General features: G+C 44.1%; 4 protein-coding genes across 4 annotated transcripts; 2 read left to right on the top strand and 2 right to left on the bottom strand.

Annotated features, from left to right (window-relative positions):
- Positions 1–56,721: 56,721 nt before the first annotated feature.
- ccdc88ab (coiled-coil domain containing 88Ab) lies at positions 56,722–111,358 on the top strand (the record flags this gene model as incomplete). Its single annotated transcript, XM_083694734.1, has 35 exons — positions 56,722–56,780; positions 58,090–58,198; positions 73,752–73,821; positions 77,684–77,742; positions 79,431–79,514; positions 80,041–80,181; positions 81,731–81,900; positions 85,867–85,948; positions 87,449–87,607; positions 87,747–87,893; positions 87,993–88,137; positions 88,752–88,924; positions 90,232–90,369; positions 90,998–91,187; positions 91,470–91,594; positions 91,713–92,258; positions 92,465–92,674; positions 93,964–94,094; positions 94,309–94,447; positions 95,144–95,320; positions 95,487–95,648; positions 96,296–96,573; positions 96,679–96,822; positions 97,181–97,367; positions 97,804–97,949; positions 98,082–98,174; positions 98,591–98,793; positions 101,198–101,275; positions 102,825–103,040; positions 103,247–103,309; positions 104,961–105,050; positions 105,922–106,196; positions 106,572–107,043; positions 109,242–109,324; positions 110,013–111,358. 34 exons carry the CDS (start codon positions 56,722–56,724, stop codon positions 109,304–109,306), a joined length of 5,526 nt encoding a protein of 1,841 aa, XP_083550860.1. The 3' UTR covers positions 109,307–109,324; positions 110,013–111,358.
- A 14,689-nt stretch (positions 111,359–126,047) lies between these two features.
- prorsd1 (prolyl-tRNA synthetase domain containing 1) lies at positions 126,048–129,423 on the bottom strand. Its single transcript, XM_083695887.1, has 3 exons — positions 129,275–129,423; positions 127,275–128,712; positions 126,048–126,700 (listed from the first exon to the last, which is right to left on the bottom strand). The coding sequence occupies exons 1-2, from the start codon at positions 129,356–129,358 to the stop codon at positions 128,284–128,286; spliced, it is 513 nt and encodes a 170-aa protein (XP_083552013.1). The 5' UTR covers positions 129,359–129,423; the 3' UTR covers positions 126,048–126,700; positions 127,275–128,283.
- Positions 129,424–130,885: 1,462 nt separating this feature from the next.
- On the bottom strand, positions 130,886–133,467 carry LOC310823140 (ubiquitin-ribosomal protein eS31 fusion protein). Its single transcript, XM_083695888.1, has 6 exons — positions 133,414–133,467; positions 133,246–133,310; positions 132,752–132,806; positions 132,539–132,624; positions 131,727–131,858; positions 130,886–131,083 (listed from the first exon to the last, which is right to left on the bottom strand). Exons 2-6 carry the CDS (start codon positions 133,291–133,293, stop codon positions 130,934–130,936), a joined length of 471 nt encoding a protein of 156 aa, XP_083552014.1. The 5' UTR covers positions 133,294–133,310; positions 133,414–133,467; the 3' UTR covers positions 130,886–130,933.
- Positions 133,468–133,806: 339 nt separating this feature from the next.
- On the top strand, positions 133,807–141,659 carry LOC310822395 (clathrin heavy chain linker domain-containing protein 1-like; the record flags this gene model as incomplete). The annotated part of the gene is made up of 11 exons (XM_083694733.1): positions 133,807–134,007; positions 135,844–136,031; positions 136,500–136,639; positions 137,011–137,212; positions 137,484–137,599; positions 137,863–137,956; positions 138,250–138,356; positions 138,641–138,815; positions 140,530–140,732; positions 140,964–141,143; positions 141,484–141,659. The coding sequence occupies 11 exons, from the start codon at positions 133,807–133,809 to the stop codon at positions 141,657–141,659; spliced, it is 1,782 nt and encodes a 593-aa protein (XP_083550859.1).
- Positions 141,660–144,179: the final 2,520 nt, after the last annotated feature.

The following is a 144,179-nucleotide window of genomic DNA, read 5'->3' as shown; positions in this document are numbered from 1 at the left end:
GAAAGCATGGATCCATCTTGCCTTGTATTAATGGTTCAGGCTGTTGGTGGTGGTGTAATGGTGTGGGGGATATTTTCTTGGCACACTTTGGGCCCCTTAGTACCAATTGAGCATTGCTTAAACACCACAGCCTACCTGAGTATTGTTGCTGACTATGTCCAACCCTTTATGACCACAGTGTACCCATCTTCTGATGGCTACTTCCAGCAGGATAACACACCATGTCACAAAGCTCAAATAATCTCAAACTGGTTTCTTGAACATGACAATGAGTTCACTGTACTCCAATGGCCTCCATAGTCACCAGATCTCAATCCAATAGAGCACCTTTGGGATGTGGTGGAACGGGAGATTCGCATCATGGATGTGCAGCCGACAAATCTGCAGCAACTGCGTGATACTATCATGTCAATATGGACCAAAATCTCTGAGGAATGTTTCCAGCACCTTCTTGACAAAGAATTAAGGCAGTTCTGAAAGCAAAAGGGGGTCCAACCCGGTACTAGCAAGGTGTACCTAATATAGTGGCCGGTGAGGGTATAATTATATACTAATTCTGTGGTACTGCCAGTTTGTGCTGCTAGTCAGTGCTAGCTAATGCGATGACGCACAAAATAAACAAACGTCTTCGCAATTTAATCACTAATGTTAACGTTACTTTCTTTGATTACACAGACAGTAATAGTGATCGGTAAGTTAACATAACGCAAACTGGCAGTTAACTTGACTTGCCCTTACCTTACCATTTGTTAGCTAGTTTGCTAACGTTAGCATTAGCTAGCTCATTATCAACTTGATATGTACAGCTAAGTTAGCTAACGTTACCTAATGTTACTTGCCTTGCATATTATGGATGGATTTTAGCTAACTTTAGTTGCAAGATTATTCAACATTGCACTTAGTACGACCAACCATCAACAGGGCCAGTTACTAAATTGACTTTTGAAAACAGACCCAGACATCTCAGATCTGTTAATTGGTGACTTTGTTCTCGTGCACCAAATGCGGGGGGGGGGGCAATGAGAAACCCACTTTTGCATTCAAAATGATGTGCCATTTTCCTCACAAAGTAATGTGTAGATGAAGCTACCTCAACCTCAAAAGGCTGGGGGAACTGCAAGGAGGGAGCAACACTTTCCCTGCAACCTTGATGGGTGGAATGTTGGAGAGTCGTTGAAATGCCGAACAGATGTATGAAAATTGTTTCACCACTTAATTAATACTAAAATATTCTGAATAATAAACTTTGTTGGTTGGTTTTATATTGTAAAAAGGAAAATAAAAAAAGGTAAAAAATCTTTTTAAAATTATGCTCAGGTTTAAACTTGAGAAAGTCAATTGGTCAATTTATCCCCAAGATGGCTCAATTTACAATTTACCCGTTGACTCGGATCAACATATATATATAAAGTGGTCTTGTGGCTCAACTTGCCCCAGTTTAGGCCTATATGTTGATCCGAGCCAACGGGTAAATTGTAGTCATATTTTCACGGCCCTTTGTCATAGTTGCATTCTTATCATTTCGATTGACAGGAGACATCCTGAAATAAAGGTAGATGTTTTCGTTTTACTTCTGTCTCATTTTTCCTTGCCTAGGGGACAACATTTGTAAAAAGTGGCTCATCTTACCCAACTCTACCCTATTCTCTTTTATGTTATGCATTGAGTTCGCTAGCTAGCAAGCATCTACCATTGTCTGAAATCACGCCCTAATAAGATTACCCGTGCAAACGTTTGCGGGCAAGCAGTTACGTACCTGAACCTAGCTAGTACATCACAGGCATTGTCATTGTATGGGTTATTTACGTGATTGTCGCTGAGGAGCATCAAAGTTTTGACAGAACAGCGGTGAACCCGGCCACATAGCTAGCCATATTAAAACACCATACTTCCTGTTTGCTAGGCGGGAGGGCCTCTCCTCCAGTGGAGCCTGGGTACACACTACTGTACTGACATAAATGAACATTACAGCATACATCGTTATCCTAGCGAAGGCACCCGTTTCAGCAACGTCATTATTATCTGCCTAGCTTTTACATATCGTAACTAGCTACCTATACTCTAGCTAGACCTATCTGTGGGTAAAACGAAAATAGTTGTAATCACACCCAAACCACAGTGTTTACTAAACCTTTTAGGTTACTGATTAGATCTCAGCGAATATCGTGGCCAAGTTCTGATCCATCCATCCACTCACGCCTTGAAACTACTGCTACTAGTTGTGGCGGGGCAGCACATTCAATAGCTGTCAAAGCAGCAAGCACTACACAGCAGTGCTAGTGTTTTTTGTTGTTGCTGGATCTGCAGTTTAGAATGTTCACGTTAGACTAGCATTCGTCAAAACAGTTAGCATTTTTGGTCTTCACCATACATCGTCAATGGGCTCGTGAATGCAATATTTTATACATTTAATGTTAACTGTATTACCTATGGATTTACTTAGTGTAACTCTGAACTCGTCTGTCGATGCAATGCTCTGGGACATTATCTGATGCAAACCTGCAGTATGAGCAAAGTTCATCACAACAAGCAACATAAACAAACAACCCCATCAAACTTGTGCTGCATTATGGAAGCCCAAAAAGCCCATGTATTGTGTTTTACTCCGTTTTCCCGTGGTAACAACTACATTTTCAGTTTTCTCGTGATCTCTAGTTATTTATGTCATTATCTCGAGATAACAAATGTTGTTTTCTCGAGATAACGGGATAATTTTCTAGAGAAAATAAAGTAATGGGCACAACACATTAGCGTCATGACAACATTAGCAGGGATGACTTGGGTCTACCTTATGGCCTGCGTTGCTCTGCATTATGATACGTTGTTGATATTGTGCAATCATCTTTATATTACTGTCACGACTCTGCCTCCATGATCTCTGCCGGAGGTGACTAGCACACCTGTCAGCAATCTAGTCATCAACTCCCCACTACTTATACCCTGCACCTGCTGCTAGTCAATGCCGGATCATTTGCCATTCATGGTTTGTCCTTGTGCCACGCTTCCAGTTCAGGTACCCTGCCTGCCTGCCTGCCTGCCCGCCCGCCCGCCCGCCCGCCCGCCCGCCCACCCGCACAACGACTGCCTGTCTGACTACCTGCCTGCCCTGCCTGATCCTTTCTAGTATACCTGTCTTATTAAATCTAGTTGCTTTTCACTTACCTGCTTATCCCTAGACTGCATTTGGGTTCAGTCTCTGATTTGTGACAATTACAACGTGAAAGACAAGCAGCAGTGTATTTAACGGGTGTTTCATGAAACTAATATGCGTTTATATCTAGTTAGCTTTATATATTGTAAATATCTAGCTATCTTTATACCAAGTTAGCTTAACAGATGAGTAATTTTTTGCAATTTCTCAATTGTAAAGTTGGATAATTTATAGCTGCATATAGCGTACATCAAATCCAACCAGAACATGGTGTGGGTTACTGTTTTTTTTTTTTTTTAATTTATTATATATAGCTAGCTATTTCCCTTGCTATGTTTTGCAATCTGTCGTAATATTTGTCATTGATTGTGTGGTGTACTACTGTAGGTTGGCTCAATACATTAGAGGTTATTAAAACCAAATTAAATCAGATGCACACTTATTTATTTCAAGACCTGAGGAGACAACTTGCCATCACAAAAGATGTGCTGCACTGTAGATTACCACACCGTGACAGATCATCATATATACTTGTTGCCTCTGTTTCTCACATCATATGCATGATAGAGATGTCCTTGGTCTAGCACGCGAAAATTGCAGGGTTCAATTCCTGCCTGAAGGATGTCAGTTGGGGGGATATAAGTGATTCATTTTTAATGATCGAACTGAACTGATACTTATGGCTTGTCCCCAACTCTTAACTTGTGTGCCAATGCAATGCTCTGGAATATTACCTGATGGGGGCTCCTCTGTCAGTTTGTGAAAATGTGTTTGTTTATTTGAAGGAGAAGACAAACTACTTCTTACTTTTAGCTATTTATTTATGTCAGAATTCCAGGCTTGTACAAGGACCACTTTTGGCGAGGAAAATCACAGTCAGCAAGCTGTTAATCTGTAACCAACCCTCCAAAAATGGATGCATTCAAACAGTCAAACAAAGCATTTACAGTAAACAAAGTGATTGTGATTGGCTATTTGGTTGGGGAGGAGCCGTGGTTTAGACTTGGCTCTTCCCTTGTTGGTGTATGGGCTGGTCACACCCCCTTGACACACGATCCGTTCCAGGTGGAGATATCGCCGATCCGTTATCCATTATTGAGCATTATGATGAACTGTTTTCATAAAAATTATTTCTAACAAATCCCTCCTTTCACACCTTTTTGAACCAAAAATAAATGTTTTTTTATAATAAAAAAAAAAGATTCTTAACAAGTTACACTGGGATATTACCTGATGGGGGCTCCTGTCAGTTACACTGGGAATCATTGAACTGCCTCAGGGGTTGGCTAAAGACCCTAATGCCCTTGCCCAGCTCTCCATGGACATCTGGTTCATACAAGCTCACACATGGTGTTAAAAAAGACTCCTAGATGACATCCTAGAAGTGTAGATGTAGGAAGTAGTCCTGTTCTGTTTCTATATTTCTGTAAACAAATTATTTATGTTAAATGTCTTGCCATGGGGGGCACACTAATGCGCTTACCACATAATCGCAAGGTTACTGGTTCGATTCCGACCCCCGACATATATTGCATGTCATCCCTCCTCTCTCTCTCATCCTTCCTGTCAATCTCTACTGTCTCTATCCCAATAAAGCAGAAATGCCCTAAAAACATATTTAAAAAATATATATATATGTCTTGCCATGAATCATACTTCACAATTCATGATAACCGTTTTCTACAATCTAGCATGAACTGTCTCGAGCAAAAAGTGCTTCCAAGACCACCTCCACGCCTGTGTGGGGTCGAGGATGACTGGTCTAGCTTCCGGTCCACATCGCTCTGCATTATGACAAAAAAGTATATTGCTTCCCTCTGAACAAAAGTGAAAGTATCTCTTTCGATATGGCTAACTAGTAAGCAATTGGATGTATCAGTCTTGATCGCTTATCTCAAATCAACCCTCAAAGATTGAGAGCGATTTCTGACATTTATATACACAGTGAATTCTTGTGCAGCACAGCAACGGACTACTGCTTGGCCAATAATGACACCAGCACTTTTGATTGGCAGTCGATTTTAACTGACCCACGATTCATATTTCTATATTTTCGCGCTTCTTTGTCATTGTATTAAACAAAATGGAAGTGATGATAGTTGGCGATTCCTGGGTGCAACGGTATGTGGTGTTGGAGATGGAACTTTCTACATTTATAAATGACCAAAACAAACTTTTTTTTATATTACACTGCAAATACATTAATATAATGTATGTCCAACCATTAAGTATATGTAAATAACTCATTTTTGACAAAATGTGACATAGAACCTTATAATTCTAATGTCACGATGAGCCCTTTCAATTGCTTGCTTTTCAAGTGTATCAGTTAGGATTCTTGTCTTCACACGCTTTGTTTGTGCCCTGGGATGTGGACTTTTGGGTAAGGGTAGAATTTCATCAGCAGACACATGTGCAATGTGGCTGGAACGCAAATCTGTGTCACTTGGTGAAGCACATTCATGTGTGGGGCATGATCAAGGCAGCTCAGCAGTGATGGAGGTTGAAACAATAGGTGGATCATCTTCAGCGGCAGACTGTAGATCAGGGTTTTCGCCTGTCTGATGGCTCAAACTCCGCATCAGAGAAAATATCTCTGTTGTAAGGGGAAATCCCAGTGGACCTGAATCCAGAAGTGATATTCCGTGTTGTCATTGCTGACATGAAAGCCTCATTCACACATCCAGGGATCTGGTATATGTTGGCTGTTTTGCCTGGGTTAGATCTCATCCAACCATCAAGAGCTCTGTTGTAATGGGTCTTAAATGGACAATAAACGCTCTTGTCCAGAGGCTTTCCCTGTCCTTGATGTAGTGCCCCTTTGCTGTTCTGGGCAATTAATAGGGGTGGTTAACCTGAATTCTTTAAATACAATGTTATCTCTAACTATTATTGTATGCTTACTTTGTCTGTTCACTACAGATATCAGTAATAACTATTTTGCAATACTTTTATAAAGTACAGTCCCACCAATTCCATGTCTTTTGTAAATTTATTCAAATCAGTCTTCTTTCACTAATCTTCAATCCCCAAAATAGCTTGCATGAAATGAAAATACAATACCACTTAACGTGCACATTCAAATATCCAATTTAATTGGTAAACACTGTAAACCTCAATGAAATGAAATAAAACCTATTCTAAAGCCGGCAATGATAACTATGATAACTATACCAAAGTCCAGTGCGTTGCAGGCCTGGCGCGTGTAGCTTGCGCGTGTACCTCACCTAAAATGGCGACTCCTTCACTCTCACGAGCTAGACGACAAAAACTAAACTCCCAGTTCCTTGAGCAGGCAGCCGCGCAAAGCTCCTCTCTCGGCAACCGGTGCAGTTTTCTCGAACGGCAGGAATCTTTTGTGCTACTGTCTCTCCTGGTTGCTATAGACGTCTTGAACTCCCGTGTTGGTCGAACACACAGCCCATAAGCACTCCGAAGGAAGCTAGCTATCTCACTGTTGAGCTAGGCTAGGCTAAGTAAGGTGGTTGACCGTCTGAACGGTTACTCCTCTGCAGAGAAAGTGTTCCAAAACAGGTCATACGCCGAACGTAATAACTTATAGAGTTCACGGGTTGTGCACTCGCATTACCTTGTTCTAAACACAGAAATAAGTGGGCTACCTATTTTCACACTATTAAATTTCACTCGACAGCCAGCAGTACTTTCCATCCGTTCTCTTTCTTCGCCTTCTCCCGACTAACTTCTCCTCCACCTCACACCTGACCATCAACTACATTCTCATTGGCTCATGAAAATAAACAAAATGCACAAACTTTATATTTGAATCTTTTCTCACAGAAATCAAAAATAAATTCCTTTACAATATTGCCAGCATTGTGAACATAGTATTTCAGAAAACAAAATACATTTTACATCATGTAAATAATTCAATACATGAACTTAACCCATGAAACTCTATTTATACTATTTATTAATTAATGAACTTTTAATAGTTAGGCCTAATTTTCCATAGGGCTACATTGAGGAAGGCTGACGCCAAGATGTTTACTGAGCGCCTGGCCCTCTCGATTTGGAACATGGACATGCCCTGCTGGCGCAACCAGGTCCTCCGTTCTCCAATGTCGGACCAGATTATCAGATCCTGCTGAATCGACCACGCGAGCTCCATGCCCGCGAGGCTGCCCAGGTCTTTCCCTCGAGTTGGAGAAGCAGGACGTCTGGGCAGAGGCTCAGCCGAGTCCGCTGCTCCTCCAGCAACAGGAGGCATCACCCCACACCACCACATGCCTCTGTTACCCATCCTCTACACTATACACCCATCCCCAAGATTGGGCTGGCCAACCACCCTGGCGTATTGCTCCTGCCAGTGTATCCATGAATCTCTGACTACCCAAATGCACCTTTCTTCTTCCATTTTGTTGAATACAATGACAAAGGAGTGTGAAAATATAGAATATACTAAACCTTCCTGCTGCACAGGAAGTATTGTTGCCTTCTTAGTCTTAAGGCAACAACATCTAAGTTTAGCCCAGAAGGACAGCTTGGTTTTGTGGGCAGCATCTACTGACTCCACGACCACAGCAACTGTCACCTCGGGTACAGTCTTGGGCATTGTCTCAGGATACTCAGCTTCAGGCACCAGCAGAGGTTCATTATTGCACCTCGGAAATATAGGAAAAGGCTAGCTCTCGTCTACAATGTGACCCTCTGCAGGCACCCAAGCGGACTTGGGTGGAGGCGGGGTGATGATTCTTATGAGTCATGGGAGTCATTTCAGCAAATATGCTAGAAAGTAACTCGTGAGTAATAGTTGACAGGTAAATGTCAACAACGGGGGTGCATATCTGTTCATTTCAACCCTATTTATACTCTTAAATATCATGAATCATGACGGATTGTTTAACGAATGGGCGATTCTTCAACTACAGGCACTTTTGGCCTTGTGAACTTGATGGGGAAAAAAAGTGTTCAAATCAAAATTGTCACAGTCTAACAGGTTAATATAACTAGTCTAGTTTCATGACCCATAAGAGAACGCACGAACATTACAAGACAAATTGGTGTTTTTTTACATATTGTCCGACCCGCATTGAACAAATGTAATTTCCATCACATGTAAACATTTTATTATTATTTTAAAATAGTATGATATACATAATTTCTCAACAGTGTAAGACCACTTTCACACAGTTTTACCAGTTTATACCTATATTGCAATTACCATACATTTGTGGATTAGGTAAATTAATTGAGATGAGGACCAAACACAAAGCTTACATCAACCACAACCTGAAATATAATATTGGATTGGTTAGATACATTTCAGGAAATAACTACTTGTGTTATTACATTAAGTGGAACATTATCCCATAAACTATGCAGAAGTTTTTAATGAGTGATTAGAATTTTGTAACTATTTTTTTAAAAAGGTATGAGGTGGTGGAAATGACTGGGTGCTGTGGAAATGACAATGAATGGACGTCCTTGTAGAAAAACAGAAGACATTTATTTGAAAACCTTCTGAAGCACACAATTCCATGAAACAAATCCATTTAGTCTGTTTGGTCTCTTACCATAAACAGATGAACAGTCTTACTGTAAACAACTTTAACCAAAAGTAGTCACACGAAGTTGTGATTGTAAGATTATGAATTTCCGAATACTTAAAAAAAACACCTTAAACCTTTGTCATGTCAATGCATTGCAACATGAACTGTAAAGCATCTTGAGCGCCTGTAAAGCATCTTGAGCATGCACGCACGCGCGCGCGTGTGTGAGTTTGGTATTGTAAAATTCTAATCGGTCTCTTAGATGAACACTGTTCTGAAGAGAACTTTTAAAAGGCACCTTAAACTATATCATATAAATTATCATATAACATGAACTGTAAAGCATCCTGAACACAGGGTAGAGAGAGAGAGAGAGAGAGAGAGAGAGAAGTAAGCATGGAGGTTTGTCCAGAGGGCATTTAGGGTGACCAGACAGTATGTGTGTGAGAGATAATTTATGTGTGCATTAAAGTGAGGTTGTGTGTGTGAGAGAGAGACAGTTTTTGAGAGAGGGTGCGTGTGTGTGAGAGAGTGAGAGAGAGAGAGAGAAACAGTGACAATGTGATTCAAGGCCAAATCTTGCAGATTTCTTTCCACACTGCCGCCTTAATCTCCTTGTGGCGTTTTGTCACTGGTATGGGCTCAGGGATGAGGCCTATTATATCCATGGGTTGGTACCAGATTACATCATCTCTCGGTGGCCAATAAAAGCGATTATTCCCGATAGCAGTCATTGTTTTCACTTGAGCACCACTGTATAACTCAACATCCTGAATAATACCTGCGTACACATCTCCATCGTACACCACTGCACACCACTGACCGATAAGACCCTCATGTAAGTCTGAAATTGGTTGCAGACCTCCATCTTGGGATGTGATAGGAATTGTACTAGTTGAAGGGGTAGCTTCATCCCATGGTTGAAACCTGACCGTTTCTGGTGTGAAACAGTTGCAATCGTTGGGTGCAGAGCAAAAACAACTAAGAATCCTCCATGACATTTGGCTTGGAGAATGAGAGATAATCTGCAAGGAGATAAAAAACAGTCTGTCAGAGCATTCAATTAGTCATAACTTGTGTTAAGAAACAACAGCAAGACCATAAAATGTATAAAGAAACAACAGCGAAACCATACCTGATGAATTTTCATCGTGCCACGAATTGTCTGTAATTCCGATGGAACGTGAACATCCATTGCCTCAACGGCATCTGGCTCAATATAGAACAGCTCGGTGGCGGACTTTTGCTGCTTAAGCTCTTCAAACAGTACTCGTGCGTCTGGAATGTCCCTCCCTCTTGCAATAATATCATCCGCTCTTCTCTTCACCGACGCTCCAATCCCATCAGCTGGGCCTTTGCCGTGGCCAGCCTCTAAGAAATTCCACGTCACCCTTTTCCAACCCATTTGATAAGGAACATTGATGACTCAATACCGCTTTTTTGGAGCGGTATTGAGTCGTCGGTCCGTCGCTAACCACATGAAGTGTGGTGGCAGCGGGATGTTGCTCTCTCAAGTAAGTAAGCACTTGGGTTAGATGTGCCCATATCGCTGAGGGGTCGTGCCGAAAAGAAGGGCTGATTCGGCATAATGACTTTACATCCTTCCAGGTGTAGGCCACACCAGTATGGAGTGAGACCTGGTGATGCGAGTCTCCAAAATGTACCGCCTGGACTTCACTGTTGTACTTGCACTGGAAGTTCTCTGCAAAATCAATATGCAGAATGAGCTCGTCCTCTCTCAAGTTTTCCTTTAAGCCACGGAGAGCTGCATACTGATGCCTGATGTTATACACATGCTTTCCAAGTTTTTGTTTTACATCTGTTGAAAAGTCTTCAAGTAAAGTATGCAGTGTGCCCTCTACTTTCTCCTTAACAGTGAGATGAACTGTGAATTTCTCTTTAGTTCCATCTTTCTTTTTCTTCTCTCTCTCCTCAGCTTTTGCCTTCCATGCGTGCCAAAATGTCTGGGCCCCAGGGTCAAAGGCTGAGGTTAGCAATTCTTTGTCCACACAGTTGGGACATTCTCTGTACATACACTCCTTGGTGTAGGGTGAACAGCACAGAGAGACAACCAAATCTTCAATTTTACTGCTGTTGATCACTTTGTGCTGCAGCAGTTTGTCTGCCATTAACTGCAGATTGGCATGCGTCTTGCATAGGCATGTGTCTCTGTCCTTAACTGTGCTCATTTTCGGACTTCATCCACACACTGTAGGATTGAGCAGGGGATTGAGCCGGAACAGGCAGGGGCTCCTACTTTTACAGCCATCTACAGGAATTCTGCTGTACTGAAAGATGAAATTCAAAATTTCGCCTTTACAGCATGTGACCTCATAACTGACCTCACAACATATACAGTAGATATTTCCCAGAGAGGAATTGTCCAAATGTGCTCTTATACAGTGTTTGAATGTTATGGTATGTAGCCAGTCTAGGACTATGCCACAATAATAACTGCCACATTAGACTCAATCATGATGCAAAATATTTTTACTATTTTCTTTTGAATGCAATAATTTGAATTTTGAATACCAACATTGCTGTGTGGGTGGAGGGTGGAGTCTAGTCTGGGCTACACCAGTCAGAGGGTGTCTTCCTCTTGGACTTCCTGGTCCTCTTGCAGGGGGGTCCGTCTCTGTCCGCCTCTGCTTCTGTCTCCCTCATCACAGCTCCCCTCCAGCTCCTCTTCTGGGAGGGACCCTTCTGCTGCTGGCTCAGGTTGTGGCTGGAGGAGCTCAGCTTGGCCCCCTCAGCTCCAAGGCTCAGGCCCTGGCTCCACTCCCCCACTTCAATCAGATCGATGGCGTCCGAGTTGGTTGTGTTATTCAACCATTGAGCAAACAGCTTGGCTTGTTGCTGCGTCTGAGCCGCTGGACTGATCCAGTTGTTGCAGCTGGGCTCATTCTCCTCCTCCTGGTGCTGGAGAGAAGGCTCCGTCGCCATCTCAAAGACCTGCCTGAACATGGGTGTTTCCATCTCAGACCAGGGCTCTGGAACCTGCCTTGTTGTAGGCCTGCATTCTGCAAATGTACAAAACAGTGATGAATTGTGAGTAGAGTAGAGAAGAATTGTACTTTATTAATCCCAGAGGGGAAATTCACTTTCAAAATGTGTTTTCATAACATGTATTAGTGTGGGGGGACATGCAGCGTTCGGCCTGTAGAGGGAGCTACAGGACCGTGGCCGGGGTTGTGTCGGCGAGACTTTGTTGCACACCTGCTGCAAATGAAGTCTCGTCGGCGAATGTTTAAGATGTGTGCTTCTGCCATTTCAGTAGCTGAGCTGGAAACGGCGAGACAGGCGAGGAGAGCTGAGAGCGGAGTAGAGAGAAAGGGCGACTGGAAAGTCGCCGAGTGTGCTCAGAGACTGAAAAGTCGAACCACCGAACTTTATGAATAAACGGGAAAGTTGTTCCCTTAACCCAAACACTGCGTCTGCCTCTGTGTACAACGGACATTGCTACATTGGCGCCCAACGTGGGGCACAGAGTGAAGGCGGAAGATGGAGACGCTAGCAGCAGCGATATCGAGGATAGCCCTCGTCCTCGAGCAACAGACGGCCCTGCAGCAGACCCAGCAGGCGACGCTGGAAGAGCTGACGGCGGCGAGGACCGCGGACCGTGCCCTCCTCCAGGACCTCACCAGGGCCGGCGGGCCGGCGCCGGGGACCGGAGCGGCACTAGGTCCCCCCAAGGTCCAGCTACAGAAGATGGGGGACCTGGACGACCCAGAGGCGTTCCTCGCGGTGTTCGAGGGGACGGCAAGGATCTCGGGGTGGCCGGTCCGAGAGTGGGCCTACCATCTGCTGCCCCTCCTGTCAGGGGAGGCGCAGCTCGCAGCCCACAGTTTGCCGGCGGCCGCCCAACGGGATTACACGTCCCTGGCCCGGGCGATTCGGGACCGCCTGGGCCTGACACCGGAGGAACACCGGCGCCGGTTTCGGGCCCTGGCAATGGAGGAGGGGTGCCGGCCCTTCGCCTACGCCCAGCGGCTGGGGGACAGCGCATGGCGGTGGCTGGACCCCGAGAACAACTCGGCGGTGGAGGTCGGGTACCGGGTAGTAATGGAGCAGTTCCTCGCGGGGCTCCCGGCCTGTACCGCCGCCTGGGTCCAGTACCACCGCCCCCAGGACCTCAAGACCGCCGTGGGGCTGGCGGAGGACCATCTCTCCCTCCCACCGCGGGGGCCACAACGACCAACCCCGGCCCCGCGGCAGGGGGGGGGGGGCGACGCCCAGGAGGAGCCGAGGGAGCAGAAGGAGAGAGGCCGGCGCCCGCCCCAAGGTCGAGATGGCAGGGGCGCACCCATCCAGAGCCGACCCCGGCCCCACAGGTAGCACCTCGAGCGACAGGGGGGGTGTGTTGGCGGTGCGGACGGCCGGGCCACGTGCAGGCTGAGTGTCAGGCGATGTACGTGGGACAGGTCGTCCGCATCGGCGACATACCGGGCCCTCCCCCCGGACCAGGAGCGGCGTATCGTGTTCCGGTAAGGATACAACATGATACGCACCAGGCATTCTTGGATTCGGGCTGCATGCAGTCCATGATCCAGGAGCGCCTGGTTCGGCCGGGGGCGTTGTTGAAGGCATCGAGGGTGCGGGTGAGGTGTGTGCATGGGGACATTCACGAATATCCGGTGGTCGCTATCGAAATTCATTTTGAGGGGAAAAAACATAGTGTACAGGCGGCGGTTAGCCCACGCCTCACGCATCCCCTGATTCTAGGTGTGGATTGGGAGGGGTTTCCTCAAGCGGTAAAGAGGGCTACCGGGATGCGTGCACGACAGCTAGGGAGGTGTGAGGCGTGTAATGTGCTCTGTGCCGAGGCGGCGCCTCGCGGCACTGCCGGGGAGCCGGAGCCGGCGGGGGCGCCTCACCCCGAGACTTCCCCGCCGAACTATCCGCTGCTAGGCGACTTCCCCCTCGAGCAGTCTCGTGACGAGACCCTAAGATCAGCCTTTGACCAAGTGATAGCAATTGATGGTACTTTGATACGGCCAGACACAGTGCGCGCCAACCCCTATTTCGCGATTATCAGCGACAGGTTATATAGAGTAAGTCGTGACTCACATAGTCAGGAGGAAGTAACCCAGTTGTTGGTTCCCCGCAGCCGCCGCGAAATGGTCTTCCAGGCGGCTCATTTCAACCCCATGGCGGGCCATTTAGGGTATGACAAAACACTGAACCGTATAATGGCTCGATTTTATTGGCCGGGGATTCGGGCAGAGGTGCGTAGGTGGTGCGCTTCCTGTCAGGAATGTCAGTTGGTAAATTCCCCGGCCATTCCACGGGCCCCCTTGCGGCCCTTACCATTGGTCGAGAACCCGTTCGACCGCATTGCGATGGATATTATCGGGCCATTTGACCGGAGTACACAGGGTTATCGATTTGTGTTGGTCTTGATAGATTACGCCACCCGATACCCCGAGGCAATACCACTGCGCAATATCTCTGCCAGGAGTGTAGCGCAAGCATTGTTTCAAGTCATCTCCCGCGTGGGAATCCCGAAAGAGATTCTCACCGATCAGGGCACTAATTTTATGTCACGCACCCTCAAGGAACTGTATGGCTTGTTGAACATCAAGGCGATTCGAACCAGTGTTTACCACCCGGCCACTGACGGCCTTTGTGAGCGGTTCAATCGGACCTTGAAGTCAATGATCCGGAAGTTTGTCCACGAGGATAGTCGGAATTGGCATAAATGGCTAGATCCCCTGTTGTTTGCGGTGCGGGAAGTTCCCCAAGCTTCCACCGGGTTTTCCCCGTTTGAATTACTCTACGGGCGTAAGCCCCGGGGTGTCCTAGACCTGCTTAAAGAAAATTGGGAGGAAGGGTGTGAGAAAAGTGAAAAGTGAGATCCAGTACGTCCTCGACTTGCGCACAAAGCTCCACGCCCTAGGGGCTATCTCACGTGAGCATTTGCTGCAAGCCCAGGAGCGTCAGAAACGCCTGTATGACAGGGGGACTACCCTACGAGAGTTTACACCGGGAGACAAGGTGCTCGTACTGTTACCCACCTCCAGCACGAAATTACTCGCGAAGTGGCAAGGGCCGTTTGTGGTCACACGTCGCATGGGGGACGTGGATTATGAGGTTGTACGCTCGGACCGGGGGGATAGCTTGCAGGTGTATCACGTCAATCTCCTAAAAAAATGGAACGACGTGGTCACTGTTGCTCTGGCTACGGTAATTCCAGAGAGAGAGGAGTTCGGTCCGGAAGTCCCAAAATCGAAAGTTAGCACTCCGGTCGATATTGATAATCATCTCTCTGCTAGCCAGGCCGCGGACGTTGCAGATTTGCAGGTTAAGTTCGCCGACGTGTTCTCTCCCCTGCCCGGTCGGACTACGCTCATCGACCACCATATAGAAACGCAGCCGGGTTTAACGGTGCGCACGCGTCCCTATAGGTTGCCGGTGCACAAACGAGACGTTGTGTGCAGGGAGTTGGAAGCCATGCTGGAGCTGGGTGTGGTCGAGGAGTCCCGCAGTGATTGGTGTAGCCCCATCGTGCTTGTCAACAAGCCAGATGGGGCTATACGGTTCTGTGTGGATTATAGACGGGTTAATGCGGTCTCCAAGTTCGATGCATATCCGATGCCCCGGGTTGACGAGCTCTTGGACCGGCTTGGTACGGCCAGGTACTTCACGACATTGGATTGCACGAAGGGATAATGGCAGATTCCACTCTCGCCGGTGTCCCGGGAGAAAACGGCATTCTCCACTCCGCTCGGGTTATTCCAGTCCAGTTGTTCGGAGCCCCAGCCACTTTTCAGCGCCTCATGGACCGTATTCTGCGGCCGCACGCTGCCTATGCTGCGGCCTACCTAGATGACATTGTCATTCACAGTGACACCTGGCCGCAGCATGTGCGGAGTGTGGCTGCTGTTCTGCGGTCCCTGAGGCAGGCGGGGCTGACGGCCAACCCGAAAAAGTGCGTGATCGGGCGGAGGGAGATCCGGTGTCTGGGGTACCACTTGGGACAGGGGGAGGTGCGACCGCAGATTGAAAAGACTGCGGCCATCGCCGCCTCTCCCCGGCCCAAGACAAAGAAGGAGGTGAGGGCCTTCCTGGGGCTGGCGGGATATTACCGGCAGTTCGTACCAGGGTTTTCAGAGCTGGCCAGTCCCTTGACGGACCTCACCCGGAAGGGTGCCCCGGATCCGGTCCAATGGTCGGGCCAGTGCCAGGGGTCGTTCGAGGCGCTTAAGGGGGCTCTTTGTGGAGAAACGGTCCTGTATGCGCCTGATTTTAACCTCCCTTTCTCCCTACAGACGGACGCGTCGGATAGGGGGCTGGGAGCAGTGCTGACCCAGCGCGTTGAGGGGGCCGACCGACCGGTGCTGTACCTGAGCCGCAAGCTGTCGGAGAGGGAGGGCCGGTACAGCACCGTGGAGAAGGAGTGCCTGGCCATCAAGTGGGCGGTCGGCACCCTCCGCTACTACCTGCTGGGTCGCGCCTTCACCCTCTACTCCGACCATGCCCCCCTCCAGTGGCTCCACCGCATGAAGGATGTAAACGCGAGGATCACCCGGTGGTACCTCGCGTTGCAGCCCTTCAACTTTTCCGTCGTGCACAGACCGGGGGCGCAGATGGTCGTGGCAGACTTCCTCTCCCGTGCAGGGGGGGGGGAGTAGGTCGTCGGCCGTCGGGTCCCCCGGCCTGTGTCGGGCGGTGGGGGTATGTGGGGGGACATGCAGCGTTCGGCCTGTAGAGGGAGCTACAGGACCGTGGCCGGGGTTGTGTCGGTGAGACTTTGTTGCACACCTGCTGCAAATGAAGTCTCGTCGGCGAATGTTTAAGATGTGTGCTTCTGCCATTTCAGTAGCTGAGCTGGAAACGGCGAGACAGGCGAGGAGAGCTGAGAGCGGAGTACAGAGAAAGGGCGACTGGAAAGTCGCCGAGTGTGCTCAGAGACTGAAAAGTCGAACCACCGAACTTTATGAATAAACGGGAAAGTTGTTCCCTTAACCCAAACGCTGCGTCTGCCTCTGTGTACAACGGACATTGCTACAATTAGATTCATAATAGCAAGGCAAAACAGCTTTAGTATTCAGCAATAATAGGCATTCCAAAGTGAAAATATTCTGTGACTGTACTCACTTGGGCAAGCCACCCGGTGAAGCCGAATGACGGGAATCATTCTTGAACAGTTGGGTCCTTCCATCTTTAGACTTTTTACTTTTAGTTTAAACATCTAAAAGCATGACAGTCTTGTAAATAGCCAAAAAGTGTTTAATGTTGTTTAATGTTGAATATTCACTTTTGTTCATTTTTTATACCATTTCACATGTACTAAAACGCTTAAAAACGCTTCTTACATCGTGCAACTTTTATCATGAGCATTAAATATACAAAACAACATTTTTTGACATATAAGCATATTAATTTAAAACAAAAGAAAGCTTCATCTGACGGTGGTGACACAGATCTGACGGTGGTGGCAGTCGCCTAATTATAACAAACAATTCCAACAAATAACAATTTGTCATGTACATTTTATCCTCCTAAATGTAATGTAAATATTAACAATGGTGAACAGCAAAATAAAAACTAAATACAACTGCAATGTTTAAGCAAAAAAAAGAAATCAGAAAACACACCAGGAACAAACCAAAAAATCCTGGGCTTGAAAATTTTCTAAAGTGTTCAATTAGCTTTATCAGGAAGTAGACGATTAATATGGTCCTTCTCTATGAAGTCCATGACATCAGCAGACAGGTGGTAGATCTCCCTCGTCCTGCTTGCACGACCTGGTGATGATGGCTCCATCAGTTTGACCAGAATATCTTCAATTGGTACGAAGCACATATCCTTTCCACCTGGTTTTGGATGGAAGCACATGTTGGGCCCATGAGGGTGGAAAAACTCCACTTGAACATCTTGATGATGAACATCCACAGTGGCAGCCTTTGCTAACCACCAATTTTGGTCATAAATGACTGCAAGCCAATCTCCACAATTAATGACACCAGCAGATATATCTGTCATAGTCCCGTCAGGACCAGTCTGGGTTTCCTGCTCCATTTCCTCCATCAACATAGCCAATGGCCCTCTGTTCTTTCCCATTGTGTTAGGACCATCATTCTCCTCAGCCTGTACCCTGGCATGTGTGTTTTCAGTTAACTGAAATGTTGTTGGGCTAAAACACTGGCACATCTGTGGCTCACTGCAGAAACATGACAATGATCTGCAAAGGATGCTGTTTCCGTAAGGTGTGACCTGATGGATTTTCCTCGTTGCTGGTATAGGTTTTAGTGGTTGAGAAAGGAGGGCATCATATGTCTGCATGTCACCTTCAGCAATATGATAGAGCTTAGTACTGCAAAGGCTTCTCCCAACCATCTCATGGAAGACTTTGCCATCCACAATGTCATTCCCCCGTAGTACAAGGCTGTCTGCAGTCCTTTTCACAGTTCCCCCAATGTCATCTGGAGCTCCCTTCCCATGTGAAGTGGCGAAGAAGTTCCAGGTTGTTCTCTGGAAACATTGGACATTGGACATTTTTGGACATTGCAGAGGAGGGAGAAGTTATACTTGTTTTTGTAGTTTGCTGGGGCCATCTGTCCAGAAGTGAATAGTATCAACTTTTGGAAATTTTAAATAAATATCTCTGAGGACTGGTTCCATGTGAATCCAAATGGCAGAAACATCCTGTCGCTTGGATTCTGATATTGTACAAAATCCTGCTTTCTCTTCTTTTGTGTAGTACATGCCAGTGCAGATTGAGCTGTGGGAGGTTCTGACCAAAATGACATGACTGTTCCTCAGAATTATATTTGCATTTCTGGTTCTGAGCCAAGCGCACGTGTTGTTTCACTCTTTATTTTGTCTTCATACAGTTTGATGAGCTCTGCCAGTGTGCCATTGTGCTTCACAAGTCTTGTATTGTAGTGAATTCCATCTGCTCTTCGGTCCTGATCTCGTTCCCATTGCTGCCACTCAACATCTGTCAACTCTTGCTGTGGGGTGGGAAGTGTGTGCTTGTGGAGACACCGGGTGCAGGACCGCAGAAGACATGCCTCGTTTGTCTGAGAACAACACACAAGTTGAAAACTATCCTCCAATTTGCTAGACTTGACAATACCATATGCTCTTAAGACCTCGAACATCAGCTTTGCATTTTCATGGTATTGGCATTGGCATGTCTTTCGATCTGATGGTTTTGGTGCTGTGACATAGAATGGACGTAAAGCACAGAAGGATGAATAACTGAGTTTCACAGTTGGTTCCTTTTTGATGGACTCCCTGTGGAGGTTGGATATTGTGTCAGTCAAAATCATTCTCTGATGCTTTATTTTCTTCCGTGTTATCATGTCCTGTTTGTCAGTCGTCATTCGTGCAGCATTATGGTAGAAATCCAAAAATGTTTGTCGGTAGTCCTTCTCTTTCGCAGTGTGTTGTATGTCAGCCCGAACTGCTTTGTGAGGTGTATTAGGCTATATTTCTTTAGAACCATGCCTGACAGAGTCAAGTTCTTTGATATTTGAGCAGACTTCTTTGGCCGACTGTCAATTATTTTTGTTTGGATTAAATTCTTGAATGAGAGAGTTGTGGAAGAGCAGGGTTTAAACCTCTGTTGCTAGCTGCCTCTGGCCTCTACTTAAAATGCATTCATTTATGTCATAATTTAAAATAATTATTTCTATACAAAATTGACCGTGTTGATAGTAATGATAATCTCTTGATAATCTCTTGTCTGAGCACAACTGGTTTTGTGGGTACTGGGCTATGATATAATCATATAATTGATCAAATTAAAAACAAACATATGCTGAAAAATGTATGCACTCACTGCAATGTAAGTCACTTTGGATAAAACCGTCAGCTAAATGGCATATATACCTACAGTACGTTACACCTACAGTCATGAGAAAAAATTAGGACACCCTATGAAAACCTTTGTCTTCTTCAACATATTCAAACATATGGACATTTGATATTCATTTGAACAATATTGAAAAATTGAGGTAATATAACTAAACAAATACAACTGAAACAAATTATTTAAAAAATTATTGGTAAAATGTAATTAATAGAAATGCAATCTTCTTGTGAGGAAAAAGTTAGGACACCCCTACATTTAGTTCCACTTAAAATGCCTAAAATTATAATAAAGAGCACCACATCAGGTGCAAATGATTAGAACATCGTTACAGAGGATTTTGGAGGAGCCTGTCCTATTTAAACCTCAGATATTTAGTTTGGTTTGCTCTTGATTGTTGAAGTGAGTTGCATCACCATGGCGAGATCAAAAGAGCTCTCTGAGGCCTTCAGAAGAAAAATTGTAGATGCATATGAGTCTGGGAAGGGATATAAAAAGATCTCCAAACTATTCGAAATTGGCCATTCCACTGTCCGGAAAATAATTTACAAGTGGAGAACATTTAAAACCACCACCAACATGGCCAGGTCAGGCCGCCCAAGCAAGTTCAGCCTAAGAGCTGACCGAAAGATGCTTAAAGAAGTCTCCAACAATCCCAGAATGTCATCACGAGACCTACAGGTATCTCTTGCCACAATTGATGTCAAAGTACATGCATCCACCATAAGAAAGAGACTGAACAAGTTTGCATTACATGGGAGGTGTGCAAGGAGGAAACCCCTGCTGTCAAAAAAAAACATCAGGGCAAGACTAAAGTTTGCCAGAGAACACCTAGAGAAAGACCAGAACTTCTGGAACAATGTGCTTTGGACAGATGAATCCAAAGTTGAACTATTTGGGCACAGTAAGAGTAGACATGTTTGGCGCAAAACCAAGACAGCATTTGAGAACAAGAACCTCATACCAACTGTGAAGCATGGGGGTGGAAATGTCATGGTTTGGGGCTGCTTTTCTGCAGCAGGGCCTGGTCAGCTCACCATCATAGAATCCACTATGAATTTTGTATTGTATCAGAGGGTGCTTGAGGAAAATGTGAGACCATCTGTTCGAAAGTTGAAGCTGAAGCAGATGTGGACCATGCAACATGACAATGACCCAAAACATTCCAGTAAATCTACCAAGGAATGACTCAAGAAAAATAAATTGAGAGTTCTGGAATGGTCAAGTCAAAGCCCGGATCTTAATCTTATTGAGATGCTGTGGATTGATTTGAAACTGGCTGTGCATGCAAGACACCCCTCGAACATCACACAGCTGAAAGAATTCTGCAAGGAGGAGTGGGAAAAACTTTCTCCCAATTCATGTCAGAGACCTGTAGACAGTTATAAGAAACGTCTAATTGAGGTTATTTCAGCCAAGGGGGGCAATACTAGCTATTAGGGCATAGGGTGTCCTAACTTTTTCCTCAGTAGGAATTGGCATTATTGTTAATTTTTCGTTAAATAAATGATTACAAAGTTACATTTTCATAGTTTTTTGTTCAATTACATCCCCTTTATCTATAGACATTGTTAGAAAGAAGATAACATATTGATATGTCCATATTTTTAAGAGAATAACTTAATATTTTGGGGGGTGTCCTAACTTTTTCTCATGACTGTATGTGTTTAGCTCCACTCTGCAACTGGACTGCATTCATACTGTAGTGCCACTCATTAAGTTACATATCACTGTACATTGTTAGGTATACTACCTTTCCTGATTCAATACTAAAGTGTACTGGCCCTTTACATTCTGATAGGCTTACACTTACAGAACAGTCAACTCTGCTGAAATGAATGCATTTTTATTGAGGAAAAAGTGAATCCATCTATGAACTCATCAAAAATATAATTGTGTGTATGAGTGTGTGTGTGTGTGTGTGTGTGTTGGGGGGTGGGGATGGTGGCTGTGTGTGTGTGTGTGGGGGGGGGGGGGCAGGTGGCTGTGTGTGTGTGTGTGTGTCTGTGTGTCTGTGTGTGAGAGAGAGAGTGTGTGTATGTGTGAGAGAGAGAGAGAGTGTGTGTGTGTGTGTGTGAGAGAGAGAGAGTGTGTGTGTGTTGAGGGTGTTCACGCCGTTTTCTTATTTTTTTTTGCACTTCTCTCCTCATCCATCCTCTTCTTTCTTTCTCTCCTCTGCTGCAGGTATCTCTTTAGATAGGGCATCTGGAAGAGAGGGGCACAGAACATTTACAGACTCGTCCAAAGACAAAAACAATTTAGCAAAACAATGACTTTGATTTATCAGTGTAAGAACTTTCTAATGTAATTCTGCCATGAATCCTAACCTAGACTACATGTGAATCAGTACTTGTACCTGTAACAGGTCCAGTTCCCTCTGGGTCTCCTTTTGGTCTTCCTCCATTACGTTAATCTTTCTCTTCAGGTCCTCTTCTGCCTTCTTCCACTCATCTTCCTTGTCTTTCTTCTCCTTTTCAGCCTGCCTGGCGCTCCTCTCCATCTCCAGCTGGGTGCTCTTGGCCAGGTTTAATCCCTCTTCGGCCTGTTTTAGGGCTGCTAGGGCAATAGAACCCTTCTCTTTCTCCCATTTCATGAGTTGGGCTATGTGTCTTTCTGCCTGTTTTTTGTTGCCCTCCAACTCAATGAGAGAAGCCTTGGTCAGGGTCAGTCTGTCCTCCACTTGCACTTTCTCTCTCTCCCCCTCAGCAAGCCTCATCTGCATCTCCACCCTGAGTTGGGCTATGCATTCTTCTGCATCCTTGTTGTCGTCCTCCAACTCAATGAGAGAAGCCTTAGCCAGGGTCAGTCTGTCCTCCACTTGCACTTTCTCTCTCTCCCCCTCAGCAAGCCTCATCTGCATCTCTACCCTGAGTTGGGCTATGCATTCTTCTGCATCCTTTTTGTCGCCCTCCAACTCAATGACAGAAGCCTTGGCCAGGGCCAGTCTGTCTTCCTCCATCTCTAGCCTGAGCTGCCACCATGCGTCTCTCTCCATCATCCTATCTTCCAGCTCCTTCCCGTTCTCAGCCACAACCGTTCTGAGTTTCTCCTCAAACCCCTGCTTCTCCATCTCCAATCTTTCTTTATCTTCAAAGAAGTTCTGAATGGCTTTGTCTTTCTCTCTGGCCGCTCTCTCCATCTCTAGTCTTTCCTTGATCATTTCATTCTGGTCCTCCTTTATCTTTTGCCTTTCCTTCTCGACCATCTGAATAGCCCTCTCTCCCTCCTCCTTATCCTCCTCAAACCTTTTTCTAATGATCTGAAAGGCCTCCATTTCCCTCTCAAACTCCTGTTTCCTCTTGTCAACATCCTTGCTCTCCCTGTCAACAAGTACTTGGGCCTGCTTAACCTTTGCTTCATCTTCACAGAGTTTATCTGCCCTCTGCTCAAGGTGCACCTTCATCAAACAAATATTTTCTTTAACCCTATTGACTATTTGTTTGTCTTTTTCCACCTGTTCTATCTTCTGCTGAAGCTCAGTTCTTAAAATGTTGTCCTTCTCAACCTTTTCTCTCTCTTTTTCAAGCTCAACTGTCCTCTGCAGGATGTTCTTCCTCTCTCCCTTCAGCTGCCGCTTCATGTTCTCCATCTCCCTCTGGAGGTCATTCTCTCTCCTTCTCACCTTTTTTGCTTCCTCCATCATGTCTTTCTCCATCTGTGTGGTCTTGTCCTTCTCCTTCTTCAACTCCAGATGATGCTCCTGTACCTTTCTCTTCCACTCCTCACGATCCAGCCTCCTCTGCTCCGCCAACTGCTCCCACATACGGCCCACTCTTGGCTTCCTGGCTGGCTTCTCTTCCTGGTCGTCAACCACGGAGGCAGCTCCCTCCTCCCTCGCCATCGCCATGGTGTCAGGGGCGTCTCTTACTTTGTCAATGTTATTGACCTATAGAAATAGGCACAGATGTTGTTTCACTGTCACACTTTTTTTCACTCTTCCATGGTGAGCTATAGTAGCAGTAATTACCTAGAAACTATAGTAAAACTGCAAAGATGTGAGTTCGTGATGATATTACTTACAGAAGTTTCTTTGTTGTCCATGTCCTCTCTTCAGACTGGTGTCAACGTGACTGAATGATAATCGGACAGCGCAATATGTAGTTGATGCGTCCGTTGCCAATTCTATTATGTCACAATGAGAGAGAGAGAGACAGCTAGGCTACGATTATGATGCATTGTACCGTCATGTTTACGCTAATTTCAACACCAGTCCATATATGGGCATTTAAATTAGAGGATGAAGAGAGAAAAAGTGAAAAGAGAAACGTGGCCTAAAGTAGCCTAAAACAAAAATGATTGCCTATTCTATAACTTATATTCTAAAATCATTCACCTATAGGCCTATATTTAGCTACACGCTTGCCTTTCTTTATACAGGGCTCACTTTATGGTATACTACACTCATCATTCATGAACCAACATTCAGGGTGTATCTTTAATGAAGTAGACAAAAATATAACCATACAGCATTACTTTGTGTATACTGTATGTTAAAATAAAATCACTTTTATCACAAAAACGATTGGAGGATAAAAATGTTAGATCTGCAAGCGTAATTCGAAATGATGCGCAATAACATAATAGTCTCTTTCGGTTCAACCTTCAATGTTTAGCCCAGTTTACTCGCAAATAAGACCCGGGCAGATCTCAGCTTTGGATCTCGGCCTCTTTGTTTTTTTTTACATGAAATCGAATATGTTTATCTCAATGTTTACACACTCAAATACATTTGTAACTGTAGCAGGGACGTAAATATAGACAGTGCATGCAGTGCGGTTGCACTGGGGCCCGTGGTGTGGGGAGGCCCGTAGAGAGAGCGGGCCCTCCAACAATGTTTTGGGCGGAGAACGGGCCCTTGCGAGTGTTTTAGATTGCCACCTCGGAAATACGCACGTGTTCAAAAAAGGAGTCATGTTAAATCAGAAACGTTGCCATTTGCTATATATTCCCTCGAAAAGGCAGTATTTTGGTCAAATAGTCAGTAGCAATCTATAACAAAATTATATTCTTATTCTACTATTCAATTAAATAAATAATTTCTTAATTTCAAAATCTGAACGTCACGACTGACAAGCTGAGCACATCTGCAAGCCGAGCGAGCAATCATGCCTTTCAAACATAAGAGCGGCAGTAAGAAAAGACAAGAGAGAAAAGAACAGGAGGAGAAGGTAGCAAAGCTCCCTAAATTAGATGCCTTTGGCTTTTTTATAAACAGTCGCCAGCCCACGGACGACCCCCCTCCTAGCAGAAATGCAGCAGTTTGGCTGGCATCAGCATCGCTGCCCTCGCTGCAACAACCATGCAGCAGGTAACGTTAGGATAGCAAGCGAGATATAACGTTAGTCCTAATTAGTCGTAATGTTAGGCTATTGTGTTAGATATACATTTCAAGACAAGTTATGTGTACATTAAGGTAGGCTTACTAGTTGTCATTGCTGTTTTCTGTCTTTGTCTGTTCACAATCTTGAAAACTATAAATAAAATATTTAAAAAAAATAAGTGTCTTAGTAATCGAGAACAACTGTAATGTTGCTTAATGAACCAGCTGAGAACATTTCTCTCCCCTCAATAATTCCTATAAAAACCCAGTTCACTTATTTATTTATTTCCTTCCTATAAAAACCCAGTTCACTTATTTTAGTATTCAGACTTCTCTGCATGGACTGGTGAAGTAAAACAAAACAAAACAAAACAAAAAAAGGTAATATGGAGGTTGAACAAGATCTTTATTTGCCGTCTGGGAGAAATTGCCAGCCTCCTTACAAACAAGGGTTGCTTCCATAAAAATTAATGTATCGCCACAAATTAATTTCCTAAGCATGATGATCCCACTCCCCCTGCCAGTCGGCTGCTGGAGAAGAATTGATCAGCTTGTACTTTTGGAATGGCAAAACATCCAAAGATATATTATAACATCAGAAGTGTAATGGGGGACTTGCATTACCAAAACATGTTTTCTGTACAAAAACAGTATGTCTTTCCAGTATGTCTCATCTTTGCCCCGTACCTTCTCCTTCTGAACACTGTTGTCACATGTACTTGATCTATGGTCCATGGTTTCAGCTCGATAAACAAAGTTGCCTCTGCTTCTGAGGACGAGGATGAGAGCAGGTCATCATCGTACACGTTAGAGCTAAAGGATCCAGAGTGGTTCCTCTTGCAGGCGTCCATGACGGCGTTGGCAACCATGACGTGCCTCAGCAAGGCGTTGAGGTAATGGTGCAACAAGCTGCTCTTGTACTTGGGCAGAGACACGTAATCTTCTGCCAATGAGGCGTCGGCCCAGAGCCCCGGCCCCATCATGGCGCCCTCTTTCTTGATGACACTCTGGTACATGGGCTTACTGAACTCGCCCACACTCGTCTGTGTCCGCTGAGGCTTATCCCCATCTGGATCAAGTTCATTTGAGAGCCAAGGATAAAATGATAATAAATTATAATTCCCTACAAAAGGAAAAAAAAAAAGAATTTCTGCCAGCCAAGACATGGCAAGGCTGCAGCCCTTTAAAGTCAAACTCCTCCTCTAGTGTCCCTTCCTCTCTCAGAGACTCTCCTTGCACATAGAGGAGGTATTGATCTGGTTAGCTCTTCACTCCCATATCAGTATTTTTTTTATTTCAGGACTGATAATGCCAGTCTGGTCATTTGTCCTTCAGTTGTGCTGTGAAAATAAATAAATAAAGCTTTGTTCACACTGGCAATCCAAGTCAGATTTTTTCCTCGAATTGGTCTTTTGACCAATCACATCAGATCGTTGTCAGAGCTGATTATTGTTTTCATTAACCAGGGACAGTCTGATAAGTTAAACAAATGCTTTCTAAACTTTAAAGCATGGGTGTCAAACTTATTCCACGGTAGGCCGGGTGTCTGCAGGTTTTCGCTCGTGCCATGTACTTTATTGATTAATTAAGGTCACTAATTAGTAAAGAACACCCATATCTGGTTGACTAGGTCTTAATTGAAAGGAAAAACCAAAAATCTGCTGACACTCGGGCCTCCATGGAATGAGTTTGACACATGTGCTTTAAAGCTAACATAACCAGCAAAGAACTGGGAAGCTCCATCTTTCCGACATGTCTTGAATTCACTTTCACACATGATCTGCATAATTCAAGTGGGTCACGATTTTAGAAGAATCACATCCCTGATCATAGGCACTTTAACAGTCTTGATTTCTGATATTTGTGTCGCACTTTGCCACTGTTCTGACAATCCAAAGGCCTACTGTGTTTGATGGCGTTGTTGTTTTTGATTGCTTGAGAGAAGGTCTGGATGTTGTCCATCGATTACCTCTAAATAATTTCAGCTTTCCTTTCAACCTCCTTCGCCTTTTCCTCAAAGAGGACCTGGCTACTCAATTTGTTAAACACAATTGTATTAATCTTTGGTTCAGTATTCCAAAGACAAAGGACAAAGACTGTTTATTGGCCATGCAATCAATTCTCAGAATGTAATTTTTTCCACACAACCCCCCTGAGACAACACACACACTGCACACACCCCCCCCTCCGAGACAACACACATGCACACCCCCTAGGGAGAACAGAGCTCTGGGCACAGGGTTAGCCATATTCCTGCGCCCCTGGAGCAGTTAGGGGTTAAGTGCCTTGCTCAAGGGCACAAGTGGTAGGCACCTGGATATGATGCCAGTAACCCTCCAGTTGCTGCCCAGCCTCTCTAACCTCCAGGCTACCTGCCGCTACCTTCCTCCGTATTCTTTGCTGCATAAGTCTTCTCAAATTGTTGCACTGCTTATTGATGCTGCCACAGTATCCTGGTGACCTTCTTGAAGAATGACTCTGATAATGATGTACTGCGATGAGATGTATTACCAAATTTTGAGATCTACTACCACCGTCTTTTCAATTATGCCCGCTTAGATCTTGGTTCAGTCAGTCTTCCTCAGTCGCTTGGAGAGCTATTTAAGAGGATCTTATTCATCCATTCGACAACAGGATGTACTTTTTTCTGGTATAGCTAATAAGACATGTATCTTATATTTTGGTCAGATTATTTGTAATACAATAGAGAATTTTAGGACTGTTAAGAAGTGGAAAGGCGGTAACTGGAAATGGCATCTTCATAACAAGGCTGTCACTTATGGTAATAAACCATTTGAATCCAGTGATTGTTCTGCTCGAGGGGTCAACAATCTAGGGGATATATTTAACTCTGAGGGTCTCCTTAGTCTTCTTTTGCATTTACCAGGGTCATTCTTTCTATATCTTAGACTATAGTCAGCACTTTGTGCCTATAGGGTATTGCAGGGTACAAATTTGGATATGTGATTGTTTTTCAAATTCCCACCTAGAGGTTTTGTGTCATCTATTCTCATCTCCAATTGCATAAAGAATAATCTTCCAATGGTTAATTTATGTATAACAGGCGTAGCACTAGGACCCAGCGGTGACAGGAAGGGGATATATGGGGAGAGGGGACACCAGACTCTCTGTTGCTGTTGTCTTGGAGCGCCACATGGTGGTTGAGCAAATTTTTGTCTCTACTTTTGTCTCCCCTATACTACAACCTAGCTTGTGAGGGAGAGCAGATGAATGCCGTTTACGTCGATCAATAATTGCCTCTAGTCACCTGCCTTAGCTCAAGGAGAGAGAGAGATGTGGCGAATGAAGCTTAAATACCAGATGTATGAAGAAGGATTTACAATAGACAGCAGAACCTTGTGTGACCAGAACTGAACTAAACAGAGGTCCAGGCTACCCTGGCCTACTACTCTTTTTCTCCACAACAATTTGTGCCATTTAGTTGCTTCTTATTTTTAGCAATAACAATGCTAGCATTAGTGGGCAGTGTGCGATACATACAGGTTCTCGGGCATTGTGCAATATTTGATGGTCTATGGTAGGGAGGTGGGTTATGTGTTCTGTAACTTTTCCTATTAATTTTTCTTATTCATTTTAAGCTGTCACAGGTCTTATTTGTGAGGAATCCTCCTGAGCCTGCTGCTTCCTCTACTGGCTGCCAGAGGCCACCATAGACTCTTTTGTTGTTTTTCTTATTCATTTCATTCAGTTAATTGGTTACACCTGTGCCTTGTTTAAGTCCAGCTTTATAAGCCTGGCCTGTCCGCCACTCTATGCTCCGTCTGTACCTGTGAGTAAAACTAGTAAAGATTGTTTGATTTTGCAACTCTTGTCCTGCCAGCTTTCTGCACTTGAGTCTACTTGAACCTCATTACATTATTGGACACCAGTGAAAAGATTCCATGCAAAACAGGCTCCTAGCTCAAACTGTGATCTGTGTCCTCTGAATACGCCACGCCCTTGTAAACATATGATTTGGGATTGTCCTGAGGTGTACGACTTTTGGAAGACAGTAACATCTACATTGTCTGACATGATTGATAAAAATGTACCCCTAGAACCAATTCTTCCCCTACTGAATGACGATTCTGGTATACAATTGAATGAGAAACAACGTAAGGTTTGGCTGGCTCGTTAAACTGCTGCCAAAAAATTCATTATTGAACAATGGTGTTGGGAAATTATTTTTATAAAAACAGTTTATTTTTGCTATAAGAAAAATACATTAATGCAGTGTGCTAAATTTACTAATGTGGTGGCCTGTTGATAAATGAGAGATGGATCAAGCATTAGTCCTGTGGTACGTTGGATTAATACATGGAGAGGTTAAGCCAGGCCATCAAGAAGGATGTTGCAACACACACTTACACAAAAAGCTGAAGTGGAAAAGTACCAGACTAGGGAGGGACAAACCAGAGTAGGTGTGTTCTCTCTAGCAGGATGCTGTCTCCGCTGATTGGACGAATTGTGTGCCAAGGGGCTGGGACCAGCCCGTGCACCAACAAGGGAGAGCCAAGTCTAAACCACAGCTCCTCCCCAACCAAACAGCCAATCACATCACTTGGGTTACTGTAAAAGCTTTGTGTGACTGTTAGAACACTTCCATTTTTGGAGGGATGGTTACAGATTAACAGCTTGCTGACTGTGATTTTCCTCATAAAGTGGTCCTTGTACAAGCCTGAAATTTTGACATATAAATAAAATGACTAAAAGTAAGAAGTAGTTTGTCTTCTCCTTCAATGAACGAACACGCTCTGACAAATTTGGTGACCCCGATGTGATTTGAAGAGAAGAAATAGGACCGAATCGAACCGACGGCGAAGTCCGGAAGGCGGACGCCGACAGAGTTGGTTTCCTGAGACCCCTCACCACTCACAGAGGCGCCAAACAAAAGGTAAGCAGAAACCTGTTGTTATAAACCAAATTCTGCATAGTTAATTTTGAATACTGTAGACTGTGAGTGTGGAGGAGGTAAGAGTAAACCAACTACCAAATTTATAAATCTATGTTTAAGTAACTAACCTGACTCGAGTTTTGTCTAACCAGGTACGGCAGGTGGAGGCAGAGCCCGAGACCGCAACACCCAAGACTCCTGTGGTAAAGGTAGGGGATTGGGTATGAGTGAAGGTCCACAAAAGAAAGTGGCCGGATCCCAGGTGGACTGGGCCCTATGAGGTTGTTGAATGTACAACTCATGCACTCATGCAAGTAAAAGGTAAAACAGGAGCAATTTGGCATCACCTGACACATTGTGTGCCCGTCTCACCACCTTCCTGTACATTAAGAGAAGTTAGGACTGATTTGGCTGAACAGGAGGCAGCAGCGGAAAAATAAACTAATTCGGAAAAATGCCTGCCCCTGGACCCAGTAGGTATGGGTCATGGACAGCCTTGAGCTGTTTAGCTGTGCTGTCGATACTAATTGCCATTCCCCTGCTGTGGTGGGAAACGGAACAACTGAAAGAAACATCTAATATTACTAATCTTAGACCCAAAAGATCAATGAGAAGCAGTACCACTCCACTTAACCTACAGTTTGTAGAAGGTACAGATGGAGTGGCACGGTTTGACCTGTGCTCAGTAATCAAGTGTGGATCGGATGAATGAGGTCATATATGGTCTGAGAAATATGTGTGTGAATACTATGGAAAAACAGGATACACCAGTGATAGGTGGTGTTCCGCCTGGTCCTATGTAATAGCCAGTTCGGGCACTCAGAATTGGGGTTATAAACCAATCAAATCATCCAAAGGGTCAGGCCCCCTCAGGAATAGACTGACCATCTTTAAAGAATCTTCTCCAGATGATTGTAAGACCGGTGCATGCAACCCATTAATAATCACTCTAAAAAGACCCATAACCACAGATACTGATATTTATGTGTTGGGGGCATATGAATCTGGTCTTGACCCCTTGGGTCAGTTTATTATCTATTAGTCCCCTGACTAATAGTAACACACGACCTCCATGTCAGAAAATGGTTGACGTACTTTCAGGACGTGGTAATGCTAGAGCTGTCAACTGCCCGAATCAACAAAGCAAAATCGACTACCTTAGAAACGTGGAGAACAGCGGCATCAAAAACGTCAGACCTGTTGGAGAGGGTGTAGGCTGGTTGGTGGGGGCAGTGGATAGGTCAGGTACTTTTTCAAAATGGTGTTTATTTGTTTATTTAATGTACATTAATTTTGATGCTGGAATGGGCAGTCAATGCTGGGTTACTCCTGCTGTGTTGTGCAGGGTGTACTTGTTGTACTGAGTGGCTGGTGTATTGTGTCATTTTGTTCTAGTGTGGCATCTAGCTCTTGTCCTTTTTGTTTTTATTATTTTATTTTTATTTTTTATTTTCTGTGTTGAATGTTAACATGGGATGGAGTGGGGCCGTCAGGGCTTGTTCCAGAGAGTGGGATGGGGGGGACTTTGTGAAGGGGAAGAACATGATGTGATGTGTATGTTGTTATCTTGTTATTCTTCACAAAAACTGTACCCTATATTGTTGATTTGTGTAAATCTAATTTTAATTTATTTGCATTTTGAGAGCCTCAAGCGTTCACAAGGTTGTTTGTATTTCAGGCAATATGGATTGAGAGAAACCAGGGTGAAAACATGTGCGCAGTAAAATGTCCAACAAGTAGGCTACTGAAAAAAGTTTCTGCTGTAGAAGAAATGTGGTCATGAACTCTCTGGACAAGATTGTGTAATAAGGAATGGAATAAACAAGCCGTTGATTGGTTATTTCGTTTTTGTGATAAAAAGGAGAACATTAATATGATGATAGATAATCCCATACCTAATTTTTACCTCCAAAATGACAACCAATAAACGGCTTGTTTATTCCATTTCTAAAGCTTCTCGTAGTCAATGCCAATTTGTTGCTTTTGTATGAATTTTGTATAAATTAAAACACGTCTAAAGAGTATGAAAAAATTAACATTTTCAGAATGAAATGTGTTTTTATCTGCCGGAAGCAAGGCTATAATATGCACAGTTCTGTCTGACCTCATGATAACAGAACATGGCACAAGTGTCAGACATATGCCCTTGTGCACAATCTAAACGTCAGGGTCACCTACTGTATGTCAACTGTAGGTCTACACATTCAAAGTGGCCTACATTATAACGATAGAAAATGCACAGTAAAAACAATATTGAAGTGCTCACTACAGTTTCATTGAGACACACTCTAGTTTTTCCTTGTGTTGAGCAGCGCTCCCGAAGACATATGTTTCCAAAATGTAGGACAACAGAAAGGCTGGGTAGGAGAAGGGGAGTCGGGTACAGGAAGGAAAAGGTGAGTGGCAAAGAAGAATATGTGGATGGACAGAGAAGTGAGATTAAGAGATGTGCAGAGGTGAGAGGCAGATTTGCGGTGTTGTTTTATTATTATAAACTCAAACACCATCTGACATCAATGAATTGATCATTGATCAGGTCCATAGCACACTGGGTCCCCGCGTCGGGACGATTGACGGCTCCGCTCCACCGCCGCGAGCCATCATAGCTAAGTTCCTGTGCTTCCAAGAAGTTCTACGTGTCCAGAGAGCCGCAAACGCAAAGAAGGATCTAAACTGGCAGGGGAGCAGAATCAGCATTTACCAGGACTACTCGAAGCGGCTGAGACCCAGCGAAATAAATGAAAGGAATGCAAAGTGAAGCTGCACGAGCGCCTAGTCACTTTTGCTACTACTATCTACTGTTTTAGTAGATAATTGGGATGGACTAATTTTATTCCCGCTGGGTTTACAGTCTATAGATGTCCACAGGGGCTGGCTGCAAAATATAGGCTGATACTTTTTTTCTCCTTATTTACCATTCTGATAAATTTAGCCTACTTCCATAGCTCCTGGACGCTGGGTTAATACATCCACTTAGGTGATTGATTACTGACAGCGAGTTCATGATTCTGATGCTAATTTGTATAATAATTCATTCATGTCATATGCGATGGGGCCGCCTTTTTTATGTTTTTTATGTGGCTCTAGTTTGCGATTCGGTGACCGAATGTTGAGTGTTGGGTGCCAGGTTTTGAGTTGCGCACCTATGGTCTCAGATCAGTTTTTCTTTTTGGTTTTCTGTATTTGTTTATGTCCCCCCTTTTCCCCTGAGGGCTGACCTTTTGTACTTTTCATGTAAAGGGAATGAGTCAGTTGCTAAAGAGGAAAACAATTCTAGCCACTCTTAAACCTAAGAAACCTCACAGAAACTAAGAGTCTAAGATGCTATGTAGAGATTGGCTCAATTCTTTTGGCTCAAGTAGAATCAGAGGTGTGTATTTATAAGGATTAAATGGGCGTGTGCTTATTATTCAGGCTGAGATTCAGGGTAACCCTTTGATATTGGACAATATACTGTATATTGTAGAAGAAACTGCAGTCTTCACTCAGGTTCCATCATGACAGCAGTGGGAAGCTCATTCCACCAGCGGACAGTGACAGTGAAAAGCCGTGACCAAGTAATGCGGCTGCTGCATCCACGTAGAGGCGGCGGTGCCAGGCGGCCAGCCGAGGTGGACGAGCGGAGTGATCGGGCAGGGGTTTGTGGGCTGACCATTGCTTACAAGTAGGGAGGGGCTGTTCCCTTTGCCGCCCGGTAGGCAAGCACCAGGGTCTTGACCATGAGATGTCTTGGCATGCAGCTGGTCAAAGGATGACCTCACGAGTTACAATCGTCTCCACATTCCAAGGGGGCACATACTCAGACAAGAGAGGCCCTGTTGTTTCAGTTAGTGAGATCATTGCAGTGAACAAGGTATATAATTAACACTTGTGAGGTAGTACATAATGATTAATAATAACAGCATTAACATGGATGTTTGGTCGTCACCCAGGGCCTGGAGTATGGTGTCCACCGTCACAACAAAGTAGACCTTGAGGGGGTCTCTCACAGGAGCCATTCTGTTATTTTGTCACATTATGCCAAAAAATTAATACTAATAAGAAGGGTCTTTATGTAGTTGATAAACCTTTAAAACTGTGTATCACAAAAATGTCCTCTAGGGGCACTAGTGGGTAAAAGAAAACGGGTCCTCCAAACCGAACTTCACTGGCAATGGATGTTAATTTCATGATCTAAATTTCAATGTGGGTCACCTTAAAAATTAAAATATATATATATATCTACCTTGGGACCCTTCATAAGTGAATGTGTAAATGAACCCTGGTTCACAACTTACCTCGGGGAAGAGGAGAGTAGAGTGGATACAGCCTCCTGGTCCAGGGGGTTGGTATTGGAGGAGGGCTCTGGGTCTGACCCGGGGGCTGAAGCATCCTCCTCACTGGAGCCCTGCTCTAAGATGAGCACCAGGGCTTTCACCACCCTGCGGCACAGTCGGCCCAGCTGCATCTGCATGGAATGGAATCTGATTTCTAGCTCCACCAGCCTACCCTGAGCACAGTCCACCTACTGAGAGATTCTTCCATCAGAGAGAGAGACGTTAAACATACTTATCAGTCAGACTCCTTAGGAAGTTGATCAGGATGGAAAAATCTAACCAATCTAACCGATAATTACGGTGGAGGATGAGTCTGCAATGGATGATTATGTGTGTGCATATGTGTTAGGATGTCAATGAGTGTGTGAGTGACTTGAGGGGGGCACTGGTGGGGTCATCGTTGATGATCCTGATGGCATGGGGGAAGAAAGTCAGTCTTAGTCTCTCTGTTCTTGCTGCATGGCAGACTAAATATCTATGATTTACAGTGAGTACAGTGATTTACAAAGAGAAAACAAATGCAAAGTAAACATATTGTCCCCCACAAATATGTAGCACCCCTCTATAAAAGGAGAGTGATGGAGAAACCTGTGAATAAAGCAAGACGTTTATCCAGGTTTGTCGGCTACATCGGATTTAATGACAGCAGTGTAGACCTATGTAATACAGCGAAGGACTGACGCTCGGAAAAAGGGGGTAATGTCTAAATTAATATTATTAGTAGTGTTTTATTTTATAGTACTCTATAATTGGGTAGACATTGATATGAACTTAATATGACTAAATGTCATATAAATTAACTTTATAGCACCATCCCACTTTGAAAGTGGTGGGACGAGGGTTAGAGTCATGCTGAAAATCTAAAATATTGTATGAAATAAATATTTAAAATAATATTATTATTGTTACGTCCCCACATTTGTATGCGTGTGGTGTCGTTGTTCTGTCTGTTTGTTTCTCCCTCTGTCTCTCTCCCAGGTATTGGTTCGTCCCCCTGCCAATCATCGTTTCATCTGTCAGTCCCCCTGTTGTCCTTCGACCAATGGTTTCGTCTGGTTGTCATCTGTCGTCCAATTAGAGGGGCGTGCGTCTATATTTAAAACTCCCGCTCCCTCTTCAGTGGGGGTGTGGTGGCATTGGTTAGCGGTTCTTTCTGTCATTGTTTCTACGTAGTGTTTGTTCAGGGTATACGCTGCTCTTGCTCTAGTGTCTGTTTGTTCTACCACTAGCGGTTGCCAGCATTATATGCACACACGGTATGTTACGTCGTCGTCGTCGTCGTCGTCGTCCCCTTTCTATCCCTAGACTTGCATCTGGGGGGTTCGTAACAATTATGTTCATTAAATCAATTAAAATCCATCAATATGTATTGTAATGGATAACTTTTCAAAATAAATTTCTGACACTATGATCTAACAACAAAGACTGGCCTATACAAGGGAAGGGAGGAGAGTGAGACTTTTGCTTGATTAATGGAAGGATTACAGTTAGGAGAGAGAAGAGTTTCAGTGCAAGCAGATGGCCAAACCTTTATGGAGAACACTTTACCAAGAGCCTGCGTTTCCCCAAATCCTATCACAAAGGAGGTTGTAAGGGTCTAGTGAAATGTTCTTGCCACAAAATTGTATAGCATATACACTATAGAGGATTTTATCTATTAGCATCTAAAACTTTAATTGAGAAGTTGATAAGGTGGGACAACAATAGTTTCTTAATGGGAAAATAGTCTCACTACCAAAGTGTCTGAATGCTATGCTTCCCAACTTTTGAAGATACAGATGAGAGCCTAAAATGAAAGCAACATCAATTTGATTGTCTACAGAGGAATTTGCCTATATGTGATTGACAGGGTTCAAACCTGAGTTCTGTGCACCACAACACCACAAATCTGCCTCTTAGCTCTGCCCATCTCTCACTCCCACCTTTCCCCCATCTTTGTCCCTCACATATCCCCTTCTGCCTCTCACCTCTCTTCCTCTCCTATCCACCCCCACCTCCCCCTCATCTCACCTCGCCTGACCTCGCTCTATCTCGGCCTCACCCCACCCCCCTGCCCAGGGCTGGGGCTCCAGGACCCGTTCATCAACCGAATCAGGGACAATTTGCTCTAACCGACTGGATTTGGTTATAAGGACTGCTCAATGTTTCCCCACATACACACTCTATTTGCCCTGTATTGCCCAATATACAGGACTCTTATGGATTGCTCGTACCGCATGATGCACAGGGTGGGAGTTAGAGCAAGTTGCTCTGTGAAATCTCTTTTTAGTCGAAAGCACTTGATTTGGTTAGTCTGCAGATTCTTTCTATCGCACTTTAACTGAGACAGATTTTTGTTTAACTGTGCAATGTATATTGTTGTAATTTATCTATCACTGTAATATTCTCTGCATGTAGGCTACTTCAAGTTTAGGTGAACCGATCTTGATGACAAACGATTTTTAGGTTGTGCGTAAGGGCATGTCTGCCACTCGCGCCTGCTCACGTATCAACCCCGGCGGACAAAAACGCATTTCATCCTTGAAAACGTAATTATTTAATTCTAATATAATTGTATTTGTATTATTTATTTACTTTATTTTTATTAACGAAAGTATGAGGTGGTTACATAGTTGAAGTGAAGCTGGATCTTAGGTCGATCAGGGAGGGTAAAATAGTTTGTAAACAATGTTAATCTGACTCCAATTAATAATAATAATAATAATAATAATAATAATAATAATAATAATAATAATAATAATAGATTGGCTCTCTACTTGCGTAACTAGCCGAATATAATAAGCCTGAGGTTCATAATCAGGACGCCCTTTATATGTGTTCTCTGAGCTCGAATAAGTTCCATCTAGCTCCATTAAGACTTCCGGTTTCGCCTATCGCCGTTTTCGCGGCTTCAAAATAAAAGCGCGAGTTAAAAAAATGATTGGAAAGTGATGGGATCACAATATTTTCTCTTATTTTTGCAGAAATAATGACAAATTACGCAACAGAAAGTATATACAATTTTGAAAAAGTAATTTTGAGCTTTAAAATTTACATATTGGTGGAATTACATTTTACATGTACCTATTATATTTGTAGAAACTGGACTGTACAGAAGATTTCAATACATCTCTGGCACTACTCTACTTGGGAGCACTTCCAGAATGCACATCAGGTGAGTTTGAATCTAGAGCGATGTCATTGCAAATGTTGCTGTCTATTTACTGCTGCCATTTACGCCGCAGAGTACCCAATCTGCACTGTGTATAACACATATAATGGACTGTACAGAGCTATTTTTCAAAGATTTCAATAAATCTCTGGTAACACTCTTTGGTAGTCGAGAAACCTGCTAGATTAGGTACTACAGAAATCCGCCAGACTAAACCTCTCCCCAACCACGTAAACATGTTTTTTTTTAAATTATTATTATCGGAAGCCGTACAGGGTTATCCTTACATTGCTTAGCACAAATACATTCAGAAAAGTCACATTTTAGCTCTGTTTGGTGGTGAGAAGAACAAATGCAACAATTCCTGCCTTTGCTCCACAATTGAGTGTTCAAAGTAATACAAACAAGACTGAACATTCTGTAGTATTACGATTTACTTTTAATATACACAATGTTAAAATACAAAACTTCGTTTCAGAAAACGTCAATACTTTTCTACAAACAACCAATTAATTTTTTTTACAATACAATGACAATCTAAAGGACATAAACCAATTGTTACGTCCCCACATTTGTGTGCGTGTGGTGTTGTTTGTTCTGTCTGTTTGTTTCTCCCTCTGTCTCTCTCCCAGGTATTGGTTCACCCCCCTGTTCGTTTTGTCCATCACTCCCTCTGTTGTCCTTCGACCAATGGTTTTGTCTGCCTGTCATCCGTCGTACAATTAGACGGACGTCCGTCTATATTTAAAACTCCCGTTCCCTCTTCAGTGGGGGGTGTGGTGACATTGGTTAGCTGTTTCTTGTCACTGTTTCTTCTTAGTGTTTGTTCAGGGTATCTGCTGTTCTGGCTATAGTGTCTGTTTGTTCTACTATGCGTTTGTTCTACTATGCATTTGCTGCCACACCTGTAGTTAGCCCCAGGGGAGGGTGAGGTAGGCAGGTAAGACGCCCATGGGCTTACACCTCCATCCCGCAGGTTTATCTTTGTCTATTTACATTAGGTTAGTTTCCCCAGGCGGGCGCCCCCTCTTGTATTTTGGGTTTAGGGTAGGCGGGCAAGACAGTTAGTTAGCCAGATAACAGACTTTGTAGTTAGAATTGGGGTGTTATTTTTATTTTCATTTCCCCTCTCTGTGTTCCCCTGTGTTATTTGGCTGTTTGTTAATTGTATTATTGAATAAATCTTCCTTGTTTTTGGCATTTTATAAAGTCGTCCTAGTAGTTTGTGTTGCACTACCACAACACCAGCGGTTCCCAGCATTATATGCACACACGGTATATTACGTCCCCCCCCCCTTTCTATCCATAGACGTACCATATGGGGTGTTCGTAACACCAATTAATTAAACACGTTTTTAAGTTCTTCTTGAGGAGTTCTTGACCGCTTCTGGAACAGAAGACAAAGTCTGTAGAAGAAAAAGATACAAAACAATCAATAACTTGACACCTCTGCACTGTGGCTCCGGGCCTGGGCCTGCTGCACAACCTGCAGGGCACAGCTGGAACAGCAACAACGTCACTGTGTTAGAACTTTTGATATTGATAGAAAGAATTGGAGATTCTTTATTGAAGAAATCCTGTTCCAGAATGCAGGGTCACTAAACTAGCTAACTTGGAAAAACAAATCAGATATATCTCCCCCTGCTACACACATATATATACACACACACACACACACACACACACACACACACACACACACACACACACACACAATATCTATCTATCAATCAATCAATCAATCAATCAATCAATCAATCAATCAATCAATCCAGCTGTTACATGGTGTTGTGCAGTGCCCCCTAATGGGCGTCTCTGCACTGGCACAGCTGTGCGGCGGTGGAGAGTATCTCAGTGACGGTGTGGGCCAGGTCAGCCAGCAGCACCACCACGATACGGCAGGCCAGTCCTCTGAGGGGTAACGGAGGCCGTGACGCGGGTGAAGGCACTGGTCCCGCTGTCCAGACCCTCAGACTGGGCCTAAGTCATATCTGGGTTTTTTGATAAATCGAAATCAGCATTGAAATACACGTTTTACTTTCCGCTGCTCAACTGAGGGGTCAAAATAGTGTGTGTGTGTGTGTGTGTGTGTGTGTGTGTGTGTGTGTGTGTGTGTGTGTGTGTGTGTGTGAGAGAGAGAGAGAGAGAGAAAGTGCAAAAGAGAGATTGAGTGAGTAAGTAAGAGATTGAGTGCTCAGTGAGGATGATGTTAGGTGTGTGCGTGTGCAGTAAAGAGGTGTAGTACAGTATTATGGTCAGCAGGGGGCTCTGTGTGGTCGTCCTGTTCCTTCTCACCAGTGAGGGCCACCATGATGCTGTCTACAGCTGGAGGGGCAGCTGGGATGCCCTCTCATTAGAGGGCTCTGGGTTCTGAAAAACAGTACACACAGCAAGTTTACACTGTGTTGTCACCTTGCCGTGTCTGAGTAAGTATGGGTGAATGAGTGAGTGGGAGAGAGAGTGTGTTTACCTTGGCACTGAGCAGGGTGTGTGTAATGATACAAGGTGTGTGTTATCTTAGCAGTAAGTGCACTAGGCTGACTGTAAGTTGTTACCTTACCGTGAGTGAAGACTCGTAGAGAGGGAGAGAGACAAAGAGAGAAAGAGAAGACTGGACTTAATAGGGTTAGGGTTAGCGTCTAAACTTCAGACAGTTATGGACATGATAAAGCGATACATATAATATCAAAGAGCACTGGACTGACTCCACCAAATCCTTCTATATGAGAGTGAGATTAAGTGAGTGAGGTGAGGTGAGGTGAGGTGAGGTAGGTAGGTTGACAACCGGTAATCAATACGCTGACAAGCTGGATCAAATCAAATCAAACTGTTACTGTAACATTTTTCAGATGTGTTTGTGGAGGAATTTCTCAAAGAGAAAGGCAGGTACATAGGAGTGTCAGGTAGCTAGATATGTTAGTTATCCTGCTGGATTGTTTAGGTTACTTACAGTAGCTACAGGATCTTAAAATTATAATTCTCCAATAATGTCATTTTCAGGCTCAGTGACATTCATTTTTTAGTTGAATATCGCTTCACTGCAACTGAGCGTCTAACAGCTGTTTTCCAAACCCCCCTGGGGTGAACTCACTCGCTGGTCTCAGAGGCCAGGGTCTGCTCGAAAAAGGCATAGAAGGCCAGGGTGGAGGAGACTGTGGCAGAAAGCTCCATCACCTTCTTCTCCAGCTGAGCCTGCTCCTCCTCTCCCTCACTCAGCTTCTGGTGCAGCACACCTTATCTCTGAGAGAGAGAGAGAGAGAGAGAGAATATATATATATGTGTGTATGTATATATATATATATATATATATATATATATATATATATATATACACACACACAGTTAACCAAGTACAAGTTTAACAGGGGAGGAATATATCATTTTCTGTTAGTGTGTGTATGTGCGTGTGTTACCTGAACTCATGATGGTCATCTGCAGGTTCAAGTCTCCAATCTGTTGTGTAGCATCTTGGAGGCTGGAGGTAGCTTGGTCCAGTTCCTCTTGGATCTGGTGTGTACAAATGACAGGAAATAACAATCAGCCCTTTATGGTAGAGTGTCCAGATGGAAGCCACTCCTCAGTAATAGTGACACAGCACATGACAGCCCGCTTGGAGTTTACCCAAAGGCACCTAAAGGACTCTCAGACCATGAGAAACAAGATTCTCTGGTCTGAAGAAACCAAGATTGAACTCTTTGGCCTGAATGCCAAGCGTCACACTTGGAGGAAACCAGGCACCGCTCTTCACCTGGCCAATACCATCCCTATGGTGAAGCATGGTGGTGGTAGCATCATGCTGTGGGGATGTTTTTCAGTTGCAGGGACTGGGAGACTAGTCAGGATCGAGGGAATGAACGGAGCAAAGTACAGAGAGATCCTTGATGAAAACCTGCTCCAGAGCGCTGAGGACCTCAGACTGGGGCAACGGTTCACCTTCCAACAGGACAACGACCCTAAGCACACAGCCAAGACAACGCAGGAGTGGCTTTGGGACAAATCTCTGAATGTCCTTGAGAGGCCCAGCCAGAACCCGGACTTGAACCCGATTGAACATCTCTGGAGAGACCTGAAAATAGCTGTGCACCGTCGCTCCCCATCCAACCTGATAAAGCTTGAGAGGATCTGCAGAGAAGAATGGGAGAACCTCCCAAAACACAGGTCTACCAAGCTTGTAGTGTCATACCCAAGAAGACTTGAGGCTGTAATCACTGCCAAAGGTACTTTGTCATTATTGGGTATTGTGTATAGATTGATGAGGGAAAAAAATAATTTAATCCATTTTAGAATAAGGCTGTAACATAACATAATGCGGAAAAAGTGAAGGGGTCTGAATACTTTCCGAATGTGGTGGTGCAAGGGAGGCTGGTGGAGGTAGAAATCCGAGGACGGGCTCATTGTAATTGTCTCTTGTGAACACAAGAGGGCGCTCTCCCGTCATAATAAACATGAGAGTGGTTTAGTGACCAATACACAAAAGGTCTTCTCTTGACTGTAGGAATGCAGTGTTGCTCTGAGAAGCAAGCAAGCAAGCAACTAAAGCTTAATTTTTTATTCTGTACAGATTACATTGTGACCATGCTATGATATAAGTAGGCCTATAAGATTTGTTCTATTACCTCATATTTGCCCAAACATATAACTCTAAATTTGGTCTCAGCTTACATGAAAACCCCTAACATAGGCCACTCAACACTGTAGATGCTAATCATAATCATAAACCTTACCTAATACTAAACGTTGGGCTGTCCCAAGGATCCCAGTTAACATTTACCCTCTCAAAACCTACCCAAGACATTAGTGTGAGACCTGTTTATGATGTGACATATGTATGGGACTTCTATTTTGGAACCCAGTACTCTGTATTGTGGGTAGTGATTTAATTGGCTCTGGTACATGAACGGAGGGATTTGTGGGTGGAAAATTGGGTCTGGGTGCAAAGATGTAGCATGTGGAGATGTCTCCATTCCCTCTCTCCTGTTGGTGTTGAGACTCCAAACGTTAATGGTGTGGCTACTACATAACTTTCCAGTGAAAAAATAAATATAAAGCACTGAGGTCATATTGTCTGCTGTTTGTAAATCATCTTATGGACCTTTGCATAACCCAAGGCCTTACATTAGTCTACATCATTCTACCCTTCAGCCCTTAGCAACTTCACTAACCGATTACCATCTATTTACCACAACAAGAGTGTCTTTCTCTCTGTCTCTCCTTTGCTTAATATTAGGGTCAATGTTGAGCCCAAAGCGCTTTCTCTTTCTTACAAAAAAGCTATTCTAATCTGACTAATTCAACAAGATTGAATGTCTGATTCTACTTCCTTGCCTGTATGGATGTGTGCTGCTCATTCTGGTTCTGTGTTTTTCAGTGCCATTCAAATTTCACACTGTTTACACGCTGTGTCTCCTGTGTCAGAGAGATATCCTGGCTGCCCCTCAGATGAGCACCCTGGTGTTAACAAGAGGATGTGTGTATATGTGTGTGTGTGTGTGTGTGTGTGCATGCTTTTGCCGTGCTTTTGTGTGTGTGTATACACGTTTGGTGTGTGTGTGTGCATGTGTGTGTGTTTGAGCAGCAGCCAAGCTGTGGAAAGAAGAGCTGATGATGAGCCATGATGGGAAGGCTGCAGTTGTTATGGCAACAGATTAGTGTCAGCACTTTCTTTTTTTTTATCCCGTCCAGAGATTCTATTAGGTTTATCCCGTTGCCATAGATTTGGACAGGTTGAGAGCTCACGCCAATTTCAGAGGCACAGTTGGTCATCAGTGTAATGGTCCATTCACTGAAGGTTGCCTCTAGACTGCAGTCAGATGTAATGTTTATTTCTCATTGTTTTCAGTGGAGGATGGTGTTGTGAATGCAACTGTAATATCTATGTGATACCCACACCCACTGGGCAAATAGATCAATTTTCCATCGATTGACTGGTAATCCATATAACATCACCGTCTTTACATACAGTGACCTTCCTGACCAGTGTGTCTGACTCTACAGACACAGTCTACATGGAGTGGAGGGTGTCTCTCCACATGTTTAAAACCAAGCTGTAGCCGTGAAAAGCTTCCTATAGAGAACTCTGCTCCTCTAAATCTGTGTGTGTGTGTGTGTGTGTGTGTGTGTGTGTGTGTGTGTGTGTGTGCGTGCGTGTGTCTGAGCTTTAATCATTTTCATAATGTGGTGGTGGAGGCCCTAACAGCTATAGAAACACCGCAATGATTCATTTTTTGGCTAATCCAGTGAGCTTTTCACCGGCAGGGTGAGAATTAGAGTTTATGGGTCTCTGGCAGGCAATCATGACTGGGTCTTTTAGAGGGATTACGCATCAGACCACACTGGGAAAATTCCACAGAAGAAATGTTTATGACAGGAAGCCTGCAGGAGAGCCACATATTTGGAGAGAGTACTGGAGGATAGAATATAATGAAATTAGATTAGATATCTGCTATAGTGCATAAATTCTTGTCATTATTGTACTGTGTATATATGTATATATATTTTTTTTTATTGCAAGTAGCTTTTTTAACATTCCAAAACGCAAAAAGACTCTGTAATCCGCACTGCTGTTAATCAGTCAGCTTTCTAATGCAGCCATTCTGGCTCTCCTCTCACTAAGCAGTGGATGTGAATGTGAACCCCTGGGGATGGTCATGTTGATGACTGAGGCTTGAAGAGGAAGACAGTGATAGTCTTTGTCAGCTGTGTGTTGTGGTGTGTGTGTGCTTATGGTGCATGGCAGTGGGGAAGGATCTGCTCAAGCACACACTGAAAGTTTTGATAGTGTGAGCATCTGTAGACCATCTATTGGGCAATCTCCAAATAAAGCATGTTTCCGTATCACTAAAGGTTCTATGGGAAATCACATTGACATTGAGGTGTTGATGGTCTAGCTAAAGACAAAAACAGCAGGGAATCTATTGGTCGATTATGTTGTAATCAAACTGCAACGCTGCCACAGGGGCTTTATATCAACAGCAAGAGGATTTGATCAGATAAGTTTGATGTCTCATACCAGTCTAACAGGATGGAGGGAGAGAGAGAGAGGGGCGTCAGGGAGCTTCCGCCATGCTGGGAGGGAGGGGGGGGGGGGGGGGGGGGCGGCACGAGAGAGAGAGAGTTGTTAGGGGGCTTCCGCCATGCTCTATGTAGGTCAGTCATCTCTAAAGCTTCATGTCAATCATCTGTCATGTTAGGGAGATGTTGAGGCGGTAAGGTTGATGATACAATATGTTTCAGTACACATTCAGGTGCCACATGGGACAGGGAGTCCAAGAGTGTTTGTGGTGAGGTTTAAATACCAATAACCAACAGGAAACGGGGGGGGGGGGGGCAGAGAGGGTGGGAGACAGAAAGAGAGAGGGAGGGACACAGACAGAGAAAGAGAGACAAAGATAGAGAGCGGGAAAGACGGATAGCTAGCTGGCTGTATGATCTCAGAAAGGGAGGCAAGGTCGAAGAGTCCTGGATAAATGCTTTTCTGCTGTTGTTGAAAAGCAGTGCGTTTTTGCTATTGTGCTTTTTCAGTGGAATACTTGCTTTAGGCATTAGGCTAGATTAACAAGACTTTGACTGAATGTGAACATTTTCCATGCACCTCTGCACCAGCTTCATCTGAGCAAACTAGCTTTGTAGGGTTTGAGTTTTCTCAGCCAAGTGGGCGGTTTGGGTTTGAAGAAGCCAGCCAAGTTTAAGGAATTTTGTTGAGTTATTTCCCCTGCTGTGTATTCTAGCTGTGATAGGAATGTCACCGCAATTCTAGAACTACTAACACACCAGGTGACAAATCATACTGCTCTGTGACACACCAGGTGACAAATCATACTGCTCTGTGACACAATACAGAAATATGATGAATAATGGACCTATTTGATGAAAGAGACATGCGTACACTCTCACTGTCTAAACCAAGAGTGTATGCACGCATACGCATGCACGCATGCGCACACACGTACACACGCACACACACACACACACACACACACACACACACACACACACACACACACACACACACACACACACACACACACACACACACACACACACACAGCAAACATAAGATGGTCGGTGTGCAGAGCAACATGAGTCTGCCGTGATGCACATCAATTACTGCATCTGTAATTGTGTTTGTCCAGTGTGTGGGTTCCTTTCTCTGCATATTTGAATCTGAATCCCTCCTCCTCCTCCTCCTCTTTTCTCCCTCTTTTATGTTGACTTAACATCGCTGAACCAACTCTGTATGTATTGTCAAATTAAATTGATTCATTCACTCAACCCAACCAAATATAGGCTGACAACAACATCCATCTTGGTTACAGTCCCGCCCACCCCAAACCAGAGAACACATGGAATGTTTAACTAACGTCTCTTCTTTTTAAACATCAACAAACCCCAACGGTCAAGGGGGATGATAAAGTTTCAGCAGGAAGTAATAATAATAATAATAACTTTATTTATATAGCACCTTTTCAAAACAGTGTTAAGAAGTGCTTTACAAATGTGCAGATAAAACAGATATGCAAATAGAAAACAGTGAACACATTAAAAAAGAATTAGTCACTGTAACAGTGACTGTTATTCAAAAGAGAAACGTTTCCTGGTTTGTTCCCGGAATATCAAATTTGTATGGACTGTACAGTTATACTACATTTTGTGTCATATCTATCTGTGTTTCATGGAGTTTATTTATCATCCTGTGTATTTTATTAATGCATTTTATCTTTGTAAATAAATACCCATTTATTTCAGTGATGTGTTAGACCACCATGTGGGATCAATAAAGTAAAGCAAAGTAAAATAACATAATACACACATAGCACACTAGCATCCCACAGAAAATTAAGCTTGGCTGTGCATTCTAAATGGTTTACTAGCTAGTGAGGATAATGGATTATAGCTGTATTTTAGTGGATTGGTGAAATGCTCTTCTTTGTGATTATTTGTTTCAGGGGAAAGTGACTTGTGCTTGTGCTTTTATTCATTGACTTCAGCCAAGCCCTTGCTGTCAGACGTACACATTTTCATGTCAATGATTGTGTTTAAATTGCCTGCTTGGGTTGTCTTGCCCCTCTCCCCATTATTTCAAACAGGGCTGTGAATAAGATGTGCTGTGGCTGGTTGTGTGGCTATCTGAGGGGGAGTGGCTCCGGGCTATAGATTCACTCACAACATGGCCGACACCTGACTGCTGACACAGCTTCTGGTAGATACCATTAGGTGGGTAATTACAGATTGATACAGCAAACCCATATCACATTTTGCATTCCACATAGTTTTGTATTTCAGTTTAATCAATGAACTATGCCTACACCGGAATGGCAATTAGGTGGTCTGAGAGTCATATTGATGTGATTCAGATGAAACAGTTCATTTGGTCACATAGAACCCTATATATGGTTCATATGTAGATGTGTTAAAAATTGATAAGCAAATCATTGATAAGCAAATGATTTGTAACTATAGGCTACCTATAGGTATAGATCAGGGGAGGCTGGTGGAGGTAGCAATCGGAGGATGGGCTCATTGTAATGCATGGAATGTGTTTGATACCATTCCTCATTCCATTCCATGCATTAAAATGAGCTCATCCTCCGATATCTACCTCTACCAGCCTCCCCTGGTATAGGTACATATACCCCTACATACTGTACATGCAGTCAGCTACCTATAGAGAGGGGGGATTTATAGGGTCCTACAGTATGTGGTGGTTTAGAATGCAGTAGCCAATGTTATTTGCCTACACATACTGGTAATACTTTATTTGGATAGTGCCAAATAGATGGTTTGTAGATGTTCAGTAGATGTTCAACTAACTGTCAACAACATTTCAACTAACTATCCACTAGCTCTAACCCTAGCCCTAACCCTAATGTTAACCCTTACCCTAACCCTCAACTTAACCTGAAATCTAACCCTAGCCTTAACCTCAACCATTACCCTAACCCCTACTCTAAACCTAACCGTAACCATAACCGTAACCCTGGCAAGCTGATGCATATCAACAGAGTTGCAGTTGGTAGTTAATTTTGATAGTTTGAGCAACTGTAGATCATGTATCATCCATGAATGTTTCAAGTGTGACCATAAAAGATTAAAGGGTAGAGATTAAACACCATAGACTAGCCTATGTAAATAGGTGCTTAACTCCAAACACAGATATGAGAACTATGGTGCTTAACTCCAAACACAGATATGAGAACTATGGTGCTTAACTCCAAACACAGATATGAGAACTATGGTCAATAATCCACATGTTTGCATGTACTGTAGCCTATGGTAAAAAGGTGAGCCAGATTTTGGTCAGTTTACAATTGGGCATTTGTTGTTGAGTGTCATGGAGCATTGGGAGAACTACATTATTCATGATCTGGGCTGGTTTCAAGGACACAGACTAACCCTAATACTAGAATAAAATGTACCTTTTTAATTAAAAATGGCAATTGGTCCTAGACTAGGCTTAATCTGTTTGTGGGAAACTGGCCCTGTAAAATATTGTTTAGTTTAAATGCACCTTTTGTGCACAGTGTGATATCCACCAGGTGTCAGTGCATTCCCTCAACCAATATCAGCCAGGAATAATCTGTTACTTTCTTTTTATTATACTTTGTAAAGTCCACTCACGTAGCCACAATACACATTATTGCATGGCTATTCTTATTGATCTCTGTGCTTCAATCATTGACTCAATGATCTGGTTATAAGCAGAAGTATGCATTTAGATTATTTCACTGACAAAACAAGGCTAACCACTTCCATTTGAGGTTGTATATTCTGCCCTGATAATAATTCATTCTAAACATGATCTATTTCAGGGGTGTAAAACCTTCGATTGATGACAACGTGATATGCCGCTCTATTTTCTTGCTCTGTTTCAATCAGACAGCGCAGCAGCGCAGTTGATTTTGGCGGATGAAGACACGTCCTCCTTCTCGGTTGAACTAGTGGCTCAAAGGGCTGGAATTGGATTTTTGCCAAGAGAGGCGGTACTTCGTCGTCTAGCGTTCAGCTCCATCACTAAACTCAAATCAGTAGCCTCTACAGCCGTTGCTCACTAGGCTGGAAAAGGGGAGAGTGATAGAGGAAAGTCTCTGCCAAATATTGTAAGGAATAATCTAACCCTTGGCTTTATTTGGAGGAAGATTTTACGACCCTCAAGAATAGGAGTATAATTTTCGGCAAATATTTCATGATTTATTTTTCAAGACTCGGCTTTTCTAACTCGACATTTATGGAAATAATTCAATTAATGTCTACTAGTTTCTCCTGTGCTTCATATACGTTAGAATATGTTCCATTGTAGCTTAATTTAGCTTTTATTTGTCTACTCTAATATATAGTCAGCTCTGTTTTATGTTTTACCTCTTGTGTAGTCTAGTTGTAGGTAGGTCATCTGCTTTGACAGACATACCCTACATGAGATTACATGCTTTGCAAATGTGATGCATTCCTTGTCCGTTTCAAGGAGGGAGTAGAAATCATCTTAATCTTGGGTGCGCTGGTTTGACAAGCAATTGTGGATTACCTTCCGTTTTTCTTGCGCAACATCGGACGTCTATCAATGAACATTTTTTCCCTTCATCGGCAAAATGAGTGCCTGTTTAATTGAATCAACCACATGAGCGCCGTCTAAATTAAGATCGTGTTCTGAGGGGGGAAAGGCGACGTTGCGGAAATTCCCCCACAAGGAGGAGAAACTGATTTTTATCCATATTCTCTGGAATTGTCGCCGCCTGCAAGAAAATGGAAAGCGAGGTTTTTACGCCTTTGTTGGAGGATTTTTTGCTCACGCCTTTGGTCGCTTGGGTAAGTCACCCTAATTAACTGTGCTATGGCATTTTTAGACCACTAATTAAGTGACCGGGTCCACACAGAATGCACTGTTGACAACTGATTTTGTTAAAACTGACACGTTTGCTTTGTGTGTATCCTCTTATTTCAGGTCAAGACGGCTGGGCAGTCGTTTGGTCAGGATGGCAGCAAACTGTCGGAATATATTGAATTGGTGGATGGCATTTATTTGAACGAGATTATGCTTGAGATGTAAGTAGTCCCCCTTCTCTCTCTCTCTCTCTCTCTCTCTCTCTCACGCCCTCTCTCTCTCCACCCATGATGAATGGCCACGCTTCTATCCATTGCATTGTCACTGTACAGTTCCCTACTTACACAGTGCAGGCACTGCTGACATACTGTAAATCCATGGCAAATTCTGACCGTTTGTCAAGAGCAAACAGAATGGCACCTTTTATCAGTCAAATTTCTGAGCCAATTATACAGTAACGACATAAGTCAATTATATCAGTTTGAGTGAAGTGTTTTCGAGATGCTTGATGCAGCAGTCAGTGAGTGGTTCCACCTTTGGCTCGACCCCTCTACATTTGTAGCGCTAGTCGGCACGGCAGCAGCTCCTCTTCCAGTTGAGCGGTCAGTCAGTCACAGAAAATGTCAGAACGCGAAGTGTCATCTGCAGCCTACTGGAAGGCTCCACGCCCGGCGCGCGGCACTGCTACTGTAGATCTGTAGAAGGACAGTTATTCTGCCTCTCTCACAGTCACAGCCTCACCTCACGCACCCAGCCCAGACCTTGAGGAGGTGGGGAAATTTAGAATCCGTCTACCTTTACCCCTGGCTGTCACGCACTGTATAGAAGAAGGCCGGTTCTCATTATTTTGTCTGCCTGTGCACGGGTCTATCTGCATGATATTGAAATAGCAGTTTTCATGCCATCGGCGTAGAACCTATTAACTCTGAGTAGGCTGACTCCCAAACAAGGTTATCTTGTCCCATCTGACAGCATTGGCTCAATTTTCCATTTTGACAATACCTATTGATAAGCTCATTCAGACCTCATTAAAGTAAGATGTCGGACTTCTCATGAATTGTGTTGATGTCAAATTTCAAGCACTTACTCTCAAACTGTGAGTGTCTCTCATCACACAGTTTAATTCTATTAAGGGGCCTAATCTGCAGGTTTCTGGCACCATGTGCTAATCAACATCTCGCCATTTCCTCGTACTAGCTATCCCTCTCGCCGACTTGGCAACAGTGTCCTTGCGGAGCTCTTGGAGTGGTCTCTGCAAGGCTGGCAACAATGACCTTGCAAACACGACTGCAGTCATAGAGAAGTATGGTCTGTCTCTCCAAATGCCGCCTATTGCTATTCATTTTCGAGCCCAGTCATCATGCCGGTACCAGTACGCGTCAGTATTGTATGATCTGTCAGCACAGTTGTGCGAGACAAGTCAGTTTTATCAAGTCTAGTCGAGCTGTGTTCACTTGGCACTTTAAGCGTGTGTGTGTGCGTGTGTGTGTGTGTGTTGGGCAGCTGTTGGCACTTGTCGGCCCAGCAAGACTCCCTCACAGAAGGCACATTGTCAGAAAGCTGTTGTGAAGCCAGTCTTTGTCTCTGTCTCAGTCTCACAGTTTATTGAGGCTGGGTGCTCAACACTCACTTACTTGCGACAGTTTCATCTTACAGTGCCATCTAAATGTCCTCTTTCACTCTAAGCATTTTCTTTGTACTGTCCCTTTCACTGTCATACTGTACAGTACCTTGTGGCTTTGTGTTTTTTTTTAAACTGCAGGTAGTAGAACTACTCTACCTTGGAGTTGATTTGGTTAAGTGTTGGTTTGAGAGGGGGTTGGTTAAGGTTAGGATCAACCATGTTGTTGGTTAAACTCGTACTGCCTCTGCCTGCTCAACAGCCTCCGCCTGTTCTTTGTGGCTAACAAAGTTAATGTCTTCTATGTTTAACTTAAGAAAAACATGCTGTGCAGATAGAACTGCATTAGGCCCAGGGCATAAAATTAACTTTTTGGTCTAACAGCCAAGGTGTCAGTTTTACACATATCCCTGTCAAAATACCGCAAAATATGTTCCCCTGCATGTCAATCTCATGCGATTGTGTGTACCTTGCTATCTCGTGCTGTCATGTGTCGTTGAATTGTACTGTTATGCTTTATTTTAGGTTGTAACCAGAGAAGTTGTAACTAATAAAGCTCATAGACTCGGGGGGGGTTTGTTTCAAAGTCAGGAGAAGCGTGAGTGAGATGTGCAGCAGTTACAGTCAGCTGGAGGAGGCAGGAGCAGCCAACAGGAGTGTTGTCACAAATGTTGAATCAACGGTGATAATAATTTTGTTTTGTTTTGTTTTTAAATTGAAGCACAGTATTCGCAGACCTTTGTTGGCTACCCGCCAAAGTGGCTGGTTAGATTTACAGATTTACCCGCCACAGCCAAAATCTACCCGCATTTGGCGGGTGGCGGGTGGCGGGTGTTCATTAGGCCTTTGGCTTCGCCCTACACGGCGCTCTAGCAATCGTCATGTCAGTCTCTTGAAAGATCGGCAAAGTGCTGTTATCGTAGACGGAGGCCTAATGCTTGCTACTTGGTATTGCCTGTGATCGTTAGAGTGTCCTGAAGGCACGCTGGATCCATTATCAAGAGAATGAATGGTGAATGTTAGAAAATTAATCAAAGAATCCTTTAAAAAAAATAAAAATGCACTAAGGAATACAGTAAATCACCATCTGTCTGGCTAGTACAAGCTAGGCTGTGTACACAGTCGGCTTTGCACATGTTTGAAGTGGAGATGCATCAATAAAGCAGTCAAGAGTTTTCTTAACAACCATTTGAAGCATCCTGTGTTGAGTGATATAGGCATGTGATGGTGTATCACATACAGAGATTGGACTACAAATGACTTAAGCAGCTGTAGTGTCCTGTACTTTAATGCCTCTCTCCTCATGCTGTTGACAGGGAGATGGCCAGTCCAGAGTCCAGACATTAGTTAACCTAGGCGTCCAGGAAGCAGAGGGGCCCTCCTCCTGGATTAGCTAACGGCTAGCTGGAGGCACAGATGGCACCATGTCCTGCCCCTCTAAGTGACAACTGCTGCCCAGCCAATTAGAGTCGCCCCTCACTACTGCCCAGCCAATTTGATCAACGACACAAAACTGTCAAGCCAATTACATTATCCCTCAGAACTGTACAGCCAATTAGACCACTTCAGTGACCTCTGCTCTGTTTCAAAATGAAAGAGAGAAGTGGATATGCTGTGTTTTCAATTTGTTTTCTTCACTTCTGATTAATGACACTAATACTCCTGACACACACACACACACACACACACACACACACACGTCTCATTAGTTCCACCTGAAGCCTACTAGCAGCTGTAGGGGATCTATGCCTTGCCTGTGTTGGAGAGCCCCCTCTCAACACCTCTTCTAGGACCAAAGCCCCTGCCCATCCTGCCCCCGCCCCTCTCACTCCCACCCCGTCAGAACCACTTAACACAGTGGTGGGGCAGCTTAGCACCAGATAAGATATCTGTTAAGGACACAAGTTTAATTAACTTAATCCAGATTGGATTGAAATTTCCAGCAGCCCCACACTTACACCCCAACTGTGCTTTTCAGACAGAAAAATGGGTGATAAGACCACCCCCACCACCTCCTCCAGTGCAGAACCAGACACAACATGCCTGTCTACACACTCTGTTTTTCTCACTCTGTCTCCCCCTCTCTGTCCCTTTCTTTCTTTCTTTCTTTCTTTCTTTCTTTCTTTCTTTTTCTCTCTCCTCCCTCTCTCTCTTTATCCCCCCCCCCCTCTGTGTTTTTTCTGAGCAGCATGCCTCCTGCTTTTGTTCCTGCTCCTGTTGGGGTGCAGGGGGCATAGTTAGGATTCCTGCTGGATGGCTGCTGGTGTGTATCTACTGAATCCTCCACCGCTGGGCTCTTTATTCTGCAAGATCAAAGGCCTCTGTCACAGGCTACAGACAGACAGACACACACACACACACACACACACACACACACACACAAATCTCCCATGCTGCATTGTCATTTCACACAGATATTCCAGATAATATGAATGATAATCCTCCATACATCGCATCTCTTCCTCTTGGTCTGTCTTTCTTTTTTACCTATTTCTCTTTCTTCCTCCCTCTTCCTTTGTCTCTCTAGGCCTAAATTATTGCAGTAGCGATTGACATTGCACCAGGACCAGAGCAGAGGACTTCACCATAATCCCAGGTGTTCTAGTTAGTGACCTACCACCTTGTCATCACGCATGCGTGTCCTCACCAGTAACCAACCACCTGAGCAATACTGACCCAGTTTACTGCGTGTCTCTTCTCTCCTGGGATGTGTTCAGATTCAGTGAGGTGAAACATTGACAGCTTTGCAGGTACACCGTAGACAATAAATGTACAGAGCTGACACGACTCTCTATTCCACATCTCAGACTCTCGTCATACCTGTTCTACTCTCTCTCTGTCGCGCGTGTGCACTCTGAGCCTTACTTTCCATGGGTCAAGACATCTCTGCATCTCTTATCAAAGGTGTAGTGAAGGTTGTAAGTAACAGGTGTTGCAGGCTCTGTTTTTAAATGGCCCATTGTACAGGGACATGTCTTCTGGCTACTTCTCCAGACTGTTGTAGAAGGAGGATGTTGAGCGGTGAAAACCCCTGTGAGTCACACAGACAGAAAGACATGCAGGAAACAGCTGTTGAAAGGATGACCTTGAGAAGAGACAGCTTTAACAAGGCCATGCAGAGGCCCAAAGGGATAGGATCAGGAAAAAGGCCCCATGGAAACTGACAGGAATACTGTACTAAAGCTCCAGAGAGAAAAGAACCCCATTAAAACACAGCACAAGGCTGTGCTCTCCCTTCGCTATATTAGGTGTGTGTGTGTGTGTGTGTGTGTGTGTGTGGCATGAGTATGTGCGTGTGCGTGAGCGTATGTATGTGTGCGTGCGTGTTTGTAAGGCCCATTCCTGGCTCAGTTAAAACAATAAAAACGATGGAGGAGCACACTGCAGCAGTTCTTTAGGTGTGGTTCCATGACATACAATCCTTTGTAGCAGTGAACACAGCCTGACCACCAACCACATTGGAGTTACTTTACAATCATCATCTTCATCGTCATCAACATCCACATTCCTCTCTGGTGATTGGCTAGGCCTCTATGATGTCCCTAGGAAGTCAACACACACACACACACACACACACATGCATACACACACACACACACACACACACATGCATGCACGCACACCTACTGTACACACACACACACACAGTACACATACAATAGACATATACATCACTCACACACACACACACAAAATAAACACACATAGCCTACACACACACACACACACACAAAATAAACACACATAGCCTACACACACACACACACACACACACACCACCCCCATCCCTCCTGCTGTGTTTAGACTGTGTGGCTCATTGCCTCTATCCCCTCCTTGTGTTGGGCAGCTCAGTGCTCTTCTCCCTGCCCAGGATGAGTGTGATGCAGCCTGTCAGAAGTAGGTTACTCACCGATGCACGGGCGGGAGCAGGAGCACCCCAGGCTCTGTTGTGCTCTGCATTGACTATTGACTTGTGCATTGACACCCTGTTTTAACCGAAGCCCTCTTTTATCAGCGTGGTACAGTATTGGGGTTTTGTCTGCCTCACAATAGGCCCTATTCACATGCCTGCAGCCAGCACCACTGGGGGGGGGGGGGGGTTTGTGCGACTATGTGTTTTTGTGCGACTGTGTGTGTGGTATAGAGGCTGAGCCAAACTGAGCCTTGTGTCTGTTTGTCAATGGTATTGTGTTTTCATGGCGTGTGTTGGCGGCCGGCTGTGTTTCTGGTCCTGTGTATAGAGATGTGATTTATATGAACATCCTCTGTCTCTCAGCTCTCTCTCTCTGTGCGTCCCTGACAGGATTACAGCCCCCTCTGTGTTATTTAATTAAGGGGTTAAAACGACCCCCCACTGGGCTCCTCTAGAGGGGCTCTCAATGAAAACGGAGGTCATGTGATCACAGCCATTCAGACCACCATTAAAGAGGACACACTGTCTCTGACAAGCAAGACTGAGGAGTGTGTGTGCGTGCGTGTGCGTGCGTGAAGACCAAGGAATGGCCGTGTGTGTGGGAGCACAGTTAATCAAAAGGCCTTTTAACACATTCACTGTGTCGTTGCTTTACTTCTGAGGAGAAGACACGAGATGGCTGCTTTCATTAGGAACCATGAATGTTGTCGTTTTTAACTTGTCCAAGTTCATAGTTCCAACCTACCATATGGTAGCTCTGTGGTCTCTCAATCTCTTCCCTTGTGTTTTTATCACTGCTAACGCTAACCTTCAACAACAGAGAATTTTAGTAGCCTTCTCTATGACACTCCAAACTGTCTGTACTGATATTCCTCAGTTGCTTGGCAACGCGCCTATTTAGCATCAGCAGTGTTTTGATTTTGTCTCATTGGAAGAAGCATTTTATCCCTGGCTGAGTAGATAGAGCTTCTGTGGAATTATCTAGAACTGAGCGAACAGGGAGGAGACTAATTGTGTCAAGGTTCATTTGAAATGTGCATATGATGATTTATATATAACTGTGTTAGGCATACATGCTAAAGGCTCTGGAACTGGATCACTGATGCAGACATGTTCAGTACATACACACGCATGCATGGCTGCATGTGCATGCACATGCCACAAACATACTACATGCATGTATGCACCCAGAACACACACACACACACACACACACAAACCTGTTTACTATGGATTTAATGACCAATGAGAGATTTCACATAAAAAATAATAATCGCCCATCCTCCAACATAACACTGTGGATATATCAATGTTATCAGCCAAGCTTCGAGATGGATCCATCCGTACTGTGCAGCTCTGCCTCAGAGGAGGCTCAGCCAGAAATTAGGTCAGAATAGCATCCAGAGACTACGCTCACCTCCAGCCATCTGGCTAGAGAAGTAGTCCAGACCCAGGATGGGACCAGGCCTGCATAGGTTAATCTCCCTGTCCCAGTCCCAGTCCCTGAGCTTGTAAACCATACTGGCTGAAGAACTTCAAAGCCCAGGTCTGTACAGACATCAGAAGAGGAGAGAAAAGATGTGAGGAGCTATGTCAACATTGGTCAGATAGTTGGTTACTGGTTAGGTCACAAAGAGCATCAGCTTTTGTACTGACACAATGTAAAAAAGCTGCTACAATGATATTCAACATGAGTCACAGTAACACGGTTAGATTAATAAAAGCCCACAGCACACTTCCCAGAGTTCAGGAGGATGCAACGTTCCAGAACCTGCAGGTAGAACTGTGCTGTTTTGAACAGCTGTGACGAGAGTCTGAGATGTGGAATAGAGAGTCGTGTCAGCTCTGTACATTTATTGTCTACGGTGTACCTGCAAAGCTGTCAATGTTTCACCTCACTAAATCTGAACACATCCCAGGAGAGAAGAGACACGCAGTAAACTGGGTCAGCATTGCTCAGGTGGTTGGTTACTGGTGAGGACACGCATGCGTGATGACAAGGCGGGAGGTCACTGACTAGAACACCTGGGATTATGGTGAAGTTCTCAACTCCTGGTCTTGATGCAATGTTAATCGCTAATTAATTCAATGCTTCACACTCTCAGCATGTGTGATGCTATAAACAGTTAGGGTCAGAAAACAGGAAAGAGTACACAATGATAAAGACTGCGGGAGGATTGAGTGTGTGCCGTGTAGTGGACAGTCACTGGGATGTCATGTGTTCCTCACACTCGCAGAGAGCACGAGGTGGGAAACCGGACTGGGCAGAGGTAACGATCACAGACTAGGGACGGCATCCGCAGTGACGATGCAGATTTTATTTTATTTTTTATTTATTTTACCAGGCAAGTTGACTGATAACATATTCTAATTTGCAGCCACGACCTAGGGAATAGTTACAGAGGAGAGGAGAAGGGATGAATGAGCCAATTGAAAGCAGGGGATGATTAGGTAGTACAAGGGCCATTAGGTTAGATAGTATGAGTGCCATTAGGTTAGGTAGTATGAGGGCCATTGGGAATGTTGCAGTAAATCATCATTTACATCCGTATTATTTACTTACTCGGGTAAGATTTCGACCATAACCATAAGAAAATAACATGAGTGAATGTTACTTAACACTCATGGGATTTTTGCCATTATGTGAAAAGTGACATTTGATTCAATATCATATCTCACTCAAAGAGAGTTGTGTGTGTGTGTGTGTGTGTGTGTGGAATGTCAGTGGTTAATGCAGGGAGACACCCCTGATCAGTAGTCACTCTCTTAGCCCTCGGCAACAACTCAATGGCCCTCCTTGACTGAACCAGAACAATCTCTCTCTCTCTCTGAGGCTCTCACCAACACACACAATTTATTATGCTTAAAGTAGGAGGTATTTTGTAGAAAACAGTTCGACAAGACAGGCTGCATCTCAGATGACACCCTATTCCCTATTAAGTGCACTACTGTACTTTTGACCAGAGAGCTCAATGTAGCAGTCCTCCCCAGACCCCTACAGTATGTGGCTCTGGTCAAAGTAGCACACTACGTAGGGGCACTACGTAGGGAACAGGGTGTCATTTGAGACAAGTTCATGCATTCCGGAGGAGAGACCACACAGTAGATGACATACTAGATTAGATCTCTGATAGTGCCAAGGAGCTATTTGTATATTGGGTGTTCGTGTGAGTGGAGGGATCTACACATTGTTGGAGGTTAGTTTGAGTGGAAAAGCCATCTACTTTGTTGGGTGTCAGTTTGAGTGGAAAAGCCATTTATTAGTGCACTAGCACAGGGGTCATCAAGAAATGTCACTAATCAAACACTATCACTGTACTGTTAATGCTCACTTTTACTGACGGACAACAAGCTCACATCGCCCTGTGTCTTTCCACTCATAAGGCTAAATGTTTATAGGCTGCTTGTACCTTCCCACCTCTTCATAAACTCACTCTTCCTATTCTTGATCAGTTCTTTCCACTGATCCTCCTTTTCTTTCTCTCTCTTTCTCCGTGAGCATTGTTTCATTGGTCTTAACCAATACGGCACTGAAATAACACACTGAAACACTGACTCTGGTGTATTTCCTCCCCACAGTAATCCCAAAGCCACGGTTCAAAGGACCAACAAGAAGGTGAACAATGACTCGACACTACGCATCCAGAACCTCTCCATCCTGATCCGACAGATCAAGTCCTACTACCAGGTGAGTGGGTGGACAGGAAACCCTACAGGCCCAAGGAAGCTGATACACACTGCATGTGGTGCTGAGGTGTGGTTCATTGTACTGATTTGTTAGAGCCGTGTGTCCCCTGGCTGTTTAGAATTAATGACATCAGCCTGAGGTTTGGAGCTAAGAGCAGACCTTGAGTTCAGTGGAGATAATGTGATCTATAGACACACAAACCAGGCTTTGACTATCCCATAAACACGTACGCGCCCCCCCCCCCCCCCCCCCACACACACACACACACACACACACAAACACACACACACACACACACAAACACACAAACACACACACACACACACACACACATAAATCAGGCTTTAACTATCCTACACACACACACACACACACACACACACACACACACAGAATGCAGAAGCAGTATAACTACACACATTTGATGACGTCTGTGGTGTTTGTGATGTGGGGAGGCGACCTCGATCCAGATGCTGTCAGTGTGGGGGTCTATAAACGGAGTGGAGCTGCAGGCAGAGCAGAAACACGCATTGGAGAAAGTTGTGTGTGTGTGTGTGTGTGTGCGTGTGTGTGTGTGTGTGTGCGTGCGTGCGTGCAGAAACACACAGTCACTGATGTGATTCCTCATCTCACTCTTACTAATGAAGATCTTGGATAAATTTAGGCCTTAGTGTTGTGATCATTTTAATTCTGAAATCCTCACACCACTGAAGAGTTGCCAGCCACTATAGCAGCTCAAGCTGGCTGCTCAAGCTGGCTGACTGTGTCCAGCAGCCTCAATTGTATTTGGCCTTCAGTTGTATGGGCTCTCAGTATCAAACTGAACACTAAATAACTCTACAAAATACAGTCTAAACTTTGCTACTGGCCTGATGTGGTCGGATGTTTTTTTCTGCTTTGGATCATAATCAGGTTATCAGGTCTGGTCGCAAGTGAGAGTAATCTCCAATCGTGCATGGTTAATATTTCCATTCTGCACAAGTAATGAGAGACTTCCTATTAATCTGATGGACTATGGGGGAGGAAAAGCATGCACATTTGTGTGCGTGTGTGCTCACGTATGTGGTGTCTGTGCCTGCTTGCGTGTGTTTGTGGCTTCCTGATGACAAGATCTGCTGTGCGAGGCTCCTCTGGCCTTGATATCCTATGAGGATGGCTTATGCCGCAGTCAGCACATCTGTCCAGCAGCATTTAGTGACCTCAGAGCACGGAGAGAACACACTTATACACACTAGCTAGTACACACTTTTACATAGCTAACATGTGTACTGTATGCACACTAGCCACAACACAGTTATACACACACAGACTAATACACACTTGCTAACACACCTATACGACACATTATTACACACACTAATACTATACACTGAGGACAATAAGAATTTCAACCGTGATAATTTGGTGTTTCTGCTGAAAGGCAGCGCTGGGGATAATAATAAGGTAATTGGTCGACTCAGGCAGGGCGTTTTGGCAACAGTGAATGCTAATCAGGAGGTGTAGGCTACATGATCCAGCATGTAGAAAACCAACTGTAGGAATGTGGGGAACTGACTGAGTTAATGGGGGCGTTAGTTATCGAACAGCAGCAGAGTCACAGAGAAAAGAGAAGAGGAGAGAAAGAGAAGAAGAGGGTTTCCCACGACTGGGTCCCATAGACAGGGACAGTCCCTTCCCCCTAGATGACCATCATTAATCTTCCTATAGTCCTCTTCAACTCAGCAAGGCTCAGAGCACAGACTAGTGTTGCATCCCAATTCTCTACCCTTTTTCACAATGTGCACTTGTGCACCCCCCCATATGTATTTAAAAGCATATGATAGGTGCAAGCATGTATATGAGAAAGTGTACATTAGATCATTTCTCTTATTTGTCATCTACGTGGGAGAGTGCATATGATAAGTCCACACCCTCAGGATAAAGGGTTGAGAATTGGGACAGTGCATTCATAGACCCTAACATCCTCATAAGGCCCTATGTTCATCAACATACAGGGCCATATTGTTTTGGAGGCTGGACACTGCTATTACGTTCTTGGTTAGCTGAGTCATTAGGGTAGATAGTCTTCATTGCCTCAGTGCAACATCCTGTTAAAAATCCCTCTCTCTTGGACATCTTGTTAAAACAGGACTATTGTATTGATGTTGACAGTAATGTCATAAGCCCCTCACAAAGCCCCTCATAAAGCCCTTAATGTCATTTCAAAATCGCTTTAAAACTATCTGTTACAGAGCTAAAAGCCTTAAGACCTTTAGTAGTCAACTGGCCATATCAAGGTTGGGGTCCATTTGATTTCAATTCAGTCAATTCAGCAAGTGATTTGAATTTCCAATTCAACTGACTGGCTATGTCAGAATGATAGTGGGAAGTAGTTTCAGAATAACCAAGTAACAATAGCTCAGGTTTTTCTGTTTTATATACATTTTACCCAAATAACTGTTTTTATATAGTCAGAAGCATTTTGGTAATGTGCAAATACTCCATTGTGTGTCTGATCAGGCTGGTAGCAGCAGTAGTCTCAAGTAATACCAGCTAACAATGCAGTAATACCAGCTAACAATGCAGTAATAGCAGCTAACAATGACCCTGTTGTTCCTTCCATGGTGGTGCTATCAATCTTTACCCTGACAGTTCCTGGCTTTATGGTAACCTCATGGTTAATATATTGTCTGCTCAGTGTCCGTCAGTTCTGTGAGAACCCCCTCCCAACCTCTCCCCTACCCCCCGCTGGTCACCAAGCCCTTTTGTAACAAGTCTCTCAATGGTCATCAAGAGGCTCTCCCATACCACCCACAATCAACTGACTATCCAGTTAACAGGATACCCAAGGGCCTTTCCTTTGGCGGACAATAGTGATTGTGTTGAGTTGTGGTGTTGTGTTGGCAAGTCAGAGGTCGCAACTTTGAGACTCGGTCGGAGCAACTTGAATTGCAGGGCTACTGTTTGCAACAACTTGACGTCTGTTTCAGAGACATAAGCCTAAGTAGAGACTTAACAGATTGAGATACACTCACCTGACGACTAGCTAGTATCTACATCATTCACATTCACCAAGGCTTGAGTGATTGGATTTGAATGACAAAACTATTTGACTATAAGTGGTTAGAATGAACCACCTGTTAGTCATCTTTTTCTCCCTTTTCTCTTTCCTGTGTTGACTAGTCTACGGTGGGGGTTGTCTACAGTGGGGGTTGTCTACAGTGGGGTAGTCTACAGTGGGGTGGTCTACAGTGGGGCTGGGTTATCAGCTACAGTATGATGTTTGTAGCTGGTTAAGGGAACAGAATAAGTGCTGCACCAAAACCAGCTTTAAGTCTGAAGATGTGAGAGGATGGTTATTGTGGGTTTAAAAGCAGAGAATAAAGTCATTCTCTAAGATTAGAAGTCGACAGGTGGTTAGTAGACCACAGTTGGCCAGAGACACAGACGGACCCCTCTGAGCTCCTACAGTGAGGTCTGGAATTGGAGCTTCCTTTAACACACTAGGTCTTTAGTACTGTGAATGTAAAAATATGAAACATGTTTTACAAATGGAGCAGTGATGTAGTCAAGGGTAAATGCAGATTATGCACCTTTTGGGGTGAATAGCGTTTACCCACCTTTTAGGAAAATTTGCGCATTTTAACATTTAGTGTTTACATTTGTTATTTTCTCCAGTGTCCAGTATTTAACCGCCTTTTTTTTTAAAGGTCTACATACCTGAAATTAAGTTATTGTTATTATCATGTTATTACTGTTATAATAACATCATTTTATGTGCTGGTGTGACTTGCTTAGGTGTTGGTGTGACTAGCTGGGTTCGAATCCCCAAGACTGTTTTAGCCCACTGAACTAAAGCCTGGGCTTTGAGCTAAGCTTGAGCTTGTGAGCTAAGTCGAGTCGTCATGTCTCAAGCAAAGTTACTCATCACATTTGTGTCGTGGGTTAGCCTACCACCTAGCTTTGAGTTGTAATGTTGTCTTATTATTGAAGAAAACTTGAAAGCATTTGAAGTGTGCTTGATTTAGTATTTGACTCAGGTATGGTGCTGGGTTAGTGTTAGTCTCGCACCCACCCAGCCTTGTTGTCATGTGATCTATGCCCTGGGTTATGGTTCGGCCTGCTAGTAATAAGACATCTATGTACTGTGCTGTGTCTGAGGTAGCTGCTGGATACCAGACCAGACCAGAGTCCCTCAGTCACCACACACATCCTCTCCTCTCCTGCTCGAAGTCTACATAAGCACTCTGTTATTGAAGACACTTTGAACTATGGCTTTGATTTCTCCTCTCTTGTGGTTGCAGTTTTTCTATGGTGTATCGTTCAACAGTTTTAACAGATGGAATGAATTCTATATGCCTTCATCTAATAGCGTCAGCAGTGCTATACAGTAAGTGGGTACATACAACGGGGCAACCCTAACCCTATATATATATATATATATATATATATATATATATATATATATGGTGATGATATTGGCAGCTCTTTGAGTAAGTATAGTGGCTTCTCTTCTGTGTTGTGGCTATTGCTCTGCAGTAGTTAGCTTCTCGCTCGAAGCTCACGGGAGGGGGAGAAGGAACATTATTGAGTTACAGATTGCACTGACTCAGCGGAAAGTCTCCTAGAACTGAGCTAACGTGCAATTAACTCTTGTCCTCAGTCAGAAGGCAGGCGTCAGAGCGAGTGATTAGCTCCACCGGGACTTTCCCTCCTCTCTCAGTCCTATTAGCCGCTAGTGAACGAGTGCACTTTTCACCGTGTCCCAATACTCCCCTTGTCCCTGAAGGCTACACTTGTGCACTGCTTCACATGGAAAAGCGTCTCACATACACCAATCCTATGCTTTTAAAATCCATTTAGTGGAGTGCAAAAGAAGTACACACTTGTGGGAAAAGGGTGGAGAATTAGGAAGCAGGGTCTGTCTGGCACTCATGGAGAATGACTTTGAGCTCTCCTTACAGAGGTTGTTAAAGTAGACCGGCCTACATTTCCATAATAATGGCTTCATACTGTAATGTAGACAATGCATATACCATGTGTTCAAAGGTCTGCTATAGTGCTTATAGTTTGTGAGTTAGTAAGCGTAGGAAGGGTCTGTCTGCCTGCCGTCTAGACGCACGGACGCTCAAGTATTTCAGGGAACTGAAATGAGAGAGAGAGAATGAGAAAATGTGTGTGTGTGTGTGTGTGTGTGTGTGTGTGTGTGTATGTTAAGCAAGTACAAGTTTAACAGGGGAGGAAAATATCATTTTCTGTTAGTGTGTGTGTGTGTGTGTGTACGTGTGCTACCTGAACTCATGATGGTCATCTGCAAGTTCAAGTCTCCAATCTGTTGTGTGGCGTCTTGGAGGCTGGAGGGGAGAGAGAGAGAGGGATCTCTGCTGGCACCCAGAGCCCATTATCACAGCATGGCACTGTGCATGGAGTAGTTCATGGGTTATTTCTGTCAGAGAGAATGATTGATAGAGCAAATGCTTGTGTGTTACACACACCCTACTGTAGATTTTCACTTCAAAATTGCATTGCATGAATATTGATTAAATCTTCAGGCAGCCATATAAAGTAGAAACAGCTTCAATGTCATTGAAACATCATTCAATAACTGTAAGATATATATATACCTCCCTCAGCTTATGAATTCATCATTAGGCTCAGGGCCAGAGCATCGCTCACAGGTATTCTACTTCACAGTCCAGTGAGCTCTACATTGAAGCTGTGAGAAGAGGAGAGCTTTCCAAACACTCACCAGGTCACTGAATAGAAGGGGAGGGAGGGGGAGGGGGAGAGGGGAAGAGAGGCTGAGACTAGCATCTAGTGATTCACCCTGGCCAGAGGCAGGATGTGAGGGAGGTTTAGAGATGACAACGTGATATCAGGCTGGGTTTGGTCGCTTTAAGTACTGCATTATGATGAGCAAAAATAAGCTATGTTTTAGGTGATGACACATTTTAAGCAGATTTCAGTTTCTTAGTAAGGCCTACAGTAGTTCATGTTCCCAGAATTGCTTGGTTTAGGCCTATGAAGCTAGGTTTTTCTATTCTCAGTTACTTAACCCAAATGAATGCTGGGCTTGTCTTTAATTTGGTGGTGTAGGTTTGGCACACATACAGGGCATTCTGGAGCTCAGACCAACCAAACATGGTCCTGTAGCACAACATCAGAATCAGCCCCCAAAATCCTGAAACTACTCTGTTGCTCTGTGATGATTGTGACATTTAAGGTAACTTCAAACTATTTTAGTCCTTAAACATCCTTAAATCCTGATGTGAATTGAAGAGAGCAAGACCTGTGTTGCCCCCGTCAACACTGCTTGCCTTTGGGGTGTGGTGTCATAATAAGGGCAATAGCTCCGTTTTATTTTCCCTGCGTTTAAAGGGGGGAACAGAGAGGTCCATTCACATGGTAGCCCCCTGTCCTCCACAGGGTTTGTGTGTCATGTGACCCCTCCATGCCCAGTTTAGAAGCCGCTAAAGAGAGGTTCGGCAGTTGGCAAACTCACAACCCACATCCTCTCGCTCTCTCTGCTGTGTTATCATCCAAATGCATCATAATCCTCCTCATATGAGGCTGTAATGCTCCATGTCTCTGCTTAGAGCCGCGGAGAAGCCGGGCTGTTGTGAAGGCTCAGAGAGTTCCTCTGGTTGGTGGACCGACACAGAGACGGGCTGTTATGAAGGCTCAGAGAGTTCCTCTGGTTGGTGGACCGACACAAAGACGGGCTGTTAGTGGGCCAGTGGGCTGAGAGGGCTACAGGCTACAGCCAATGGTGGATGATGTTGTTTTGGTTTTGGATGCCATCATGGAAATATTTTAAAGGAAAGAAGGCCTGTGTGTGTCTGTGTGTTTGTCTGTGTGTGTGTTTGTCTGTCTGTGTGTCTGCGTGTGTGTCTGTGTGTGTGTTTGTCTGTCTGTGTGTCTGCGTGTGTGTCTGTGTCTGCACTCGCTTGCGTGTGTATGTGATTGAGTTCCTTGTTATTATAGCTTTGCTTCAAGTGAGAGTTTATTTTTATTTTTCCTTTGAATCATCATCTTCATAGGTCTCTCAACATTATTGACAGTATTTCATCTGCAAGCGGTAATCCCCAAGTGATTTACTCCATGGCCTTTCAGCATCTGAATCAGGAACAAAGCAGTTTATTAGTGTATGTACTTGTAGCTGGAGGTGAAATGCATGTTCTCATGTGAGCTCCCATGCTTGTCTAAATGTCCTGTTGATGTCAGAGAACAGCTCCAATAGCTGGTAAACACTCAACATAGCCAGAGGTCTTGCTGTGTTGTCATATCTAGGATTATTGTTGTCTTTTCCAAGGTTGTAAAGATAGGATGGAAAAGGTTTTTACTCGGATGTCTGCTGTCTTGTTCTAGAAAGCTAGACAGTTAGAGGGAGAGTAACAAAGCACAATATAGAGAATGCAATATGTGAACAAATTGGATATTATATACAAATAATTCTATCCCCCCCAAAAAAGACAATGTGATTTTAAGGCTACGCACTGCGGCAGCATGACGGTATCATCTTCATGAGACTCAGCAGATTACACACTGACCCCACTCACTGTGTTCAGACAAATTACCATTTTATTATGATTCATCATGAGTCCTGCCCTCTGGCTTAGAATAGATCTAGTTTAATGAGAGAAGTGTTTTTGAAATCATACATTACAAAGTGGAGATTGGAGAGTATTCTGTTCCAGCTAGACTTGACCAGGGTTCCTAATTAGTGCAGTCAGTAACCCTCCAATGGTGTCCTCTTATTAACAAACCACTCCCCCCACTGCCAATCCCACCAGGTCTGCAGGGCTGGAGAAGAAAACTGACAGTTGACACCCAGAACTTCACACTAAAGCCAGTAGCTAGCTACCTCTTCATATGATCAGGGGTTAGCTAGAATGATTTTTTTTTTTTTTAGATTAGATTAGATTCAACTTTATTGTCATTGTGCAGAGTACAAGTACAGGGACAACGAAATGCAGTTAGCGTCTAACCAGAAGTGCAAAAAAGCAGAAAAGTGCAGTGTGAACAATATATACAGGTAGTGCAATATATGAGCAGTATAAGTAGTGTAGTATAAGTATAAGTAGTGCAGTGTAGCAGTATATGTATTAGCAGTAACATTATAAGCAGAATAAATAGAATGCAGTATGAACAGTATAAGCAGCAAATGAGCTGTATAGGCAGTGCAGTATATATGTATTAACAGTAACATTAAAGCAGAGTAAATAAACAGAATAAATATGGAATGCAGTATGAACAGTATAAACAGATATGTACAGTATGTACAGATATGTGCAGTGTATTAACAGTAGCATTAAAAAAAATAAGGATATGTGCATTATGAACAGTATAGACAGATGTGTACAGAAGAGCAGTAGTAAAAACCTCTGTAGACTAAAATAGCTCTAACACAGAAAGCATTAGGAACATACAGTAACAGTATTTATTGGTTTAAGTTGCTACAGTATGGACAGTGATAGAGAGGCCTACTTTCTGACTGCTGCAGGGTTTGTAGATGGCCACCAAGCTGTGCACTCTCTATAATGTGGTAGAAATGAAGATCAAACAAAGGGTTGAAATGCTGTACAATAGGATGCCTGAGGACATCCCCTGTGTCTGTGCTGTGATCTAATATCATGACCTGCTTTACATTAGGACACAAGTGGATCTAGCTACCTAAGCAGCATGCCATGATTTTAGCTGATGCTGTTATCCACAATGACTTATAGTTTGTTCATGCAGTTAGATGTATTTTTTAATACTTGATAGCAGCAGAATTTACGCTTCATTTAGTCTGAGAGGGAGATAGAGAGAGGTGCTGGTACCCCTCACCCGATGCTTATGAGTGGTAGGGCAGGTTCCTGGGTTGGCTGTGGAGGGGCTCCGTGCCTCTGTTTGGACAGGAGCAGCCCCCTTTCTGCCCCCAGCCCCAGGGCTCCATACTAAAAACACTCTAATGGATAGATAGCACAGGAGAACAAAGGGAGGAGAGGACTAATGGGTCGTTCTCTCCTCCTTCTCATGTATGAGGCCTGATCTATCCATCTGTCTATCTTGTCGTGTCCTTGTGTTGCGGGTTAGTTACTTTAGTGTGTGTGTGTGTGTGTGTGTGTGTGTGTGTGTGTGTGTCATAACACATGTTTTGGGTAGAGATGTCTTAATCTTCACCTGAACAATGCAGCAGATCCTTCTATGATTCAAGTACAGACTGTATACGATTCACACTACTGTTCCCACTACCGAGCAGCAATATAATGATTTCCATTGTGTTCCATCTTGTCAGTCCTCAACAATAGGCACGCTTTCATTGCATTGATTTAACACTATCTGCACATCAGAGGTGTTAAGTGGTGTGTGTGTGTGTGCGTGCGTGCGTGTTTGTGTGGTGTGAAAGAGTGTGTGTGTGGCTGGTGCTCAGGTGTTGTTACACACAGAAAGAGGAAGCCTGCTGTGGTGTGGTACGGACTGTTCCTATTGTACTACTATGAGGCTGCTTCCTCCTCTCCACCTCTCTCCTCTCCTCTCCTCCCCCTGTTATCTATTCTGTTTAAGCAGCTCTGCTGCAGGTTCATAATCACTGCACGTTCCTACAGCAGGAGGGAAGTCCGCAGTGCCTTACGAGAGAGAGAGAGAGAGAGAGAGGGAGTGAGAGTGTAAGGGAGAGATAGTGAGTGAGTGAATACGATACACCAGGCTTGGGAGAATAAAACCATCCTCATTGCTATGGCAACCCTCTCTGTATCTGCAGAATGGGTGTGATTCTGGCATGCAGTGCTCTGAAGGAAGCTACTCACCATTACCCCCCTCCCCCTAACACACACACACATGCACACACACCCTAACACTCTGGCTGCGGCACAATTGCCCCCCTGTCTGAGTCCTACCGGTAGCGGAACCTGGGGAGTGGTGGTGGGGGAGAGGGAGGTGGTGTGTGTGGGGGGTGTGAGCTGCTTAAACAGACAGGGGTCCTGTGAGACTGAAACACAGCAGCCTCAGAGCTACCCCAGCCACCCACACACACACACACACACACACACACACACACACACACACACACACACACACACACACACACACACACACACACTCTTCCTACAGCTGGTTAGTAAGGCTCCAGTAGTAGTGCTCTGCCCCGATGAGGAAGTAAGGAGGTAGATATCAACATACACAGATTCTAGCAGAATAGTGTATTTGGGTGAGTAGGCATCTGCAGAGTATAAGGAGCAGGGTCAAGTACACAGACTAGTTAGCATACTACTGTCAGGAGGATAGTACAGACTAATTACACTGCATCAGGAGGATAGTACACACACTAGTTAGACTGCGTCAGGAGGGTAGCACACAGACTAGTTAGCATACTACTGTGTCAGGACGATAGTACACAGCGTAGTTGGCATACTCAAAGCTGAGGGATGTATTTTTTTATTGAACCTTTATTCTTCCAGGTTAGTCTCTCCTTGACAGGAAGCATTTTGCCAGAGAGACTCCAAGACTGGTTACAACCAACCATGAGTCCTGAGGATTTCTGAATTACTTTACTGGATCTGTTTGTGGTGCACTGTATAACACTGTAATGCCCAACACCGTATCAGTTTCCTCTCTGTAACATGGCCTGATGGAGAAGTGATTGAACAGCACTTCATTAACAGACCGTCAGACTTTCTCTATCTGACTGAAACGTGAGCCAGTCCAGAAGAACAATGAACTCTGGGAGGATTAATAACTCGAGACAGCCCTGCATGTGAAGAGGGTGTGAAGAGGAGATGGAATCAAAGCAGAACTCTTTTTCTCTTGGTCCCGTTGGTTGGTCCCCTCTCTCTCTCTCTCTCTCTCCCTCCCTCCCATCTCTCTCTCTTTCTCTCTCTTTCTCAATTAAATTCAAAAGGGCTTTATTGGCATGGGAAACAACAGTTTATATTGCCAAAGCAAGTGAAATTACAAATAAACAAAAAATTAAATAACCAATACAAATTTAACAGTAAACATTACATATGAGTTTCAAAAGAATACTAACTAAACATAAATAAACATGTGTTTTGGCATTTAAAATGTTATTATTGACAATGTACAGTGTTTTATCAATGTGCAAATAGTCAAAGTACTTTAGGAAAATAGATAAATAGTTAAGTAAGGGTTGTATTTACTGTTGTGTTTGTGCTCCACTGGTTGCCCTGATTTTGCCTAGCAGATATGGGAGTTTATCCAGGTTTGATTTGTTTTAAAATTCTTTGTGGGTCTGTGTGATCTGAGGGAAATATGTGTCTCTAATACGGTCATACATTTGGCAGGAGGTTAGGAAGTGCATCTGGGCTTCCACCTCAGAGTGCACATAACCTGGCTATAGAGTAGACATAACCTGGCTATAGAGTAGACAGGCTATGTTCGCTGAGTCTATACATAGTCAAAGCTTAGTGTTGGGTCAGTCACAGTGGCCAGGTATTCTGCCACTGTGTACTCTCTGTTCAGGAACAGATAGCATTCCAGTTTGCTTTGTTTTTGGTTGATTCTTTTTCCAATGGAAATATTTCTCTCTCTTCCTCCCTCCCTCCCTCCCTCCCTCTCTCTCTCCCTTAAATATCCCAGAATATCATATTTTATATAATCTTTTATCTGTTAAGAGAGTATTCTCTCTGTCAGCCATTTGAACTTGCACATGTCAAGTATGAGAGGGAGGAATCACAAAGCAGAACACAAAAGGCAGATACACTGTATATCTCAGAATACTGAGTGTGTGTTTTTGTGTTTCCCTGCCACCAGAGAGGCTGCCTGTCAGTCAGTCTGATGGGAGGGTTTTCCATTTCAAAGGAAAGTGTATTCCTGCTGCCCCGTACTGAGCTGCTACCAGATCAACATGACTTCCTCAGTGTGGCTCCCGCTCCTGCAGTCTCCTCCATGTTTAATGCATGAAGGATGGCCTGTAAGCTGTAAGCCCCCGTTAGCATGGGGCTAATCCCCATGCCATATTATACCACACACTCCCAGTACCAGTCCCTTTAATATGCTAGCCTTGGTTTAGCCTGGTTAGCATGGGGCTTATTCAAATGGCATTTTCTACCACACAGTACCCTTTTAATATACAAGCAATATGTTTTAGCATGGACGCATTCATCCTCCATGTTGAAGCAATTATACTGTTTTGCTTTGGGTTATTCAAGCATACATGATGTCCTAATTCTCTAGTTTGTCATTGGCCAATCTGTACATGCCTCCCTGCAGACACACGCATGTACACACACACACACACACACACACACACACACACACACACATACTGTGCCTAGCATGTAGCCGCTTTCCTCATGCCTCTAGAGAGGATTTAGAGAGGCTGAGAGATGCATGAAATTCACATTTTCCTAATCCAAACAGACATGAGTTCACCTGAGAGTCTGTGGTATGGACCATGTCAGTGATTTGGGTCAGAGTCTGTGGTATGGACCATGTCAGTGATTTGGGTGAGAGTCTGTGGTATGGACCATGTCAGTGATTTGGGTGAGAGTCTGTGGTATGGACCATGTCAGTGATTTGGGTGAGAGTCTGTGGTATGGACCATGTCAGTGATTTGGGTGAGAGTCTGTGGTATGGACCATGTCAGTGATTTGGGTGAGAGTCTGTGGTATGGACCATGTCAGTGATTTGGGTGAGAGTCTGTGGTATGGACCATGTCAGCGATTTGGGTGAGCAGGTGAAGTGAGTAATAATCACTCAGGCTTCTGTCATAGGGCTTGAAAGGGCTGGGTGCTTGCACAGCAAACACATGTGACTGCTGAGGTGTGTGTGTGTGTGTGTGTGTGTGTGTGTGTGTGTGTGTGTGTGTGTGTGTGTGTGTGTGTGTGTGTGTGTGTGGGAGGGGGAGCCAGCAGCTAAAGAAGGGACAGGTGTGTGTGTCAGCGGGAGGGGAGGGCAGCGGCTAGAAAATTGATGTGTGTGTGTGTGTGTGTGAGAGAGAGAGAAAAATAGAAAGGTTGTTTGTATGTGTTCTTCTTTGAGTTCCTAATTTACCGTACACACAGTTGCTGTCTAACTCAGCAGCTCTCCTCAGGCCACATGGCCCTGTCCTCCTCCTCATTGTGCTGTTTGACGCTCCCTAGAAAGGGACTTTCTGGTGGGATCACATCTCATGGTGACACATCACATACTATTCTGTTCCGTTATGGATGGAAACACAAACTAAAGGGATTGTATATCTTCCTGACAGTGGGTTTAACCATAAAACTACACTGACCCACCCTTCATAAGCCTACATACACCTTTCATAACCCTACATAAACCTTTTATAAAGCTGTAATAATGTAGCCCTACACCCACCATTTGTAACATTGTAATAACACAACCATACACCCACCCTTCATATGGATATCATAACCCTACACCCACCCTTCATATAGATATCATAACCCTACACCCACCCTTCATATGGATATCATAACCCTACACCCACCCTTCATATGGATATCATAACCCTACACCCACCCTTCCACCAACACAGTAGCAGTAAGGTGCAGCAGCTAGTCTACGTTATCTTGACTGACACATAAAACCATGGCAACAATGTTAAATTCCCTTTGTGTAACCCATGGAAACGGGTGACCTTGACTCCCCCCTGACCCTCCCCTCCCCCCATCCCTACCTTCAGTCTCAGGACCCCAGTTAGTGTGACAGATACCACATGGGTCCAGTTAGTATACTATAGCTTTGTGTAGACGGCATGTCTGATGGCTGAAGCATGTCTGTGACGTTTTCCATACATGTGTGGTTTTCCTCATACGTGTATGAGGGTACGTAGGTCTGCTGTCTTAAATCTCTTCTGGCAGACAGTCAGACCATTACTGAGCCAGATGTGAGCAGTAAACATCTTTGTTTCCCCTGTCTCAGTCTGGAGACCAATGGTATATGTACAGTAATACTACTACTACTAGTGTACTAGTAATAATACTATTAAACTAACTAAACTAACAACAAACTAAACTAACAATAACACAAACTAAACTACTAGTGTACTCGTAATAATACTACTAAACTAACAACATGTCCATTCTGGACATTCTGTAGAAATAAGTCAATCAAAAACACAAACTGACAGTGTTGCGTTCCATAAGGAGGTAATGCAAAAGAAAGCCTCTAACCATCTGTGCACTAAAAGCTATAAGCTTGCTTTTACATTACATCAGCAAAAAGATACATAGAAAATTCAAAGGAGGGTTCCATGAGTTCAAACTTGAGTTAGCCTATTAAATATTGAAGGTGATGTCCTTTATGCTTGAAAACCCACTATTTTCTATTTCAGTAGACACCAATGAAGATGGCGTTATATTACAAATCCACTAGTTCGGTGTTTGGAAATGTTTTGACAGGCTATAGTCGAAACATTGACAGATTCTTGAATTTAATTGATGTTTTCTGTAATATATGTTCGCATGGCACTTTCTACAGAACAGTCTCTGCCGATGTGTATGTATTACATTAGACACAGAAGCAGCCAGTCTGTTAGATCGCAGTTGGACTGGTGAGCTGCACAGATGACAAGGCCATGCCACATCCCCACATGGACTGGGGATGTAATGGTTACTTCAGGCTGGAGTTGTTGGCTTGTAGCCTGACGGGCTTCAATTACTCTTCGCACACAGAAAGCAAGGTCATTATCAAATGCCTGGGGTTGGTTCTGCTCCAAATAGGCTGTCTAACAGTTTGTTAGAGATTATACACACACACACACACACACACACACACACACACACACACACACACACAGGGCCTGGGGCACTGGGTCACACACAACTGCCCACCACTCCCATCAGTAACACCTCTTTGCTAATGAATCAATGGCTGTAGCTTTGTCATGATGGCTTATATGTAATGATATATACTATTAATTGTGTGTGTGTGAGAGAGAGAGAGAGAGAAAGTCAGTCAGTCTACACGATTGTGTGTCAGTAGTGTAGCGATAGTTGTGGATGGGGAGGAGGAGGAGATAAGCTGCTTTACTTGTCTAGTCAGCAGAAGGTTCTACTGCGTGTGTCTCTGCTTAGTAGTGTGTGTGCGCCCATCCACCCAGAGACGAGTACACTGGTTTCATGACAGACAGATGAACACCTTATAAATAACAGGACATTTCAGATCTTCAAACTGTTCACTTCACCTATATCACCTTACCGCCAAGAGCACAGTCAGCACACGGACACAGGAAGGGTGACATCATCAAACGGTGCCACCCGAGACCTGGGCTTTGTCAATTGTTGGTCAGATTGATACTACTGTTTATATGAAAGCCTAAGGAGGAGTGTGATTTGAGACACATTTCCGCACAAGCAAGCAGACAATAAAGAACACTCTCACTGTTTTTCTCTCTCAGTCCCTCTGGGTATCTCTCTGTCTTCAGTGTTTACATTGTAATGACATTCCTAGCACATTTGAAGAACACATGTTTCAAGTCACGAAGGAGCATCTCACTGAAGCATTGTTTGAAGCATCTCAATGTACATTCTGATCATTCAGTTTCCCTACAGTATATGAAACTGGGAAAATATGAGTGTATTCCAGACTATTGTGATAACAGTGGTTTGTGTGTTTGTTCCCCCAGGAGAGCCTACAGCAGCTGGTGATGATGCCTCTTCCCAATGTGCTGGTGCTGGGCAGGAACCCTCTCAGTGGTAGGTTCTGTCTCCTGTCCCTTACACGCACGCTCTCTCTCTCTCTCTCTCTCTCTCTCTCTGTCTCTCTCTCTCTCTGTCTCTCTCTCTCTCTCTCTCTCTCTCTCTCTCTCTCTCTAACACAGTTGTTATTTGTTCTTCCTATGTGCCACCTTAAACATGGACTCACGACAGGCAGCATTCCTGCGTGTTTGACCCGGGGCTGTGTAGAGTGCAGGGCTCGGCGCTGTGTCGGTGTCTGAGCCATCTGAGAGTGATTGTCCATGTGTTTTTTATTATACAGCCATTAGAGCATCGTGGGGGAGGGGAACATTATTAACCCTGTGGGAAGCTGCCCTGGGCTCTGATCAACCCACCCTGTACAACACACACACACGGATACACACACACACACACACATCCACACTCGGACAGAGACACACACATGCTTACACCAACACTTACACACACGCGCACACACAGACACATACACACACAGACATACACACACACTCCTCTCAGTCCTCCTCTCTCTGCTCTAGACAGTTGCAAAAATGTTATCATCCAGACACCATTTTGCAGACCCCTGTCTGTGTCTCTATAGTGAAACTAACTGGTGGAGGCAGAAATTAGAGGATGTCTTGTCGTATTGCATGGAATGGAATTAGGAATGGTATGAAACACATGAATGTTACAATGAGCCTGTCCTCTGATTTCTGCCTCCACCAGCCTCCTCTGATCTACAGAAGTTTGTATTGGTTGCTGACATTATAACATTACTGTTTCTGAGGCTATAGTATAGTATAGTGATAATGTCCTGGAAAGGTTTTCCCTTCTTTCTCAGGAGGAACAATACCAGCTGTAGGAGACAACTGTTGTTCAGTGACAGGTGCCATGTGGTAGTCAGACTGGCACTGTCACTGTGTGGGGTTTGTCGGAAGGTTGTTGGAAGGTTGTGGGAAGGGTCAGACAACCTGAAGCTTCTAGATGGTTAGCATACCTGAGGAGTGGTGAGAGTGTTCAAAACAAGTGATTGTGCCATCAATGGGGATGAGGGTTTCACTTACTCACTCTGGTCTGTTCTCCCAATAGGGGATACAGTACGAGTACAGTTTGTAACCCAGCTAGCTACTTGTCAGAGAGCCCTTAAGTGACTAAGCCCTTGTCATACAATAGTGAGACTGAATGACAATGATCATGTTTATACAGGAGTCACTGAGAGTCTGACATTATGTGACTGTGTTACTCAGAGGCCTTGGGTCCCAGAGAGGACCCCTGCACCCGACATACACACACACACACACACACACACACACACACACACATGCATGGAAGCATATACACACACACACACACACACACACACACATTTTGGTTCCTGTGAACAATGGCTGAGCAGGAAGGGATGCAGCTCTGAGGGGTTAGTCACTGTCTGTGTGACCCAGCATTTCCTGTCAGGATGGAGGGAGAGAAGAAGAGAGGGAAGGAAGGAGGGTGTGGAGTGACGGATGGAAGGAAGGAAGAAGGGAGTATAGCAAAGGAGGGCAGAGCTCTATCATAACAATGCCTATGGAGACAACCCCACTGCTGCTGTTGCTGCTGCTGCCTCTTCTTCAGCTGGGGGGGAAATTTCCATCTATCTATTTTAAACCTTCTCTCTTCCTCTTTCTCTCTCTTTCTGTCTCTTCTGATTTTTCTTTCTCTCTCTTGCTCTCTCTCCCTCCATCTCTCTCTCCTCATACACGCTTGCTTCAGTCAGCTTCCTTAAATTATTCATCCAGAGCCTGCCTGCTTCTTATCTTTAGAGCTCATGAAGATTTGCTGTTCTAAATCACTGTACAGGCTTCTCTGTATAGGCTTTAGTGTGTGTGTGTGTGTGTGTGTGTGTCTGCCTGCCTGCGTAAAGCCTTACCCCGTTCACTGATAAGAAATAGCAATTTCAAGCCATTTGTTACAGTTGACCTTTTCCAGAGTACAACCTAGAAGACGGTTTATGTTCCTCTGAGATTATTGGTCTCCTTTGTTGTTGACCTATCTAGACTAAATGATGGACACCCTAACTGCTCTTGTGATTCATCATTCCTCACTCTTCCGCCCACATACATGATCTATTATCAGATATTATATATTATTAAATTATACACACATTCTGAAGCTATTCCCTGCTCTCTTAAATGTAAGTCAATCCAAAGCTTATTTGTTAACTTGACACCAAAGAAATGCTTGAAGCATGACCTTTCTCAGTAGCATATTATCACTCTTGTCTTTATCGATCCATGAAGAATGCAGTTGGTACAGTAAGATGGTGTTGTATTACTGTTCCCGCTAGGTACCCTACCTAATCAATATGTCAATAATTAATCGTATGGAAAATCCATGGCAGTTTAACTTCAAAGTCCCCTATAGAGGACGTTTGTATCAGGCATCTTGCCATTAGAACAGTATCCCCTATGCACTCAGTACAGGCCTTCTTTTCTCAGTGTAGCCAAGTTTGCGTCTGTTTTAGACACGAGGAGGTAGTAAAATTCGGCCACGCCAACAGTTATTTTTCTAACAGTGAAAAATAAATGTGGTCTAAATCTGGACCCAAACATCCTGTTAGCTTAGCTGATGACCATATTTAGCCTCCCTGAGGACTTCCTCTGTGTTGATCTGTCAGGATTCCAGTCCAGATAGATAATAGATAGACCCCGTCTACAAAAATGTGAAAATCAGTAGGATTTGTCAGCAGTCGATGTACAATTAACTATTAGTTGCTATAGATTTGCTTTTACAATAAAGGAGCAACTCCTATTATGCTATCTATACGTTCGACTGACAATAGGCCTACTGTATATCAGCTCTGTAAATGATATAATTGCATTTACAATCAATTGACTTATTGACTACCAATAACATCAAATGGCCCTGAGTAGCTTTTTTATGACAGATGTTGGAACTCATTCTGAGGCCGAAATAGTTACTGACCAACTCACTCACAACCACACATTCACCATACACACTGTACAGTATACTGTTCTAGCAACTCAATCCTCGCTGTCTTTCCTTTTGTTTTATGGATATCTATGATGAGAGAACATGTATGTTGTACCTGCTGTCAGGATTTAGTTTGTGCTGTGTGGTCGTTTTTTTTTTCAGGGTAAACACGCCTGTAGTCTAAGCCTGTTGTTAGTAATCTGTATTTATGGCCCAGTGCTTGCTCTCTCTACCCCAGGGCTGATGATCTGGCTTATCACACACACACATACACACACACACACACACACACACACACACACACACACACACACACACACACACACACACACACACACACACACACACACAGACACACACACACACACACACACACACACACACACCCACCACCTGGCTCATTATTACTGCAGACCACAAGCCTTCAGATTACCTCAACCATGTTGATCCTACCCAACAGCTGTTTTGGCTGTTCATCATTTCATCACAATATGCTCTGGGCGTTTTACTGTAACTGTACAGGAGCTAGCCAGGTTACATCTGGTCTGATTCAGGAAAAACACTCCCAAATCTTTTGTTTAGGAACATCACATTTGAAGCATTAGACTGTATTCAATTTGATTTAATTATCTTTTCTCATATTAGCTTGATCGTCGGCAGTTATCTTTTTACCGTTTAAGAGCAGTGCGATACTTTTGGTCCTGATTATGGATCAGATTTTGTGAGTGATACTGTGCAGAAGTGCCTTGGTCAATAACAACTCATCACAAGGAAAATATCTGAATATCTGATATTGATTTATTGAGAACTCAAGTTAAAGCTTTGTTTTGTTCTCCTTTTAAAATGTAAATTTGCTAACCTACACACAGCATCTGGTAGTATAACTGTTGCTGTTGTGTGTCTGCAGAGCAAGGCCTGGAGGAGATGAAGAAGCTACTGCTGCTGGTGCTCGGCTGTGCTGTACAGGTAAGTCTAACAATAACAGACAGTTGTTTTTTTGTTTTTTTAAATACGATTTTCTGCTTTATTGGGATAGAGACAGGAGAGATTGACAGCAAGGATGCGAGAGAGAGGAGGGATGATATGCAAGACGTGTCGAGGGTCGGACTCGAACCAGGAACCTTGCGATTATGTGGCATGCGCATGAGTGTGCTACGCCACTAAGCTGTAGCCCCCGGTAACAGACTGTGTTAACATGGCTAGAAAACTGAAATAGGCATCACAAACTGGCTCAATGACACATCAGCCACGGTCAGGAGAACGACATATACATTTGTATTTGTTATCCCTTTCATTGTTTTTAACATTTCATCTAAACAGTTTTGCCACCATTACCATACATATCCTTTGCTATTTCATGATGATACTTACTTTATGGATGATGAATACTTACTTTACTACAGTTATGAGTAGCTGTTAGTCCCTCACTAGTGTTTTGAACATCAGTAACCTTTTCAACAGCTCTGTGACTAGCATGAGCACAGCAAAAGTTAGATGAGTAACCCTTCCTCAGGGTCAGTTTTATCCATTACCGTTAACGTTAGTAACCTCTTCAATAACTCTATTGTTCAGACTTTAGTAAACATAATAGTTTATATGAACTCTCAGTCAGGCTAGCATAAGCATTCTTGCGTTAGTGACCTTTTCAACTGTAGTTCAGACTTGCATGAACATGTACTGCTATAGTAGATGAGTAACCCCGTCTCGGTTAAGCATCGTTAACCATTCCTACTCAGGCTATATTGTAGCTCACCGTTAACGTCAGTGAGCTTTTCAACTGCTCCATTGTCTGAACTGGCATAAAACACAGACAGTTATGAATCATTCTTACTCAGGTTAGCATTAGCCTTCTAGCTCGGGCTAGCATTAGCTCACTGTTAGCCTGGTAAGTACTGTAGCTCTATCCCCCAGAGTGGTGCTGCTGGCATGGAGACAGGTGGTGGCTTGTTCTGGCTGCTGTCCAGAGAGGAGCCAGCAGAGCAGGGTCAGGGAGAGGCCACAGAGGGTCTCAGGGTCAGGGGGGTCTGTTAGTTAGAGTTAAGATGGGTCTGTCTGTCTGTCTCCTCTGCTCCATGGGAGGCCCCAAGCCCTGTTCTGTCTGTACTGGCACTGATGTGTCACTCATACACACACTGTCCTCCTCTTTCCCACTCATACCTCAATTTATATTCAGCCAGAGGCCCACTGTTTTCACAAGTACTAACACTACTTCACAAGACAAATCTAGGCTATTTGTTTATATTTCAACTATTTATGCCTGGGAATTATATGTTGATTTGATTAAAATGTTGGGATATCAAACTGAAGGTGCCATTGTGCTATAATGCATGCTTCTAAAGCAGCTCTTGCATATTAGCTTTCATAGGATCTCAGGCTACACTACCAACATAATGAACTGAATACTGTTCTGAACACACAAGTTACCGCAGACCATGATAATACCTATATACACATTCCTACCCATCCCTCCTCCAGCCCAGCCAATCAAGGCTCAACTTATTGTTTGGGAAGCTGCTGAGCTGACCTCCTGAAGCCCTCAACATTCCAGCCCGTCTGTCTGTCTGTCTGTCTGTGTAACCTCCTGTCTGTCTGTAATCTATTTGTCTGTCTACTCTGTGTAACCCCAATCTCCCTCTTTCTGTCTCTGTTTGCAGTGCGAGAAGAAAGAAGAGTACATTGAGAGGATCCAGACTCTGGACTTTGACACTAAAGCTGCCATCGCCTCCCACATCCAAGAGGTAGGACACAAAGACGTGTATTCTCTGAGGACTGCCAGTTCAAACACTAAACCTTGGCTGGGAAACTTGTATGTTTTTCTCTCCATTTTTGGTGCAGGGATACTAGGCTATTTAAGGTCATTTTGTAAGAAACTTCCAGGAGTTTTCATCAGTTAAATACATGAAATAGTTCAGGTGAAATATACCAGCTGCAGTCCTCACAACAATTTTCACTTTGAATAAGTGTTCCCATCCTTCTGAACAATACACATCTGGACCTCTGTGTGTGGACACCTACCTAATATTGGCTGGTATCCGCACTGCATTGGCAAAGACAGACCTATTTGTATTGTTTGTTTTAAATGTGATTTAATGTGGTTGTTTGTTTTGAAGGTGTCCTGTGTACTTGTATGGTACATGGGCAGGCAGCAGTGTGTGAGGGTGATGTGATGTGCTTGTTTGTTTTGAAGGTGTCCTGTGTACTTGTATGGTACATGGGCAGGCAGCAGTGTGTGAGGGTAATGTGACGTGGTTGTTTGTTTTGAAGGTGACCCACAACCAGGAGAATGTCGTAGACCTCCAGTGGCTGGAGGGAGGAGAGCTGCCACCGGAGGACCTGGACTCCTTCTCCAGGAACATGGCCTTCCACCTCAAACGCCTGGTGGATGAGAGGGATGAACAGCTCGAGGTACAGTAGGGGACTGGATAGGAATGAATTAAGTAATACTAGTGGAGCAGTGGACGGAGAAATTGTAGGACGAGCTCGTTGTAATGGATGGAACGGAATGAGGAATGATATCACATGGTATCACAATGGTATCAACAAACACTTGTTTGATACCATTCCTCATTCCATGCATTACAGTGAGTGCATCCTCTGATTTCTACCTCCAGCAGCCTCCCCTGTAGTGGAGGTAGCAGACTGTACTTGTAGAATACTACTGTGTAACTGTACCAGTGCAGGTACTGGACTGGATAGGATAATTAAAACAACAGTATTCTGCTGGTGTCCCAAGAGAGAACTGTGTGCACTGGTGCCTGTTTACTGAGCCCTTGAGAGTACATAAAATGTTCACTTAATGAAGAAAGGTGGAAAACTGTAAACTGTCTATATAATATGTATATGGTGTATGTGTGTGTGTGTGTGTGTGTGTGTGTGTGTGTGTGTAACCCAGAGGAGGCTGATTAAGGACAGCCCACCCATACAGATGCCCAAGCCTGCTCTGTGTTTGTGTGTGTGTGTGTGGGGGGGGGGTTATAATGGTCTCCAGATCACCAATGGAGGAGGCCAGCCGCTCTTCATTAAAAGCCCATTTCCTCATATGGGCACGGGGGTCTGCATGGAGGGGGTGGGAGGCATGAACACTGGGTGAAGTCACCATACTGGGAATATCTTTAATATCCTCTTCCTCTCTCACAGTCCAATTGAGCCTATTTCTGCCCATTCATAGATCTCTTCCAATCTAAACCCAGCCCTAATTTCACATCTGTGAGTGAATGTGTGGAGTGCCCAATAATACCTGAGCTTTGATGGGTCCAAACCCAGACCAAAAGCACTATTATATGCCCTACACATAACTTGAGCTAGTGAGGTCTCTCCCTCTCCATCTCCAAACCAAGCCCCAATTTCACCCCAGCGAGTGGCGTGCCATTTTATGCCCTATACTTCAGCCTTAACTACACTAGGCCAATTAGCATGGGGCTCATCATTATGTTTGTGGTTTGTGTTTAATGGTCTGATCTGGGCAGGGTGCTGCCACAGCACCTGGCCTAATCTGAGCACTAATCTGACACCACCTCTACTTGACACATCAGCAGGAGAGGAGAGGTGCTACTGTGTCTGCCTATCAGAGGAGACTGGTGGAGGTAGACATTGGAGGACGGGCTCATAGTAATGCATGGAATGAGGTCCATGCATTACAATGAGACCGTCCTCCAATGTCTACCTCCGCTAGCCTCCCCTGGTGAACACACAAGAGTAGGTTAAGACTAACACAGAGACTACACTGGCCGCGTAACGAGCGTGTGAGCTCGGAGCATAGCGTCTCAAATAGTAGCAGTTAGTGTTTGAGACACGGGGGGGGGGGGGGGGGGGGGGAACAGGTACTCGTGAAAACTGGCACTCACAGACTCTCTAGAGTCATGTATTTAGATGTTGTATCTCACAGTTCTGTTCTGTCCTATCCTACCAGACCACAGTGGAGTTGACCCAGTTCTGTTCTGTCCTATCCTACCAGACTATAGTGGAGCTGACCCAGGAGAGGGACTGTGGGCAATACTCTCCCCCGGCCCTGTGTGCCCAGTCACCCAACGACTCGCCCAGCATGCGCCGCACAGAGAGCCGTCAGCACCTGTCAGTGGAGCTGGCGGATGCCAAGGCTAAGATCAGACGCTTCAGACAGGAACTGTGAGTATACTGGACTCTCATTGGCTTGTTTACTAGTAATGGAAGTACCCCATTGGCTTATCACTAGCACTTGTAGTGTACTCACCCAGTGATAACCGCGGGATGGTGTTCCAAATGGTTTGAGGGGGACGAGAGCGGTCCCCTCGTTGATTGCAATGTTACATTTTATTGTCTACCTTTTGTTTTTTGCTGTGATTGCTTTTTTCGTTGTGTTTCAAGAAACTTTCTAGTATGCCTGTGGTGTCGTTACTAACATATTTATCGGTCATTGTTGCAAAATCATTAAACGCCAGTTGGCCAGCAACCACAAAATGCTAGCTAGAACTGAGTGGTTTACTGTGTAACAGGTAGCCAGTTAGCATTTTAAGGTTGCAGTGTCTTTTAATGATTTTGCAGTTGTTGGACAATGACCGATAAATATGCTAGTAAGGACACTACAGGCATACTAGAAAGTTTCTTGAAATAGAAAAAAAAGCAGTCACAGTGATCTGTGTGAATATCGATGACCCTTCTAAGAACTGTCAGAACCCCTTGGGCAGACAACACGCTATTGGCTCGCACAAGATCTGTAAAAAACCCATTGGTTTTTTAGATATATAGTATCATATATAATATTATCTCTCAACCAGGAGGTGACCCTTGTCAGCTGTCCCATGACTGTCTGACCATGTAAAACAACAAAGTACAGTAGGTACTGTGAGTCATAGGAGATGAGGATCATGACTCAGCTGTCTGTCAAAGGAGGATCCTATAGTATATCTGTAAACCTCAGGACTGGTGATTTTTAAAAAAATAAAATTCCCCTGTTTGGAGCCTTTATCTAGGAATTATTCCATTTCATAAAAGATTCTCCTGTTTGGAGCCTACTGAACACGATCTTAGTCACAGCTACTGAAGTCCACTGACCAGTCTGAAGGCCCTGAGAACAGCTAAAACAGTCAAACAGGATACTGAAAACGGAAGAACAACTTTTACATGTCGAGAGGGTATTGTTAAAGGAGAATACATTTCCTCTTAACCTCCTCCCAATAGCACACACTCATATCTACACTGTACTGATGCGATGGAGCAAGCACTCTCAGCATTGTTGTTTGCATGAATAATAGAGCTTCCTCTACAGAGGCCATTAACCTTACAGAGACACAAAGAGCTTAGCGGTCAGTTTTATCAAAGGGAGGGGTCATTATTATGAGAAGTGCCTCTGCTTCTGAGGGGAAGTGTTTTTTTTTATGATGCACAAACTGAACTGCGGAGTCTGTGGATCTTATGATGGTTGTTGTCCTGCCGTGAAACCATTGGTAATTTGATATCAATTATTTTACTTATGCATTTGTAATGCATAATGGATCACTTATTGATCAGTAGATGGTCCTGTCTAAGACAATCCTGAATCAGTAATGTATTTGGCTGGGTGGAATGTTCCTTATAATGCTTCCACGTATCCTATCCTCTGAGATCTACAGGAGTGCTCTGGGGGATAGGGGTGTAGGTGGGGGGGGGGGGGGGGGGGGGGGGTGGGGGGTTGGAACTCACCCATGTAAGTCTGATCCTGGGTTAGATGTCTGTCCGGGGCTCTGGCCTACTTCCCATCAGATGAGAAGAGGCGTCCTTGGCTGCTGTACGTGATATATATTCTTCTTTATAGGTGTCTGACTATTCAGACTAGAGTGACTATCAACAGCATGAAACAGCATGTAATGAATTCAGCTTGTATCTCAGCTTGTATCTATTTCTGTTGTAGCGCAAGACACTAGAGGCTTTGCTCAAAGCCAGTTATAAAACACAATAAACAACTGAATTCTACTGCGTTAACTTGCTGCTGAGGAATGTCCTGCTGAAGGCACGCAGTTTACTGACCATGTGACAATATCTCTGCTAGAGTATTCCATGGAAACACTGCTTTATGTTGAAGTTTACAAAGCATGAATACAAAGCATTAAACAAACAGAAGTAATGGATCATGACATGCCCCCTAGTTGCCCCAAGAAGACCAAACCTCCATTGTTATCATGCTAGCTGTGGCTGACTGTGATAAGGGCCTGGAGTTATTCCTTGTCAATCATGTGGTCATGGAAAATCTCCTGGCCCTGAGGACCTAATCTCTATCCTTAGGTGCTGTAGTTAACTATCAACTATAAAGTATGGATAGGTTCAGGGATTTTTCTGGCCTTGTCACATGGTAAGGAAAAACTCCTGGCCCTTACTATATCTTAATGTGTATGGCAGACTGTTTGTAGGATTTACTTGCACCAATAGGCAAACTGAGTGTACAGTTGTCTGGCACCTCCATGATTGTTATTGTGACTCAGAACTACAATAGACTGTAGTGCAGTCATCTCCTCACAGCTGTGAGTGACTACTAGGATGTCATCTCCTGTCTTTGTCTTGGTCTGTACTGAACACTGAGGGGAACAGTGAAAGGTGTTGAGAGGTTGTTTTGCTGTTCAGGAGACGTTGAATGTCTGATGACAGGTGGTGTGTGTGTGTGTGTGTGTGTGTGTGTGCCACTGTGTGTGCCACTGTGTGTTTACTGTTTACCCACTACTGTAGCATAGAGAACACCAGCTGCAGAACACTAGCTCTAGCTTTTTATTCCATGTCTGCAGCTCCTGGCTTGTGTGATTTAAACATGTGTGTCGCAGTAACACTGCAACATGGGTGGGTATACCACAGGCTTAGCACAAACCAGGCAGAGTCACTGGAGAACAGCAGCCTGGCATGCCCTCAGATGATCAGTGGACCAGAGAGAGACTGAGCATTCCTCAGATGAGTTCAGATGTTATACAGTGTTCTGTCTTCAAAGCTCTGTGAAGCATTCTCTCTCTCTTCCTCACCGGGAGCCTGTAGGACTGGTCTCCCCCACAGCAAGCCTCTGCCTGCTCCTCACACACAGACATACACACAGTGACGCGCGCGCGTGCGCGCACACACACACACACACACACACACACACGCAGACACACACACAGGCAGACATGATGTGGGACTACTACAGCACAGACTATGATGGAGGAGTGTTTGTGGCAGATATATTTGTGGCTCATTCTGAGTTGAGTAGAGGTGTCTAGTCAGACAGAGTACAGAGGGTGGAGGGGTACAGGAGTTTACTGGCTAGTTAGAGAAAGAAAACTGTTAATTTAACTAGATGTTATCTCACTTGACAGTATAACAAACAGGGGAGGGAACCTATGGCAGTGCTACAGGGGAACCAAAGCTAGTTTTTCTACAGTTGGAAGATATTTGCATTTGTGCCTTGGAGGAGGTCATGGGGTCATTCAGAGGGTGTTCTGTCCTCCAGAGGAAAAGAGCAGCTTTGAAGCTGTGTGATGGTAGAGGTTTGGAATAACACAGGAAGAGCTTGTTTTCTCACCACAACATCAATCATTGGGCTCCCTAATGGACACATAAATACATGGCTCTTTTTATAGAATGGAAACTAGGTTAAGGCCCGGTCTAAAATTTAATGATTGAAAAGACACAGTACATTTGATTTAGTTTTGTTTACTTATAATGTGCTTGAGTATCAATGGTGCAAATTACCTCTTCTAATGCTGTTATATTTTAGACTAATATTGTCAGACATAAGTGGATTATTCTTATGTTCTGACCTGAGCACTGTGAATAGACAGCCTGACTCTGGTAATATCCAATATGATTCGCTATTTACCATAATGTCATTTGATAATGTAACTCACCTACAATGTTAACAATGTCCCCTGACAGAGTTAGCTTATGTTAACCTGGCCAAAGTTGAAATCCCCCATGGAAGAGTCTAGTTTTTGTAGGCCAATTTAGTAACAACAAACAATCATAATCATGTGGAACAGTTAAAGAGTCTTGTGATTGTGAGTCAGGCTGTTAAGTGTGTTCATATGTGTGTTTACAGATCTGTTTTTTTTTTTCTCTCTCCCTACCTCCCACCCCCTTCTCTCTCTCTCTCTGTATCTCTCTCTCTCTCTCTTTCAGGGAGGAGAAGAGTGAGCAGCTTCTGGACTGTAGACAGGAGCTGGAGAACATGGAGACAGAACTGAGGAGGATCCAACAGGAGGTACAGTACCAACCAGACCTAACCAATACAGCACAGAGCAACAGATCAGACCAAACCAATACAGCACAGAGCAACAGAACAGATCTACACACAACAGATGTGGATAGCTCAACGTGAGCTGCAAGCTACATTTACAATAGCCATGTGTGGGTTCTGTCCGCTCTGTGTAGCCTATGGTCATTTTCAGACTTGCTCTATATGCGGTCTGACCCCCTCTGACCACGTTTTAGCTACCTTACTGCTCAATTACAGACCAGACCCTACTACACACACACGCACACACACACACACACACACACACACGTCATATCCCACTACTTAACACCAGAATCACTGTCCATTTAATACACTGCTTCACCTGAGTTTGATCTGGAGGATTTCCTAAAATGCCAGTGGCACACTTATCGTCAGGAACCACATACACACACACACACACACACACACACACACACACATACACATTGCATCCCTTCGGTGTCAATTACAGACCAGACCATGAGAGCACAGAGCTTATTAACACAGAGCTGATAAACACTAACAACAACAATGCTCAGCTCAGTACTAAGTAACTGGAAGCTCTCTAAATCTCAAAGGTGTAAACATAGACAGTAACCGGCTGTGCCCTACTTTACCCTACTACACACGCACACACACACACACACACACGTCATATCCCACTACTTAACACCAGCATCACTGTCCATTTAATACACTGCTTCACCTGAGTTGATCTGGAGGATTTCCTAAAATGCCAGTGGCACACTTATTGTCAGGAACCACACATGCATACACACACACACACACACACACACACACACACACACACACACACACACACACATACACATAGCATCCCTTCGGTGTCAATTACAGACCAGACCATGAGAGCACAGAGCTTATTAACACAGAGCTGATAAACACTAACAACAACAATGCTCAGCTCAGTACTAAGTAACTGGAAGCTCTCTAAATCTCAAAGGTGTAAACATAGACAGTAACCGGCTGTGCCCTACTTTACCCTACTACACACGCACACGCACACACACACACACACACACACACACACACACATACACACACACGTCATATCCCACTACTTAACACCAGCATCACTGTCCATTTAATACACTGCTTCACCTGAGTTGATCTGGAGGATTTCCTAAAATGCCAGTGGCACACTTACCGTCAGGAACCACACACACATACACATGCATACACACATACACACACACACACACACACATCGCATCCCTTTTGTGTTACACTGATGCACACCCTGATGGCTACTACACACAGTCTGCCAAACAAACCTCACCAACTACAGAATTACACACACGCGCACACACACACACACCTCCTGTCACGTGTGTGTGTGTGTGTGTGTGTGTGTGTGTGTGTGTGTGTGTGTGTGTGTGTGTGTGTGTGTGTGTGTGTGTGTGTGTGTGAAGCCCATATTTCTCTGTTGCCTTGATATGTTGTGTATTGTTTTGCTCCTTCCAGAGCATGCAGTTGTTGTCAGACGCCCGCTCAGCGCGGGCCTATCGTGACGAGCTAGACGCTTTGAGGGAGAAGGCCATACGAGTGGACAAGCTGGAGAGTGAAGTGGGACGCTACAAGGAGAGGCTCCACGACATCGAGTTCTACAAAGCTAGGCTAGAGGTACGCCCAAACAAAAGTCAGATTGAAGTCTGAACGGTGTCTTTGATTGAAAATAATTATATCTAGTTCCTTACACACTCCAGGCTATACCAGAACCACTATAGTGGAAGCGGTGTCATTTCTTATTTTACCCTGACAGGAGCTGAAGGAAGACAACCAGGTGCTTCTCGAGACCAAGGCCATGCTGGAGGACCAGCTGGAAGGCACCAGAGATCGCTCCGACAAACTCCATGAGCTGGAGAAGGAGAGCCTGCAATTCAAGTCCAAGATACACGACATGGAGATGGTGAGAGAGAGAGAGAGAGAGAGAGATTGAATAAGGTCCTCGTAGGTTTTTACTTTGTAATGCTTTATCATTGTTTGTGTGTGTGTGTGTGTGTGTCAGGAGCGGGATATGGACAGGAAGCGTATTGAGGAGCTGATGGAGGAGAACCTTGTGCTGGAGATGGCCCAGAAACAGAGCATGGACGAGTCTCTCCACCTGGGCTGGGAACTGGAGCAGCTCTCCAAGACCCCCGACCTCACAGAGGGTGAGCAGCCTGGAGCACACATACGCACACATGCACAAAGAGGCTCTGGTCCTTTCTTTGGCCTTCCATACAGCAACAGATTGGACAGGGTTTATTTACACTTGATTAGGTCCTGTAATTAATAGTGAATGGCTCCAGGACCAGGATTAGCACAAGGTCTCGATTTGGAACAATGTTTATCAGGTTAACTGGTTTTGGATCCAGATAAACCCTGAGTATTTGTTATTGCAGGAATTAGTTACAGTATACCTATATAGTGTAGCTAACCCTCAGTCTTGGTGCAAGAATTACTGTTAAACCAATATAGCCCTACAGTACACATGGGATGTAGCTACCACACTTCCCCTTCTATATTTCCCCAATGCTATATCTGAACCATGGTTGTTCTGTGATTTGAAATGACAGGTCATGGGGACAGTAGAGATACTATAGGTGATTGTTGACGGTTCTCACTTCTCAAAAGCTGTTCTCTAGACAAGTCTTTACTGAACAAAGAACTGTTTCAAACACTTCTGTAGTTGACATACACTAGGGTTGCTTGTATAGTGGTCTAACATGAGGTTGAATGTGTTGTGTAATTGGCAGTAGTCTTAACACAGGGTTGTATTGTGCAGTGCCTCAGAAATCCCTGGGCCACGAGGTGAACGAGCTGACGTCTAGCCGCCTGCTGAAGCTTGAGAAGGAGAACCAAGCTCTGCTGAAGACTGTGGAGGAGCTGAGGGTGTCCGCAGATGCCCCCACACGCCTCACTAAGGCTGAAAAGGAGAACCAGAAGCTCACTCAGAGGGTTGGTACACCTGTACTTCACATACCTGTCCCCTATACTAGAGACTACACTACCTCACGCATGACCATGGCTGACAATGACACCATCATAAACATTTACCCAACATTACTAATACACACTGAAGTCTGTATCATAGGCCTTTCCCTTTACCTGTCAACCAACACTGATGCCTATGCATGTCCCCTCTTCATGTCCGCTACAATGAAGTCAACTAGTTCCCTACAAGTTCCTTACACTTACACAATGGCCTCTGCATTTGCACTCTAAACAAGTCCCCTACTCTGCCCAGCCCACCAACCATGGAATCCACACGGGCTCCTTATCACAGCTAACAATAGCAGCCTGGGCTGTAACCCCACATTAGCATCTAATGCCAGCCCCCCTATATTTCACCCCGACACTTATCTTCTCAGCCCTCTCCGCTCAGCTCAATGGCAGAGAGAGAGAGTTGAAAGAAGCCAGTAAATCCTGCAAAGCATTTCCTATTCTCTATTCTCTCCCAGTCTTGATGCTTAAACACTCCATTCTAAGGATCACTCTGTCTCTCTGCAATTTTCAGATGTGTAAGCCTTCTCTGTGCTCTTAGAATAAAAAGCATAAAAATGTGCCTTGCCCTTTCTCACACAAAGAGAAAAGAAGACGGGAGACTGAGTTAGCGAACATCACTGGGTCTGGGTTTATAAAGAAACACATTGAAAAGTTAATCTATGGTAGAAGTCTTGGACAATAACAGCGGTTTAACTGGCTGTCTGTGGGCAAGCAATTGGCAGCATGTTTTGAATGTAGCTGCTTTCACCGAATTAGGTGCTTGCTGTATATCTTTGATTAGCAATCAGCCTGCCTTTTGAACTTTGAATTTGAACGTGTGTGTGTGTGTGTGTGTGTGTGTGTGTGTGTGTGTGTGTGTGTGTGAGAGAGGAGGGGGGCAGAGAAGATGAAACAGCTGTGGTGATTTTAGCCATTTATTCAGAGATCATTCAGACCCTCTTTCTCTCTCCCTCCCTCTGTAGAGAGTGTGTTCTAGTTAATTACCCCCCTCTTCACTCTGTCAGCTCTGTGTTGCTGGGGCTACTTTAAGAGATGTGAATTACCATTACACTGCAGGGTGATGCATCATGGGGCTCACATCCCACTGTAGAAATATTATTAACATGGTTAGGTGTGGATTGAATTACTTAATTAAAAGGTGAAAATAATGGCTTCTTGAATTGAAAGGGAATGATGGGTTGGGTGCCTGGCTATACTGCATACTGTAATTTGGTCTCTAATCAAAGTGTGTGTGTGTGTGTGTGTGTGTGTGTGTGTAGCTGGCCCTGCTGGAGAGTGAGCTGAACACAGACAGGGACAGTCTACGCAGCGCAGAGGGCCTCAGTACTGATCTGATGAAGGAGAAAGGTCTGCTGGAGAAGACCCTGGACACACTGAGGGAGAACTCTGAGAGACAGGTATATACACACACACACACACACACACACACACACATGTTCATGCGCGCACTTCCCCTTACAAACAGCCTTTCATTTTAGGTGGGCTGAAAGGAAATTGATTGAATCTTCTTCCAAGAAACTCCGATGACATTACTGGTTAATCTGTGTGCTGAGAGAGTAGTCTTTGTGTGAGCGTTCTTCTGAAAGCCCTGGGTGGCACCAGGGGGAAATCAACTGCAGACAAAGCTGTAATGAGGCCACAGACGGGTGCGCATACACACACACACACACACACACACACACACACACACACACACACACGATTTCATTTAGGATGTTTACAGTAAAAGATCAAATGCCAGATGCCTGTTGCTCCTGAAGCCTCCATAACACCATATTGCCATTCCAAGGAAAGTTGTAGGAAATTGTCTTTGATCAGCTCATGATTTTAAACAGGGACATTAGCACACAGACATAGCATAGGCTATATGCATACAATTCACACATATAGGAAAAAAAACTTGGGACAATGGGCTCCATCAAGCATACATTAATGTTCTACGTCATATATGTTCTATAACAGAGAAAAAATCTAAATCAACATGGCTCATGATAAAGCTCTCCTGTCCTCCATGTTCTCCCCCAGGTGAAGGGTTTAGAGCAGGAGAATACCCACCTGACCCAGACCATCTCCTCGCTACGCCAGCGCGCCCAAGTGGGCGCCGAGGCTCGGGTCAAAGACGTGGAGAAGGAGAACCGGGTCCTCCACGAGTCCATCCGAGAGACCAGCTCCAAACTCAACAAGATAGAGTTTGAACGCAAGCAGCTACGCAAAGGTAAGAGAGCCCTTAACAGTGTTGTGATGGCGTCAGTATGATGTCAGATTCAACATAGATTGTCTGTGTATGTCGGTCATGTACTTTTGGACTGTTATGTATTGTGCCACACCTGAAGTTGTGTCATTATTTGATTCTACTCCATTCCATTCCATTCTATTCTGCTCTGGTTGACTGTACTCTATTCTATTATTTAATGTTCTATCCTATTCTGTTCGTGTGTCTTCCATTTCATTCTATTCAAACCTACTCTACTCTGTTCCCCTCTACTCACCTCTGCAGACCTGGAGATCTTTAAGGAGAAGGGCGAGAGGGCAGAGGAGCTGGAGATGGTGGTTCAGAGGCTGCACAGAGAGAACGAGAGCCTGCAGAAACGTGTGGCTAGTCTGGGTATCACCTGTGACAAGGTCTATATGAGATATAAAATGTTACACTTTATATATTAACCATTTTATATAATATGTACATGTATACATATTGATGCCTTTGAGGCATATATTGATGCGCATTCTTCCCGCCATCCAGGTGTCAGCTCTGGACAAGGAAAATGCTGATCTGGAGGCTGAGTGTCGTCGTCTGAAGAAGAAGGTAGAAGGCCTGAGGAGCACCTCCTTCCAGCTGGAGGCTCTAGAGAAGGAGAATGCACAATTGGACGAGGAGAACCTAGACCTCCGCCGTGCCGCTGAGAACCACCGCTCGGCTGGGGCCAAGGCCGCACAGTTAGAGCTGGAGAACCGGGAGCTGGAGAGTGAGAGGAGCCAGCTGAAGAGGAGCCTGGAGCTCTTGAAGGCCTCGTCCAAGAAGTCTGAGAGGCTGGAGGTGAGCTACCAGGGCCTGGACACAGAGAACCAGCGTCTGCAGAAGGCCCTGGAGAACAGCAGCAGGAAGATCCAGCAGCTGGAGGGGGAGCTGCAGGACGTGGAGGCTGAGAACCAGAGCCTGCAACGCAGCTTGGAGGAACTGAAGATCTCCAGCAAACGTCTGGAGCAGCTGGAGCAGGAGAACAAGACCCTGGAGCAGGAGAGCTCTCAGCTGGAGAAGGACAAGAAACAACTGGAGAAGGAAAATAAGGTTTTTAATATCTCCATTTTGTTTTATTTATTTTTAATGGAAAGCGCATTGTATTGCATAGATGTATGAATGAATTGTCAAACAATGAAGAAAAGCCCTTCATTATGTTTTGGCTCAGCAGATAAGTAAAAGATGTGCACATCTATTTTGATTCCTCTTATGTATGAAATGTGCCATAATTAAATAACTTTTTATTTGATTTGAAGCGTCTGAGACAGCAGGCAGAGATCAGGGACTCGAAGCTGGATGACAGCAACGTCAGGGTCACTCAGCTGGAGAAGGAGAACCGCTCGCTGGGCAAGGAGATGATCTTCTTCAAGGACTCCTGCACCAGAGTTAAAGACCTGGAGAAGGAGAATAAGGAGCTGGTCAAACTGGCCACCATCGATAAGAAGACGCTGGCCGCATTGAGAGAGGTAAGATTGTATATCATTTAAATGTAGATAATCTGTATGAACTACAAAAGGAAGTTCCTGAAGAAGCTTTGTGGGCATGCAATGTCTTAATATAGCAGTGGATACAGTTTGAAGTTGGATGGGACTGTCAAGCTTGGTGTACCAATTTGAGTATGACCATAGCAACAGTATGTTCTTCATTGGAACCAATATTAATTTATGCGACTTAAAAAGGCTTAAAGTTAAAAAGATCCCTGTTAAAAACATCACAAATTTGAATGAAAAGTGGATTATTTAAGTGGATTCAGTCTCTACATCTTAAAGTTGACTTGAGGTGTCAAGCTTAAAAGATAAAGGAGGAGATAAAATTTAGAAATGTCCCCATTCAGAGCGAATGGCCATAGGAATTAATAGGGTTTCAGTGAAATTTGAGTATAGCTCAAAAAGTATAAATGGTATGAAAAAAAGTTTTGTTCAAGTTACACAAGTTTTGGCATTTAAAAGCTTGATTTGAAGTGAATAGGTTAAGGGTTTTAGGCTGTGCACATGGTGGTATAGGCATGAATGAATTATTTCATGCCAATTTGAGTTCAAAAAGTGTAACTAGTATCAAAATTCACTTTAAGTGGAGTCAGTCTATACAGTTGAGATGTGTTGTTTATGCTCAAAAAGTCTAAACGGTGAAAAGGAGAGAAGGATATAGGATAGATAGAATAGAAGGTTGGGTAGTTCAGTGGACTTTTTTTTAAGGTTATTTTTTTTGAGTGGGCTAGTCGCTCTCTTAAATTGTTTTCATTTGTATTGGATAGAGGCAGTGGAGAGAGACAGGAAAGTAAGGATGAAGAGGTGTGAATTGGTGTGAATAGTTAAAAGTTGTAGGAGGAGTAGTAGGCCAAACAATTCTGAAGAAAGAGAACTAGAAAAATAAGTTCCAGAAGAAACTTTATGGGCTTGCAAAGTCTTGTTTTGGTAATAGAACCTTGCCATGACTTTTTATTTAACTTGGAACTCTGCTGTTCCTTTAAAATGTTTCGGCAGGATTATTGATTGATTAAGGATAGAACAGAGGTTATGGTTTTAGAGTGATGATTTGATGATTCAGTGAAGAACAGGTATCATCACTGTAGACTAGAGTGACTCGGATTGTGTGTGTGTGTGTGTGATGGTATAGGGGCTGGTGTGAGAGAAACATGGGTTGTGATTGTAGAGTGGGTGAGGGATTACCATTTGACTGGTACAGTGAAAAACAGGGATTATCAAGATCAATACGATGGAGTGACTCAGAGTGTGTGTCTGATGGTGCTGTACAGGAGCTAGTGAGTGAGAAACTGAAGACTCAGCAGATGAACAATGATCTGGAGAAGCTGACTCACGAGCTGGAGAAGATAGGTCTGAACAAAGAGAGACTACTGACGGACGACGAACAGTGCTCTGATGACAGGTAACACACACACGCACACACACACACACACACACACACACACACACAATCCGATACACCCGCTATATTCATGATTACACTGCATTATTAAGTCTCATGAGTGAAGGTCCCATAGTAGGTAGTGAGCACACTAGCTACCACTAGTACCGTAGCAAAATATGATGACCGTGATCTGTATGATGATTATGATTAACAAATCTCCTTTTATGATCAGATACAAGCTGCTGGAGTCCAAGCTGGAGTCCACTCTGAAGTCCTCCCTGGAGATCAAAGAGGAGAAGATCGCCGCCCTGGAGGCCAGACTGCAGGAGTCCTCCAACCTCAACCAACAGCTACGCCAGGAGCTCAAAACAGTGTGTGCAACTAACAAGCCTAGGCTTACAGTTGGTCCCCAAATGATGAGCTAGCAAATATTTACAGTACACTCTGTACAAAACCACAGCCCAGAGAGCCTTCTATGTTACAGCATAACAGAAACACTCTGCATTTCTTCTCAGAGGCCGTTCATTATTTATTCATTCACCCTTCCTCTCGTCGTTTTATCTATTCATGAAGTGCCAAGAGTCTGGAAAATATTTTGAGATATGTTCCTTTCGCAGTAAGTGTTTTCCATCTCTAGAACCGTCGCTGCTGGGGCAGAGAGAACAGCTGTGTGTTTATGGAGCTCATTGCATGGTTGGACTCAAAGGTTTTGGGAATGGGTAGAAACCAGAAACCAGTCCGTTGCTTTGTTAGATTTTGGTAGGGTAAGATGATTATAGATCAGTAATCTTCGATACTGGTCCTGACCTGGAGGGCCACAGTACTGCAGAATTTTGTCCCAGCTCAGCACTGACACTGATCAAGGTTTTGAAGATCAGTTAATTAGTTCAATCAGGTGTGATAGCATTAGGCTGAAACAATAACCAGGACCCACTCTCCAGGACCAGGATTAACTATCATTGTCTTAGATCTTAGATATGGTTAGGTGTGGCACCAAAGTTACAGTTCTTTAGGGTCTCTAGTGTTTAGGGTTTGAGGTTTGACCTTTGACCTGTTGACCTGTGCAGGTGAAGAAGAACTATGAGGCCCTGCGTCAGAGGGAGGAGGAGGAGAGGATGGTGCATAGCTCTCCCCCTAGAGTTGGGGAAGACTCTCAGACTGTCACCAAGTGGGAGAAGGAGAGCCACGAGACCACCAGGGAACTGCTAAAGGTTAAAGACCGCCTCATTGAGGTGGAGAGGAATGTGAGTATAGTATACAATTTACCATACACTCCATACAATCCAATACTATTAAATACAAAACAGTAGGCTACAATATAATGGATTCACTAAATTTATTTGTATTTATTTAATTAACCTTTATTTATCCAGATTAAGATAACGTGTGTGTGTGTGTGTGTGTTTTCAGAATGCCACTCTGCAGGCTGAAAAGCAGGCCTTGCGTACAAACCTGAAACAGCTGGAGACTCAGACCAATAATCTTCAGGCTCAAATCCTGGCTCTACAGAGACAGACCGCCTCTCTACAGGAGAACAACACTACACTACAGACCCAGAACGCCAAGCTACAGGTCAGCTATGTTCTCTACACCCTAAACACTACATACTACACCCTAACCCCTACACACAACTTTGGTAACTCTATCCTACAGCCTCCTGAATACCAATAATCATTGCTGTAATCCTCCCTACACACTACATTCTAAACCCCACCCAAACTCAGTCCACTCTCATAAGGCCTTTTCTCCACAACATCTATTTTGACGTTGATGGCAGAGGTTCAGCTGTGGTAACATCTAGATCTGAGCAGGATTTGTCTGCGTACCACTGTAAGCCAAAACTAATGACAGAGCTCATGTCTGTGCTGGGGATTTGAACTGGCGAAAACATTCTGACCGCTGATATTCATCCAGATCAGAGTTAGGGATCAGATGTGTTCACCATCACTCTACAGACTGTATACACAGCGCCCCCTATTGACCAAAAATAACCTCTAACTCTATTCAAACCTGTTCTTTGTGTGGGTTTGTTGGGGTTCTCAAACTTCTGATCAGGTTATCTAGACCAATTCAAGCCAATGCTATCCCTGGTGTAGCAGGTCATGTCAAAAACGCAATGCTCAATGCATTTCTTAATAAACCATTAATGTATTTTGTGCTTGTGTGTATTATTTTTGAGGGGTTTGATGAAAATGTACCCCCCCCTTCCTCACCTCCAGGTGGAGAACTCCACTCTCAACTCCCAGAGTGCCGCTCTGATGACCCAGAATGCTCAGCTGCAGAGCCAGCAGTTGTGTACGGAGAATGAGAAGGAGGGTGCGGTGCGGGAGAGAGAGGAGCTGAGGTCGACCTATGAGCTGCTGCTCAGGGACCACGAGAAGCTAGCTGCACTACATGAGAGGCAGGCTGGAGAGTACGAGGCCCTCATCGGTAAACACGGAGGTCTGAAGAGCGCTCATAAGAGTCTGGAGATGCAGCACCGAGACCTAGAGGACAGGTCAGGGTCCTAAAGCACACACCACACACACACACACACACACACACACACACACACACACACACACCATCCACTAACAGGTTGTATTGTAATTTGTGTGTGTAGGTACAACCAGCTTTTGAAGCAGAAGGCTCAGCTGGAGGAGCTGGAGAAGCAGCTGAAGGCAGAACAGGAGAAGATGCTGTCTGAGAATAAAGGTCATGAGGCCACTGCTGCAGAGTTCCACAAACTGAAGGAGGAAAACGACAAGTAAGAGAGATAGAGGGAGAGTACGTGTGTGTGTGTGTCTGTGAGGGGGGTGGACCCTGATCAGACCCTGAGGCGCACTCTAAAGTGTGGAATGTGTTGGGAAGGCATATGTAAACAGGAACATCCCTGAACTGTCAGTCCCAGTGCAGAGAAACCTGTGCAACTTGATTTCAACAGCGGGAAAAGTGTTTGCATGCCTTGAGGGTATAAGCAATGTGCCTTGAGAGAGGGCTTGTTTATCACACACAAATGTGTTTTCATTCCTCAAATCACTCTTTGACATGCATGCAGTGGGTTTAGAATGGGTTAGAATGCATCACAAGTGTTTGTTTGTTTGTTTGTTCGTGTTCATTCCCAGGCTGAACGTGACGTACCGTCATCTAGTGAAGGATAACGAGGGTCTCCAGTCAGACCATAAGACTCTGAAGAGCCAGATGAACAGTGCTACGTTAGAGCAGACCAGGCTGGAGGCTGAATTCTCTAAACTTAAGGAACAGTATCAGCAACTAGACATCACCTCCACCAAGCTCACCAACCAGTGTGAGGTAAGAACCACCATAGGTTGTGGGTTCAATTCCCGCTGGGACCATATATACTGAAAAATGTATGCACTCACTGCAATGTAGGTCGCTTTGGATAGAAGCGTCAGCTAAATGGCATATATTATTGTTAAAGCAATGGTTGCCTGAGCGGCGGGGGTAACAGAATAACCGCTGGTCTCCAATACGTGCCGCTGTGTGGTTAAAGCAAATAAACCACAGCTGCTATGAAGTCACATCCCAGGTGTATTACCTCTATACAGAGATAATTGTCATATTCTGCTTAGTAATATCATCTTAAATTTCCAAAAATATCCATCTGAAGTGGAGGTAAAAACTGAGCTTGTAGCATAGCGGAGGTGGCTGAGAACCATACTGTCAAACAACAAGGATGTCCTCTTGGTCTAATGGTAGATTTTGAATGATACTTGTCTCTCTCTAGTTGCTGAGTCAGTTAAAGGGGAACCTTGAGGAGGAGAACCGCCACCTGCTGGACCAGATACAGACCCTGATGCTGCAGAACCGGACCCTGCTGGAACAGACCATGGAGAGCAAGGACCTGTTCCACGTAGAACAGAGACAGTACATGTGAGAGAGAACACAGGAAGCATCAAAACAACCCCCCCTCACGCTCAAACTTATATATAACATATAACACTCAATCCATTTCAATGTAAGTTAATGTGAGACGTCTGTGATTGCTATGCCTTCCACACACAGAGACAAGCTGAATGAGTTGAGGAGACAGAAGGAGAAGCTGGAGGAGAAGATAATGGACCAGTATAAGTTCTATGACCCCTCACCTCCACGGAGGTAAGAACTGTAGCAGTTAGGATAGGATCAACTTCAATGTGCCAGAGAAGAACATTGTCTGAGACGCACCGAACTGCTGTATACAACATACACACTCCTAAAGAACACTGTACAAAATGACACACTCAACAATACATACATCGCACGCTCCCCATGGCATACACATCTCATACAGCCAGATATCTGTGCCTAAACAACATGGTTATTGCATCATATTTTGTCTGTCTGTGGAAGATGCTGTAAAAACAACAACTAAAAGATTAGGTTGAAATAACACCCCGCCCCCCCTCTCTCTCTCTCTCCCCTCCCCTCCCCCCCTCTCTCACTCACTCACTCTCTATCTCTCCCTCACTCTCTCTTTCTCTTGCTCTTTCTTTCCCTCCATCTCTCCCCTTACCCCCTCCCTCTCTCCTCAGACGAGGAAACTGGATCGCTCTGAAGATGAAGAAGTTGATCAAGCCTAAGAGCAGAGAGAGGATGCGTTCCCTAACGTTGACCCCTACGAGGTCAGAGTCTAGCGAGGGTTTCCTGGGTCTTCCTCAGGACAGTCAGGACAGCTCCTCCATCGGCTCAGGGTCCAACTCCCTGGATGACACGCTCACACACAAGAGGAGCAGCAGTAAGTATTAGACTTTCAGGCCCAGAGAACACCCTATTAAACAGAAAGCACAACCTAGTTCTAATGATCAGATTTGTTTAATTTAACCTTTATTTAACCAGGTAAGACCCATTGAGGTTGTAAACCTCTTTTGTGAGGGCCACCAGGCATGAAGGCAAAACAGAGAAGTAGCAGTGTGTACATAGAGCAGGCTGTAGGTGTGTAGCTCACACACAAGAGGAGCAGCAGATAATTAGACATTCAGGCCCACTCTCACTTGTTTAACAGAGCAGGGTCTAGAATATATCTACTAAGCAACTGATGGAGTAGAGCAGAGTCTATGTCTCCCTCACACACAAGAGGAGCAGAGGTGTCTTAAACATTCAGTATATAAGCCCTGAAGGAGCACGGCTTATATAGGGCCTTGATCAACCTGTCCGACAGGATGGGCTCTAGGTTCCCCTCAGACAGAGGAGACACAGTGTGAATTAGACAATCCATCTGACCAGGGCCCTCTCAGTCAGTCTCTCTGGCCATTGGAGACAACAGAGTGTGTTAATACACAGGACCAGAGACTTGATCACATGCTGAACTGGACCGTCCTTCGGATGAGACGTTATACAGAGGTCCCGACTCCCTAGTCTTTTAAAGATCCCATGGCACTTATCGAAAGAGTAGGCATGTTAACGCCGGTGTCCTGGCTACATTCCCAATCTGGCCCTTGTACTATCATGGCCACCTAATCATCCCCTGCTTTCAATTGGCTCATTCATCCCCTCTCCTCTCCCCTGCAACTATTCCCCAGGTCGTTGCTGCAAATGAGATTATGTCACCTAGTAAAATAAGGGTTAAAAAAAAAAGACACAGTGGCCAAGACACAGACAGGCATGGTTGATCACATACATGCTGAGTTAGGAGATATAAAGACATACTTAATCAGTCATGAGAAGCACATGTAGGCTACATGATATAAGACATGCAGACAGGGCAGAGGGACACTCCATGTACCTGCTTGGTCAGTCACATACATGCTGACACAGGTGGACGTTTGGCCATCTTACTTATACCTGTCTAATCCTTTCATGTTTAGACCCTCAGAAGTATCTAGGTGAAGGGATGAGGTTGTTGAGGTTGTCTGCAGGGTCTGCAGAAGCTTCTCGTTGCTGTATGTGTGCGTGTGTGCGAACAAGCGTGCGAGCGTGTGTGCGCATTTGTGTTAACTTGTGTGTGCGCGTGCGTGTGCGTATATGGGCCTAATGTTGTGCTTATTTTTCTCTCTCTGTGCGAAAGGGAGGCGAGGGCAGAACGCCCAAGTGCAGGGCTCGACGAATGGTACGCTGCATAGGGGAGGGGTAGGGTCGGGGTTTGTAGCCGAGCTGTCCTGTCACTCAGGGCATGACAACATGTCGTCACTCATCCTTCAATGTCCATATCTATTAAAAGGTGCAATATATTGTAGGTCACCTGTGCTCAATGCAGCTGCAGCTCAGAAACACTATTAACATGTTGCTATTCCAAACGGAAGCTCCACTTCTGTGTTCACCTAGCCTTTATATAATCTTTGATGTGCAGTAGTGAGCATCTTGAACCAAATGGGGGGACACCCTTAATTTGAAGGCCAAAGTAAAAGAATAGCACAATAGACCAAAAAAAAGTTCTTACTGTCTGTAGCATCACATACACACACACACACACACATCAGCTCTGCAGGAACCTACAACAGTCACTGTATTTCATTTTATCTTGGGTGTCTTTGGAAGCTATGGAAAAAAGACCACAGTAATCTAAAATGGTCTTTCAGAACCTCCTGTGTCTGCCATTAGTAATGGCTTCCCTGTGGACACTCTTCACTGCTGCGAAGTTACCCTGTTTTCATTCTCCTAATTGCACCCTTTAATATACTCCACCGTGTGTGCGTGTGTGTGTGCGTGTGTGTGCGTGTGTGTGCGCGTGTGTGCGCGTGTGTGCGTGTGTGTGTGTCTGCTTAAAGACAGTCTACAGTGTGGTAACTGTCTTCACAACCATCCCACTGAGCTCTTTGTGTGTCTGGTTGTTTTGCCTAAAATTGTGTTTAAAAAGGCAAGTTAGTGGCCAATATGGCCATATTTGTGTCTGTGTATACTACATATGTATATTTCAGTGTGGGTGAGTGTGCACGTACAGTATGTCAGTGTTAACGGCACACATGTAGTGTACATATTATTGTTGTGTGTGTCTTGGTTTTTCTGTCCCTGTCCGTTGAGTCTTCAGGGCAGTGTGTTCTACTGGTTCTCCTCCCCTGGTTCTCAGCATTGTTAACAGCATCCATGTTCTTCCCTCCTCTCTCTACTCCTCCCTCCCTCCCTCCATCTCCTCCTGGGTGGGTGTTTCTGATCCCCCCCCCTCTCCTCCCCTCCTCTCCTCTGCTTTGGCTGGTCACTGACAGCTCTGAAAAGGTTGCCCTTTTTGAGGAACAGATCCAAGGAGAAAGACAGAGTGAAGGCCGTCTACCGCCGGTCCATGTGTAAGACCTCCGCTAGCCCCAGTTCCTCCCCTCCACCTCCTCCCTCCTTCCTTCTTCACCTCCTATGGCCTGCATCTGCCTCCGTTGCTTGGCTGGTCTTCTGTTATCTTGTTAGCTTGTAGCTTTTCTCTTTAATTTCTCTAAATAGTAGTACAGTAGTAGTAGACAGTAGTGCACCTTCTAATTGAAGGCCTATAACTAATCTGTATTCATTAATACTAGTTATCATATTGATAACTTAATAACTAATTGTTGTGTTTGATACAGGTGATTTTTTTGTTCAGTTTACTTTTAAAGTAATGAAACACCAAGAGCTTATGAATGTGTAGATGATAAAAGTACTCACACCATTTAAACATTAACACAATACTGATACCGGAGGTAATGTGACTGTGACTTGTGGTGGTGTTCTGTGAACTGTTGTGGTTCTTTAACTGTAGTTTGTAGTTCTTCATCTGTAGTTCTTCGACTGTGGTTGTGTGTCGTGGTGTGTGTAGCTGAGCTCTAGTTGTAGTCTAGGTTTAGTCCATCTGTGACAGTGCAACGGCGAGGCACTGTATGCCATTCCATTACACTGTACCGTGTATAGTGTGGTCTGTGGCCTGTAGAGAGAGAGAGTGTGTGTGTGTGTGTATGTGTGTGTGCGGCCTCATCGTTGTCTGTGGTGTGAGCTGCATCTATGCCACTCCTCTCACTGCAACGTTGCAGGCATGATTAATCGAGCACAACCACTCTGCTCTCTCCCTACTCACTCACCATGTAGGACTTGAAATGGAGCCTTTCTAGTGCCTTTTATTATTGATATTTCCTTTCTTTCTTTCTTTCTTTCTCTCTTTCTTTCTTTCTATATTTCTTTCTTTCTCTCTCTCTCTCTCTCTCTCTCTCTCTCTCTCTTGCTTCTGTTATCTTTGTGTGGTCCTCTTCAGTTGGCTGCGTTTCAGATTGTGTGCATGCCATGCTGACATGGGCCTGCCTCTCTGACTGTAGCTGTGATCTGTGTTCCCTGAATGCCGCTGCTGGTTCTATGCAGCTCTGCATGCCCACTCTTCCTACTTTGCTTACCTCTCTGCCCCCTGTGCCCACCCTCACCCTCACCCAGGGTCCGGGGCTGGGGCCCACCCTCACCCAGGGTCCGGGGCTGGGGCCCACCCTCACCCAGGGTCCGGGGCTGGGGCCCACCCTCACCCAGGGTCCGGGGCTGGGGCCCACCCTCACCCAGGGTCCGGGGCTGGGGCCCACCCTCACCCAGGGTCCGGGGCTGGGGCCTGCCCTCACCCAGGGTCCGGGGCTGGGGCCTGCCCTCAACAGCAGGGCAGTTGGCAGGGTTGGGGTCAATTCAACTTTCAATTCATTCAATGCCACAACTGAATCGAAATTCAATTAATGAATTGGGAAAATCCTCATAGAAAACAATGGCCGATTCTCAATTCAGAAATTTAAATTTAAATTCAGCTGTTGCAATGGGTGAATACGAATTAGAATGGACCCCAATCCTGGCAGTGGGTCTTTGCTAACTCAGCTCCCCCCCCCCCCCCCCCTCCCTCTCCAGCCATGAATGACCTGCTCCAGACCATGGCGTTGGCAGGGGGCCAGTGGGCGGGCAGTAGTGAGAACCTGGAGGGTCCGGAGGAGGGGAATGGGACCGCCAGCAGCACCCAGCAGCGGATGAAGGAGCTGGGATCCATGGCCTACTCTACTAACGCCATCAACTATGCCACCCTCACCCTGCCCAAACAGAGGGCAAAGCAGAGGCTGAAGGTCAAAGGTTAGGGCCTGGACTGTGTGTGTGTGTGTGTGTGTGTGAGAGAGAAATAGAGAGAACAAGAGAGGTTGAGAGAGTAAAAAAGGAACAAAACAAGAGAGCCTGATTAACGTTGTAGATATTATTGTGGATATCCATATTCTTTCTTTCATCATTGCTGTTGGTTTTGTTTTAATGCATCTCTCTCCCTCTCTCTTTTTCTCCTCCAGAAAACGTGTCTTGTGAGGACGTCCAAGGGTCATCAGATGACCCCACTGGTGTTAGAGGTCAAGGTAAGGACCGTTGACCTGCAGGACGGAGACTTCCGTTACCGTCTCATTGAAAAACAGAGCCGTCAACCAAATGCTGGGAATATAACATCAAACGGCCAAAAAACTGTGTGGTGTATTGAAACAATCCTAAAGTCACTCTACTGTACATGTTGTGCCATTATGGTGTGCACAGTAGTTGGCTCATTAAACCCCGACATAACAGTGTGTTTCCATTAGAGATCAGCCTAAATTTAGCATGCTACCTTTAACAGTCAACTCAGTCTCACAAATGTATGTGTTTAAGCATCTGTCGTGTCTGTTACACTGAGCTCAGTCTAGCAAATGGACAGTAACAGCACTAAAGCGTGTCCATTAACAGAGATAACGGGCCTGTCCAGTCCATTCTCTCCCTCACTAGCACATGGGTTAGGGTTAGGGTTAGCACATGGTCATATCAAGTAATATCAGCATGATGTCCATTATTCAATAGGAACTTCAAGGCCTGTTTCTCACACTTTCTTACCTAAATTCTCAAAACTCTAAGTGTGAGTGAGTTTACCTAAAACAGTATAGCCTAAAATGTAAAATGTAGTTAAAAGCCCATTTATCCTATATGGCTCAGTTGAACTGCAGCCACTATAATAATGTGTTGGAGCCGGTCAATAGGCGTGTGTGTGTGTGTGTGTGTGTGTGTGTGTGTGTGTGTGTGTGTGTGTGTGTGTGTGTGTGTGTGTGTGTGTGTGTGTGTGTGTGTGTGTGTGTGTGTGTGTGTGTGTGTGTGTGTGTGTGTGTGTGTGTGTGTGTGTGTGTGTGTGTGTGTGTGTGTGTGTGTGTGAGATAATGGGCCAGGCCTACAGGTCTTTAGAAGTGCTCAGGCATTCCTCTTGCCCTGTCCTCTCGACTCCGCCACTATGTGCAGAGTCCCCTGTAGCATCTGTAGTAAGTTCACTGACTCACCTCTGTCTGTCGGTCTGTCTCCACTAACAGCACCATTGTCAAGATCACTATAACACTTCGATTTCACATGTTACCGCAGCAACATAATCATTCTCAGAGCTGGGACTAATGTTAACTGTTTTTGTCAAATTCTTGACTGTATTTGAGGTGTGCCTGATTGAGCTTGGAGTTCGGAGCACATTTGGTACTACTCTTGATTGATTCTACTGTGCACCACACATTCACATGTTTCTCCTGGGTTAAATCACTACCCCGCCCCTCCCCCGCGCCCCTTCACCTCAAATACCTGAGCCTCTCCCCTATCTTTCACAAGGGACCCTCCCCTCCCTTTCTCCACCAATCAGGTTTGGGTCTGTCCTTCCATGTGACTCCTTTCCTTTAAGGTTGCATGTCACCCATCAACCCCCCCTTCCTGTTTGTGATTGGGCATGTTGGGCGTTACCATGGCACCATGCCATCCTGGCTCCTGCCTGCCTTGCCTGCACGTACCATCTGTTGTCCCTGCGTGTCCTGTGTTTCTCTCATGCTGTTTGTGCTGTGCCCTCTCCCTCTCTCTTCTCCCTCTCCTCCCCCTCTATTCTCCTCTCCCTCTCCTCCCCCGCTCATCTCCTCTCCTCTCCCTCCCCTCTCCTCCCTCTCTCATCTCCTCCCCCTCTCATCTGCTCCCCCTCTCATCTCCTTCTCCTCCCTCTCATCTCCCTGTCCCTGTCCCCAGCCTCCAGACCCTCCAGTCTCCATAGCAACAAGACCAACACCAGTAGTAATAGCAATAATAACTCTCACTCGTCTCCGCTGGAGGCCAAAGGTATGCTCCCTCTGCCCCCCTGTCTATCTCTCCTCTCCTCTCCTCCCTCTGCCCCCTGTCTATCTCTCCTCTCCTCCCTCTGCCCCCCTGTCTATCTCTCCTCTCCTCTCCTCCCTCTGCCCCCCTGTCTATCTCTCCTCTCCTCTCCTTCCTCTGCCCCCCTGTCTATCTCTCCTCTCCTCTCCTCCCTCTGCCCCCCTGTCTATCTCTCCTCTCCTCTCCTTCCTCTGCCCCCCTGTCTATCTCTCCTCTCCTCTCCTTCCTCTGCCCCCCTGTCTATCTCTCCTCTCCTCTCCTCCCTCTGCCCCCCTGTCTATCTCTCCTCTCCTCTCCTCCCTCTGCCCCCCTGTCTATCTCTCCTCTCCTCTCCTCCCTCTGACCCCCTTCTCCCTCTCTACCTCCCCTCTCCTCTCCTCCCTCTCCTTCTGCCCCCTCTCTATTTCCTCTCTCCCCTCCCTCTCCCTCTGACCCTTCCCTCTCTCTCTCTCTCCTATGTTCCTACTGCACCTGTACCCTCCCTTCCTTCTACGCTACCACCCCCACACCCTACAACATCCCCTCTCTCTCCGAGCTACTATAGCCTGCCTCCTCCTTTGTATTCCCCTCTGGCTCACACACACAGTGTGAATTCAAGTGTTATATCCAGTTGCCGAATCATTTGATTTTGCCTTGTCACACCAAAACATGCAGTTTCTATTGGTTATGTTTGTTAATAACCAGGTCACTGAACTACATTGTTTGTTATCAGATTTATTGGTGCTTAGTAGTATTTGTACAGGGATATAACTGTGTGTTATAACTGTGGAAAGGAGGGCAGTACAGTACTATAGGTGAGTTGTGTCCTAAGCTGTGTGGTTGTGTTTTTGAACAGGCACGTTGAATGGCAGCCTCAGCAGGCCCCACAGTGAGAGCAGCGGAGAGTTCAGCCTAAGTCTGGACCAGGAGGTGTGGTCTAGCGGTAGCAGCCCGGTCCAACAGCCCCTGTCCCATCCGCACCCCCAGCGCTCCTCCCACCAGAGCCCCCTCCAGCTGAGGAGGAGCCAGGAGCCCCCGGGACCCACCGCAACCAAGAAGAAGTCAGGCTCCCCGGGCAGTGAGGTGGTCTCTCTACAGGAGTTCCTGGAGGAGAGCATCGACCCAGACGAGGTGACTAGGACAGCAACACACCGCTGTAGCACAGAGTCTGACACCTGACATGTTTCACCTGACATCTGTTTGTGTTTTATTCATAGGTTTCAGATGTGTTGTGATAAGTCATGAGAAGTAGTTGTTACACCACTCAAGTCTACTGTGAAGCACAGCTCAGATTTGTATTACATTTCTAATTGGAAGTTCCTGTAATGATTATTCTCTTTTTCATGGTGATTTTCTACAGGCTAGGGACAGGTGGTGTCATGGTGTGGTAACATAGATGCCTCTGTTTTACTTCATTTTATTGTATCATATGTTTATTGTTTACATGAAGAAAAAAAGTGCTAAAGTGTTCAACATTGATAACATGAATGGGTTCTCATCCTCCAGTCTGGCAGCCAAGAAAACCTGACTGTCGAGTCACCGCGCCTCTCTGTCGCCACTGAGCACGTGCAAAGAGACCGGGCGGAGCGAGGCTCCACCTCTTCCAGCACCACCAAGGGGAGGGGCATCCTACGCTCAGCCAGTGGGAAAGCAGCACCAGTCAGCTCCGACAGCCGGCCCCCGAGGTCAACAGGCCAACCAGGACGTCCGACCCTGCGGAAGGCGGAGAGTACGCGTGTGAAGGGTTCAGTCCAGCCGCGACTCTCCTCCCAGGGCAGAGCTACGTCTGTGTCTGAGCGTCTGGACTCCTCCTCTTCCTCCACCCTGCCTCGTGCCAGTAGCGTCATCTCTACGGCTGAGGGCTCGACGCGCCGGACCAGCATCCATGACCTGCTGTCTAAAGACATCCGTCAGCCCGTGTCTGTCGACCCCTCGCCCTCCTCCTCCTCCTCTAAGGCTCGCTCCAACACCACGCCCAGTGAGTACCCCTCCACCACCTCCACCACCACCACCACCACCATCCCCCCCTCCCAGTCCCAGCCCCTGACCCCTCAGCCTAGCCCCCTTGTGCCCCCAGTTCCCCTGCCCAAGTCAGTCAGCCTGCCCTGCAGTAGAGAGGAGGCTGACCTCTCCAGTCTGGAGTCCTTCTTTGGCTCCTCCTTCACTGTAGAGTCAGTGTTTATGGACTCCATCTTCAGCGAGCCCTCCTTCACGGGGGGCGTGGGGGGCAAGAACCACGCCTTCCTCTCCCTCAACCCCTCCCTGGTCAGTAACATCAGCGGCCCCCCAGGGAAAACACCCCCCCACCCCCAACCCCGGCCCACCCCTACCGAAAATGCCCACAACCAATCAAACGGGCAAAAGCCCTGCCCACCTGACCAGAATGAAGATAAAGAGGGTATTGTTACTAATCATGTGATCGATGCTGACCAATCCCCTTCACTTAGCCAAGAGGACAACCAATCACTGTGGTATGAATATGGTTGTGTGTGAATGTGGGGCTCCGGCCCGCTGGTCTGGTCAGCTGGTGATCTGACCTGGGACCTGTATAAAGACCAGGGACAGCCAGAGATTGTCTGGGAGAATGACCCCTCCTCTGCATGCTATTATGTTGCCTGTTATGCTTTGTTTTTTCTTCACATAGCTGTTTATCACCTGTTTCTTCTCCTCGGTTTGATTCATTTCCCCCTCTTGTCTTGTGGAAGTTGGGCTCTCTGGATGTCCTGCTAAACAGGTTCATATTCACCAATCGAAACTCTTGTTGTCTGGCTGACAATACAAGACTATTATCTGCATTAGTGGGCTCTTAAATAGCTGTTATGGTTTCAGTTGTAAAGTCAACATTTTAAGATTACATACATCTTGAGGAAACATTTTGAGATTGTAGTTGTAACAGTCATGCCATACTCTCTTTCAGAGTGGCAAAACATGTATAAGCATTAGGATCCTGTTGATGTACACAGTTCAACAAAAAAAAATCGCGGAAGTGCAACTAACAGTAAGTGCCCCAATGCTGGCATGAAACAAGGCTTGTAGAACACCATGGTCCCTGTGGTAACATGTCTGTCTGAGGAGGCAGATGAAGTTCTAAATTCTATTTCTGGACTATCATTTATGTAATCTAGCCCTTGAGAGAAACCAGCTATTCTATCTTTATAAAGAAACCAGTTTATAATCTAATCTATTAATGTGAGATAATAGGCTCCGTTTCCCCTCCTGTCTCATGTGGTGTTTGGTATGTACTGTACCTGGGAGAATCCTGTCCTTTACTGTGTAAACTGTATCACATTGCATTATGTTCTTACCAACCTCATCTTGCTGTATCAATGCATTATCCATGCATTATTGATGCATTGTCCACTGAACTGCATTATTGATGCATTGTCCACTGAATTGCATGGCTTTGATCTGTCCCGGTGTTCTTATTGAACAGCTCATTTTGATTTGTCTGATCAAAATGGTTTTTACCTTTGTTTCAGTTTTTTCTTTAGTGGTGTATTGTGTTTTTGTGCATACAGTTTTTCTGTTCTATTTTTTTTTTCTGATCTAATAATCAGTTCACTTCAGTGGTGCTGATTGGGTGAATTGGGGTTAAGGGTTTGTTTGATACGGGAAGAGGCATCATTCACAAAATCATCTGCAAGGAGCAGTTTCAGTGGCGGAGAGGATGTAAAGTATTGAAGTAATAGTTGTGGTGTCTTGAGATTAAGTCACCCTAAGATTCAAGTGTCCGTTGGTACAGTAGTGAGAGGATTTAGCAAGTGAGCAAAGGATATGATGGACAGATTATTTTGTGAATGAAGGTTCTTTCTCATTGAGGTTGGTCCTGATCTTGTATTTAATCTGGAGGGTATGTACACTCACATACTACAAAATCGAATTGCACAATAATTAATTGGGTTGTGCATTGTAGACTGCATAAAACATACAATTTGTTGTAGGCCATATTAAGTTATATTTAAAGGACAGAAAGCACTGCTTTATGCACTAGTGATAGGGGTAGTGAATAGTGATGTCTTAGTCTTATCGTAGTAGATTGTTATTTATTTCTGCTTTGTTTATGTATTTACCATTTGAGATTTGTTTTGTCCTATTTATCTAAATGTGTGTATACAGTTAACCCATAAACCTGCAGTCTATATTCAGATGTAATATGACATTGCCTTTGTCCTACAGATGTTGAACTGTTACAAGAGCGCAGAAAGTCAAAAAGCAGAGGTGGGGAACAGCAGAGCTCCTAAACGCTGTGAGTTCATGTGGTGAGTGCTGCTCGCTCCACTACAGGGCTGGTTATGGGATGGAATGGGGGGTGGTCTCCATGGTAACTGTCAGTGGTGTAAACAACAGGTGTTCATCATCTTGCACGTGCTTGCTGCTGCGCTGGTGTCTGCCCACCCACCCACCTCCTGTCTGGCTACTGCCTCCCCCCCACCCCTCCTGGCTGGTGCCTGTTAAGGACACATTGAAGTAACCTGGTCTGCATGGTGTACAACACCAGTGTTGCCCATTTCTGTGTCCAACCGCCTGTCCAACAGGAGGTTCTCCTACACACCCACATGCACCCCCTCCCTGCCCCTTGCAGTGTTAAATATGCTGACAACTTTACTTTTCTCTGTTGGGATTCAAGGAGAAAGCAATGGTGGTATAGTAGGCTACTGTATCAGGTTGCGGTGTTGCTTTGTGAGTCAGTTGCTGTATCTGCAGTACTGCATGGCTTCAGTATCACACAGCTGAACCCCCCCCCCCCCCACCTCTCCCCCTGATGATGCATGATGACTTAGGTTGCTTTCCTGTTCGTCCGTATATATGTCCGTCTGTTCTCTCTGATGTCATTTCTGCCTCTAACCTCTTTTTCTGTCCCCCCTCTCTCTACTTCCTTTTCGCTCTTTTCTTTTGTTTGTCCCCCTCTCTTCTCTTCTCTCACTCTTCTGTCTGCCTCCAACTCAGAGAGAAAAGTGACCTTCAAGCTGTCTGTCTGAAGCCTTTATAAGTGGGTCTGCTGAGAAGGTCTTCAGTGAGAATAAAAGATTGTAAAAATCTGGGTTTTTAAAGAAAAAATCAAGGATGCTTCAATAGAGAAAAGTAAACTTCCTCTCTTTTTTTCCTTGAATCAAGGAAACAAAAACTTTTAAAAACATTTACATGCTGACAATTGTTTTCTATAAGTCTCTGGCGAATTGCACTGCTGTAGCCTATGGTGTGACAGTGACAGTGACACAGACTGCTTTGTGCACTCTACACGTGCACGCCTCACGGACCGACTTTTGGTGCCAATGTTCACGCAAAGCCAAAAGGGTGGGCTTAACCTAGACCCTGGGGACTCTGTTCTGTCCTCTGTGTGACTCTGAATCAGCAGGACTTTCTGCTGTCATTCTGCCATTCAATGATGATAATAAATACTTATGTTTGTAAATGAGCATGCACCCGCAACATCTCTACTGTGGAACCAACTACGGCTGATTCCTACAGTCAGGCCTCTGCACAGGAAACAAACAAACGCATGTGGACACAACAAGACAAAGAGGTCAACCAACTAACCACAGTCTGCATGGAGCAATCAATCACCACGCTTCCCTACCAATCAGAATGGATGATGTTGTTTCAACTTGTTGTTGTTTTTTTTCTGAAATGCCAAAATGACTCATGGGAAGTGGCGCCATGCCAACTGTGTGATTGACAGCCAACAGGTGTGATTGACAGCCAATCAAGTGAAGGTTGTGTGAGCTGAGATTTGGGAGCCCGAGCCCAGCTGGCATTGGGTAGAGTTGTCCCTAGGCGCTGATCTTGGGTCAGTTTGACCTGTTTCGCCCCTTATGGTAAATGTTACAATTTGGGGCAAGTAAACTGATACTAGATCAGTGCCTCGGGGCAACTTCACCATATGCAGAGCTCAGCTCTGTGTGTATAAATGCCCACTTGTAAGTTTACTGTGTCTGTGATTATGATGATCTTGTGTTATTTCCTTTTCCACTTTTACATAAATCCATTTGATGTGATTAAAACTGAAACACAAGACTCCTGTGTGCCATTTCATATTGTGTGTGAAACATAAAAATGCACAACTACACCTAAGATAATTTAATTGGTTAACCAACCAACTGCACTGCATTTCGACACTGCCTAGCTTAAAGTGTCTTTCAAGAACACGGTAATTTGCTGTGGTAGAATGTTGGACTAGAGGAGGCTGGTGGAGCATGGAATGGAATGCATTACAATGAGCCCGTTCTCCAATTTTTGCCTCCACTGTGTTGGACCCATGTCAATCTGTATGCTAACCATTAATTGTATGGACAAAATCATTGGAGGCCCTGTGTAGATTAAGTAAGGCTATATAGTATAGGATAATCTCGGACAAATTAAAGCTTTATATGTCAAGTGATGAATGGGGGTTGTGTATAATCTATATATCCATTATTATAAGACAGCAAGCTTCATAATTATTCATTAGCCTTCATCTACTAATGCTACTATAGCCATTCCCTCTGCAAATCCCCACATAGGGTACTGTAGTTGCAGACATATAGACTGACTGCAATGTGATGAGCTACACTAACACTTCTTATATGAAGATGACTCAATTTATATGATAAATAACTGCAGGCCTACCTCTCATAATCTGAGTCATATGTTGTATATTATATTATGAAATGTTATATTGACTGCTGCTGCTTTCTTGGCCAGGTCTCCCTTGCAAACAACTGTGCCTCAATGAGCTTTTCCTGGTTAAATAAAAAAAAAAAAAAATGTTCTTAATCAACCCATGCCTGGTTGGAGCAAATCTAATGTGCTTAATCTCAATACTGAGGTCTTTATAAATCAATGATCTGATGTAGTGTAATGTAGCTGTTCAAAGGCAGACTGTGGGGGAAATCAGCTTTATTACATTACAGCATTAGAAACGTTAGGGTCTTTATTTGCTTTAAAATCTGGTAATTCAGGTCTTAATTTGCACAGTAATTTTCCATTAAGGTAATCTCACATCCTCAAATACAGAACTCAGGAGTTGTTACTTTATCATGCAAAATTCTAGATCTCCCTTGGGAACTCACATATGGAACAGTGGAGGCAGAAATCGTGTGTTTGATAACATGTGTAAGATAATAAAAGGACAGTGACAACTTCTGTGTTTAAGTAATCTTTTACTTGTATGTCCGGCAGCAGAGCAAGTCCATCCTCTGGGTCCAGCTGTGTGGTCTGAGCCAAGAACTGAGTTTTCCCTCAGCTCCTGTAGTGTGTTCCCCTATGGTCCATCACCCAGTCTGAAGCGGTATACAAACATTTACATCTTCGTCATACCAACCTGTATGTTGATTGGTTTGACAGTTCTTGTCACACTTAACTTGGTCACTCACCATCACAGGATGTTGTGAAAAACAGTTCCAAATGCATGAATAACATGTCTCCGAATAATCTAAATCTTACACATTCCGAATTCCATTCCATGGATTACAATGAGCCCGTCCTCCGATTTCAACCTCCACCAGCCTCTTCTGATATGGAGCCATAATGCAAACACAGTTAATTCAGCCATTCTCATAACAGCTATTTTAGGAAGATGTCTGTATTAACCCTCCCACTCTTATATCCCACATATTCTTTAATGGTGGTTCTAGTGGTGAAGCATAAAAATAATGAAGCATAATAACAATTTCCTCAACAAATGTTTAGGCCCATTTAAACTGAAAGTTAAAAATGAAAATGCACAAAGGCAACACAAAGAAAACTAAAATATACACAAATAAAACAAATTGCCAACCCACATACAACAGAGAAGTTATTACCATCATTAATACTGTAATAATAATAAATTGTATTTGTATAGTGCTTTTCTTGAAACTCAGACACTTTACATCAGGACATTAAAAAGGTGGGACATACTGGAGGGATTAATTCAAAACATTGCTACCAAAATAGGTTTTCAGATATATAATTTGGAACTTTGTAAAATCACAGCACAGACTATTCAGATAACCCTTTCAGGAACACCCTGGCAAGAGAAATTCAAAACAGTAATGTAATAAATACCTCTTACCTCTTATTAGTGGATAAGGGAATATTACTGTATATGCAGTTTTGGTCAAAAGCCAGACATTTGAAATGTCACACTGACAAAACATGTAAGGATGCGCAGTAAAATACCCAATTTCCAAAAGCTTTATTTCCAAATGCAGCAAATGTACAGGTTACTCAGCATCAGCGTTCTCATCATCTCGTCTCGTCTGGGTCAGGCCATAATATCTCATCAACGTCACATTATGTTTGCTCTTGTCAGGCAGTGTGGGGAAAATGCCCTTGTGTGCCTTAGAAAACCCTGGATAGACTCCACACACACACACACACACACATCACCACAGGTGCACACCATTGCCTCCAGGAGGTTTTGCTGTGCGCAGGGGTTGCGGTCATACACTCTCCACCGCCATGCTGAGAAAAATTCCTCAATCCGATTCAGAAATGGGGAATATGCTGGCAAAAAAAGAACAGTGAACCTGGGGTGGTCATTGAACCAGGCGTGAACCAGAGCAGCCCGATGGAAACATATTGGGCTTGCTCTGGTTGCCCTGGCTTCCCTTCCTGTTGAAGAATGTTATTGTGCAGCTGATCTAGACATTGAAGGAGTTGTGCCGTGTTGTATGGACCCACTTTGACATGGCGGTGAAGGACGCCATGATTGCTGACGGCTGCACATAGGGTGACGTTGCCTCCCCACTGGCCAGAAACTTGTATGATGGCACGGTGACCAATGATGTTGCACCCCCTTTTGCACCTTTTTGTTAGGTTGAACCCTGCCTCGTCGATGAAGATGTACTCATGTGGGTCAGCCATGGCATCCAGCTCAAAGATTCTCTACAGAAGTAAAAAAAATAATAAAAAAAATAAAATAATAATAATAATAATAATAATAATAATTAAAAAAAAAAAAAAAAAAAAAACATTTTACTCTACTACAAATCCAGTACTGCAGTGTACTACTGTACTGGAATGAAAGATTGTGTACTGCAGTTACCGTAACCAATTGCTATACAGTACTGTATTGATATGCTGGAGAGATGGGCCATACTCTACATACTGTAAAAATTCTGTACAGTATAGCAATTTCCTCCGCATATGGGAGTCGTTGCTCCTTAACTCTGAATTCCTTTCAAAAGGCACACGGTACAGCTGCTTTGTCCTTATGTGGTTCTTCTGAACCGGCCCGCCAAAGGGTCCAATCTGGGCCGCGGGATGACTTTGCAAAGTGTAAAAATTAGAGAAGACATGAACTGCAATTTTTCAATAAAAGTAACTGCTATTTCAAATTTGTCCACTGGGGTTCGCACTGTCAAGCAAGCAAACTAATCATGCTGGAGGTTCCGGTAAAAAAAAAAACGCCACTTTTATGCTGTCAACATAACACTCTGTGGCACCCTCATTACCCAAAATGGCTGTATCAAAAAGGAGAAAGGTGGACACAGAGTGTAGAGTTTTCCAAGAAAAATTGACCGTTTCCTATTTATTTACAGAGGTGAATGGGAAACCTGTGTGCTTGGTGTGTTCGCAGCAGGTTTCAGTACTCAAAGAATATAATATTCGGCGCCACGATGAGACTCATCATGGCGAAAAATACAACTTGCAAGGACAACTGAGAAGAGAGAAGATAAATGAATTGTTAGCGGGTCTGAAGAAACAGCAGTCTGTTTTTACCCGTAGCCGAGATATCAGTGATGCAGCAGTGAAAGCTAGCTACCTTATTGCTAGCGAAATAGCATTGGCATCAAAGCCATACTGTGAGGGTGAGTTCGTGAAAACATGCATACTGAAGGCTGCAGAAATCATGTGCCCTGAGAAGCGACGGGTTTTTGCTAACATTAGCCTGACGAGAAACACTGTGGCAGATAGGATTTCAGATCTTTCGGCAGATTTGGACAGCCAAATGAAGCACAAAGTTAGGTCGTTTGTTGCATTTTCGGTTGCTATTGATGAGAGCACGGACATTATGGATGTTGCTCAACTGGCCATATTCATTCGTGGTGTTGATGAGACTTTGACCGTCACCGAGGAGTTCCTTGAGTTGGTGCCTATGACAGACACCACCAACGTTCCCTCTAATTTTTCATGTGTCTGGGCATACACACAAGCTCCCTGAGCACACTGAGGACCACTGTGAGCAACATCAGATGTGCACGCTGTGGCCACACACCAGTATCACACCTGTTCAAAATCTTGGATCATAGCAAGTTACATGGCTTATTAAAAGAATCAAATTACAGCAGCAATTTTCATTAGTTTACTTTTAATATAAGCGATTTGGCCCACTTAAAATGAAAAAGACAAAAATCTTGTTGTTCATGAGATGTATAGTATGTTATATGTTATATGTGAGAGTCCTGCTTTGGCCATGGGAAGAGTCCTGCTTTGGCCTGGCTGTGGTCCAGTTGTGGCCTGGCTGAGGGTCCTGTTCTGGAAGAAATGAGACATATACACCTTTCAGACATAACATTTTGTTCACATTAAAACATTCACATTTTGCTCAATGACATGTGCTGTAGCTTGTGATAGTGTAAATTCCTGTAACTCTTTGTGATTAATATCCATAAATAAAAAATCTTAATAAATGTCACTAGAATATGCACAAGTTTTGACTTTAATTTCACCTTATTTTTCACGTCTGTCCTTCTCACTTCTCCAATGGTTGTACACTTTGTCCAGGTTGATGGCTTCGTCTGCTTCTTGCTTTGACTTTATGCGCATCAGCTGGTCCAAATGTGCCACTTCAAGACGATTTCTGGATGCTGTTTTGATATGATTCATTAAACTAAATCCTCTTTCACAATCTGCACTGGAAGCTTGAAATGTAGCACAAATATCCACAAGCTGTGAGATCTCCTTTAGCTCCTCACATCTAAGTGCTGCAGAAACCATATCTGAGAATGTGCTGATTGACCCCTGTTTAAGTTTTTGCTTCATTATGTACTTGAATTCAGCATATTGACTGTTAATGGCCTCCATAGACTGTGGGTGGTGGAGAATGGCCTCATACTTCTTTGCCAGTGTGGCAATGTCTGCTGATCCATAGTCAAAACTGATGTCTGAGCTCAATGCTTCAATGTCAAATGCAGACCACTCCTTTAATTCATCCTCTGGAAAACGAGCATCCATGTGATCACAGAGCTTACTAATGAAAAGAGTAATCTCACCAGTATTTCTACCATCAGCTGATGAGGTCCCCATTGCCTCTTTGACACGGTCACTCCACTGTACATCCTTCTCCTTCAAGTATTGGGAACGCAACTTCTCAATCTTTGCTCTAGCAAAGCAGTGTCCTTCCATCACAGTCAGGTTGCGTCTTTGAAAAGTGAGGCAGAGTCGCTGCGTTGCGCACATTTGAATTTACACGACATTTGCGTGCTCACGTGGTTTTAAAAAATCAACAAGACCCACCTCATGTGTATTTGAACCAATGACAGTGCATTATATGCTGCACTCATGAAAATTACGACAAATCAAAAATGCTGCGCTACGCAGCAACTGGCGGCAAATTCAAATGTGCGTAACGCAGCAACCGGCGGTAGATCCGGCACAAATGGGTTAACTCCGCCGCATTGTTGTTAGCTAGCTAACCTGCATGGTGCGTATGGGCAGGGCACATATGCAAGCACTATCAATGCTATGATTGGCTGCGTAGCGTAAGTAAACCGTATCGTATCATTGGCTGGACACCTTGAACATTGAAAAATGGTACAAAAAACACATTATTGGTCTAATTAATTAGATTAGATTAGGTCTAATATTAGATATTAATTAATACGTTTATGGTGAATTTTATTTTATGCGCTGCATAGATTTTCTTGTGCGCTGAGAATGTGCGAGCAGTGCGCGATTGCTCAGGCGCGCAGCTTAGAGGGAACATTGGACACCACAACAGCAAATTACATTTTCAACTCTCGTTGGAGCGCTGGACAGGGTTGGAGTGGATTGGGCCCGTGCTGTCAGCTTGGCTACAGATGGCGCGCCGTCAATGATCGGGAAAAAAGCAGGTGTTGTGACAAAATTCAGAGAGAAAGTACAGGCTGCAAATGGAGGACATGGTTTTTGGACATTTCACTGTATTTTGCACCAGGAGGCATTGTGTTGCAAGTCGTTAAAAATGGATCACGTCATGAAAGTGGTTGTCCAAACTGTTAATTTCATCCGAGCCAGAGGTCTGAATCACCGTCATTTTGACAGCTTACTCAGTGATAAAGACTTTACCTATGGCCTGCCATACCACACTGAAGTAAGGTGGTTAAGCCGAGGTGCCGTGCTGAAGCGTTTCTTTGATCTACGAGAGGAAATTGGACAGTTCCTGGAGAAAAAGGGCACACCGGTGTTGGAATTACAATCCCCAGAATGGCTGCAGGACCTAGCATTTATGGTAGATATTACAGAGCACTTGAGTAATCTGAACAAAATGCTGCAAGGCCGTAAAAAAGTACTTTACTGTTCTCTGTAATGAGCATCAATAAAACAAAGCTACGCTCAAGGCTCACACACAAGCACTTAAATGACATCCTGAAATTGGCTGCTACTCAGGATTTTACACCTGATATTGATGCACTTGTGAAGGCTAAAAGATGCCAAGTTTCAGGAGCAAATTAAACAGTGTGTAAGACTACTTAATGTAAAATGCTGCTTCAGACACTTTTGCACCCTAAAGAATGTAGTTCTGTGAAAATGAATACTTACCGTGGAAATATTTAAAGACACTGAACATTGTGCAATATAATGTCAGTCAGCAGCTTCAGTACAACATAGTTTGTTTTGATGGAACTCCATTGTTCATGCACTGCCACAACTTTTATGTATTTTTTATGTATAAGTTTTATACATTTACAAGGCAGGGGGATAACTTAACCTTCTTCCTTAATAGTTCCTACTTCACTTTGCGTGGTGTGTCAGTTCAGGTGGTCAGCATTACTACACAGATGTGGAAATGAGAGTACATTTTAAATAATTTCTAGATCTTGACAAGTAAAATACTATATTGTTTAGTTCCAGATACCTCTGACTAAATCTTTTGTGCCTTTGTAGATAAAAAAAATCTCTGTACTCTCTGGATTCTTCTCTATATGTTTAGGAAAATAGTTCACGCAGACTTTTTCCTGCGACGTTTGGTCCGCGGACCGTTCGTGAAAAATCTTCTGAGAAGGATGTTTGTAGATACACTGTGATCTGTAAATTGTAATGCACATGTGCAAATGATAAACTGAGGCATAATATTGTTGAAATTGCACTTATTTTTCTTAAGAAATTTTTTATTTTTGTAAAAAGATAGTTAACTAAATGTGAATTTTCAGAATGTACTTGTACTTTTTTGCACTAAAACAAAAAGAAAAATTTGGGGTTGTCGTTATTTGTGGTTATTATGCTAAGACTTTACTGGTCCGGCCCACTTGAGATCAAATTGGGCTGTATGTGGCCCCTGAACTAAAATGAGTTTGACACCCCTGCTCTAGGCCCTATTTATTGACCCTGCAATTCTGATTGGTGTGTTAACAATTTTGAGGCTTAATGTGTGCACCTGGAGAAAGGTGTGCTCTTTGAGTTTAGGTTGTGATGACTTAAGTGAATTATATTGTGAGCATGTGTTTGCTGAATGAACATATAGTACAATGAATGATTTATTTGGACTCTTTTGTGTACGGTTTTGCAGAAAGAGTTTTGAATATTGAAACGTGTGGAAACAGGTGAATAGTGTTTACGGTTATGGGAAATGTGTGTGTGTTTTTGGGAATGACGTAAGGGTATGGGTTTTTGTGCTACAGGAACCAGTTTTTGTGTTTAAGCAATCGAGAAAAACTAATAATGTATCCTTACTTATCACAAGTGACCTCCCAATGTGGGAAAACATTTATTTACAACCTCAGAAATAGACTTGTAAACCACTCAGACGTTGCTTACTGCTGCATGAATTACCTTACAAAAGGTATGTCAAATGGAGGGGTGCGGTCAGGCAAGGCTACCCCTGGTTACAAGAGTGTGCTGTGCCCTCACCCATATTCTGTGCGGAGCTGTTGGATGATTTCAGACTCAGGGATGTTAAACTGGCAGGGTGTGTGGAAGACCAAGACCATTGTGGTGGGACAGCAGACTTGGCCACAGAACGACACAGACCTGTCGGAGGGGTTGGAAGTCGTTGAAGCAACCATAAAGGAGAGTAACAGCCAGTTAGACCATACCATAAAGTGACCTAAGGTAAACAACACTGCAGCCATTCTTAATTTGATCCCAGAATCATTTGACTATACGTCAAATGATTCTGGGATCAAATTAAGAATGGCTGCAGTGTTGTTTACCTTAGGTCACTTTATGGTATGGTCTAACTGGCTGTTACTCTCCTTTATGGTTGCACACAGAGAGATATGGTGGCACACAGAGAGATTTGCTCATGTGGAGGATGTGCATATTATGCCAGATGCTGTTCATCTACCTGTGTGCTCCACAGGATAATGAGATTGATAAAGAGGCTACAGGGTTACCAAACAAAGCCAAGCTTATGAGACCTGTAAAGACCAAAGCTCGAGTCCCAATGTCGTGGAAGTCCAGTTAGACCGAGCGATGGCTGGGGGGAAGCATTAGGCTCCCAACGTGTCCTAACCAGTGAAGACTCCCTGGACTTTGTAGAGGTCATATGTCAACATAAGAGTTTGGTCTCCCTGTAGCCATTGAAAGTAATTAAAGGCCTAGAATATAAAAGCAGGACTGCAGTGATTCTGACTTTGGTGTATTTGAATACTATTGCTCTGTTTGACATATTTTGCTTCAACAATGTAGTTCACCTTTGATAACAGAACACAGTCTGTGAGTGTGAAGTCATATGCAGGTGTCCAGCATGAATTAGAGAGAGTTTTACTCCTTAATGGTATCTCGTGGGACCCGGAGAGTTTGTGGTCTGCAGAGCCCAGCACAGGTGAAGATAAGATGGGGAGAAGAAGGAGCTCATTATTTGATCTCACATCTCTGCACGTGATTTCATACCCTGCAAGAAATTGATGTAAACAGCTCACTGTTGATTTGAAACACACAAAACCTGTTACAGTGTTCTAATATGATAAGCTGATTTTGATTCCTCCCATAAGAAAAGACCAATCATTGCAACGCTAAGTCTGACGTAGAACGAGGTATAACTGTGAATGCACAGCAGAATTATACTTTGAGAAATGGCTGATCCAGAACTTTCTCAGGCACCTGTCTTGTCTGCAGCTTTTGTGCCTGTTTTGTCTGCGCCTGTCTTCAATAAAAACAACATCTTATACTCTGAAGATCTCTGATCCTTGATTATTAATCACTTTGAGTCCATCACTTTAATTTGAAATATCCCATTACACTAGATAGCATTTCAAACAGCAGCCTTTTTTAAAAACAGCTTTAACACATGGAATGGTGTGAAAAGCTTGAGACAAAATTCACTTGAAATACATTTCAAGCAAAAAAAGGAAAGATATTTGGAGAGTTGTTCTGCGTTTGTTTTTCAGATCAGTCCTCTAAGATTTAGCGAATGAAGTGCTCACTCTAACATTACAACATTAACATCTACAGTAACTACAGTTCAGTGGCGTAAGGTAGTTACGACGGGCCCCAGTGCACGCTATTATGAGGGCCCTATTGCATGCTAGTTACTAGTTATGAAGCACACACACACACACACCATTAGGAGTATATATATTTTACCAATAATGTATTGGATTTTACAGTCGAATTTGTTACTTTGGCTACTGTATTGGGAAAGTAGAGAGGTCAAAGAGAAAGCTATTAGAATCATGGATAGTGCTCTGACACGCTGTAACGAAACGTGAAAACAAGCATCAACTGTCAAAATGATAATTATTTCATCCCCTTTGTTTCCCACTGAAATGAATGAGGAAACACTTATATCAGCCGCTTCGTTACATTTTGCGTCGCTGCGGGCGAACTGTAGCTCGGATCAACGCAGTTTTTTTTCCATTAAGAGGGGGAAGGCGGCCCGCTTCGAACCAGACCAAACAGCACGCGGACAGCCGCTCCGTTGGATTTTGCGTCATGCTGAGCAAACACGTCGCATTTTCTTGCGGAAATGCATCTCCAGTTATCATTATCATTTGATCATTAGGAACAGCTAGCTAGCTAACGTAAACCGTGCTTGACACCCGTTTGAGCGCGAAAGGGTTATCTAATGCTAGGAATAGCCTACCTAGCATCTACTAGGCTATTAGCTAGCTTACCATAATAATGTATAGGCTGGCTATCTACCTGGTAGACCATAATTTACCCAATTTGGAGACTAGTAAGCCTACCATAATGTATGTATAACTTGTCTTGAAATCTATATCTAACAAAATAGTCTAACGTTACGATTATTTAGGTTGTTGCACTGAGGGCAACGATGCTGATGCCAGCCAAACTGCTGCATCTTCTTCGTCCGTGGGCTGGCGACTGTTTATAAAAAAGCCAAAGGCATCTAATTTAGGGAGCTTTGCTACCTTCTCCTTCTGTTCTTTTCTCTCTTGTCTTTTCTTTCTGCCGCTTTTATGTTTGAAAGACATGATTGCTCGCTCGGCTTGCAGATGTGCACAGCTTGTCAACCTTGACGTTCAGATTTTGAAATAAAGAAATTATTTATTTAATTGAATAGTAGAATCAGCATATCATTTTGTTATAGATTGCTACTGACTATTTTACCCAAAAAAAAATGAAAACCAAGACGGAGAGGGGTTTGCCTTTTCGAGGGCATATATACCAAATGGCACCGTTTCTGATTTAACATGAGTTCTTTTTTGAACATAGGCGTATTTCCGAGGTGGCAATCTAAATCACTCGCAAGGGCCCGTTCTCCGCCCAAGACATTGTTGGAGGGCCCGGTCTCTCTACGGGCCTCCCCACACCACGGGCCCCAGTGCAACCGCACTGCATGCACTCTCTATATTTACGTCCCTGCTACATTTACAAATGTATTGGAGTGTGTAAACATTGAGATAAACATATTGGATTTTATGTAAAAAAAAAAAAAAAGAAAAACATTGAAGGTTGAACCGAAAGAGCCTATTATTTTATTGCGCAACATTTCGAATTACGCTTGCGGATTTTTATCCTACAATCGTTTTTGTATTAAAAGTGATTTTATTTGAACATACAGTATAGGCAAAGTACAACAGCATTTCCTCAAATGTACTGTTTCAGCTTTGGCAATGTTTGGTTATATTTTTGTCTACTTCATCACACCCTGAATGTTGGTTCATGAATGATGCATATAGTATACCATGCATGTAGCTAAATATTAGCCTAGGTGAATGATTTTAGAATATAAGTTATAGAATAGGCAATCATTTTTGTTTTAGGCTACTTTAGGCCACGTTTCTCTCTTCACTTTTTCTCTTTCCATCCTCTAATTTAAATGCCCATATATGGACTGGTGTTGAAATTAGCGTAAACATGACGGTACAATGCGTCATAATCGTCGCCTAGCTGTCTCTCTCTCTCATTGTGACATAATAGAATTGGCAACGGACGCATCAACTACATTATTGCGCTGTCCGATTATCATTCAGTCACGTTGACACCAGTCTGAAGAGAGGACATGGACAACAAAGAAACTTCTGTAAGTAATATCATCACGAACTCACATCTTTGCAGTTTTACTATAGTTTCTAGGTAATTACTGCTACTATAGCTCACCATGGAAGAGTGAAAAAAAGTGTGACAGTGAAACAACATCTGTGCCTATTTCTATAGGTCAATAACATTGACAAAGTAAGAGACGCCCCTGACACCATGGCGATGGCGAGGGAGGAGGGAGCTGCCTCCGTGGTTGACGACCAGGAAGAGAAGCCAGCCAGGAAGCCAAGAGTGGGCCGTATGTGGGAGCAGTTGGCGGAGCAGAGGAGGCTGGATCGTGAGGAGTGGAAGAGAAAGGTACAGGAGCATCATCTGGAGTTGAAGAAGGAGAAGGACAAGACCACACAGATGGAGAAAGACATGATGGAGGAAGCAAAAAAGGTGAGAAGGAGAGAGAATGACCTCCAGAGGGAGATGGAGAACATGAAGCGGCAGCTGAAGGGAGAGAGGAAGAACATCCTGCAGATGACAGTTGAGCTTGAAAAAGAGAGAGAAAAGGTTGAGAAGGACAACATTTTAAGAACTGAGCTTCAGCAGAAGATAGAACAGGTGGAAAAAGACAAACAAATAGTCAATAGGGTTAAAGAAAATATTTGTTTGATGAAGGGGCACCTTGAGCAGAGGGCAGATAAACTCTGTGAAGATGAAGCAAAGGTTAAGCAGGCCCAAGTACTTGTTGACAGGGAGAGCAAGGATGTTGACAAGAGGAAACAGGAGTTTGAGAGGGAAATGGAGGCCTTTCAGATCATTAGAAAAAGGTTTGAGGAGGATAAGGAGGAGGGAGAGAGGGCTATTCAGATGGTCGAGAAGGAAAGGCAAAAGATAAAGGAGGACCAGAATGAAATGATCAAGGAAAGACTAGAGATGGAGAGAGCGGCCAGAGAGAAAGACAAAGCCATTCAGAACTTCTTTGAAGATAAAGAAAGATTGGAGATGGAGAAGCAGGGGATTGAGGAGAAACTCAGAACGGTTGTAGCTGAGAACGGGAAGGAGCTGGAAGATAGGATGATGGAGAGAGACGCATGGTGGCAGCTCAGGCTAGAGATGGAGGAAGACAGACTGGCCCTGACCAAGGCTTCTATCATTGAGTTGGAGGGCGACAAAAAGGATGCAGAAGAATGCATAGCCCAACTCAGGGTGGAGATGCAGATGAGGCTTGCTGAGGGGGAGAGAGAGAAAGTGCAAGTGGAGGACAGACTGACCCTGGCCAAGGCTTCTCTCTTTGAGTTGGAGGACGACAAAAATGATGCACAAGAATGCATAGCCCAACTCAGGGTGGAGATGCAGATGAGGCTTGCTGAGGCGGAGAGAGAGAAAGTGCAAGCTAAAGACACACTGGCCCTGGCCAAGGCTTCTCTCATTGAGTTGGAGGGCAACAAAAAACAGGCAGAAAGATACATAGCCCAACTCATGAAATGGGAGAAAGAGAAGGGTTCTATTGCCGTAGCAGCCCTAAAACAGGCCGAAGACGGATTAAACCTGGCCAAGAGCACCCAGCTGGAAATGGAGAGGAGCGCCAGGCAGGCTGAAAAGGAGAAGAAAGACGAGGAAGATGAGTGGAAGAAGGCAGAAGAGGACCTGAAGAGAAAAATTAATGTAATGGAGGAAGAACAAAAGGATACCCAGAGGGAACTGGCCCTGTTACAGGTACAAGTACTGATAGCCTACATGTCGTCTAGGTTAGGATTCATGGCAGAATTACATTAGAAAGTTCTTACACTGATAAATCAAAGCCATTGTTTTGGTAAATTGTTTTTGTCTTTGGACGAGTCTGTGAATGTTCTGTGCCCCTCTTGTCCAGATGCCCTATCTAAAGAGATACCTGCAGCAGAGGAGAGAAAGAAAGAAGAGGATGGATGAGGAGAAAAGAGCAAAAAAAAAAAAGAAAACAGCGTGAACACCCTCAACACACACACACTCTCTCTCTCACACACACACACACACACACACACAGCCACCCCCCCCCCCCCACACACACACACACACACACACACAGCCACCATCCCCACCCCCCAACACACACACACACACAATTATATTTTGGATTAATTCACTTTTTCCTCAATAAAAATGCATTCATTTCAGCAGAGTTGACTGTTCTGTAAGTGTAAGCCTATCAGAATGTAAAGGGCCAGTACACTTAGGTATTGAATAAGGAAAGGTAGTATACCTAACAATGTACAGTGATTTGAAACTTAGTGAGTGGCACTACAGTATGAATGCAGTCCAGTTGCAGAGTGGAGCTAAACACATAGGTGTAACGTACTGTAGGTATATATGCCAATTTGCTGACGCTTTTATCCAAAGTGACTTACATTGCAGTGAGTGCATACTTTTTTCTGACCAAGGTAGTCTTAGACCTTGGCAGTAGATGTAATAATAGTCCACCAAACGTTGTCATATATTGTAGTAGCTAACATAGACCATAGTAGAATGTCCCAATATGATGTGTACATGTAACTCAGTCCCAAACACTGTCAACCCGGCCCAGAGTGATGGGGTAGTGCATCTACTGTAGGCTCCATGGTTAGTTCGTCTGTGTTGCGTTGTATATTGTTGTTTGACTGGCTGCTTTGCTTCCATTACTGCATTACACACACACAAGGACTCCATTGATGATGATGGTGAAAGGTCCATGTCATGTCAACTAGAATGCAAAGACAAACACTTGAAATGCAACCAAATAGTATATATATATATATATATATATATATATATATATATATTAGGAATTCCTCTCAGAAAGTGGTAAAATGCTTATGGTGCTTATTCACAGTAGGCACTCACCTGTTCAAAAAGATGGTGTCACACTTACATTTAAGTTCATTAAGCATTTTTTTCTTCTTTATTTGTTAGTAGTGGACCAATATTTACAGTTTTTCTCAATTGCTTAGACACAATTCCTGGAACAACTCACCATTTTCTCAAATCTTTACACACAATTTTAAAAACTCACACCCAACAGTACAAACATCTAACTTCTGGGTCCTAATTCAAACTTTGCCATCAGACAACACACACACAAGTTGTCAAAAACACATGACTGTTTGTTACACATTGGAGGGATTAATTCAAAAATCCAAAATATTTAGAATAGGTTCAGAGAAATAATTTGGAACTTTGTAAAATCACAGCACTGACTATCCAGATAACCCTTTCAGGAACACCCTGGCGAGAGAAATTCAAAACAGTAATGTAATAAATACCTCTTACCTCTTATTAGTGGATAAGGGAATACTACTGTATATGCTGTTTTGGTCAAAAACCTGACCTTTGAAATGTCAGACAAAACATGTAAGGAAGAGTCCATGCACAGTAAAATACCCATTTCCAAAAGCTTTATTTCCAAATGCAGCAAATGTACAGGTTACTCAGCATCAGCGTTCTCGTCTCGTCTCGTCTGAGTAAGGCCATCATATCTCATCAACGTCACACAAATTGCTCTTGCCAGGCAGCGTGAGAAAAATGCCCTTGTATGCCTTAGAAAACCCTGGATAGACTTCACACACACATCACCACAGGCGTCCACCATTGCCTCCAGGAGGTTTTGCTGTGCGTAGGGGTTGCGGTCATACACTCTCCACTGCCATGCTGAGAAGAATTCCTCAATCGGATTCAGAAATGGGGAATATGCTGGCAAAAAAAGAAAGGTGAACCTGGGGTGGTCATTGAACCAGGCGTGAACCAGAGCAGCTCGATGGAAACTCACGTTATCCCAAATGACAAGACATTGGGCTTGCACTGGTTGCCCTGGCTCCCCTTACTGTTGAAGAATGTTATTGTGCAGCTGATCTAGACATTGAAGGAGTTGTGCCGTGTTGTATGGACCCACTTTGACATGGCGGTGGAGGACGCCACGATTGCTGATGGCTGCTCATTTGGGTGACGTTGCCTCCCCACTGGCCAGGAACTTGTATGATGGCACGGTGACCAATGATGTTGCGCCCCCTTGTTAGGTTGAACCCTGCCTCGTCGATGAAGATGTACTCATGTGGGTCAGCCATGGCATCCAGCTCAAAGATTCTCTACAGAAGTAAAAAAAACACACATTTTACTCTACTACAAATCCAGTACTGCAGTGTACTACTGTACTGGAATGAAAGATTGTGTACTGCAGTTACTGTAGCACATTACTATACAGTACTGTATTGATATGCTGGAGAGATGGGCCATACTCTACATACTGTAAAAATTCTGTACAGTATAGCAATTTCCTCTGCGTATTGGAATCGTTGCTGCTTAACTGTTTGAATTCCTTTCAAAAGGCACACGGTACAGCTGCTTTGTCCTTATGTGGTTCTTCTGAATGATCCGGTCAGTGGTGGAAATGCTGAAGCTGTCAATTCCTTGCAAGACTACCTGGTCTTCAACTATCTGAGTTTGAGTTTGAATATTCACCGGGCAGTCTCCTGCTCAGCTGTGAGAAGTCTCCACCTACCTCGAATAGATGGCCGACACTCAGTTCTGAAAAATTGAAATTTGACCATTACTGACCTATGGTCATCCATTACTGTGGTAAAAACTACACTGAGAACAAAGTGGAGATTCAGTCTATATGCAGTACAACATTACATGTATCACAGTAACAAGGCAAATTACCTGTTTCCCCTTCTGAATGTACGGGCAATGGATGCAACCGTGTAACGGCTTAGGTAGGGTTGCACTAGCTGTCCAGCTTCTCTCATTGTCCTCCCATGTATGAGCACATGATGAACTAGGGTGGCATGGATTTCATCTGAGATTACTTGTCTTTGTTGTTGTCGTCCTCGTCCTCTCTGTTGTCTTGCAACTTTGGCATTGTTAGGATCCATTGTTCCAAAGCACATGGACATGCCTCTAGGCCCTATTTATTGACCCTGCAATTCTGATTGGTGTGTGAACAATTTTGAGGCTTAGTGTGTGCACCTGGAGAAAGGTGTGCTCTTTGAGTTTAGGTTGTGATGACTTGAGTTAATTATCCTGAGAGCATGTGTTTGCTGAATGAACATATAGTGCAATGAATGATTTATTAGGTTTTGCAGAAAGAGTTTTGAATATTGTAACATGTGTGGAAACAGGTGAATAGTGTTTACGGTTATGGGAAATGTGTGTGTGTTTTTGGGAATGACGTAAGGGTATGGGTTTTTGTGCTACAGGAACCAGTTTTTGTGTTTAAGCAATCGAGAAAAGCAGACCTGAGGCTGCGGAGGGAGTTCAGGGTTGTGGGTTTGGAGCGTTAAGGCGAGGTAGGATGGGGCCAGGCCATGGAGGGCTTTGTAGGTGGTGAGAAGGAGTTTGAAGTTCATTTTGTGCTTGATGGATAGCCAGTGGAGTTGTTGGAGGACAGCAATGACATGATATCCGGAGTAGGTTTTGGTGAGGATCCCGGCAAAAAGAGTTTTGTACATACTGAAGTTAATTTAGTCTGGAGGTGATGAAGGCATGAATAAGGGTTTCAGCATGAGTAAAGGACAGTGGGGGGCAGAGGCAAGTAACATTGCTAAGGTGGAAGAAGACAGTTTTGTCTGGTCAAAGATGACATCAACGTTGAGAAGTTTTATACATATAACACAAGGAACATGTACAAGAATCCATTGTCATTTCAAGGCATTTACAATCATGAAACTCTCTAGTCAAAGCTCTGGAGAACTGGCTCATGTCCTGTTTCCTTTAAAAACTTCAACAGATCCTCTGGTTTGAGTCCCATGGTGGCAGCGTTGGTCATAGGGTGGAAGTACACCCTCTCATGACCCCCGTTAACCAAGTCACTGTCAAGGACAAATTTCACGCTCTTGTCCTTGTCACAGAACAGTGCCAGGGCTGTAGCGCACCCCTGGCCCACCTTCAGTTTCTCCATCATGGCTGCCTCGTCAGCGAAGCGCAGGTTGCCACTGCCCACACCCAGCTTCTTGGCTAGGTCATTGAGGTTGACCTGCCGGTCGTGGCGGACGGACACCAGCCATAGCCCCTTCTTCTTTTTGTCTTTCAAGAAGAGGTTTTTAGAGACAGCTCCGCTGAGGTCCTGGAGGTGAGGCATCATCTCCTCCACAGTGAAGACCTGGGGGAGGGGGAGGGATATAAATAATAGGTGCACAGACTCCAACCACACAAAGAGGACATGTTGAATGGCTTGTACCTTTAAAGAAAACAGTAAAAACTGGAGCTATAAATAAAAAGGTATTCTTTTGGATTAAGGCTCCACAGTTTTGTTTTTTTTAAAGATACAAGACATAGCAATCTATAATTCATCAGAGGCCTTGTAGTTTCGAGTATAAATCAGTCCTATAGTGAAGTGAACAGTATTGGATTAATTCAATATCCTAGGTACTCTTTTTGATATGGTCCATTCGGAACAGAGGCCCCCCATCCCGTGATAGGTCTTGTGCGACCCCTGGTGGAGATTGTTTGACTGCCGCACAAAGCACACACGTGTCAAATCATTATACAACAATCAACAGCAGCTGCACCGCTTTTTCCCTACTGTCACTAACGCAATATCAGTGACTAAAATAAAGACGACAATAACAATGTATTCCAGACAAGACTTATAAATATGAATACCATGTAACCGATATGCATTTGAAATGTATGTGAGAACAGGCGTCTCCACTGTATCCTACCGGTGGATGGTCCACGCAGATGGTCTCGATATTTAAACTCTCAAGATATTTCTCCAACTCACTCCGGAGCTCAGGTGATGCCATTATTGATTAATTAGAAAATAAAACACAAATATAGGACCTCGGAGCAGAATTCTCATTCACGGAAGTTGTTTCTGAATTCAATCAATGCGCATGCGCGTAATTCACAGACGGAAACCATACTCCAGGAAAAAACTCCCAGCATGCTTTGCCCATCTGGAGACTGCTTGGCCGACGTGGAGATGCGCTCCGTCATGAGACGTCTCATCTTAGACAAACACGTGGACTCATTTTCATACTGTATCAGCTACCATTTATTCATAGTATGTACCAACAGCGTCAAGTCAATGATAGGAAAGGTGGAGCTCACTATGCTAAACTGAATTAAATGAAGACCCAAATACTGTTGTATTGTACAAGCACAACTCCACTAGAAGTGCTAAAAATGCACCTTACATTTCAAACACAGATTAATCTGTTTTCTTCAACAAGCTTTGCTTACCATAGTCCAGTAGCTGGGAATGTTTGTTTTTCTCTGTAACAGAGTGCTTGTTAAACAAAAGCCTTAAAGTTTCACTAACAGGTGAAGTAAATCATCACCTTACGTCAGGTGTCGTTATTCTAGCCGTTAGAATAGAATCTAGAATGTAGCGTGACGCCTCTTTGCCTGAACTACATAGAACATCTTTAGATGGGGCCATGTCAGATTTATAGACAGACTTCAGGTATGTCTGCTCTATACCAACACAGCAAGACCGTTATTATGGCTAAGCATGTGCCTCATATTTCACAATAAAGCATGGTCAGAATGTCCTTCTACTCTGGAGCTGTGGAGAGCATCCTGGCTGGCAACATCACCGTCTGGTACGGTAACAGCACGGCCCAGGACAGGCGAGCTCTGCAAAGGGTGGTACGCCTGGCAGAAAAGACCATGGGAGCTCCAACTCCCCCTCTCCATGTCCTGTACACCAGGAGGTGTAGGACCAGAGCCTACAGGATTATGAAGGACCCTCACCACCCGAAACATGGACTGTTCCAGCCGCTGCGGTCAGGAAAACGCCTCCGCTGTCATGCAGCAAAAACAGAGAGGCTAAGACTGAGTTTCTTCCCCCAAGCCATCAGAATCGTCAACGATGACCCCACCAGTGCCCCCCTCAAGTCACTCACACATGCACTGTCATTCTAACACATATGCACACACATAATCATCCATCTGCTATTTATATTGCTTACTGGTTATACTGTTCATATTGTTTATACTGTTTATACTGTATATTTTTTAGTACTTCTATTTTTATTTTATTGTATTTTAAAACTTATTGTGTTGTTGCACTACTCTGTGGCACTGTCACTTTTGCATTTCACTGTATACTTGTATGCACGTGACAAATAAAGAAATCTTGAATCTTGAATGATAAATGCATTTCATATGTTTGAGAAATCTTTGAGAATATATTGAATACGAAAATGAATAACAGATATTTCAACATTCCCCTTTATAAACCCAAGTAAAACCACCTCAAATTGTGCCTCTTCAAGTTCAGGCCAATTACAACAAATTGCCAAAATTAAAGAAAACGCATGACAAAGTTGGTGGTTGGTGAAAACGTTTCTTTTAATTCATGCCAGTCAACTCATTTACTTGTCCTCGGGCTTGTTGAAGCAGTAAGTGAGACAGCATTTGCCACAGTAGTGCCTGTCAAAGTGACTGGCCATGAACACGCCGGCACCACACTCATCAGCAGGGCACTCACGACGCAGACGGTGGATTTTGCCGTTCTCGTCAACCTGTGGAAGAGAAGAGAGAAACGGTGGATAATGTAAAAATGGTAAATTGACATGTTTGAGACCAGGTATGGACAGACTGGGTGGATACACTCATCTACCTGCTCAGAATAAGTAATTAAAACTACCACCACAAGACAAGAGCTTCTCATCTCTGACCATAGACCTGTGAGTCAACGGGTCTCATGACTCTTTCAAAAACCAATGTCTCCATGAGGGATAATTAAGTTTATTACTACTATAGAACATATAGAAGAGGATAATAACGTTAGCTATCTAATTAGTTAACGGTGCTAAATATCTAGGGAATTAGTGTTAAATCCTTTCTTAGTGTATAAACACACTAGCCCTGGTATGGCTAGCCCCCATTACAGACCTCTGTCTATATAGAGCATAGGCTAGCCATGTGAGGGCTATGAATACATCTGGACAAGATGCAGAAGTAAGTGATACACAGATCAGAAAGGTGTCAATTTAGGCCTATGCACTGAAGTGGGTTGATGTAAATGTTTGTTAACTATGCATTTTGTCTTGTACTGCATATGCTGACAGTTATGTCCTGTACATGTCTGACACAACAAACAAATTTTATTCTGGAAAAATAATTCTAATAACAGTTGTGGTCCAGCCCAGGTTATTAATTTACCTTGTAGTACTTGAGCACTGCGAGCTTGACCTTCTTCCTCTTGTGCTTGTTCTTCTTGGGGGTGGTGTAGGACTTCTTCTTCCTTTTCTTGGCACCACCACGCAGTCTCAGCACCAAGTGCAGAGTGGACTCCTGTAGAAGCAACATTAATACAGTTCAGCCAAACAGGCACCAATACCTAATTGCTAATATGGCTGTAGTTTAGTGCACATGGGTACAAATTATATACGAGTGGTGTTGTCAATAAATATAGTTTCAACAACAGTAAGTCAATATTTTCACATCCAATCTGGCATAACTACTGTTGATATAGTAGCCCAAAAGTGACATAACATTGAAAAATGGGATTGATTCTAATCGAAGCAGTGGTATAGAAATAAATGCATTAGTGGACTGGGGTTTGTCCAATACTATAACATATAGTGTACCACACATGACCATGTCGGCATGGGTTCGAATCTGGCCAAAGCCCTGCTGACATATCCTCAGGCTCTCCTCCTCACTTTCTCCACTGCCTTAACTTCCATTAATAATATGCATTAGATTCAGCAACTTCCAGGAAGTATGGCTTGGACAGGGTTGCCACCTTTACAACAAGCAAGTACAAGCCAGTTTCCGTACACCCTGATCATAAACTAGTATTACTTGCGCAAACACATGTAAGAAACAACATGACTGGACAATTAGACCAGAGCAGTAATTACTACCAGCTGCAATGTGCATTCCGGGGATAGCCTTACAATTTCCTGCAAATACTTAGCCAAATCATAGGCTTGTTTACCATGTTTGAGGCTGTAATGATATATGCTCACCTTCTGAATATTGTAGTCGGAGAGGGTACGTCCATCCTCCAGCTGCTTACCAGCGAAGATCAACCTCTGCTGATCGGGAGGGATACCTGGATAGAGAGAGACAAGAGCAGTCAGCCATGGATGTCTACCAATCAACATCCTGGATATGCAGTCACGACATCTCAGGTCAGAATTAAATTCAAGTATGATAGGGAAAACATATCGAGAACATACCTTCTTTGTCTTGGATCTTAGCCTTGACATTTTCAATAGTATCTGAAGGCTCAACCTGGACGCAGAAAGACAGAAGTGTCAGTCTTGGTCACATGTATCATTTGCTTATTCCTATCAAGACAAAAATATCCAATTCACCGGCGTACGGTTGTTTATCAGCTAGACATAAAAGGTTACAATTCAGACAGCATAACATAAGAGTACTACCATAGACAAAACGGATTAGCTAAACTGACCCGGTCACACGTGTTTGTGCGGGGCCAATGTGGCTAACGTTAGCCGAACGCAGTTAGCTACCTTTCCAGGCAGAGCTTGACATCAATACCGATTTCTCTGACTGCTAATAAATAACATCCACATCAGTGTTTAACTTTTTTTTTTTAATCAGATCACATATCGGCTGATATCATTACACGCATGATTATGACATAACGTAACTAGAAACATGCGCTGGCGGAAACAGAAGGGACCTCCATCAAGTCCGAAGTACTTACCTCGAGGGTTATGGTTTTACCCGTGAGGGTTTTCACGAAAATCTGCATCTTGGCGTTCAATCCACCTGCAGAAAAGAACGGTAATAGTGATTTATTAATCATGTCAACGCACTCTAAAATGTATTTATTAATGTAAATAATTGCTTGAAATAGAGAGCACGATCTTACCACAGTCTCCTGCTAATGGCGGATCATGAGAAGAGGGCTTTCGGAGCGTGCGACGGGGTTTTCAGGGTCTGTTCGCAGGGAGTAGGCGTTATACAATATGCCTGTTCAAAATATATCTTTCGCAAAAAATAATTATAATAATCTACATTTCTCCTTTCCAATTTTGTTTTGTTTTATATGGTTTTCCTTTTAATAAAAACATTTAGTTACTATATGAGTTATTATAGCTCTTTAGAGATGGGACGAAAAACTACGTTACCCATACATTCCCCTCGAAATATCCATAGCAACCTTCCTGTTTACAACTTTGGCGCTTGTTTGAACCATGCTCTGATCTGCAAGCACAAAATGAAAGAAATCCTGTAATCCATAAGATTACTCCATAAAATAATCATGTCTGGGACTGAAAGCCGTCATCACTCAGCTTTTGGTGGAGGAAGAGCCCTGCCTCTGCCTCCTATCAAAACTGCAAGTGACAAGAACGTCTTAGTATCACTTTGTGAATACATCAAAAGTGAGAAGGAACTTCTGATGTGTCCAGATGAAGGGCCTGATGAGCAACGCTACATGATTTACAGTTCTGCATTTGATAAGGTGAGCTATCTTAATATAGCAGCATATTCCTTTGCGTCAGCATCTTTGGAGCAAAATAAACATTTTAATAATAGCTACCATAACACACAACACACAAGCAAACTGTAAGCATAAGGCCTATATTTGACACGGCTTTGTGAATAATATACAGTCATGAGAAAAAATTAGGACACCCTATGAAAACCTTTGTCTTCTTCAACATATTCAAACATATGGACATTTGATATTCATTTGAACAATATTGAAAAATTGAGGTAATATAACTAAACAAATACAACTGAAACAAATTATTTAAAAAATGATTGGTAAAATGTAATTAATAGAAATGCAATCTTCTTGTGAGGAAAAAGTTAGGACACCCCCACATTTAGTTCCACTTAAAATGCCTAAAATTATAATAAAGAGCACCACATCAGGTGCAAATGATTAGAACAGCGTTACAGAGGATTTTGGAGGAGCCTGTCCTATTTAAACCTCAGATATTTAGTTTGGTTTGCTCTTGATTGTTGAAGTGAGTTGCATCACCATGGCGAGATCAAAAGAGCTCTCTGAGGCCTTCAGAAGAAAAATTGTAGATGCATATGAGTCTGGGAAGGGATATAAAAAGATCTCCAAACTATTCGAAATTGGCCATTCCACTGTCCGGAAAATAATTTACAAGTGGAGAACATTTAAAACCACCACCAACATGGCCAGGTCAGGCCGCCCAAGCAAGTTCAGCCTAAGAGCTGACCGAAAGATGCTTAAAGAAGTCTCCAACAATCCCAGAATGTCATCACGAGACCTACAGGTATCTCTTGCCACAATTGATGTCAAAGTACATGCATCCACCATAAGAAAGAGACTGAACAAGTTTGCATTACATGGGAGGTGTGCAAGGAGGAAACCCCTGCTGTCAAAAAAAACCATCAGGGCAAGACTAAAGTTTGCCAGAGAACACCTAGAGAAAGACCAGAACTTCTGGAACAATGTGCTTTGGACAGATGAATCCAAAGTTGAACTATTTGGGCACAGTAAGAGTAGACATGTTTGGCGCAAAACCAAGACAGCATTTGAGAACAAGAACCTCATACCAACTGTGAAGCATGGGGGTGGAAATGTCATGGTTTGGGGCTGCTTTTCTGCAGCAGGGCCTGGTCAGCTCACCATCATAGAATCCACTATGAATTTTGTATTGTATCAGAGGGTGCTTGAGGAAAATGTGAGACCATCTGTTCGAAAGTTGAAGCTGAAGCAGATGTGGACCATGCAACATGACAATGACCCAAAACATTTCAGTAAATCTACCAAGGAATGGCTCAAGAAAAATAAATTGAGAGTTCTGGAATGGTCAAGTCAAAGCCCGGATCTTAATCTTATTGAGATGCTGTGGATTGATTTGAAACTGGCTGTGCATGCAAGACACCCCTCGAACATCACACAGCTGAAAGAATTCTGCAAGGAGGAGTGGGAAAAACTTTCTCCCAATTGATGTCAGAGACCTGTAGACAGTTATAAGAAACGTCTAATTGAGGTTATTTCAGCCAAGGGGGGCAATACTAGCTATTAGGGCATAGGGTGTCCTAACTTTTTCCTCAGTAGGAATTGGCATTATTGTTAATTTTTCGTTAAATAAATGATTACAAAGTTACATTTTCATAGTTTTTTGTTCAATTACATCCCCTTTATCTATAGACATTGTTAGAAAGAAGATAACATATTGATATGTCCATATTTTTAAGAGAATAACTTAATATTTTGGGGGGTGTCCTAACTTTTTCTCATGACTGTAGGCTATATTATCAGTCATTACATTGCACTCACTGTATTTCTTGCTTGTTTGGTTATTATTATCAGGTCATTGAGTATTCAACTGCTTACAAAACAGTCCTCACCGCCATCAAGAAAGAGTATGATGACTTCATTGGTGCCATAAAAAAAAGTGACCGTGACGCCAAGCTGGCACATGGCAAATTGAAGGCCAGGGTGGCACAGCCCACCTCTCTGATGTACTGTCAGAGGAGAGCTGTCCAACTCCAGGAGAGGCAAGAGTCACTCAACCTTCTTCAATCAAATAGCTCATACACATGCAGCCCCCCAGGAGGCAAGAGAATCCCCCCTGACTTAGACCCTTTACAATAGACGTCGTGTCTTCAACGTGGGTCAAGCCTAGCTGGAGCTCCATTAGTGACTAATATACAGTAGAAGAAGCATATGGAAGAATAGGCTGTTCCATATCAGGCCAACACAAGCTCGTCTACCTCCTTCCACTAGAACTCAGACACATACTATTGTACACATACTACTAGCATCTATTTTGATAGAAGGTCTTAGTTGTAATATGTAGTTGTCACTTATTGTACATGCACTTGTTGTAAGTCATTCTGGATAAGACATTTACATTGAAGACTAGACTTACATTTACATTGAAGTCATTTAGCTTTTATGTATAATGTACTGTATACCTCAGTGTATTATATGGGATAAATATAGTTGTTTATCTTTCCCTGTAGGATTGCCATCATTCAGAGAGACACTGCAGAGCTACGGGCAGAGCTGAAGAGACTCCAGGAGTCGAGGAGAGACAGAAGGCCCTCGCTGCAACAGAAGAGCTCCAACCGCAAGACTCTGCGGCCTGTTGGACAAATACCAGGCATGGGCTTGACATAGCTAAATTCTCATGTCTCATTTGCACCTGTTTGTTCACAAAACATCACACTTTACATTATATTGGCCGCATAGGCCTAACTGAGTATATATTATGGCCTAATAACAATAACAGTAATTGAGAGTGTGGGGGGATGAACACACACACACACACACACACACACACACACACACACACACACACACACACACACACACACACACACACACACACACACACACACACACCTCTTTATAATATACATAATATACATTCGTAATATACAGTCGTTTATAGCCTTGTACCATTCATTATTAATGCATTCGGTATAGTTCTCCTCCCTATGTCCTCCCTATGTCCTCCCTATGTCCTCCCAGGTCTGACGTTTGATGAGTCGATGAACCCAGCAGCTCTGGCCAAGCATCTGGAGTACCTAGAGAGAAAGCGGGCCGACCTACAGATCAAGAGGAAGAGCCAGTACGTGTCTGTACAGGTCAAGGCCGACTTGGACAACAGGAGGAGGGCTGCTCTGGACCAGAGGGATGAGCTGGCTGTGGAGAACGAGAGGCTACAACTCCGGTGAGGATGTGAATGAATGAGTGAATCAATTGATTGAAAATACATATAGCCAAACATCAAAGAACGGGCAGTACATGCATGCATTAAAAAACAATTGACAAACATCAAGGAAAACAAATGATTCAGATTAAGAAAGCTTTATCGTCCCATTGCTGGGCAATTTAGTCGCAGCAGAATTGAGTTTTCATTTATCAATTGTCATTTCTTATGGTCAGAGGATAATATTTTCTCTGAAAAATGAAAGGTGAATTTGCTATTACTCTCTTTGTAGATACAAGCAGCTGACATTTCTTAACAATGCCCTCCACATCTGGGAGAAAACAGGAAGAGATGTTCCACTGTTGGAGTTCATCACCTCCAAACTGGAAAACATCTCAGATCTGAAAGGTCTGATACTGTTCCACAGCATTTTATTAGTGTTTGTTGTACTGTGATAGTAATGTGATAGTGAATAAAGTTCTAATGAAGGATACTAGGTCTAATACTTTGTATGTTGTAAGTATTACTGTAAATAACCTGTAATTGCTTGTCATATAGTATACTGCATATTGCATGGGAGATTTGGTGTGTGTTCTGTACCAATGTAAAGGTTTATTTTTATGATATAAATCAGCAATGAAATGTATGATCTTCTTGATTTTGCATTCTAGTGTGTGACAGCCATAGCATCAGTTCAGTGGTGTTTGAGGAGGATGATCCCAGCAAAGTCAATGAATCTGAACTCTTGGTGGATTACATTGAAAGGTACAGTACAATTCCTCAACATTGTCACTCAATTATAGTGCTGTGCTTGGACACAATTCAAGTTGTAAGGCCTGTTTAGTAAGAATAAGCAGTATTGGAAATGAGGGGAACCCCACAGGAAGAGGGTTTCAGTACTGAACTTGTTGGTTGTATGCCCCTCTACCTACTGTACCGGCGTTCCCCCGAGTGAATTTGTCCCATTTCCACAACTGAGAGTAAGATTCTCATTTAGAAAGTGTAAGTATCATGATCTCATGTTCAGCTATGGTGTTCTCTGTTTTGTCTCATTGCAGGTTCATTGACCTGTTTGAGGGGTCTGAGTACGAGGCAGCTGCTTTCCATGCTGCCAAGTCTCCTCACGGAGTCCTGAGGAACATGGAGACCATGGAAAAGTTCAAAGGTCGTTACATCCCTCTGTCCGTCATCATGTGATGTTTGAGGATATTACAGTGTCATGCAGTGATGTTGCAGCAGATCACAGTATTATAGGCTCACAGTGATACTCAATCCCTGATATGCATTGATGATATGACGCTGAAGCTCGTGTACACATTGTGTTTGGGTCACTTTGTTATCTGTATAGGTATAGAGCACAGACATACATACATCATACACATCATTGAAACATAGTCAATAGAAGTCCATAGGAACTTATTTCCCTCTGTCTCTCCCTCCCCTCTCTAGCAGTCACAGTGTACGACGGAGAGCTGCCCCCTCTCCTCCTCTTCTTCCAGGCCCTCATGATCTCAGTGAATGCGGGGAAACAGCTGCCTGGGGAGGTCCTATCAGTGGAGGGAGTCCGCTGTGCCCTGCAGCACAACTTTGTCGAGCTGGTCATCCACTGGGTCACCCAGAACAGGTATCAATGTTAACATTACATTACATAACATAAAATAACATATGTTGGCTGTATAGAATTGAAGGACTAGGCCTTTATTTACTTTCTGTGTGCTCCAATGAGAAGGGTTTTTTTCGTCAGCGGACGTGAGGCGGCCAACAGCCCTCTCCACCCCCGCCAAGGCTCACGAAGTGTGGCAGACTTTGCCATGGAGTTTCGGACTCTCGCCGCTGATAGTGGATGGAACCCCGAGGCTCTTAACACCGCTTTTCGCCACAGGTTTATGGAGGAGATTAAGGATTACCTGGCTACCCAAGAGACTGTTAATGATTTCAACGCCTTTGTGGCTATGTCCATACGTGTGGATAATCGCATAAGGGAGAGATGTCGAGAGCGCCAGTCTATAGCTTCCTCTACAGCTGTGATGAGTCCTATCATTCCTCCCGAGTCCTCCAGGTCCGGTGTCCTGTTGGCAGCCTCCATCTCCTGGGAGAACCATCTCCATCCTCTTGAGGCATTCATAGACTCCAGAGCGGCTCGCAGCTTTATGGACATCGGCCTGGCCAAACAACTCAAGGCTTCTCTGGCCAGTCTCAACCAACCTGTCAATGTTACCACTCTTGATGGCAGACCCCTGGGTTCTGGAGCGGGTCGCCACCTCACCATCCCTCTACGCCTCTGTGTGAATGATCAACAACACGAAACCATCCAGTTCCATCTCATCCACTCCCAAGAGTTCACGGTGGTTCTTGGTTACCCGTGGCTGGTCCGTCATAACCCCCACTTTGACATGCCGGAACGAGAGGAGTCCCCTGACCCCATTCTCTCAAGCTCCCGGATTATGTCCCAAGTCTTGGAGTGGGGACATTTATCTCGTCTGACTGGACATCCAGGAACTACTAGGATCTTGGAATTCATCCGTAATCGTTTTTGGTGGCCCGCATGGAGAGAGATCTGCGGTCCTTCATTGCTGTTTACCCCATCTGTGTCCAGAACAAGAACCACCGAACCCGGTCACACCCTCAAGGCCTACTACCTCCCCTTCCCTAGCCGTCCTTGGTCTCACATATCCTTTGACTTCATCACTGGTCCCTGAGGTGTCTGGTATCCTCCAACCCCATGGCCTGCAGCAGCCACCTCTGGCTGTCCACCCAGGATCTTCCCCTGTGGGTGGAGTCCCGCAAGCTCTCCCCCCACTTCATCGGTCCCTTCAAGGTCCTCAGGAGGGTCAATCCAGTGGCCTACCGTCTTCAACAGCCCCGGAACATGCAGATTAACCCCTCCTTCCATGTCTCCTGGCTCCGGACAGTGGCCACCAGCCCCCTGGCTCCAGCGACAAGACCGCTACCGCCACCGCCCCTGCGCATCATTGAGGATCAGTGCACCTACACGGTCCACCACCTGTTAGACTCCTGCCCGGGTCCACCGGAGGTTGCAGTATCTGCTGGATTGGGAGGGGTATGGGTCCGAGGAACGGCCCTGGATTCCAGCCCGGGAGGTCCTGGATCCGGCCCTTATTGAGGAGTTTCGTTGGCCACTGTGGACCCTTTTTGTGTTATGTTCCTTGTGCCACTTGGTTTGGGGTAATTGGTTGCACCTGGGTCTCATTTGATTCACCAGCTTATAAGCCTAGCTTTGTCTTTTCTGTTTGTTACAGCGTGGTGATATCCCTCAGTAGTCGATTGTGTGGCGATATCTCTCAGTAGTTGATGTGGTGATATCTTTCCCTCCTCAGACTGACATACAGTGAGGCTTTGGGGGATGTGATCTGTGAGCACGGAGACAGGAAGCCGCGTATGGCAGACACATGTCTGGCTCTGGCCCACATCGTCTACAAGGCTTGCGGTGTGCTCAAGAAGGCCGCACTGAGCATGTGCAAGAGAGGCATGACCGGAGGGGTGATGGAGTTCATTTATCAGAGCAAAGACTTTACTGCAGGTGGGGATCGAGTGTTATTCAAAACATAGTTACAGAGTAATGTAATGGTATTGACTATGTTTGGGTATTGAGAAGTGTTTTCTGTGTGTGTTGGTGTGTGCGTGCGTGCATGCGTGTATGTGTGTGTGTGTGTGTGTGTGTGTGTGTGTGTGTGTGTGTGTGTGTGTGTGTGTGTGTGTGTGTGTGTGTGTGTCTGTGTGTGTGTGTGCGTGCGTGTGTGTGTGTGCGCAGATGACTGCCTGTTTGTGTTGAAGGGCTATCCCAGTCTGGCCCTGCTCCAGGCCTTTACCCAGCAGTACCAGGGCCAGGCTGCAGTGCTGTCAGTGGGCTTTGCCTGCCATGCCCTCCTCAACTCTGAGCTGGAGGACCTTGCCCTGCAGATGTTGGAGAAGATACACTCTACTGGACATGGTAAGGTACACACCACCAACCAGCAAGGAATACATGACTTTCTGAATTCCTAATCGGACCCTACCCACTTGCCACTCCTGTAGATCTAAGAGTATGGGATAGGTTTAGGCAATAAGCCAAAAATTCCACCTAGCCTATCAGAGGGCAAGGTGGAGCAATTACAGTATTGCTTATATCCAGTTTGTTCAGGTCTACAGGAGTGGCTAAGGGACGATTTGGATTCAGCAAATGTACACACCTCTTTCTATCTATTATCTTCATAAGGTGAGGGGAAATGCAAGGACACGAACATGCACACTCACACACACGTTGTCCTACATGGCTCTGCTGTGTTTCCCAGGTGTTCTGGAGAAGGTGATCCTGGAGGACGCGGTGTGTTCAGCAGAGAGCTGGAGTGAGATAGCAGGCCGTTGTGGGCAGAGGAGCAGGTCTCAGCTGGCTAAGGGCATCATCTCCATCCTGCTGTCACAGACCTGCGTACAGAGCCAGAGGCTGGTAGAACACATCTTCATGTAGGGAGGCAAGACAGCCACCAGGGGGAGCCTAGGGACAGATCAAATACATAACACCACCAGAGGACCCTACCCTACTCTACCCTACCCTACACTGACCTAGTCTAGGTCTACTACAGACAAGCCCATTCATAACTGACTGAGTCATTCTACTCACTCAGAGATAGAATCATAGTATTCCTAACAATTCCTTCAGATTATGTGTTTAAAGTAAACACATCAGTTTAGTTTCAATATCATTAAGAGTTGCACAAGTTTCTTTTTTTATTAGAAAGCAGTGCCATACTAGAAAATTATGTCATTTTATTCATACGGTAGCATCAAGTCTTCTCCCTAATAATTGGTTTATTATTTAGATATCTTATGTTTTATATTTTGCGATGATTTCCTTGGAGCCTGCTTTATAATTTCAAACAATGCAACCTTCAACTCCTGAGAAAATCTGGCTCATTAATGGTGACAAGCTCTCTAGAATATTGAATTTTTCCCTCATAAATGTCCCATTTCCTGCCACCAGAGAGAGAGAACCACCTCCCTCCTTTTTCGAGCTTGTCATCCACTGGGCCACCCAGAACAGGTTTAAATGTTAACATTACACAACATAACATATATTGGCTGTATAGAATTGAAGGACTCTAAGTGATCAATAATGAAGGATCAGACGGTGGATCTTCAGAGTACAAGATTGTGTTTTGTATTGACAAGACAGGTGCAGACAAAACAGGGACAAAAGCAACAGACAAGACAGGTGCCTTGGAGAAGGTTTTGGATCAGCCATTTCTCAAAGTTTTCCCATGGGAGGAATCAAAATCAGGGTTAGGGTTATATTATATCATATCATATTAGAACACCGTAACAGTTTTTGGGTTTCAAATCAACAGTGAGCTGTTTATATAAATTTCTTGCAGGGTATGAAGTCATGTGCAGATGTGAGACCTTGACCAAATAATGAACCACTTCTCCCCGTCTTATCTTCCCCTGCGGACCACAAACTCTCCTGGTCCCACAAGATAACATTAAGGAGTCAAATTCCTCTCTAATTCATGCTGGACACATTGTATATGACTTCACACTCACAGACTGTGTTCTATTCTTAAAAGTTAACTAAACTGTTGAAGCATTATGTGTAAAACAGCGATAGTATAGCGATAGTATCGTGTACTATACTATTGCTATGTACACTAAAGTCAGAATCACTAAAACCCGCTTCTGTATTCTAGACCTTTATTTACTTTCAAAACAAGCTGCGAGGGCACCAAACTCTTAAGTTGACCTATGACCTCTTCTGCCCGACCCTTCAGAATGAGCAATAGAATAGCTGTGTTTGACCACAATAGTAGAGAATGAGTGGAGATATAATGATGTGTGTTATAGTGATGTTATATGTGTTATAGTGATATCTCCTGGTAGTCTATGTGTGGTGATATCTCCTGGTAGTCTATGTGTGGTGATATCTCCTGGTAGTCTATGTGTGGTGATATCTCCTAGTAGTCTATGTGTGGTGATATCTCCTAGTAGTCTATGTGTGGTGATATCTCTAGTAGTCTATGTGTGGTGATATCTCCTATTAGTCTATGTGTGGTGATATCTCTCAGTAGTCTGTGTGGTGATATCTCCTAGTAGTCTATGTGGTGATATCTTCTAGTAGTCTATGTGTGGTGATATCTCCTAGTAGTCTATGTGTGATGATATCTCCTAGTAGTCTATGTGTGGTGATATCTCCTAGTAGTCTATGTGTGGTGATATCTCCTGGTAGTCTATGTGTGGTGATATCTCCTGGTAGTCTATGTGTGGTGATATCTCCTAGTAGTCTATGTGTGGTGATATCTCTCAGTAGTCTATGTGGTGATATCTCCTAGTAGTCTATGTGTGGTGATATCTCTCAGTAGTCTATGTGTGGTGATATCTCCTAGTAGTCTATGTGGTGATATCTTCTAGTAGTCTATGTGTGATGATATCTCCTAGTAGTCTATGTGTGGTGATATCTCCTAGTAGTCTATGTGTGGTGATATCTCTCAGTAGTCTACGTGGTGATATCTCCTAGTAGTCTATGTGTGGTGATATCTCCTAGTAGTCTATGTGGTGATATCTCCTAGTAGTCTATGTGTGGTGATATCTCCTAGTAGTCTATGTGTGATGATATCTCCTAGTAGTCTATGTGTGGTGATATCTCCTAGTAGTCTATGTGTGGTGATATCTCCTGGTAGTCTATGTGTGGTGATATCTCCTGGTAGTCTATGTGTGGTGATATCTCCTGGTAGTCTATGTGTGGTGATATCTCCTAGTAGTCTATGTGTGGTGATATCTCCTAGTAGTCTATGTGTGGTGATATCTCTAGTAGTCTATGTGTGGTGATATCTCCTATTAGTCTATGTGTGGTGATATCTCCTGGTAGTCTATGTGTGGTGATATCTCCTAGTAGTCTATGTGTGGTGATATCTCCTAGTAGTCTATGTGTGGTGATATCTCTAGTAGTCTATGTGTGGTGATATCTCCTATTAGTCTATGTGTGGTGATATCTCTC

The sequence above is a fragment of the Argentina silus genome, assembly GCF_951799395.1.
Source record: "Argentina silus genome assembly, chromosome: X".
Classification (NCBI taxonomy): domain Eukaryota; kingdom Metazoa; phylum Chordata; class Actinopteri; order Argentiniformes; family Argentinidae; genus Argentina; species Argentina silus.
The sequence above is the reverse complement of the archived record's forward strand: the minus strand, read 5'-3'. Positions and strand labels throughout refer to the sequence as shown.

Excerpts from the sequence above, each read along its gene's own strand:
- LOC310823140 (XM_083695888.1), bottom strand. The coding sequence starts at position 133,293 with ATGCAGATTTTCGTGAAAACCCTCACGGGTAAAACCATAACCCTCGAG. Across the intron at positions 132,807-133,245 it reads GTAAAACCATAACCCTCGAG|GTTGAGCCTTCAGATACTAT; the intron begins GTAAGTACTTCG and ends TTCTGCGTCCAG. Across the intron at positions 132,625-132,751 it reads TAAGATCCAAGACAAAGAAG|GTATCCCTCCCGATCAGCAG; the intron begins GTATGTTCTCGA and ends CTCTCTATCCAG.
- prorsd1 (XM_083695887.1), bottom strand. The coding sequence starts at position 129,358 with ATGGCATCACCTGAGCTCCGGAGTGAGTTGGAGAAATATCTTGAGAGT. Across the intron at positions 128,713-129,274 it reads TCTGCGTGGACCATCCACCG|GTCTTCACTGTGGAGGAGAT; the intron begins GTAGGATACAGT and ends CCCCTCCCCCAG.